The sequence below is a fragment of the Bactrocera tryoni genome, chromosome 4 (assembly GCF_016617805.1).
Source record: "Bactrocera tryoni isolate S06 chromosome 4, CSIRO_BtryS06_freeze2, whole genome shotgun sequence".
Taxonomy (NCBI): Eukaryota; Metazoa; Arthropoda; class Insecta; order Diptera; family Tephritidae; genus Bactrocera; species Bactrocera tryoni.
This window is the reverse complement of record NC_052502.1, coordinates 65726529-65868736: the sequence shown is the minus strand read 5'-3', so window position 1 is coordinate 65868736 and position 142208 is coordinate 65726529. Positions and strand designations below refer to the sequence as shown.

The 142208-nt window shown below is 32.9% G+C and overlaps 19 protein-coding genes across 35 annotated transcripts in view; 9 read left to right on the top strand and 10 right to left on the bottom strand.

The window, feature by feature from the left end:
- Positions 1–48107, top strand: part of LOC120776153 (fasciclin-2) — a 269295-nt gene extending 221188 nt beyond the window's left edge. For 2 of the 7 annotated variants that reach the window (XM_040106703.1, XM_040106701.1), the window contains 6 exons: positions 5821–5981; positions 26407–26531; positions 29159–30649; positions 30741–30924; positions 43911–44112; positions 47883–48006. In XM_040106703.1, the coding sequence (XP_039962637.1) occupies positions 5821–5981; positions 26407–26531; positions 29159–30649; positions 30741–30924; positions 43911–44112; positions 47883–48006 (2287 nt within the window). Of the gene's footprint in view, positions 1–5820; positions 5982–26406; positions 26532–29158; positions 30650–30740; positions 30925–37495; positions 38097–43910; positions 44113–44387; positions 45343–47882 lie in introns of those variants that run through there. The other 5 variants (XM_040106704.1, XM_040106702.1, XM_040106699.1 and 2 more) reach the window with 4 other exon arrangements.
- Positions 48108–52857: 4750 nt separating this feature from the next.
- Positions 52858–54250, top strand: LOC120775879 (galactosylgalactosylxylosylprotein 3-beta-glucuronosyltransferase I). Its single transcript, XM_040106256.1, has 2 exons — positions 52858–53258; positions 53333–54250. Exons 1-2 carry the CDS (start codon positions 53044–53046, stop codon positions 54042–54044), a joined length of 927 nt encoding a protein of 308 aa, XP_039962190.1. The 5' UTR covers positions 52858–53043; the 3' UTR covers positions 54045–54250.
- A 1491-nt stretch (positions 54251–55741) lies between these two features.
- Positions 55742–57929, top strand: LOC120775645 (transcription factor grauzone-like). Its single transcript, XM_040105901.1, has 6 exons — positions 55742–55916; positions 55978–56335; positions 56407–56845; positions 56915–57112; positions 57170–57551; positions 57608–57929. Exons 1-6 carry the CDS (start codon positions 55800–55802, stop codon positions 57794–57796), a joined length of 1683 nt encoding a protein of 560 aa, XP_039961835.1. The 5' UTR covers positions 55742–55799; the 3' UTR covers positions 57797–57929.
- Positions 57930–58672: 743 nt separating this feature from the next.
- On the bottom strand, positions 58673–60470 carry LOC120775849 (transcription factor grauzone-like). Its single transcript, XM_040106219.1, has 5 exons — positions 60277–60470; positions 59859–60216; positions 59412–59772; positions 59150–59347; positions 58673–59079 (listed from the first exon to the last, which is right to left on the bottom strand). Exons 1-5 carry the CDS (start codon positions 60424–60426, stop codon positions 58770–58772), a joined length of 1377 nt encoding a protein of 458 aa, XP_039962153.1. The 5' UTR covers positions 60427–60470; the 3' UTR covers positions 58673–58769.
- Positions 60471–61197: 727 nt separating this feature from the next.
- Positions 61198–63288, bottom strand: LOC120774535 (transcription factor grauzone-like). The gene is made up of 6 exons (XM_040104256.1): positions 63113–63288; positions 62699–63056; positions 62223–62646; positions 61950–62150; positions 61510–61891; positions 61198–61432 (listed from the first exon to the last, which is right to left on the bottom strand). The coding sequence occupies exons 1-6, from the start codon at positions 63218–63220 to the stop codon at positions 61238–61240; spliced, it is 1668 nt and encodes a 555-aa protein (XP_039960190.1). The 5' UTR covers positions 63221–63288; the 3' UTR covers positions 61198–61237.
- A 179-nt stretch (positions 63289–63467) lies between these two features.
- Positions 63468–65637, bottom strand: LOC120774534 (transcription factor grauzone-like). Its single transcript, XM_040104255.1, has 6 exons — positions 65491–65637; positions 64992–65397; positions 64573–64936; positions 64304–64504; positions 63855–64236; positions 63468–63796 (listed from the first exon to the last, which is right to left on the bottom strand). Exons 1-6 carry the CDS (start codon positions 65596–65598, stop codon positions 63554–63556), a joined length of 1704 nt encoding a protein of 567 aa, XP_039960189.1. The 5' UTR covers positions 65599–65637; the 3' UTR covers positions 63468–63553.
- A 267-nt stretch (positions 65638–65904) lies between these two features.
- Positions 65905–67913, top strand: LOC120775288 (actin-related protein 8). Its single transcript, XM_040105401.1, has 2 exons — positions 65905–67020; positions 67077–67913. Exons 1-2 carry the CDS (start codon positions 66010–66012, stop codon positions 67776–67778), a joined length of 1713 nt encoding a protein of 570 aa, XP_039961335.1. The 5' UTR covers positions 65905–66009; the 3' UTR covers positions 67779–67913.
- LOC120775289 (putative sulfiredoxin) lies at positions 67883–68642 on the bottom strand. Of its 3 annotated transcripts, none has more exons than XM_040105403.1 (3): positions 68561–68642; positions 68276–68433; positions 67883–68207 (listed from the first exon to the last, which is right to left on the bottom strand). In XM_040105403.1, the coding sequence occupies exons 1-3, from the start codon at positions 68640–68642 to the stop codon at positions 67995–67997; spliced, it is 453 nt and encodes a 150-aa protein (XP_039961337.1). In that variant the 3' UTR covers positions 67883–67994. The 3 variants fall into 3 exon arrangements, with proteins under 3 accessions (XP_039961337.1, XP_039961339.1, XP_039961338.1); XM_040105405.1 differs by having other exon boundaries at positions 67995–68207; positions 68276–68456; positions 68561–68638; XM_040105404.1 differs by having other exon boundaries at positions 67995–68207; positions 68276–68499; positions 68561–68618.
- Positions 68643–69551: 909 nt separating this feature from the next.
- Positions 69552–72768, top strand: LOC120773970 (zinc finger protein 189). The gene is made up of 5 exons (XM_040103211.1): positions 69552–69903; positions 70116–70245; positions 70308–70592; positions 70646–70999; positions 71531–72768. The coding sequence occupies exons 1-5, from the start codon at positions 69680–69682 to the stop codon at positions 72599–72601; spliced, it is 2064 nt and encodes a 687-aa protein (XP_039959145.1). The 5' UTR covers positions 69552–69679; the 3' UTR covers positions 72602–72768.
- Positions 72769–78583: 5815 nt separating this feature from the next.
- LOC120773971 lies at positions 78584–79765 on the bottom strand. The gene has a single exon (XM_040103213.1). The coding sequence runs from the start codon at positions 79575–79577 to the stop codon at positions 79053–79055; it is 525 nt and encodes a 174-aa protein (XP_039959147.1). The 5' UTR covers positions 79578–79765; the 3' UTR covers positions 78584–79052.
- An 801-nt stretch (positions 79766–80566) lies between these two features.
- LOC120775121 (PHD finger protein 12) lies at positions 80567–84203 on the bottom strand. The gene is made up of 6 exons (XM_040105143.1): positions 84054–84203; positions 83692–83882; positions 83188–83615; positions 82866–83128; positions 81219–82798; positions 80567–81166 (listed from the first exon to the last, which is right to left on the bottom strand). The coding sequence occupies exons 1-6, from the start codon at positions 84093–84095 to the stop codon at positions 80992–80994; spliced, it is 2679 nt and encodes an 892-aa protein (XP_039961077.1). The 5' UTR covers positions 84096–84203; the 3' UTR covers positions 80567–80991.
- A 286-nt stretch (positions 84204–84489) lies between these two features.
- LOC120774761 lies at positions 84490–85154 on the top strand. 2 transcript variants are annotated; one of them, XM_040104521.1, is made up of 2 exons: positions 84490–84706; positions 84770–85154. In XM_040104521.1, the coding sequence occupies exons 1-2, from the start codon at positions 84616–84618 to the stop codon at positions 85069–85071; spliced, it is 393 nt and encodes a 130-aa protein (XP_039960455.1). In that variant the 5' UTR covers positions 84490–84615; the 3' UTR covers positions 85072–85154. The 2 variants fall into 2 exon arrangements, with proteins under 2 accessions (XP_039960455.1, XP_039960454.1); XM_040104520.1 differs by having other exon boundaries at positions 84494–85154.
- Positions 85155–85306: 152 nt separating this feature from the next.
- LOC120775448 (inositol polyphosphate 5-phosphatase K) lies at positions 85307–88013 on the top strand. Its single transcript, XM_040105633.1, has 2 exons — positions 85307–85579; positions 85644–88013. Exon 2 carries the CDS (start codon positions 85648–85650, stop codon positions 87133–87135), a length of 1488 nt encoding a protein of 495 aa, XP_039961567.1. The 5' UTR covers positions 85307–85579; positions 85644–85647; the 3' UTR covers positions 87136–88013.
- Positions 88014–93082: 5069 nt separating this feature from the next.
- On the bottom strand, positions 93083–112912 carry LOC120774380 (probable G-protein coupled receptor Mth-like 1). 3 transcript variants are annotated; one of them, XR_005705241.1, is made up of 2 exons: positions 97280–97497; positions 93083–93425 (listed from the first exon to the last, which is right to left on the bottom strand). XR_005705241.1 is itself a non-coding variant. In XM_040103985.1 (2 exons), exon 1 carries the CDS (start codon positions 112408–112410, stop codon positions 110377–110379), a length of 2034 nt encoding a protein of 677 aa, XP_039959919.1. In that variant the 5' UTR covers positions 112411–112912; the 3' UTR covers positions 93083–93425; position 110376. The 3 variants fall into 3 exon arrangements, 2 of the variants coding, with proteins under 2 accessions (XP_039959919.1, XP_039959918.1); XM_040103985.1 differs by lacking the exon at positions 97280–97497 and adding an exon at positions 110376–112912; XM_040103984.1 differs by lacking the exons at positions 93083–93425; positions 97280–97497 and adding exons at positions 97934–98123; positions 110376–112912.
- Positions 112913–116071: 3159 nt separating this feature from the next.
- Positions 116072–117437, top strand: LOC120774215. 4 transcript variants are annotated; one of them, XM_040103672.1, is made up of 4 exons: positions 116072–116240; positions 116321–116478; positions 116549–116864; positions 116932–117437. In XM_040103672.1, the coding sequence occupies exons 2-4, from the start codon at positions 116352–116354 to the stop codon at positions 116990–116992; spliced, it is 504 nt and encodes a 167-aa protein (XP_039959606.1). In that variant the 5' UTR covers positions 116072–116240; positions 116321–116351; the 3' UTR covers positions 116993–117437. The 4 variants fall into 4 exon arrangements, with proteins under 4 accessions (XP_039959606.1, XP_039959603.1, XP_039959605.1 ...); XM_040103669.1 differs by having other exon boundaries at positions 116072–116257; XM_040103671.1 differs by having other exon boundaries at positions 116072–116257; positions 116301–116478.
- LOC120774214 lies at positions 117427–123011 on the bottom strand. Its single transcript, XM_040103668.1, has 8 exons — positions 122892–123011; positions 121725–122827; positions 120118–121669; positions 119475–120025; positions 119072–119407; positions 118868–119005; positions 117720–118145; positions 117427–117654 (listed from the first exon to the last, which is right to left on the bottom strand). The coding sequence occupies exons 1-8, from the start codon at positions 122905–122907 to the stop codon at positions 117493–117495; spliced, it is 4284 nt and encodes a 1427-aa protein (XP_039959602.1). The 5' UTR covers positions 122908–123011; the 3' UTR covers positions 117427–117492.
- A 241-nt stretch (positions 123012–123252) lies between these two features.
- Positions 123253–124511, top strand: LOC120775171. Its single transcript, XM_040105222.1, has 2 exons — positions 123253–123700; positions 123757–124511. The coding sequence occupies exons 1-2, from the start codon at positions 123305–123307 to the stop codon at positions 124102–124104; spliced, it is 744 nt and encodes a 247-aa protein (XP_039961156.1). The 5' UTR covers positions 123253–123304; the 3' UTR covers positions 124105–124511.
- LOC120775169 (transcription factor grauzone-like) lies at positions 124486–126624 on the bottom strand. Of its 2 annotated transcripts, none has more exons than XM_040105220.1 (6): positions 126378–126622; positions 125942–126317; positions 125518–125881; positions 125257–125460; positions 124818–125187; positions 124486–124749 (listed from the first exon to the last, which is right to left on the bottom strand). In XM_040105220.1, the coding sequence occupies exons 1-6, from the start codon at positions 126498–126500 to the stop codon at positions 124567–124569; spliced, it is 1620 nt and encodes a 539-aa protein (XP_039961154.1). In that variant the 5' UTR covers positions 126501–126622; the 3' UTR covers positions 124486–124566. The 2 variants fall into 2 exon arrangements, with proteins under 2 accessions (XP_039961154.1, XP_039961155.1); XM_040105221.1 differs by having other exon boundaries at positions 124657–124749; positions 124949–125187; positions 126378–126624.
- Positions 126625–127307: 683 nt separating this feature from the next.
- LOC120775203 (protein vreteno-like) lies at positions 127308–130663 on the bottom strand. 2 transcript variants are annotated; one of them, XM_040105266.1, is made up of 9 exons: positions 130423–130663; positions 130005–130367; positions 129772–129936; positions 129483–129719; positions 129172–129423; positions 128358–129096; positions 128102–128283; positions 127825–128024; positions 127308–127744 (listed from the first exon to the last, which is right to left on the bottom strand). In XM_040105266.1, exons 2-9 carry the CDS (start codon positions 130361–130363, stop codon positions 127566–127568), a joined length of 2313 nt encoding a protein of 770 aa, XP_039961200.1. In that variant the 5' UTR covers positions 130364–130367; positions 130423–130663; the 3' UTR covers positions 127308–127565. The 2 variants fall into 2 exon arrangements, with proteins under 2 accessions (XP_039961200.1, XP_039961201.1); XM_040105267.1 differs by lacking the exon at positions 130423–130663 and having other exon boundaries at positions 129772–129953; positions 130005–130086.
- Between the last annotated feature and the right edge of the window lie 11545 nt (positions 130664–142208).

Sequence of the window (142208 nt, the reverse complement as noted above, 5' to 3'; positions counted from 1 at the left end):
AATTGTAAGATAAAGAAGCACAACAACATAGTTCATTAACTATGGACTTATATATAATAATATATTTTCTTTTATTTTATTAAATTTTCCAGAACTTTGTCCTTGTGAGCCGAGGATAAATTTTCTTCCTCTGATTAATATCCGTCCAAATGTATACATACTCTTTTGTGAACTCACGTTTTTGTGCGCAAAACATCAGTTATTCTACAAACATTCCAGCTTCCACACGCAGCCTCATTATTGATATACTTTTGGGCGCTATTTTATTTTCCCTTTTATATGCCGATATCAATTTTGCTTCGTAATGCCGACATTTTCGTCACGCTTTTATTGCGCACAATCATTTTAATTACGTTGCTCATTTAAGCGTTGCCTAACTTTAGGAGCGTAGCATTGCGGAAAGGCTGGCTGTGTGGCACAAAAACGAATACTTTTGCGAAATAATTACTTTTTAGTCCGTTATTTGCAGAAGAATGATTGATTGGATTCTCGATTGGAAGTTTAAATTCATGTATTTCAATATAAATAATAAAAAGTTTTAATTGAAAAATATTTTCAAATTAAACAAGAGGCAAATTATGTGCGTAGGCGTCATAAAAGTGAAACTTCGATGAGTGCGTTTTATGCAATACATGCAAGAAGAAGAGTGAAAATAGTCGAAATATTTCAAATTACATTTTCTATATTTAAGGTGGCAGCCCTCCCAAAGAAAAGGTTTAATTATAAAATTTATTGAAACTAGGTGGCAACCCTTCTGAACAAATATTTTCACAGTAGTGTTTCTTAAACTTATAATTTTTTAAATTGATATTTAAAAATGCGTTGCAATCTACTATTCAAAGTGTTTCATAAGAAATATCAACTGGCAACTCTGAAAATAATCTCTCCGCTTTCAAATACCCAGCACTTTCCTCATATTAATATTTGTTAAATTTTTTATTAAGTTGTAAAGCAAACGTAAACATTTAGTGCTTCCAAAAAGCTTTAAAGACTTTTGTTGCCTTTTGCTGACAACATTTATATGCCATCTATTTACCCTTACCGTTATAAAAAAAAACACCGTTGTGCGCAGATTTTAAGCCATTTTTTCCAAAAATAATCTCACCGCTCAAAGTTGAAAAGGTTATTGATGGCTGTCAGCTTAATATTAATGTTTTTATGGACATATGTACTTAGTCAACCGTTGTTCATGTTGGTAAATATAGATAGTGCTTACCTCAATGTACATACATACATATGTATGTATTTTTAAGTAAATATTTACATAAAAGTTTGTACATTTCTATAAATAGTACGCATGTACATACATATATGTATATATTCCAATGCAAATCGCTGAAATGAGTACTTTTTTTGTCAACTTAATGCACTGACCTGATTTATTCTTGCATATTTTCAGGCGCATTTTAATAAAATATGCCAATTCAGTGGTAAATACAGCGTATTAAATGTTGTTGGCGTTGCTGACTTTATTAAAACACTCGCGCATTTATTTATTGAATAAACGCTTACTTTTGTTGAGTTTTCAAATGTTTTCAAACAAATTGCGATTCGTCAAATGAGCTGGAAAGGAGCGTTAATATTGTGCGAGATATAAAAAAATATAAAAGAAGTATTTGTAAAATTACATGGTATATCTCCACAAGAATCTTGTGTGCAAAATAGCTTATCGATTCTTTTAAAAACCGGAAATAAAACCAAGTTAATACCGGATTAAGACCAGGTTCTAATTTTGATACTGTGGCCTCGAGCTAGTTTTCCTCTTTAACCCTTTAATTCTCTTGTGGCGGTGATTTGAGTCCTTTTTAATATCATCTTTGACCATTAGCATTTGAGAAAGTTCTGTTTTCATTTATTTTTTCGCTTATTACTTTATTCATATTACACTATCTCAATCGCAACAGTTACACACTCTAACTAAAACACACAGTTTGGTCGCTCTTAAAAAGCATGGTGGACCAGCACATCTGCTGAAACACTTTCCTAGAAATCATAGTTTCAGATGTTTGTCTGAAGCAGAACTTCCGCCTAGGAACAACAGAAGATATATTTAAAAAACCTATAGATATTCGCCTAGCAGTCTCTCCTGGGAGGATCAAGAGAAATATTTTTGAAAAATATAAACAAACTAGACTCAGAACTCTACCTTAGAAACACAAATATAACATTCTAAAATAAGCTATCAATATTCAACTCCACAAACAAGATTCACTTAGGAACAGCAAGAAAAATTAAAAAATCTAAAGAAACTATACTCAGAACACTCTCTTAGAAGGATCAAGATAAATATTATAAAATACATACATATACCATCAATATTCAACTCCACAAGCAAGATTCTCCTACCAACATCAAAAAAAAATATTTCAAAATAAGCTATCAATATCCACTCCACGAACAACACATGCACAAACCTGTTGTTACTATAAATTATGACTGAAAGAAACTGATTAAAATCTGTTATGACAGATGAGCTCAAGAGCACGCTTAATACGCTCGAATATCGTAATCGCTTATACTTAATTTGGTTCTAAGATAATATTATTCGACCATCTACTGCGAACAACTGGACCGCTTGAAGCAGGCGATCGACCAGAAGCGTCCAGAATTGGCCAACCAAGCCATGAAAGGTGTAGTGCTCCACCAGGACAACGCCAGACCACACACTTCGTTAATGACTCGTCAGAAGCTACGACAGCACGGGTGAGAGGTTTTATCGCATCGACCATATAGTCCGGACATAGTGCCAAGTGATTACTACCTGTCCCTGTCCACCTTGTTGGTGTAAAGTTGAACTCAAAAGAGGCTTGTGAAAAATGGCTGTTCGAGTTCTTCACAAATAAGGAGGGGGGTATTATGAAGTTGCCCTCTAGATGAAAACAGATTATCGAACGAAATGGCGCATATTTGAACTAAATCCGATCACTGTAACACTTTTTATAAAGCATTGAACAAAGAGCAAAAAAGCGGAAGGGAGATATTTGACAACCTAATACAACAGATTTTCGCTATTCCAGAGTAAACTCCTTCGGTAGGACAACCAACGATATTCGAAGTCAATGATAATGCTTAGGTTAGTTTTTAACGGAGTCCACATAATTCTTAGAGTAACAATAATGATAACAACAACAGCAGCAAATACGTACTTTCAATGAAAACAGTTTTTAAACGTAAACAAATCTCCTTTTAAATTTAGCGTTTTCGATTGTCGCAAACATAGTTTTCGGAATAACTCAAATATGTATTCAAATATATTAATATTTGTAAATATAAGTCGATTGAATAACCACGTACCTTACACAATAAATTTGAGACGATCGAAACTAATCGAATTATCGAAAATACTGTTGTCTGAAAATAAAACAAGTCCGCAAAAAATTTAAAAAAAAATTGCCTGCTAGGAAAAGCTAGTCTCAAAAGATATTCTAAAATCTTTTGGTTGCTACGAAAATAAAACCTTAATAAATAAATTTTAATTTAAGAAAATTAAAAAAATAAACTAAACTATTTTAATTGTAGACATCATTTGCGGAATATGGAAAAATAACCTAAAAAATCAAAAAAATATCAAATAATCAAATTATTATCAATCATTTAATTGATTATTATATCAAATTATTATTATTCCAGTTTTAAGTACAATATGTGACTGCTAAGAATATCTAACCTAAAAAAAAACTCTCAAATAGAAATATAAAATATATAAAACGGCTATTGAAGAAACCTAAACTGAAAACATCAAAACAAAAATTATTTTCAGATTGAAAATGGAAATTTTGACTATCAAGATCTACATGTATCTTATCTTACACAATTATTTTGAGATATAAGAAAATAATAAAACAAGTTGAGCGAAAATTAGAAAAAAAAATTTGCTGTTAAGAAAAACTAACATCAGCAGAAAATCTTAAATGATTATATTATTGTTATTATAAATACTCTTTAATTTGATAAAAAAAAAGCATAACCTCTAAAAAAAAACACGGTAAATACAATTTGTGACTGCTAAGAAAATGTAACCTCAGCAAATGTTTAGAATAAAACTATTTTAATTCTAAATACTGAGAGAATCTGCTAATAAAACATAACCTCAAACTAAAAAAATATTTGAATCTGAGAAAATCAGCTTATAAAACAAAAACTAAAACTCAAACTAAAAAAATATTTTAGTACAAAACTAATTTATTTCTAGACTTTGCAGCCATTATTGAAAAGAGTCATACGTAGGTTGCTATGTTCTGTCTATGCTCTGTTGTTCATGCAATATGGAATGTATGCTGGTGGGAGAAATGCATAGGCATGCCTCTATCTGAAGGTATGTTACATGACGGTCTTGCATTATCAGTTCACGTATGGCATCGATGTTTTCTGGCACAACGGCTGTTTTTGGACGGCCTTCATGGAATTCGTCTTTCAGCGAGCGTCAGCCACGATTGAATTCATTGTACCAGTTTTTCACAGTGCTAAAGGATGGTGCTTCATAGCCATACAAAGATTTTAGTTCATCGATGCCTCTTGTCGTGATAATCCACGTCGAAAGTTGTGAAAAATGATCGCACAAAAATGTTCACGAGTTAATTCCATTTTTTGGCCAAAGATGAATTTTTTAATTCCCTGTAAATAAAACAATTCACGATTAAATGACAAAACGTTCCGAGTGATGTTATGCTAAAAAATGTCAAACTTTCCAATGGAAATATCAGATTGCAACTGGGAACACTTAGTGTTGCCTTAGGCGAGAATATATATAGCAGCCTTCGTATTTACCTTATTTTAAACTTAAGGTCAAAATAAAATATTATTTTAATGCAAAATAAATTTATTTTACGACTTTGGACTTATCATCTAAAATAAAGCATATTTATCGTAGTTTACCTAACCTCAAAAATACTAAATTACATTTATTTTTAGACCTCAGACTTAAATTTCATTATAATTATTGAAAATAAATCATATTTATCTTAACACAAATTAAAATTTGTAGCCTTAAGTTTCGGGCGCATCGTCATTATACCCTTTGGCCTATAAAAAAAACGATACGTTTATTTTTGAAAATTCAAAAATATGCATATTTTCATATAAATTTAATTTAACACTTAGCCAATCAAATATTAGTCAGCATTTTACTAACCAAATGTTTGCGTTGAGAATGCCCTGCAGACAGCAATGATTTCTCACATAATAAAAATATCAAATTTGTACATTTTTGCATTTTATTACACTAACAAAAATACTTCTAACTGTAATTGCAATGAACCTGCAACAACTATACGCTTGCATAGTCAAACTTTAAATTAATAAAAAATTTATTTAATTCCAACTAACACATATTTGTGTGCAAATTCATGTATGTAAATGTGGAAAGCATAGAAAAAAGTCAGAATTTTCGGCAATTTAATGCAATTTAGCTGCGTTAACTAAGCAAATTTGCGCAAGAAATAATGCGCTTCAACGCCGCTGCCAACAATTTTATGCTCTCACGCATTTACATTTAACGACTTTTAGTGTTAGATTTTTTATTAAAAAAATATATATTTGTATTTACAACGGCATATTTTATCAATATTTTACTAAATGCATTTGTGTTTCTGCGTTATTTCTTCTATTTTCATGTACGCATACGTGTCTACCAATACAACAAACAAAACGCTACATAAAACTGTATTATGTACAACGACATCAACGCGTCGCTTACTTCAATACACGCCCCAACTTAATCAACTAACCGCCAAACTTGCCAACATATCGCTTTAAAACGCGCCACACATGTCGTACACCCACGCGCATATTAATATATATACACACCCTGTATATGTACAGCACTGGCCGCAATCAGCCACCGATGTATACGGAAACTTTGTCGGAAAGTTTGGCGCTGATGATCACCTCGCTGTCGGTCGAAATGGAAGGCAAATATTATTGCACCGCCTCCTATGCAAATACGGAATTAATGAATACGAGCGTTATAATTAAAACTTATGGTAAGTTTCTATTTAACTATTTCGCTATTACGATTGCTAACTTTTTGTCAGCGACGCGTATGTGCTGGCGTCGCTATGCCGCTGGCGCTCAACCCAAGTGGTGCACTTAAGCGCGCACTTAAGTGCTGCATAACGGTTATAGCGCGCCACAGTTCAACTTGCCACTGCTAGCTAACGCCAATTTCGGCTTTTTTTGCTGCTGCAGTTTGTTATTGCTTATTATACCCCGTACAAGGTGTATGAAATTTGCCACGAAGTTTGTAACAATCAAAAGGAAACGTCGGAGATGTTATAAAATTTAGTCGCTCAGTTTTCGAGATATCGATATGAAATTTTTCACATGTGCTTTTCTCACCATAAGCTGCTTATTCAGCAGAATCGTTGACATTAGACTACTATAGCATGTAGCTGACATACAAACTGAACGTTTAAAATCAAGTATTTGTATAAAAATTGTTGTTTATTTGACGAGATATCTTCACAAAATTTAGCTGGAATTAATGTTAAGGATATTTTTTTTTTTGCGGGTAAGGAGGTGGAAAATGCCTTCCGCATCATCGGTGCTATCGTCACAGCAGCGGTATGTGCCACTTGCAGGTCACTAAAAACCCCCCCTCTAAGGAACCGTCGCCCACCCTGGGAACGCATTTGCATTACTTCAGGGTGGCGTTTCTTTTTTCTATTTTTCTCATTGAGAGATTTACATCTGCGCACCTGCGTCGAGGTCCCGCTTTTTGCTGCGAAGCAAGATTGCTGCGAAATTCTTGATAATCTCCCTGTTTGCTTCACTCTCCAACATGACGCTGACTAAATTGTCCGCGTTTATTGGGCCAACCAGGTTCTCTACGGCGGTGCGTTCTGCTTGCCAGCGCACACATTCAAAGAATGTGTGTTCTGCGTCGTCTTCTGTCGCGTCGTTGTATAGGCATGACGGCTCTTCGACTTTTCCCATTCTGTGCAGGTACTTTTTGAAGTACCCGTGACCGGATAACAGCTGGGTTGTGTAAAAATCTACCTCTCCGAATTTTCGGCCTGACCATGCGTCTAGATCTTTTATAAGCCTGGCCGGCCATCTGCCGCGGCTTTCGGTGTTCCATCTTTGTTGCCATGTTATTATTGTTTCTTTCTTTATATGTTCTATTGCACTCTTGTTATTATCGGATGACTTCTTTAGCTCCCACAGCTTTTTCCTTTCGTATGCTAGAAGGTCAATTTGGGATGTTAAGGATATAGCTGTCATACAAACTAATCGATCAAACAATTAATTAATAAATTATTAAATTAAAATTTTGTATGTAAACAATTTTTTATTTGTAAAGGGTATTAAAACTGCGCTGCCATAGAAGCTAACATTCATACTTATTTTTTGTGTATAGTTTCTCCATAGAAATTTATTTTATTGCTGTTTCAAATTTTGCGTTTTGTTCCGTGTGAGCGCTCGGCTGCTCAGCTTGTCTGCCAAATTGTGATATTGCATTGCTATACCACCAACACATACAAACTCTATACGCTCAGCACGCCAAACAAACAAAACCACTTTACCAACACACACACACACACGCAAGCGTTGCAAAAGTTCGCACATTTACAGCAAGCAAGCAACTCGAGCGTGCATATTTTATGCAATTGCCAGCATGTGAAATGTCCCACTGTGCAGCGTCATTTTGGCAAAAGAAAGTCCTCCACAAAAACACCAGCAAACTACCGGCAAGAAAATGCAATAATAAGTTGTGTACGCTGTTGCCGACTTTTAGGCGCACGAGCAATATGTGCGATATGTGCCGTTATAAGCGTGTGGCAAACGTGGCTGCAGCAAAGTTCCGCATAACTGCAAGCGTACGTGTGTGTTTAACAGCAATTATGCTGGTCATAAACAAGTTGTTGCAAGTGTTGGCAAATGGGCGTGTTGCCTGCACGCTGCTTGCCACACACATACACTTATAAATGTGTGTTGGCCCAACTTTTACTTAGCAAATTTTTAGTTTTCATAAATTGTATTTCATAAGTTTTTAATAAATTTTTTTCTCTATTTCGGAAAGTTGGTTTTTTGGCCATAGACCGATTTCTTGTGGTCTCGTTTAGTGCCATAAATGGTTGTAGAGCTTAAAATATATACTTGTGCATGCATATAGCTGGCGCATTGCAGCGTTATATGCTATTTATTCGATAGCAGTGTTTATGTAAAAGTGTACGTTTGCAGTTATCTGTGAAATTTGCAAAGTTCTTAACCAAATATGGCCTGATAATTTAGGCAGTTAAGCAAATATGAAAATAAATAGTATTTTTAAGCCTAAAAAGGCAACCACACATTTGCCTATGCGCACTGCATGGCAAGTGTGAAAGTTACTTATTTTCTTGCCATTAGTGAAACGAAAATATTTTTCTTATAATTTTTGATAGAATTTAGTTTAAACATATAATATATGCGTAAATAAATTTTGTGATTACTTTCCTGAAATAAATTAATCAACAGTTTTACAAGGTCTGTCGCAAAAGAAACAGAATTTTTTAAATATAACTGTTTCTGGTGGCGCCACCTATTGGTGGGTATATGAAATAAAAAGTCTGAGCTCTTGTGGACATTTCGTAAGAATTTTAAGACAATTGGATAACTACAATCGATGTTATCGATCAAAAAGTGACAGCAGCTTTTGGTCATCGGTCGTAAAATGCAAAGAGCAAATATTAAATTTTGTTCTAAACTTGGGAAAACGTTTACTGAAACATTTCAAATGATGAAAAAAGTTTATGGTGATCAGTGCCTATCCCGTAGTAATGTGCATGAGTGGTTTAAGCGATTCCAAGAAGGTCGTGAGGACCTCTGTGACGATCAGAAGTCGGTCGTCTTCAGAAGTCAAAAATTAAGACAATGCTGATTTGTTTTTACGATTCCGAGGGTATTGTACACCGAGAGTTCGTCCCACCTGGCCAAACGATTAATGCTGTGTTTTACCTTGGTGTTATGAAGCGTCTTTTGTCACGCATTCGTCGTGCTCGACCACGATACCGTGAGGCAGGGTCCTGGCGCCTGTTGCACGATAATGCGCCGTGTCATCGGTCGACGCTTGTCACTGATTTTTTGACAAAAAACTCCATATTAACCATTAATCACTCACCCTACTCACCTGATCTGGCACCCTGTGATTTTTACCTATTTGGAAAACTTCATTTGCCCATGAAAGGACACTGGTTTCAGGACATTTCAGCTATCCAAAAGGCGATGACCGATATTCTCAAGAGCATTCCGAAAAATGACCTTAAACACTCATTTGAAATGCTAATTGACCGGGCTAAACGCTGTATCGAAGCACAAGGAAACTACTTTGAATAAAAAAAATATAACTTTTGAAAAATTTTAATTTTTTGTTGTTTTCTTTAACAGTCCTGTTTCTTTTGCGACAGATCTTGTATATAATAATGGAATATAATTAAGCCAAAATTCCAAATTTAATTAACAATTACAAAAAACAACGAAACACAAAATAAGTCGTTACTAACCGTTGTGTCAATTTCGGAAATTAAACATAAATTTTCAATTTATACAATTAAATTCAAATTCAATATTTGAAATAGTTAATAAAAGTGAAGCAGATGAAATCAGTTCAAATTTGGTGCCCTCAAAAAATGAAAAAAATCAAATATAATTTGTTGCCAATTCGAATTAATTAATCAATAAATAATAAATTAAAAAAATAAATAAATAAAATATTTAAAAAATCTATTTTTTTAATAAGATGACTTTCAGCTACATAAAGCATGTTTTTTTAGATAATTGGTTTTCGAGATGAAATAAAATCCTTTCAATTTAATTTCATTAAAGTTTAATTATAAAGTTAAAGGTTTGCCATTATGTTTAAAAAATGATTTCGCAACGTGACGGTCGCAAAATATGCCAGTAGAGTGGTCCCTTTTTCGAAGTTTTTAGCTATTGTGGCCGTATATCAACAACAACCCGCCGCATATGTATCTCTCCTAGGGTGTCAATCATCTCAGTGTTATCTGCGTAGACAGGCCACTTCATATAACCCTACAAAACATAGTCCAACGGTGCTAAGTCAACGATCTTGGAGGCCATGCTATATGGCCAAGAAAATTTTCCTTTAATAAATTAATTCTTTCGTTGGATGTATGGCATATAGCGCCATTTTTTTTTTTTTGGTACCAAAAATCGTCCACATCAATATCCTACAATTCAGGCACGAAAAAGTCATTGATGAAATGACTAATTTTTGAAGAAATATGGACCCAAAGGCAGAACAAACAGTGACGCGTAGCAACAATGGCTTGTGATTTATCATCACGCCAAATGCAACAATTTTGTTTATTAACTAGGTACAACCAAAAGTCAGCGCCATCGCAGAACAAAACATTGTGAAAGGCGATATCGATGGCCAACTCATTTTATGGCCATCGAACTAATACAATGCCTGGGTGCCTTGTTTGGATACTGTTGTTTTTATAAACAAACATATATACACATTTTGGAGTCACAAAATATTATTTTTTGAAAGTATTTTAAAGCGCTTGAAAAATTTATTAATTTTTAGGAGTTACTTAAATTGAAAAAGTAATAAATTTAGTCTGAAATATATGAAAACTAATCCGATATTATACCATTCAGCACGAATTGGCCTTGAGCGAAAACAAATCACTATTTCCAAAGAAATTCACGCCAAAATTTGACCGGCAAACGCAAAATTGTGTAGCCTAAATAATGCCCAAGAAGGAAATTGTTAACGCAGAAAAATATGTGTGTGCGCATAGAACAAACACAGACAAACGCCGAAAATACACGCTTCTATAAAATGTTGCGTATACGCCATGGCGCACGACAGCGTCAAAATATATACAAAGCAAATGTCTATAAACAGCTTTTGCTGTGAAAATGTTGTTTACAAAACCAAAAAAACAGCTTTTGCTGTGAAAATGTTGTTTACAAAACCAAATTTCGTATGGCGATTGCAGCAATTTTACTTACTTGCAAATTTGCAGCGAATTTCGCACACAAATATGCGCATATAAACGAAATTATTTGCGCAAGCGATTGAGTTGGTAGCCATAAAGAAATTTTGGAATTTTGTTGTTATGTAAATATATATGAGAATTATATTTCCAATACCAAGCGATCATGCTTCGAGCAAATTTCGGCGTACATAGTCAATAATAATAAAATTATGAAAATATGCGTCGATATTAAATGTTGTTTAGACTGCGCGTCAAGCGCCCAGCAATTCAAAGAATCTGCAGCAATCAGCCACTAGCGCTGCCATGTTGTCGTGAGGACTTTGGCAAGTGGTTCGACCAGTAAAAATAAATCGAAAATCATAGTGTGGAGTACTGCCACGTATCATAGAGCTGTAGAACACTTAACTTTACGATTTTCCCAGGCACTCATCTTCAAAGCTGTGCACTTATGTTCGCAGTCTACTTGTACTTGAGTAGACTTAATAGCGTGAGTATCAGCATTGCTGCAGGCGAAAATTGTTGCTTGCAATAAGATTTCACTGCTATTTACTTATTTATTTTACTGCCACCAAATTAAATAAACGAAATGAACGTTTCGAAGAGCGAACTCCTTGGAAAAGATTAAATAAATATCTACACACATATACATATATATAGTTATATTCTTTAATATATGTACATATGTTTTAGGAATATTTATTTTTGCTTTATATGTTGCCAGATTTATGAAAACATGCATTATATTTATGTTAATAAATTGCAAACAAAGCAAGTAAACTCTTTCTTAACTCTTTATAAATTGGCCGCTATAAATTTATTGATAAAACTTTCCAGCCACAATTTAAAAAATTAATTTAAAAAGTTACTAAATTTATTTATTTTACATCATACATTTTTTTTTTGGTTTCCACAATTTAATAACTTGAATAAAAAAAAAATTTTGAAAACATGTGGCAACTATGTCACATTTTATTCTTGTATTACGCTTGCTTTAATGACAACTAAAAGAAATTTAATTTTTTATTACAAACAATATCTTATTTTTTTATTATTTTTCACAAATATTTGTTTAAAAACATGTGGCAACTACTATAAATTTTATTTTTATGCTAAGCACTGTTTCAATGAAAAATATAATAAATTTCATGCTTTTATTACAAATAATTTTTTTAATTTTTCCACAAAACTATTTTTAATAACTAAGAAAGAGCTAAGTTCGGGTTTAGCCGAACATTTCATACTCTAGCAACTTGAGAGGATTAAAGCCAGGGAAGTACCTTCAGGTGCATAAGGCCGGTAGTACAGATAATTAATTTTTTTACAATACAATTTGCTTAAATTCGTTCACTTGTTTAGCGTTTCATTACAATTTCAGCCTATATTTTCTAAATTTAAACATGTGGCAACATCTTTTGGCACTCCACAATTGTTTTACCGAAGACATACGAATATTAGATATTTTTTATTTTACCCCAGACGGTATACATGCACGAGTATATATTGCCTTAGCCACATATACAGCGCTGTTGAATGAATTTCCCTGTTGACAGTATCAATTGCAGCTGACTTCGAACACCAACAACAATAGCTATGTCATTGTCTAGCTGCATATGTCAACTGCAGCAATGTCAATAAAAATATAAAGGCATTACTCGTAGAGAAATAGTCTTAGGTGCAGTTTATGTATGTATATTAGTTGTATTGTGAATCTAGATCTCAGATAGGCGAACTAGAGCAGCAGTTTATTCAAAGTTAGCAACGAGTGGTTCATATGTGCTTAAAATTGAGTTGAACTGTGAGACTTTTTTTGTTAAAGGCCTAGTTGCAACAGTGTTACGCTTAAAAACCTCTTTTTTTCAAAACATAACTAGTAACATTTTACACCGGTTTGTAACTGGTTATCAACCGAGTAGTTTTAAACTAGTCCAAAATACTTTACTTTCAAACATTAGAAACCATATGGGAAACGTAACTAGTAACATTTTACACCGGTTTGTAACTGGTTATGAAACGAGTAGTTTTAAACTAGTCCAAAATACTTTGTTTTCAAACATTAAAAACCATATGGGAAACGAAACTAGCAATATTTTATACTGCTTTGTAACTGGTTATGAAACGAGTGGTTTTAAACTAATCTAAAACACTTTATTTACTATTTTCAAACATTAAAAACCATATAAGAATATAAGAATATGTCTGTATTTTTGTATATACCTCCGTATACAGTGGCAAGATGAAGGTGTTGCTGTTGCATATTTTCTGAAAATTTTTCGTTTACTTTGAATCGAAGATTTTCAGGCAACTTGCTACCGCATCCAAGTGGAAAATAGTTTTGCCAAATTGCACACACTTATGCATATTAAACAACAACAAACAGTTCCAGCAACAAAATAAATAACTTGGTGCTAGCAGTCTCCTAAGGGGAGCATGCCGTTGTAAGAATTTGCGGAAAATAAATGCCAAATAAATGGCTTGCACTAGCATAGAGAACTATAATCTATATACATATACATATATGTATATACATATATGTACATACATATACATACATGTTTATATGCATATATGTTTTTCCTTACCAATCATCCGTAGAGAAAATGCTGCAAATATGAATTGTTTGATGAAAGCTGATTGTGTTAAGCTTACACACGCATTCACACATAATATGGGCATATTTTGTAAAGTAAAAAAAAAACTAACCAAAAAGCTTGAGTACCACAGTATTTTCTGTATACTATGTATAGATGCCATTTAGTGCAAAAATAATTGCTTGTTGGGCGTTTAAGTTACGGTATCGCGCATAAAATATCGACAAAAAGTTTTGGTACTCATATTATTTTGAAAATAATTAAAATACTTAAAAAAAAAGCATTAAAGTGCGCTAAATTCTTTGAAATAAATACTTAAACATTTCTTAACTTAAAAATGGTAAAAAATTCCTTTTTTGTAGCAAATAACTGAATTAATAAGCTTCTTTGTGAAAGCTCGTCTGTTCTTTCTTAACTTAAAAAATAGAAAAAAATGCATTTTTTTCCTCAAATGGTTAACTTGAATAACATTTTTAGTGAAAGCTCATCTGCTCTTTCTTAACTTAAAAATTAGGAAAAAATGCATTTTTTTCCTCAAATGGTTAACTTGAATAACATTTTTAGTGAAAGCTCATCTGCTCTTTCTTAACTTAAAAATTAGGAAAAAATTTCTTTTTTGTTTCAAATAAGTTACTTAATAAGTTTTTAGTGAAAGCTCGTCTGCTGTTTCTTAACTTAAAAAATAGGAAAACATTCCTTTTTTGTATCAAATAAGTGATTTAATATGCTAATCTAATTGTATAAATCATTTTCGATTTTTTTTTAATAAGTGACTTAATAAGCTTTTTAGTGAAAGCTCGTCTGCTCTTTCTTAACTTAAAAAAAAAATATATGAAAAAATTCTTTTTTTGTTTCAAATAAGTGTCTTAATAAGCTTTTGTGGGAAAGCTTGTTTAATTTTAAAAATTTGTTTTTTTCGAAATTTGTTTCAAATATATGACAACTCTCTCTTAACTTTCTTAAGTGCAAAAATCTGCGAAATAAATTTTAATTAAGAAAATAAACTGTTTTGTTTTCAATAAGGAAATTAATAAGCAACTATGTGAAAGTATAAACTAAAGCTTTTTCGTCACTTTTTTAATATATGGCAACTCTTTCTTGACTTTTTTAAGTTGTATTGCATAAACAACATTTTAGAAAATTTGCTTTCTACAGTTTTTCTAACTTAAAGGGTCGGAAACTCTACCAAATAAGTTTTAATTACACAAAATTAACTTTTTTGTTTCTAATAAGTGACTTAATAAGCTTCTATGTGAGAGCTGGTCTAATTGTATGAGCTAAATTTTGTTTCAACAATTTTTTATTTTATTTATGAAAGCTCTTTAATAAATTAAAAAAGTTCTTAAATCTCTAACAAAGATTTATCCTTTTTCCTTGAAATAGGTGGCAACGTCGTTTACAGTAGGAGGGCAAATTAAATTGCTGCTTTTTATTAGATAATTTTGACAACCTTTAATATTTCAACACAAATTTAGTTTTTTCAAAATATTATTTCGAACATCTTTATTTAGAACAGTTATTATTTCAACAAAATTCACACTTAATTAAAAAAAATATATATCTCAATCAAGACTCAATAATGTTGCGTACGTTGAGCTTTTGAACCACTTCATGCAGTATACACACATTATTCCACCACACAGCACCTACGGGTAGGAAATTTCGTTTTACTGCAACTTCCCCTTTTGTTATTGAAATAACTGTACTGTTTTGTAATTAAATCAAGTTTCAAGCTAACTCGAAAAGCAATGAAAACTGTAAATGACGCAAAAAAAAATAGTTTTCTATTTATTCGCATTTAAGTGTGTGCATTTGATATTGCTTTTGTGTAGAATATAAAACACATCTTTGTTCACTTAAGTTCCTTTGTGTCATAAAAGTGATTTTAATAAATTGCTGAAACTTTGTGCTGTCATTATGAATTTGTCGTACATGATAACTGTAAATGATATAAATAATAAGTAAAGGAGACTTAATTGAGTTCATTTTAATTGAATTTTCTATTGCTTTTGTTTTGCACATAAAAGAAAGAAGAATGCAAAAACAAACTATTTGCTTAGTATAAATGAATGAAAGAGTGTTTAAAATTAAAAAAAAAAATAAAAACAATTTTAACGTGAATGTCACTGAAGTTTAATTCGCTTTGTAGAAATTCGCTCTCAACGTCTTTTGTGCGTAAATTAGAAATAGTATATCTTTAAATTTGTTGTTTAAATTACTGTGGAAGTGTTCTAATTGCTTTTACAAAGTGACTTAGTGATATTGTATGCTACAAAGAAAGAAAATGTGCTGCTAAAGGCATTGCTAACGAGTGAAAACAAAAATAATTTCATAAAATCATTTAAAATAGTTTTCGTATAGAAAAATTTATGGTATTTCTTAAAATATATAACCACTGATTAAAGTTGTGTAGCATGCGTTAAGGCGCATATTAATTATGTGCAATGCTTTTATTTCAATATTGATACTCTTAACCCATTATTATGAAGAAAGCATTATATTATTTTTAACCTTCCGTAAACTTAATATTTAGTAATTATATAATAAGGTTAGGCACCGTTCTTAATTTGGAAATTTATTGTATTCCTAGCATTTAGCCCACAATTAGGCGCAATTGTACGCCATCAGAGAAAAAATGGGAAATTACTGCTAATTATTAAGAAATATTCAAAATATCTGCTATTTTCATATATATAGCAAATATATACTATCTTTTAGCAGCTGTAATATTTATTTATAAAATACATTTATACAGCCTTTATGTATTTGTGCGATATAAGAGCTCTCGCTACTTTAGTGAGTCAGCAGTCTATGCCCGGAACTCCTAGATATATAACAGTTGTGCTAAAAGCGCCCTTTGCTTTCCTTATACAAACTATGCTAAGGAAGAGAATAACTTAAGCAAGTGGTCAACTAGTATTCAGCTCACTACTTTTGTGAGTCAGCAGTCTATGCCCGGAACTACTAGATATATAACAGTTATGGTAAAAGCGCCCTTTGCTTTCCTTATACAAACTAGGCTAAAGAAGAGAATAACTTAAGCAAGTGGTCAACTAGTATTCAGACTTCCCTTACTGAGTTATATTACTAATAATCTTAAAACCGACAAAATTGACTTTAGTCAGAGGTTGTTGAGATATTGTTACCTGGAATAGATAGTTATTTATTTTGAAAATTTGAGGCTGAGATATGATTTGAGATATGTATTGAACTCCATATAAAATTGCCACTTTGACATTTTAAAACAAAATACCGGCTACAGCGTCACATTTTTCAGGATGTTCCCGATAAACAAAGGAAACCTGTTTTACACTATTCTACTATTTGAGTAATTTTTTGAGAAACTCAAGAACCAAAAAACAAAATAATAATAATGAACTCTTTTAAAATCCAGGAAAGACTTAACCTCACAAGAATTGACTTTGATTAAGCTCTCAGTAAACGGCGCGTTCATTCATGACAATTTTTCTTAGAAAGCCCCTATAACATTGGACATCTATCTTACTATTTCACTGCAAGTAAGCAAATTGAAATTCAATTTGACAATAATAAGCTTTTATTGCAACAAGATAATAAATCACATTAAATTGATCTCCATGTACTAAAAAGGCCAGCAGATGTCCACGCGTATATGGGAAAATAGAAAATACACCAAAATGCATGAAAGCACAAAAGACGAAACTTCCTTCCACTTTGTGTCAGATAATTGACCAATCCAAATAACAAACAAACTGAATTTACAACTTTTCAATGAAATAAAAATACAGACAGCTAAATGCAATGCGCACACATGCATGGGATAAGCAGACATAGGCTGGTAGTAAGCAGAATGCAGTAAGAAATATAGCCTTAGCAAAAATAGAAGGGGGTACGAAAAGCCAAAGCCAATACGACAACATGCTTTGTGTAAAGAACATTCGCAAATAGATGACTCAGTGCCAATAAATTGCAAATAAAATTTCATGCCAATTCGAAAATGTAATCTAAAGCATATATGTTAGGGCTATATGAAGGAAAAATACATTAGCAATGCAAATAAAATGCAACGAAACAATATATGAAAGAAAAAATGGATAAGTAGCAGCCTAGCAAAAAACGAGAGAATAGAACGAAAAGCCGCTGGTCGTAGAGACTGTCAGTGAGAGATACACATTGAAATCAAACGGGAGAGAAAAGCAGACGGGTGACAAGGAATGGTCTCGATATATGAAGCTTGGATATACATATAAAATATACTGTTATACCTACGCAGAAGGAAAATAAAATCCGCATAGTTTTATGGCTGCAGCAGAAATTGACAGAGCGACTTACGGAGAAATGCTTTAGAGCGGGTTTTCTCAGATTAGAATGAACTTATGTCTACACAAATAGGAACTAACTCAAGCTAAACGTTTATTCTCCGACTGAAAGAAGCCTTAAATCTAAGCCGTTTTCTTCCCATTCTTATTGTACTCATACGAGCCAAGAAAGAATGTGGCACTTCGTAGGCAACATGTGTTGACAAATGAATTAAACTTCGTGAAGTTTCATATAGAGTCTCTTTAATAACCTTCTAGTATATAATTCTAGATATAATCATAAAAGTTTTCACTAAACTTTAATTCTGAGGAAAGCATGGGTTTTATAGATACGAGTATTGTGCCAAGCAAATGTGTAAAACTGAATCTAAGATTAAATGTTTAAAATAAATGGAATATAAACTTTTGCCAACCCTTTTTCTAATGAGAACACAATCAAAGCTCTGATTTATTATTCACACAAAAGGCAAAATGTTTCCAGCAAATGTCTAAAATAGAACTTGTAATTTAAATGCGATATAGAATGAAAGCTCTTATGAAAGCTTTGGCTCGATATATATTAATACACATAAATGTTTAAAATTTAATCTAAAATTTAAGCACCTCCTATAAAAGAGAAAGCTTTATTTCAAAATTCAATTCTAATGAAAGCTCAAATAAAAACTCTATCACGGTAGATTTTGTTCCAAGCAAATACTTCAATCTGATTCTGAGAATGGAAACTGCTTCGATTTAAGCCATTATACAGCATAAAAGCTTTCACTAAACTTTTGTGCTGATGAAAGCTCCAATGAAGGTTTATACTAGAGCTCAAAGTTCGAGAAAACTGAAAGCTTTCACAATTGATAATTTCAAAAAAGTATTTTCTTTCAAAAATACTTAAAGGCCAAACTTTAAAGTTATACATACTCTGTTTCAGTACGTATGCTGCACTCAGCCGACTGCAAAGCACTGCAGTATTGCTGACTCACTCTGCGTAAGCCGCCTAGCGAAGATTTATCATATTTGCTTTGCCAAAGCTAACTCGCTGCGAACGTTAGACAACAATAAACAGCAACAAAAGGAAACAGTTTGCTAAGAAAGTTCAAGTTAAAAGACAAACATCAACACAAACATGTATAGATATGCATATAAGCGTAGTATCACATATCCTTGGCAATAACTCCCAGTGCTACACACGCTTCCTGTCATTGCAACAACCACGTTTTTATTGTTGTTGCTGATGATGATGCTTTACGTGTGCTTTGACAGCAAGAGCGTTAGGCTATTGTGCACGGATTGCACGAATCGGGTAGACAACGCCTTTAAAGAGCGTGCAACACACGCTCAAACCTTCGTGCGCCTTAATGTATGCTTCAGCACTTGCCTGTAAGATGACAACGGCAAGACACTCATTGCAGCAAGCACATCTGCACACACGTGTGCAGGCATTTGCCAGCGAACCGCACCGAAACAAACAAAACTAATAGCAAACAAGCAACCAAACAATAATAATAGCAACAACAACAATATGCATAAATAACAATGGAAACTTAACGAAACTGCAAACTGCGCGCCTGCATAACAACGTGAAGGCGCTGGTGGTAGCTGCGGCTGCGGCTGCGGCGCTGGTTCAGAGTTGTTATTGCCGGCATGCACAACAACAATGCTTGCCACATACCGACAGCAAATGCGACATTGCGGTGCAAATTTAAGTGCCTTGTCGCAAACGACGCGCGTGGTCACAGCGGAATCTGGCAGAGTTTAACGCGTATATACAAATAAATAACTGTGTATATACTTATACACTAAATATACATATATTTCGATACTATACATATATGTATATGCTTCAATTTCTGCGCCAAAGGTCAGTTGGCAGCAAAGTGCGCAATCAATGCATTTATTTGTGCCTTTATGACTTTCTTTCACTGGCCCATTGTTGTTGCTGGTTGCCTTAATGGATCAGGGAGCAACTAAATGCAGAAATGTTCAACGGCCAAAAGCTCACCAGCAACGAGTTGGAACGTTGCACACACACTTCCTGCTGTAATGGTGGTGCAGTGCTGCCAAAACTTTGCTCGTTTCCTACACTCACTTTCATTTTGTTATCGAGTGTCCCTTTTTCGGGCAATAACTTGTATTGAAATGCCTGGAAAAGCAAATGGCAGCAAGCAGTAAAGCAAAAATAAAAAAGCAAGCAAACAATCCAACAGCTAGTGGCTTCACACAGAGCGGAATAGCAAAAGCTTCGGCACTGGGAAATCCGTACGATTCAGCAATGATAAAATCAAATTGGAAATTTTATTGTAGCAGAAAAAAATTTCCAAAAATTCGAAACGCGCCACCAACAACAAAAAAATATTGCGACCAAACCCGAAAACAAAGTCAAGTGCAGTGAAAATGCTAAGCGCAAACACAGATGTAAGCAGGAGCTTTGAAATCAAAGGAGTGCAAGAGTTTGAGCACATTTTCGAATATGTAATATGTAATATGTATGTAGAAACCCAATAAGTGTGTACAAGTTTTACAAATTGAAAAGATAAATTCTCACAATGACTAGTCAATTTCAGCTGAGCAAAACTTTTGCCTTTTTGCCTGCAAACGGTTTCTGTATCGCCTGCTTAATGGCGAAAAAGAATTTGATAGCGGGCTTGGAGGCTTCAAAATTCCAAGTAATCGTCCATGTTTGTTGAAACAAAGGTTAACGGAATAAATAAATAGATTTTGAGAAAAAGGCTGGTACTAAGCAGTTAATTTAGCAGATTTACTTACAAATTGCAGAAATAAATTGTGGTATTGAAACTTGACGAAGAACTGTAAGAATGCTGAAGAGCGCAAAAAATAAATGAAAATTTAAATAAAATTTAAATTACTATCAAATGCTGTCATATGTTGTCTGAACGATAAATGCAACTTTACGAAGCTTAAAGAAACTGAAGGAAAACTTTTTATTGAACTTAACGAATCTCACATCAACCCAACGAAACTAGAAAACTTAAAGTTGCGATAAATGCTACTTAACGAAGCTTATAGAAACTCATCGACACTCTTTTATGAACCATGAATTGAACTTAACGAAACTTACATCAAACTTTTTATGAACGATAAATGCAACCTAACGAAAACTAAATCAACTTAACGCAACTAGAAAACATTTTTATACTTAACTTTTTTTGAAATAATAAGTGTACAATATATAAAAGCTTAGTAAAACATAGTTAACAAAAATAAATATCATGTGCCAAAATAAAACAAGAAAGTAAAACAAAAATATTTTGTACAATAAATTGTTATGAATTATAAGTGCTCTAATTATTCAAAAATTTAATGAGTAAAAACAATTTAAAATTTAACGAAACTTCACAAAAATTGCAAATCCAACGAAATTCAATTTTTTAATTGTAAAATACTATTTATAAATAATTTTAGAAAATCCGGCTTTTTTAGCTCCGCTGGAAGAGAAAAAAGTTAATTTACAAAATTTTCAAGCTTTTTAAAACTTAACGAAACTCTTGAAAACTTAACGAAACATTTAAAAATTTTAGCATAAGTTTATAACAATTAAAAAGACTCAAGGAAATTTAAAAACACATTATCGAAAACTTAACCGAACTCCAGATAGCTGAACGAATGATTTAAAAAGATTATAGAACAAGTAAGGAAGGGCTAAGTTCGGGTGTCACCAAACATTTTATACTCTCGCATGATAAAGTGATAATCGAGATTTCATTATACGTCATTTAAATATTTTTGAAATACCGTATTTTTGTAAAGTTTTATTCCGCTATCATCATTGGTTGCTAATGTATATACTCGTATTATACAGAAAAGGCATCAAATGGAATTCAAAATAGCGCTATATTGGAAGAAGGCGTGGTTGTAAACCGACTTCACCCATATTTCGTACATGTCATCAGGGTGTTAAGAAAATATTATATACCGAATTTCATTGAAATTGGTCTAGTAGTTCCTGAGATATGGTTTTTGGTCCATACGTGGACGAGGCCACGCCCATTTTCAATTTTAAAAAAAGCCTGGGCGCCGCTTCCTTCTGCAATTTCTTCCGTAAAATTTAGTGTTTCTGACGTTTTTTGTTAGTCGGTTAACCTCACTTTTAGTGATTTTCAACATAACCTTTGTATGGGAGGTGGGCGTGGTTATTATCCGATTTCTTCCATTTTTGAACTGTATATGGAAATGCCTGAAGAAAACGACTCTGTAGAGTTTGGTTGACATAGCTATAGTAGTTTCCGAGATATGTACAAAAAACTTAGTAGGGGCGGGGCCACGCCCACTTTTCCAAAAAAATTGCGTCCACATATGCCCCTCCCTAATGCGATCCTTTGTGCCAAATTTCACTTTAATATCTTTATTTATGGCTTAGTTATGACACTTTATATGTTTTCGGTTTTCGCCATTTTGTGGGCGTGGCAGTGGGCCGATTTTGCCCATCTTCGAACTTAACCTTCTTATGGAGCCAAGGAATACATACGTGTACCAAGTTTCATCATGATATCTCAATTTTTACTCAAGTTACAGCTTGCACGGACGGACGGACAGACAGACATCCGTATTTCAACTCTACTTGTCACCCTGATCACTTTGGTATATATAGCCCTATATCTGACTCTTTTAGTTTTAGGACTTACAAACAACCGTTATGTGAACAAAACTATAATACTCTCCTTAGCAACATTGTTGCGAGAGTATAAAAACTTCATAAAACTCAACGAAAGGTTTTTTTGCTCTATAGAAGCTTTTGAAAACTTATCGAAACTTAATAACCTAGCAAAACTTTAAAAAACTTGATAAGACTTTATTACGTGAAACCTGTACTTATGTTTATTAGTGGTCTTAAGTATTATGGAATAGAAATTTTAGTCAGAAACGTATTACCTTTTCTGGAGGAAATTACAAAACTTAACGAAAAGCTAGAAAACTTAATAAAAAATTAAAAAAATAATTATGAAGTTTTAGTAAAAATTTAAATAATAAAACATTTTATAAACCCAATGAAACCTAAAAACTTTTTATCTTAGCTTTTGAAATCTAATCGAAAGTTTCGAAAATTAAACAAAGCTTTAAAGCTTATTAAGAAAAGTTTCCTAGAAAAAATAACAAAACGAATGAATTTAAAAAAATTCTAAAACTTAAGGAAACTCTAGGAAACTTAACGAAATATTAATTGAATTTTGTTTAAATTTTTAAATCATAAAACTTTTTATAAACATCAACGAAACCTAAAAAATATGTATCTAAGCTTTTGAAAACTTATCGAAACTTTTGAAATCTAATCGAAAGTTTTGAAAAACAAACTTTAAAGCTTATTAAGAAAAGTATTATCTTTCCTAGAAAAAACAAGAAACGAATGAATTAAAAAAAATTCTAAAACTTAAGGAAACTCTAGGAAACTTAACGAAATATTAATTAAATTTTGTTTAAATTTTTAAATCATAAAACTTTTTATAAACATCAACGAAACCAAAAAATATGTATCTAAGCTTTTGAAAACTTATCGAAACTTTTGAAATCTAATCGAGCAAAATCTAATCGAGCTTTTGAAAATTGAGCAAACTTTAATGTGAATTTAAAAACTTAGGCAAATCTGGAAAACTGGTAAAAATAAATATAATTCGTACGTTCACTTACCACGTAAACTTAACGAACATCTAGAAAACTTGTAGAAACTCTAGAAAACTTAACGCAAATCTAGAAAACTTATAGAAACTAAACGAAAAGGATATATTAAAAGTTTTAATTAAAATCTTAAAACGTTTAGACATAACGGTAGTCGGCCTCTTCCTTTATGTCATCGTCGAATTCCTCTGATTACTTTTCTTTTTTCTTCTCTTCCTTCTTGGAAGGAAGGCTTTAAAAGCTCTTTTCATGTTTAGTAACCCTTTCATTGCAACTTAATGCAAATTACCTGCCATTATGTTAAATCTTTAAATATATGTAAACTTAATATTGTAATCCTGCCTTTACAAGCTGTTGAGCCTGCCGCACACATCTAATTATTTGTAAGGGAATAACTCAATCAAATTACCGCCTTAGAATGGCCTTAAGTATCTGCACAATACCAACCAAATACTTATCTAACTGCCTACACAAAGCAATTTAAACGCAGACACAGATATTTACATACATATGCTTGTGTATGCACGTATGAGTGAATGAGCAGAAGTGTAGGTAATATGCCGTGATAAGATAGACAAATTGCAGGAAAGTATATGTTATACAAACACAAACAAACTACAAGGAAAATGCTTGTAACAGACAGGAAAGTGCCAGCTTGTAGAAGATTATATGTATGAAACAATAATCGCACACATATGTGCATGTATGTTTGTATAAACACAAGTTTTTATATTCTGCATGGCGTGTCGCCACCTTAAAACGACTGACTTCTACAGAATAGCTGCCACCAGCGACACCGAAAGTGGCACGAGCAATAGCAATAATAATAGCAACAACAAAAAAAAAACCATCAAACAGCCATTTTGATAACGCATTTTGTTATTTGCACTTTGCAATGACAACTGCTCAGAACACAAAGGAAGCCAACGAACAAATAGCTGAGTGAAAAATACAAAACCAACAAAAACGCAGACGAGATGTGGAAAATTATCTCAACATTTTAGCTTGTTAACACAACCAAGAAGCGTGTTGGTGCAACGACCGGTCGCCAGCAGGCAGCCACCGGTGACCGGCAAGTGGCAAGTGGCTTTGCAATGTGCTTTCCAATTGCTCCCGACGGCTGGCCGGACAGGCCAACTAAAGGAACAGTCATCAAATAAGTCGCTATGTGGCACGACAGCGCAATGTGCAAAAAGCAAAGTGTAGTTTTGTGTAAAGATTGCACAAATTGCACGAACGACATAGAAATTACATGTATTGTAAGTGCTTTTGCAATGCACAGCCAAAAATAAGAGCGAATCGATAAATAAAAACAAGAAAAATCGTTAACTGCGTTTGCACCGAAGCTTCAATACACTTCACAAACATAAAAGGTTGCTTAAAAAACTTGATTTTGATCGGTCAGTTTGTGGGACAGCTAAGTATAGGCTCTGATCCGATATCGGCGGTTCCAACAGCACAGCTTCTTGCGCAAAAAAGAATGTGTAACAAACGGGCGGACGAACAGACAGACTTGACTAAATTGACTTAACTCGTCATGCTGATCATCTTTATATATATGAATCTTCTGACCGTGTGTTTGTAATTGAACTGCTCCTAAACGGCTGAACCGATTTTGATGAAATTTTGTGTGTGTGTTCAAGGAGATTCGAGAATAGTTTAGATTCACAATTTGGTTCACTAGAAAATGTTTTTTTAAATTAATTTTTCATTTGTAATTAATTACTAATTTTGGAATGTTTGACCGATAGATTGCGCTACCATGGCAGTATCCAATATTCAAACCTTAAATTGGCGTAAAAGTGCAATAAATAAAACGATGCCAAAGTAAAAGGCGACATCTGTAGACAAGTTTTCAAAACGTGGACAGAGTTGTTCGTTCTTAAGTAATAAATTGGGTGATTCAATACATCTATGGGTAGCTATAACATTTTTTTCATACCTGCTAACTATTGGAGAGGGTATCTTGACAGGCAATTTAAAATTGCAAAAGATCTGGCATAAAATAAAAAACGAAAAAGCGGCATAACTGAAGTTTTGATAAAAAGGTCTATTAAAATTTGAGATATACAGAAATCTTTTCGAAGCATTGCAAGACTGATGCCATAACCTTTCTTAACGCACGAAAAGCTTTTTGATTCATTTTTGTTGGTTCACCAAAAATGCGATTATTCCTTAACTAATACTTATAATCTAACTAATAGAAATCATATAGATGGTATTAGTAGTACTACCTATGTATCAGCCACAGTAAAGCGTGGGCGGATCCTCTAGTTTATGTATATATTTTATAGGGTCTCCGATCTTTCTTTGTGGGTGTTCCAAACTTCGTGGCGAACTTAACATGCTCTATTTAGGGTATAAAAATACAGCGAGTAATCGTATTGCAAATGGAGATTAAAATTCTACGATTTATTTTATTTTCATTTTAATTCTTATTCCTTTTAATTTTTTTTTATTTGAGTTATTCATACATTTTTTTTACTTCTTTTTATAGTTTTCTCCTGTTCCTTTACTATGTATGTTTTTCAAATCTTGCACTCTTTACAAACATGCCAAAAGCAACAACAATAAATGTTGGCAACTACAGCTTGTGTTAACAGCTAACAAGCCGAATCTCAAGCGCTTGCTTGACTTTGACTTTTTAAGCAACGCCCACGAGCGCGACATCGTCAGCTTGTCCAGCGCCAGCAGCTACGCCGACTGCGCACTTACAACTGCCACACTACATACTACTAATCCGGCCACTCATTGTCAGCGCTGTTTGTGCGTGTGCAATGCATTTTGCACACGCTATTTTTTGCCAAGTTTACGCTTTTACATTTTGTCAGTGTGTGTGTGTGTTTCTTCCTTATGCGCTTTTATACTTAGCTGCTGCTGCAGCTTCTTTCCGAATTTTGGAATTTTCTCATGGCATCACTTTTCATTCGCTTTTTTTCCGTCTTTTACTTCTAGTCGCCATAACATGGACAAATGCTCCGGAGAATCAATACCCCATACTCGGTGAGGACTACACTGTCAAGTGTGAAGTGAAGGCCGATCCCAATCCAACCATAGACTGGCTGCGCAACGGTGATCCGGTAAGTAGTGCATAAGGATGTTATTAAAACTTCATGATTTACTTAGGAATTTCGACGACAACAGAAACGCTCTGCTATGCCATGACATGCTACAACAACGATCAAATAACGGCACAACTTAGTGTGTGTGTATGAGTGTGTAGTGACTGCAAGAGTAGTCGTAAGCAGCATCTTCCTTACGAAATGTTAACCCAAAGGGCACAATTTTTAAAATAAATTGTTGTTTTCGTCACCATACACACATATACATATAAACACACTTTGCACTCCATCGTCAGTATGTTAGCGCGTGTTGCAAGAACTTGAGTAAACTTAAATTTCTTGCTCTTAATAATAATGTTGAGACTTTGCAACTTTTTTACTCAGCACTTGCGGCACAACCTTATATAATACTTCGCATAGTTGACATATAGACACGTAGTACATACATGTAGATGAAATTGTCGTTTGCATAAATTGAAATTTAGCTTGTCACTGAGCACTTTTATAAGACTTTTACGAAACTTAACGAAATTGTTAAGTGTTTTTATGTAATTTCATGTTTACACTGTAAATATATATGCATATACTTTGGCTCCCATAGGAAATATGCGGAAAATTTGCATATGAAGAGTGAAATTAACTAGCATAATCTGCGTTTATGTTATAATAATGGATACTTATGGTTTAGTTAAGTTCGGTTAGAAGGGTATTCTGGTCTAGAAGCATGAATTTCAGGTAATTTTTAAAGTGTCGTAAAAAAAAGGCAATGAATATTTTGACTATCCATTTTTTTATCAGTTATTTGTTAATTTTAGAAGAGTACAGAAAAAAATTAAAAACTAAAAAAAGTAAAAAATTTCAAAAATTATGAGCTGACGAAGTGGGGGGTCTCTAAAAATTTCCACGTGACCATACCCATGATTTCAACCCTCCTAGTTATCTGAAACCAAAAAAAAAAAAATTATTAATCTAGAATAATGTCGCAATGGCCGGAACTACGGAAAAGTGGGAAAATTTTTTTTCACAAAATGGCGATTGCCTGAAAAAAATGTTTTTTTGGATCACTTTCGCTGACTATTTCGAATTTTTTAAAAATAATAAAAATAAAAATTTGGGGATGGAGCTAGTTCCAACCATAGACAAGCATATAAAGAAGACTCTTTAAAAATTTCAATTAAATCGGTCCAGTAGAACCTGAGAAATCGTGGGTATCGTTCCGAAAAAGTCAGCTTTGAGAAAAACGCGTTTAAAGTTTTGGAGACAATTCTAGTGAACACGGACGCCACGTCACAAAATCGGCTATATCTCCGAAAATAAGTCGAATTTTAAAAAATCCTTCCAAGGTCATATTTTTGAAAGTCTAAACTTTCAAGATATCCATAAAAAAAAAATCGATTTTTTCAAAATCCTAGACAAGAATACCCCCTTAAAAATTTATACTAAATTAAGAGTTTAAAGAATTTAAAAAAAAAAAAACCTTAACTTCCTTCGATCCGAAGCTATAGCAGGACGGCGATATTAGCCTTGAACTCATTAACAATGTGTTCAGGGTTGGTCAAGAAGTGCCTAACCTAGCTATCAACAGAAAGAAATATCTTTATGATAAGACTGGTATAGGTGCCAGGCCATAGCGGAATCGCAGGAAACTGTACTGATGAGCTAGTTAGGAAAAGCACCCTAGAAGCGGTAACAGTAGAATGTAAGCGGGTCGGTGTTCCCGTAAGCTTTTGTATTCTACTAGCTTGGTCAGCGCTTAGCCACCACCTGTACATGCGTTTTCGCCTTTGGCACGAGATCGATCGCTAGATGTCTAGTGATCTCTTGCCCTCAGTAAGGCTAGCCCCTCCCTTGTTGTGTGGCTTTTAACAGGCCATTGCACTATTGGCGTCCATGCTGTAATGCTGGGAATCTTACCATAAGATATCTGCAAAGACTGTATGGAAGAAGACGAGGTGGAAACAACTCAACACTTCCTTCTTGACTGTCCCGCATTTGGGAGATCAAGGCTTAAACATTTGGGGGCGCATATCGTCAGACATCCCACCGAACTGGCGGAAATGGAAATTAAACGCCTATGTAAAATTATAAGTTCGAACAGAGGAGTTATTTTTTTCTATTGCTTCACAAAGAACTATATATAGCAGTCAAAGTGCAATCTATCTAGATCAGCCATCTAACCTAACCTAACTTGATTCCGAACGTTCAGTTTGCATGACAGCCACATTCATGTATACTACGCTGGTGCGATCAGAACAATTCCTTTAAAGATCGCACCATTGCCTTGGATCGTACGGATAGAACTTATCAATAGTTGCAGTCTCTCAAAAATGCATGGAAACCTTATTACCTTATCGTTTCCATATAAGAGCTTTATGCTTTAAATCTCATATATTATGGTAGATACGAGTGTATTATATCCTAAATAAACTAATTTTATTATTTGGACTTTAGAGATCTCTTCATGCCTTTGTCTTCTACATATCCGTCTTGAAAAGTTATTAAACATGGACTTCTAAAAATTGTAATTTGTACATGTTACTATATTTCAACACTTCCAATATTAGGGCTAGCGGAAATTTAATCGTAACCTGCTTCTAGATTATCTACTCAAGTCCATTCCAGCTAATTTAATACATTCTTTACAGATTCGTACCGGTGATAAATACGTAGTAGAAGCGCACGGTTTGCTCATACGCAATGTGCAAGAATCCGATGATGGTATTTACACTTGCCGTGCGGCTGTAATTGAAACTGGTGAACTGCTTGAACGCACCATACGCGTTGAAGTCTACATACGTCCAGTTATTACGCACTTACCAACCACACTCGAGGCCGTTGAAGGTAAACCTTTTGCCGCGAATTGTACCGCCACAGGCAAACCAGTACCAGAGATTTCTTGGATAAAGGACGCCGCTCAACAGAATGTCGCCACCGCCGATCGCTTCCAAGTGAACCCACAAACTGGCCTACTCACCATTAATTCAGTTTCACAAGATGATTATGGCACCTACACTTGCATAGCCAAGAACGATGCCGGCGTGGTAGATAAGAAAACCAAATTGAATGTACTGGTGCGTCCACAGATTTACGAGTTCTACAATGTAACTGGCGTGAGTAAGAAGGAAATTGCTATCACTTGCCGTTCGAAGGGACGTCCCGCACCCGCTGTCACCTTCAGACGCTGGGGAACTGAGGAAGAATACGCACCAGGTTTGCAAGCCGATGATGAACGCATCTCTTTGGAGCAACATTTTGACGAGGAGCGCGGCGAAAGCACGGGAACGCTACGCATTACAAGTACCACACGTAACGACGATGGACTTTACCAATGTATTGCGCGCAATAAGGGCGACACCGCTTACAAAACCGGACACATAACTGTTGAATTTGCACCAGACTTTTCGCACATGAAAGATCTGCCACCGGTCTTCAGCTGGGAAGAACGTAAAGCCAATCTCAGTTGTCTAGCGCAAGGCATACCAAATGCAACAATCGAATGGCGCTGGAATGGACGCCCACTTAAGGAGGCTTTCGATAAGAATCTTGTCATTGTCGGTACCGGTCCACGTAGCGATTTGATTGTGCATCCTGTAGCACGCCAATACTATTCCGTCTACAAATGCATTGCCACTAATGTACATGGTAGCGCCGAGCATGATATGCAATTGAAAGAGGCGCGTGTGCCCGACCTAGTTGCCGCCGCGATTCCACGTCAACTCACCGCAACAACAATTACCTTTGATATACGCGGACCACCAACGGAACTAGGTTTACCCATCACCGCCTATAGCGTACAATACAAAGAGGCTATTAACCCAGATTGGTCGACGGCACTGAATCGTACCTGGTCACCAGATTCGCCCTACATCGTGGAAGGACTGAAGCCACAGACAGCTTATCAATTTCGCTTTGCGGCACGCAATCAAGTCGGTTTGGGCATGTGGGGCGTAAACCAACAGCAGTCGACACCCAGACGTTCAGCGCCCGAGGAACCCAAGCCACTGCATTCGCCGGTGCAAAATGACAAGGAAGAACCCGTTGTAGTGTCGCCGTACTCCGACCACTTTGAGCTGAGATGGAGCGTGCCAGCTGACAATGGTGAACCCATCGATTTCTATCAAATCAAATACTGCCCAGTAAGTTACACTACAATAAAATATTAGATGTGCTCTTGATATTAAATTTCCTTAACTCTCTCGCTCTCGCTCTCTCTCTTCTCTAATGCAGGGCGTAAAAATGGCCGGCACTTGGCATGAACTGGAAAACCAATGCGTCTCGCAGGACGTCGTCGAAACCACATCGTACGAGATGTCGCGTCTAAGTGGCAACACCTACTATCGCATCGAATTGCGTGCGCACAATGTGATCGGTTTCTCATCACCAGCATCGATTGTTATGAAGACGACACGAGGTGAGTCCGATTCTGCTAATAATAATCTGGGGACATTATTGTATTCGGCCGGTTATAATTCGGCGGCCGATTCGCCACATAAACACTACATTAAATTCATGACCACAACGAGAACAGCCGGAACGAGAACTGCAACAACTGCCATCACAACAGCAACAACAACTGTCATTGCTCTAGCAACAACAACATGCATAACATTAATTAGCATTGTAGCAACGATGTTAGCTTAATGTCGCAAAGAAAAAAACATACGAAAAAACTCACACTAAAATTTCGTAGAAACCGTAAACGAATTTAACGTTAAAATTTCAAATTTTACATAAAAGTTTTTCCAAAGTAATTGCAATGGTAATAGTAAACACAATTGAAAGGAAGTAATACGGACGAAAACATATATTTTTTTAGAGTAGCATGAAAGCTGAAGACACACCGTAAACTTGCGTCTAAAAAACTTTGTAGATTTGCTTTTGTAAAGGAATTGAAAATAATTGCAAATAATTTGCTTATATTCGACAATTAAAATTTGATTACATTGAAGCGTAGTGTCTTGCGAATATATACATATATATATAAGTATATATAAATAGATATAAATTTTAGAACAAAATAAATTAAAATAATGGTACTTTCTACAAAATCATTAAAAAAAAAGTTGCTTCAATTGTGTTTGGATTGTTTTTTTTTCAGTGTATTTTGTGATTTAAGATTTTCGTATCTAACAATGCATGATTTAGTTTTGAAGTGTTTAATTAGCAGTTTCTAACCTTACTTTAGTTACCGCGATTCTAGATATACAATAACAACAACTGTAACTTTTTTCCAAAAGCAATTTCAGTCAGTGCTCATAAAGTGCTGCCGTATCCAGTAACTTTGCAATGAAAATATTTATAGCATTTTTAGTCCCCAATACATTAAAATAATTAATAAGTAATTTTCATTATTATCAGGCATTAAATATTGAAGAGAATCATTAGTGAAAACAGGTGTTCATATTGTCCGTTCAAGCTAAAAATGCGTATTTAGCGGGAGCATTCGAATAAAACAGTTAGTTTGCTGACGGAAAAATCACAAAATGTCAATAACAGCTGTATTGTAGCAAAACATCTATGTCTTCTTAAGTTTCTTAATTCAGCGAATTGCGATTAAAAAGAACAAAAAATATTTTACAAAAAATATTAAAATATATAATTTTTTTTAGTTGTGCTCAATAATGTGAATTTTCGGTACACTTACTGTTTTATGAATTTTCCGGTCGTGTATATTCGCTCACTAACTCACGGTGAACACTCTACATATGTAACTTATTAAGGATTAAACAATTTTTTTTTTACAAAATTAGCATTTCAAAATCATTTATTGGACTTTAAGCCATAACTGTAACTGCAAAATTTCACTTAAAGCAATCAGCAACAGTTTATAAACCATTATACGTAAATTAAAATACCTCCATTCAAAACTAAATTATGCAACAAAAATACACTGAAAAAAATATTAAATACTTTTAACAAGCATGAAATTTAAGTGCAAAAAAAATATTTTTTTATACAAAAAGTTCTCGTGAAAGTAGGCAATATCACACAACATTACAAATATTAACATAACATTTAAAGCGAAACAACACATTTTCCAAATCGAAAATGAATTCGAAAAAATTGCTCATACACTAACATACAATATTATACCAATTACTACTTAATTACAAAATATATGTACTCGTATTTATTTAATTTTTATTTCTTCTCAATATTTTTGTTTCGTGTATCCCAATACCTTACGCAGGGCTTACACACTTTTGTCACATTTAACCCACGTATAATTTTGTCAGCATTTCATGTGAAATTTGATGTGCTCTCTTAACTTGAAACCATTTTTTTGTTAACAAAACTCAACTAAATGTCGAAGAATATCAATGTACCGTTTTCATATACCGTTTCTTATGTTATTGCTTGCTGTCTGCTCAAGTTTATGTAAAACTTTCAATGTTTGTCTGTCGAAATTGTGTAGTTTTGTATGTTTTACGCTCATTACTTTTTTATTGCTGCAAAAAATATTATTTTCTTTTACCTTTATTGTATCTTATAACTTTTTTTTTTAAATATCTTATCACCTGCTAGGTATTGTTGTTGCCAATACCAATGCCTAAGCGCATCAACATTAGTAATCTCAAATTGAATTCCATTACATTTTTACGTACATAATTGAAAGAAAAACGAAAAATTGCTTTGAAAAAAGTGCACTATTTTTAAGTTAGTTTTTAATGCTCCTTAAAAATACATACATACATATGATATGTTTAATATTTTTACTTAATATGCAATAATTAATTTAAATATTATAATACATTTTAAAGCTACTAAGTAAAGTGATTCAGTTGCGCTCAAAGTAGTATGAACTAGCAAAGAATAATATGTGAATTAGTGAAATGGCGAAACACACTGGCATTCAAAAGTATTAGAATTCATTAGTTTGTAAAATGAAAAATTAAAAAGAAAATATCGTTTGCATTTGTTGGGTGATGACTTGAACACAATACCATACATGAATCACAAAGAAAACTTCAAATTCAACAAAACCCATAAAATGTTACTTGTTGCTCCAGTGTTCTCAAAAACGGCATAATGCCACGTTTCCACCATGTCATTAAAAAATCCCTTAAGTTAGCAGTCACCGCCCAACAAATTCAATTGCTTTGCCACTCAAATTGAAAATAATTGGAACATTTCATCAAAACTTATATATTATCAGCCACTATTGTATACGCGTAAATATTGCATAACTTTTGTTGTAATTTATATTTTTGTGTGTGCATATTTTTATGTATTTTTATGTAAAAAATGAAAAAAATTCGAAATATCTGCGAATAGTTATGTGAATCTATATGAAATGAAGCAAAAAATCATATATTTAACATAAGTAAACCGAAAAATATTGGTTAAATATATTAACTTACTATCGTTTAATATTTATTAGGTTTCAGTTCCGCTCTACATATTTGCGCTCACATACTATCACACTCTCTTTCTAATTTGTTTACGCTCACTGAATATTTTTTTTATAAACATATAACTACATATTATATAAATACATATTTTTTAGTTAAATTGATAAGTAAACAATTTTTAATTTCATTTTTTAAATAAAGCAAACGATTATAATATATAATTAATTAAAAAAAAGTTAAAAATAAAAAAAGAAAACAATAGCATTTTTATTTATAAATTAAAAAGCATCCACTCACAGTATTTTTTGTTGTGCTCTAAGTTAGATCGTATATTTGACGCTCGTACGCGCTCCATCGCTCGTACTTCGTTCATACGTTGTGTTCGTTTAACAATCTTCTTTGTATGTTTGCATTGTGTGTTTTGTATTGTAAGAATTCAAACGTAATTTGGTGTATACTTTTATTTCTCTGAGTGTATGTTTGTATGCAGATAATTATTTTGTTGTAGCTATTTTATGTACCGTTGTCTACTCACAACCTTCTGACATTTTTCTCACTTTTCTCTATTACTTTATATATTTGTATTGTGTAGCTGTCTGTGGTCGTTGTTTTTTAATTTTCTTTATGCATTTTATGTACTATGTATGTAATTTGGAACAAAAATTCTTAACGGTATTATTTATTATGTGGCCAACTGTTTTTAACTAATTATTTGTTTGAGGGTTATTTAATATATTAAATTCGTAATATTTTTATAAATATTCCCAAGCAGTTATATATAAAAAATGCGGATTTTATATATATATATTTTATAAATAATTATTTATCTTTTTTTCGGTATACTAAAATTATAGGTACTAAATATTAATAATCATATTTTTATTTTAGAATTGCTAAATTTCGTATATCAAAATATATTTCACATATATTCCCAAATTTTTTTTTCATTTTGCTTCATAAAGTTTTTTAAGTATAATATTATTTAAAATCGTATATACATACATATATTTCATAAATTTTCTTAAATAATTTTTGTCATATTTTAATTCAATTTATATTTTATTGTATTTATTTATATTTATATACATGTATAAGTTATATTTATTTAAATTATTTTATAAAATTTTTAAACATCTTTTTCTCAAACTAAGTCCTCAGTAATACAGAGTAAGGGTCTCAATTAAGAATGAGAATATAAAACAAAGTTTTCATTTGCAGTAAGTCTATTTTTCTAATGCATATATTAGGGTAATAATATTAAAAGGAATTAATTATATAATATTACAAAGATCAATTCAAAAAATCGTTACTTGGAATGGGTTGGTCACAATAATTGAATAGTGTAAACTAGGTATAAACAACTCGCCAAAATGTTTTAAATGACCTCTCCTGAAATAACGGATTTATTAAGAGATATAATGAGCAGCTTATTGATATTTTCATCAAATTTTAAATTATACTAAAAATTACAGTTAACTGTTAATGAAAAACTTTTCCTGAACGAATTAGTTGGTAATTGGTAAAATGAAAATAAATCGCGGAGGGCTGTAGCAATTTGTTTAATAAGTTAATGAATTATATAAATTATTATATTGTGGAAACCGCCACGACGTTGACGATTTTCTAAATAAAATTTACGGACTTTGTGATTCTTAAAATTGAATGAATAGCTTAGAGTAAAACTAATAAATAATATAGTTGACTCTAATTTGTAATATCATATTTATGAAAGAAAAGAATATTATTTCAAAATAACTTTATTAAAATATTTAGATATAGATATTTTTCAAAATCTCAAATTTATATTAATTATTACGTAATCAATATATGTATGAGTATTATTATTCACTAAAAAGGGTATATTAAGTTTGTCGCGAAATTTTTAACACCAAAAAAGAAACGTCAGAGACCCTATAAAGTATATACATATGTATATAAATGAACCACACGACAAGCTAAGTCGATTGAGCCATGTCCGTCTGTCTATATGTCAGATCGAACCACTATAGCATATAGCTGTCATACAAACTGACCGACCAAACTCAACCATTTGTATGGAATTCTAATTTATTTGACGAAGTATCTTTACGATATTTGGCACGGTTCATTGTCCAACGCGACGGTACAATCTCCGAGAAAATGGTTCAGTTCGGACCACTATAGCGTACAGCTACCATACAAAATGTCCGGTCAAAATTAACATAAAAACTTTTTATTCGGTGCTGCCGAAGTTTAAGTTTTTTTGTTTTATTTCTTTTTAAGCTTTTTTACTCAGTATTTTATATATATTTAACATGAAACTGTCTATTATTCTATATATTTTTTTCTAGCAGTTTCTTGAATTAAGTCATTATTTCTTTTTTGTTAACATTCCCCCACAATTAATATGATTTTCATCTGTCGCATCATTGAAAATCGACTGATTTGCATATTTAACAAACTTACTCTATTTTCTTCTTATTGCAATATGTTTAGTGCGTGTTTTTATGGGTGTAACCGTGTTTATAACTAAACACCCATTTTTTAAACAGTTATTTTTCATAAGTGTTTAGCGTGTGCCATTAAGATTATGTGTTTTGTTATATAAAAAGAAACAGGTAAAAATGTGCAAATTTCAAACAACATTTACTACCACACTGTAAAATTAACAAAATATCAAACTCACAAGTGTCATATAACGCAAAAATAACAACAACATGCAAAATCACAAGTGTCATTTAAAACCAAAACAATAAATACTAATTAGTGCCACAGCCACATCCCGCAACGCCCGCAATTAAAAGCGATTGGAAAACTTTACGCATTGGACTAACAAAAACTGCTATCATAAACTCAAACTATCAACATTTGACATTAAAAATTAAATTAAATACAAAATTAAAGCTAAAGCTAACCACAATTGCTACCACTCACCCCATTAAGCACTGCAAGTATTTGGTCTCAACAACACTACAAACAAACTCAGCGCCCGCAAGTTGTGGCAAGTTATTGTAATACGCTCGTTTAGCAAGTTTGTATCATTTCGCAAAAATGAGATTTCCCACACAAATACGCATTAACACAATGACAAAAGTGCGCAAAGTTGTGCTGATGGCGCCATATCCGCAAAACACCGCTTTACGCACACTCTCTTCTCACACAAAAGAAAGGATTCCTTGCCAACCCCAACACATTCAAACCTCAACCGCTTAAATATCATACTCTTACATACACATAACGGTTTAAACGCACAAAAAAGCGACAAACATTTAACCCACTCACCTCATCAAGTCACAATACTACAACAAACATTGTAGTCTAAGAAAATACAATAGCAATGGCATTACTCACACTAAAACGCATTAAAAAGTTAACAAGAGTCGCAAAGTTGTTGCGTTTATTTTTGCTACACTGTTTCACAGCTCCTTTGTCGCTCTGTCTAAACTTTGTGTTTTCTTTACTTTTCTCTTCCACTTAAATTCACGCACACCTATTAAAAATTAAAACAATAACAACATGCTGCTGTCCCTTAATTAAAATGCTAACCCAAATTTAAAAAAAAAAAAAATTAATTAAAAAACAATTTAACAAAAAATATAAAAAACGCAAACAAACCACAAATCGAAAATGCCTTTGCACGTGCTTTTCTAGATAATCCCTATAATGGTGCGGCGACCAGCATCCGTGGCAAAGCGACACACGCACAAAAGTGGCAACATTGCATACTCCTAATTGCGCTGGCGACTATTGCAACGTACGCGTGGCCACAACAACAACAGCTGCTGAAAATTGGCAACATGCCGCGGACCACAGTGACGGTGAATTAGATTAGCACCGCCGTTTACTAAGCTGGGCAAGCGCTTAGCTGGCCAGAACTGGAGTAGATGCAGTAATGTAGTAGTAGAAATTGAAATAAAGCAACTTGTAAATAAAAGTAGATAAACGCGTACATACTTAAATATACCACTTATGTCCTTCCATATAAGACTTATGTGTATGTTGCTTCAATCTGTATTCCAATTTACTGTACAAAAAATAACAAACCGAAAAAATAGTAAAGGCCAAATGAAATATTAGACAGCTTTTATATTATAATTGGTATTTGTGCAATGAATATAAAAACATAAAAAATTAAATATTTTAACAATGTGTGCTTCTACTGTTACCTTTCAGCAAGTATTTTGCGTTATTGAAATAAATAGTAAAAAATATTGTACAAACTAACAACAATTTAATAAAGCAATATAAGCTTCACTTGTATATACATATACATTAGTAAATTTTTCTTCATATAGCGTGAAATTTAAAAAAAAAAACCTTGTTATACGCTGGTTATTTACTTAAACACAACATTGTTATTAATTAATTTTAATACTTATATGCCTTCGGCTCTAAAACGCGCGCATTTATTTACTGAAAGCAGACGGAAATTTTAAAAATACAATATAACAAATCCATATTCACTTAAAGTAAACCTAGCAATAGTTTTTATGTACATACATACATATATATATATATACTATATGTAATTCTAAACTAAAATAAAAGGTCAACATTGGAGTAAACGAATTTTTGTTTATTATTTTTTATTATATTTTTTGAGATGCATAACCATTATAGTCTTTCAATTATTATTTTATTATTTAATAACTGGAATATTATTTTTTAACCTCAATAGAAATACTTATTTTTTATTAATTATTATTTTTTTCAATTATGATTATTTCTACTTTTTTAAATAGTTTTTTAGTTGCATAAAAATTTTACTTTTGAATTAATATTTTTTATTTATTAAATAACATTATATTTTAACTTAGAACTTTTTAATATTTTCATTTTTATCCGTTTATATATTTATATTTCTTTATTATCAGAACATTATCTCTCCATTCTGACTAACACTGCCAAATATTATAAAATATATAATAAATGTATAAATAACATCATACTAAATAAAACGCAGATTTATAGTTTTAAGCCAAAACAATTTACAGACAAAGCCGCATAAAATCAGGTTAGGAAATCCCTACGACATACTGCAGACCGCACAAACGCGAACATTCTCCACGGAATGTACATTTTCCATGCAACGAATAAATCTTGTGAACAACTCAAAATTTTGATAAACATATTACAGTGAACTTTTGAATGGTTTTTTCTGAACACTTACTAATATTTACTAAAGATTTTGTACGTAACCAAGAGGGGAAAGGAATTTTTAATTTAGTAAATGCATATTCCAAGCAAAATTCCACAAAATAGGACTAAAATAAGCGATAGTTTCATTGTTTACCAGCATTTGAAATTAAACGGTAGTAAGAAATGTCGATAAATATTTCGTTAACAATTGTAAAATATCGATAGTTGAACGGTTGTGTAATTATGCAGTGCTTACACAGCGAAACACAATTACCAAAGGGAATCTAATATATGATATTATTTATTGTAAAGTATCAAAAATAAATAATAAATGATTTATAGAATTAAATAATAGAATGAAAAATATAACACACTGCAAAAAAGAAAATAATTAAAATTAAATAATTACAATAAAAATAAAAATAGGATATGCACAATATAAGCAACGGGCATAAACATATTCGCATATTTATGCGAAAATATTTAAAATTTTAATAAAACGAAATTTAAATATAAATATACTATATACATATAGCCTACACAGTGATGTAAAAATAGTACTATTAGTTATTTATTTATTATTATGTTAAACTTGCAGGCGTGTATTAGTCGTTGGTATATGTATAAATGCAATTTCCGATAATATTTTTTCGCGTACCTTTGTATGTATCTAGTGCATATTGTATACGTTCTTAGGACAATAAACTATATTAAGCTGATATTTAAAATTGTGTAGCAGTTAAAGCAAGTAAAACTGCTTTTAATGAAGAACAGTTAGCTAAATGAAGTATTTGGCTTAATTTGTATGCTTGGCTTAGAGTGTTGGTTAAAGTTATCAAAAAGAGTGTGCCAAAATAGTGTTTCAAGAGGTTTAGATTATATTTATCTCTATAAAACAGTGATTCCTTTGGGTGGTAAATTGGCGTACATAACAACATAACTTGTTTGCCGTTAAACAAATGATCTGCGTGACACGTTACTCGATCGATTTTAGTAGATCTTATGAAATATTTCTACACATATTTTTTTAAATTACATGTTGCAGTTTTTAGAAGAAAATTAATTCGCGAAAGTTTATCAAAATATTCGTGCTAATAATGATTTAATTAATTTTAAAGCATAAATCATTAAACACATTTATGCAGTCTGTAAATAAGTAAACATCAATATCTAAACTTTATGTGTAAGTAAATAATTTTAGTACCAGTTAGATATTATAAATATTAAATGTGTTTAACTAGCAAGGTAAATTGATATACATACATATGAACTCGTCTATAAATTAAGCGTTTGGCTAAATCATGTGTAGTTATAATGAATAAAACACTAAAAATATAAAATAATTGTAAAATTTGCATAATGTATAGATATTAGCGAATGAAATATAATATAGTTAAATTAATAATAACTCTTGCATAAATTGAAATCATTTAAAAAGGAGCTTAAAGCGAAATAATAGGCACGCTAAGTCAGTCAAAAATTTTCCAATTGATTTAATTAAGGATAATTGATTTAATTAAAGAGCTCTTTGAAACGCCTGTAATATTGCATCGCAGGCAAGACATTTGTGCTTGTTAGTCGACAAAGTGCAATTGATGTGGAGTTCAGCGTTAATGTGGTGCATGAATCAAGAAAATGCTGGCAGCAAGGAAAATAATAAGATCTCGTACATATAAATATGTATATATATTTGAAATCGCTTGAATTTTATCAAGCTCTCACAACTGCACAAAAACGTAATATTATTGTGGAAGTATGAACAAATCATGCAGCCACAGTTAATGACGAGAAGTCGTATCTTGTCATCTGCTGTAACATTACTGGCATGTGCTTTTATATTTTTACAATAAATAATAAATTGACACATGTAAAACTTACTTTTCTACTGATAACTATTAAATCACATCAGCATAACTTATCACGGAAACTCGCCACAAATCATGTAATATACGTTTAACGTGTTTCTTTACATTGCGCGTTGTCTATACGCACTGTAAACACCTGCTTAATCCAGCAAAGAAACAGTGCAAGAACTAACGTGTTTCAAAGGTAACAAATATCAAAGGTATAATTAGTGATTTACATACAGCTGTATTTAAAAAGAAAATAAAAAATTAAATAAAAAAGGGTTTTTAATGTAAACAATAAATTTATGTTATAACTAGATGCATATTAAAAACGAAAACATTTGTACATTTAAACGTTAATTAATACAAAATTCAACTAAATTAATGCTGACTTCTTAGTAGTAGTTATTTTAGCTATCCCCAACCATGACCCTCAATGCAGATAACAGTCTTAACTTTTATTTTATTATTTATCAAAGCCTCAAAACACCTTTTTGCAAAATACTACACTTTTCGCGCACATATTTATCGATTATTGTTCTCAAAATACCAATGTGTCCGTCTTTTAAATAAAGATTTTTTAAACAAATCTTTTCTACAGCCTATATATAATTTATTTTATACAGTATTGTACAAAAATAAAACGCTTTGTATGCTTAAATTTATTTATTATTGAAATGTACATTAATGCCACCCATTCAAACAATTCCATTTCAGTTTTACAGTTGGCCTCACTTTATATAAGTTGTAAAATTATTATTTTATCTAGCAAGTCTATACAATATCAAATTTATTTTTCCTTTATTATTACAATTATTTTTAATTTTTTCATTGATAATTATTATCTTATATATCTATGGCTTAAAACAAAATCTGTTTGATTTCCTTTGTAAAAATATTTGTTTGCATGACTTCACTCACACATTGAACGCAACCTGCAAGCTGATTTCCCGCCGTTGTAAGGAATGCTTTTTATGCTGACAATTGGTGCATTACTTTTTCTTTATTATTATCCACTTTTGTTTTTTATTTTAGTTTTTATAGATTTTCGTATACTATTTTAGTAGTTTTGTTTTTAATTTCGTTTATTTTGGTTTACAAACAAGCAAATATTACATATACACACACAAAAATGTAAATTATAACAATTTTTATTTAACGGAGAAATATAGCAATAAATAATAATAAGTATTAATAACTAATATAATATGTAAAAAATTATTTTTAAGTGTAGCCGTAATTATTGTGAATGACAGAAAATTATGTATGCCTGCAGGAAAGTGATACAAATATTATTATTCTGTAAATTATTTTTATTCAGGGATTTTTGTTAATATGCACTTTCAAAAACTAAAAAAAAATTTTTTTGGGGTGTTGTATTTTAAAGCGTTAAAATGTCTGATAATTTAAGTGCAATATAATCTATTAAAAAATCATAGTTTTTTATTTCAATTTTTTTCTATAATACAAAAACTTAATTAAAGAAAATATTCATACAAAAATCAACAATTAATTTAAATATAATTTCATTTTAGGTTTTTAATATACTATTTCTGATTTCTTTAAAACGGTTAGTTTACACTTATTTTTTAATATTTTAAACCATTAGACAATTTTGTAATGTACATACATAAACACTTTCGTTATTATATTTTTTTTTTAATACTATTTCTGAATGTTTAACACGTTTGCTTTTTAATATTTCAATCATTAAAAAAACTTCGTTAACGAAAATATTCATACAAAAATTAGCAATGTTTTTAAATATAAATTTTTTTAATTTAGTTTTTTAAAGTACTATTTCTGTATTCTTTTAGACGGTTAAAAAAATGCAATATACAATAATGCAGTGAAAATTTGGTACTTTTAACTTTTTATTTTGATTTTTTAATGGACCCTTTCTGAAATTTTTATGCAAAATTATAATAAAATATTATTATATTATTTTCAATTAATTTTTATTTATTTTTTTGCGTTTTTGATACACTATTTCTAATTTTTAAACACTGCGAATATTCACTCACTTTGTATCACTTTAAATATTATAATTAATTTCAATTTTTGGCTAAGTGCAGTTTTATAAAAATTTTTCCAAGTTTTTCAAAATTCACACATTTAATGTTTAAATCAAATTATTTCACTTTTTTCAATTAAGTTTTAATGTAATTTTTTTATGTTCTTTATTTTTTATAATTCATTTGTTATACAGTTACTTTAATTACATTTCAATTCTTTAATGCCTTAGCTTCAAATTTGCAGACTTATTCAAATAAAAATTTATATAAATTTAATTATAATTCAGAAATTGTTAAATCTTTACACTATATACATACATATTTATGATTTGCTTTTTATATATTATTATCAATTTTAATTTAAGTGCCATAATTTTTAATATAATATATTTTTATTTTATACATGCATGTATATTTTTCTTTTTTCTTTTCAATATATATATTTTTTTTTTGTTTTATATATACATATATTTTCTCTATTTTTTAATTTTATGGCATTAATTTAAGTGTTATGAATTTTAATTTAATTTCTTTTTTAGATATGTATCTTTTTTTTTACAATATTTTTTGTTTTATATACATTTTTATTTTGTTTAATTTTTTACTTTTTAATTTTATGAGTTTTTCAAGGATAGAAGTATTAAAATTTATCAATTTTTATTTTTCCATAGTTTAAATGTAACAATTTTTAATTTATTTTTTAATTTTTTTATTTTTATTTTAATTTTTCTTTTTAATTTTTATTTTATTTTTAATTTTACGAGAAAGTGTTAAAATAGTTTAACATTAATTTATAATATTTTAACATTTCTTTATTATATTGCTAATATTTTAAATAAATTTGTGTTACTCATTAAAGTTAAATAAACGTATAAAAGGGTATACACTCGAAAAAATCCAACAAGACACATGAACAGTGGATATTTTATGCTTACATACATAATTTTCTGTCAAAATTATTAAAATATAATTGTAAATAATCATAAGTGCTGCATTTTCAATTTCCACCAAACTTTCAAATATTCCATAACTTTACTTACATTGCGCTTTTCCTCACCCAAACAGGCATCGATGTCATACAAGTAGCCGAACGACAAGTGCTCTCCTCCGCCACCATTGTGGGCATAGCTGTGGGCGGCGTGTTGCTGCTGCTCTTCATCATCGATCTGCTATGCTGTGTAACGGTGCGCATGGGCGTAATGGCTACCATGTGCCGACGGGCGAAGCGTTCGCCATCCGATATCGACGATGAGACCAAATTGGGCAGGTAGGCGCATTAAAGAAAATTTCGCTTTAAATGTAACTGTGATTTAATTACAATTAAACATTCCATTATGTATAAAATGGTATTGCACTAAAAATACGTAATTTCGTATTAATGAAAAAAAAATGAGTAAAACGAAAATTAATTAAAATTTTTTTTTCTTTCACCCTTCTTTTTCACGCAATTATTTGAATTTTGCACAAACAAAAACAAAATTGTTATTTTTTCTCATTGTTTGTGTTTTTTCTCTTTATGAAAACAAACCCACACCGGCTCAGTGCGAATTCACGCGGCACGCAAATGGATCTTGAGTACGCTTGGGTGTTTGCTAGACCGAAATCATTTCTGCTCAATCGCAATTCATTGGTTTTCGTTTAATTCGCATTAATTTCATTTGCATTTTTACACACGCTACTCAAATTGTGCCTTAATTTCACATTTCATTTCCTTTAAATGTCAATAAACATGTGTAAATGTGTACGTGCAGCCTTATATTTTTAGTGCAATATTATTTAGACCTATCCTAGACCACGCACTCCTCACCGATAATCCCACCAACCAAACCGACATACAAAGCAAAGCAGCAGGTGTCGATATTCCATGGAAGTTTAGTGTGTGTCTTCCGCACAAAGTATTTATGGTATACGTTTATTTATAGTAATTAATCCCGTTATCCATCACTTATATTATCTGTATGTATGTATGTGTACGTGCATATGTTGTAATACTACTGTTTTGTGGTGCGTAAGTAACCCACATCAATGCGCTTTTAATTGAACTAACTGTTAGCATATAATGTTACGAGTACCGTTGCTTAAGCAGCAAGTAAGCAATCAAACACTGAACTACTTGCAATCTTCCATAATCACTTTCCAACAATGTTATCTAAGCATATCTGTTTATATTTGTACAACAACAACTTTTGTATTTGCTATTTGTGTGTAACCTCCTCACCGCCACCTTCCTCCTCGCCATCAAACATATCCATCCCCATGCTCCTCAATCACTCGCTCTATCATACATCCTCGTGCTCCTCATTCTAACATATTCACCAAAACCAAAAAAAAAATAAAAACAACCAAAAAATACGTGAAACATTTAACCAAGCAGTCTTTACGGTTGGCATTTCCCGCTACTTAATTACAGTGGGCAGTTGGTTAAGGAACCTCCACCATCACCGCTACCATTACCGCCACCCGTTAAACTCGGTGGATCACCTATGACATCGCCATTGTACGTATCACCAAAGTAAAAAATTTAATATTCGTAATTGAAAATCATTTTGCATACTAACCTTTGATGTTGCGCATGTGTGTTTTCTATATATTTGTATGTATTTTATGTATATTTTCCCGTAGTTCCTAGGTGGAACATAGGGTCTCATGTACTATGTATTTTATACGTAGAAATTATTATTTACATATACACACAAGTATGTGTAAGTAGTTACTAGATTTATTTCTATTTAAATATTTTATAATTATTGCATTTGGTATTAGTAAGTAATTGCTAAATCACTCATACGACCTGGCGTACTCTACAGTTCAGGCTTCGTTTAGACTGAGCTATATACGAAAAATCTTGCTAAAAAAGATAAATATACCCGCCGAACACTCCAACAACATTCGGCTCCTTGTAACCAAACGAATCCGAATTTACATTCTGCCAAGTACTGTTATTTGCGCATTATTCTCAATTTATTTGGGGAATATTTGCGGAATATTCTCTGCCGATACAACAACTAGAACCGTAGCTGTTCAATTCAATTTTCAAATATAACGGGTTTTCAATAGGTACGCTACCTAAGTAGAGCAATAGGGACAGCAAATGACACCATATTTTCCCCGCTCTCATAACATTTCTCTTCAGTAAGGTTTGCCATTTCATCATATACGTTCCAACACGGGTCGAAATTATTAAAATTTATTTTTTCATGGAGGTATAGCCTCTCCCAGGGAGATGAGTATTCACTCCGTTAGCAGATGCATAGTACTAGCGTTGACCTTGCAAACTGTGTGTTCAAAGTTAGTCAAGGAATGTCTGTTCTCACTAGAAATATGATCAAGCTACTTCAACTTTAGACTCGTTTAAGTGCCTGGTAATGGATCGTAATAACGGAATGGCTGGCAACTGCAAAGCCGTTGGGCCAGAAAGAGGGGGCACCCGCACCCCACTCACAACCGAGTAGAAACGAGTTGGATCTCTGTTGTCACCTTGCGTTCCAAGACTTCCTTCTGGCCTAGAGTAGAGTAGAGCGTAGGAGAACTACTAAACTGTTTCAGCTTAGCAAAGTTCATATTGCCACAATCGTAAGAATTACTTACTGGACATTGTCCAATAGACCTAAAAATCGTATCGAACGTAAGTTGTCAAAGTTCTATTGTATAGGTGAGGTGGTAACATACTCGCACTTTCTTCTCCACTGTTCCCGCCAAAACTGACATCAACCGCCTCAACAAACATAGCTTTGTAGGAAATTGATTGCTCTATAAAAATGGTCTCATATGATTTTTCGATTAAGTTAAGCGTTTACGAGATATTCATCGTCAAACATCAATGCATATTAAGGTAGATAAAAAAAAAAACATTTTTTACTACTCTGAAAAATAGGTTCCTAGACACCTCTAAGAAAGTCTATAAGTTTCATCATTCATAATAATTTTTTTTCATTGAATTATAAAATTCATAAGAAATAAAAAGTTTTCCCAAAAATAACCAAACTTTAACTGTTAATATCTTTTAAACGTTTGGGTTTACGAAAAAATCATATTGGACCTTTTTTGTAGAGCATTCAATTTCCTACAAAATCTAAGGAACAAGATATTTTTTCAAGTAGTTGGAAGCGAGATATAAATTTTTCTATCTTCCCATTACAATTAAAAACTCATGTTTGGAGAGGCTTTCTTAGAGGTGTCTAGCAACCTATTTTTCCGAGTACAAAACGAAAAAAAAAATTTTTTTTTTTTGAATCACTCTAATGTACATATGTATATGATAAATTATGTAAGAGTTGTAGGTATGGTACAGACCGGCGTTATAAGCTGCCCAATTGAAATCTCTAAACGATCGACCATTTAGCGTAACGTACCCTAACTCTTTAAGCAACTTTTTTTCTCAATTTATGAACTGTCATTTCTATAATTACAATGTTGCCTGTTTTTGTATTAGTAAAATCGTAAACTAAACAACTTTAGAATAATTGAACGACTCAATAGATGCACATTCCACATTTGTCGTTCATAGACTTTCTTGGTCGGTTAGCTTGTATTTTGTTCAATTTTGAGCGATGTTCAAGCCCCTACACTTATCAGCTGAAACGATGGAGACAGGTATTTTTCGTTGTGCTAAAGGACGTCTACAGTTGCATGAGGTTGCCGATTTTTTTCTCTTAAGCTTTTATTTCTTTACTTTTTACTATAATATATAAAGAGCTAATAATATTTATAGTTTGATACGCATTTAAACAAAAAATTTTAAACGGTTGCCACTACAAATTTTTTATACTGTTTCCTGTTTCCTTATAAAAATATGTTTTTTTTTTAGAGTTTTATGATATTCTTATTAACAATCGATAAATAACATATTAGAAAGCCGCAATTGAACTACTTATGTTATTGATTGATTATTGGAAATATTTGATTTTGGATTTTGTTACTCACTTTTTGACGCTTCACTAACAATTTACTGGCAATTTCATTATTTAAAAAAAGTTTATTATAAAACTTACTTACTTTGCTAACAAAATTCACTTATGCACTCTCTTCATTTAACAGAGACGAAAAGCAGCCTTTGCAGACACCAACTGGTAGCATGAAGCAAAACTCCACCGTCGAATTCGATGGACAATTCGTGCATTCGCGCAGCGGCGAAATACTCGGCAAAAACTCAGCTGTGTGAATGAAACTGGAAGTATTCTAAGGACCAAATGAAATCACACAAAACGGATAAATTAGCTGGAAACGTTGAAATCGAGCATTAACATTTATAAAACAAAAAACCGACTAGACAAATATGTTGAACAACAAAATTTGTTCAAGTGTACGTGTTAAATGTCAATGCATAGTGGCGCTGTAACACTGGTGGCGAACAAAATAATAACTATTTGAATGGATACGAACAAATATGACAAACAAAAACTACAGAACAGTTGTAAACAATATTATGAAATTAAAAATATGCTTCATTTTATAAAAACAGAAAAAAATACAGCTTATACATATATGTTTCCGCTAAATATTATAATTACAACAAATAGACATTTATATGTTAAACAACAGAAGCTTAAAAGCATACGTATTATACAGTAAATTACATGCAAAATAGTAAAAATCGATTCCAAGTGCAAAAAGCAACAAAAATTCCACAAAACATTATTTCCTTAAAAATAGTATTTTTTATTATTTTTAAAATATTTTTAAGCTAATTTCTAAACATTTTATGAAACACAAATAAGCCCAAAAGCTCTACTTGTATATTCATAATATTTTAAGTGTCTGCTTTACTTGACCTGCGTAACAGTTAAATCCATTCATTTCTGCCTTAAAAATAATATAAAAAAATCATTTAGCATTAATATATGTTCTGTAATTGGAATGTATTTAATAACAAATATTGATAATTAATAGTAGTTAAGAATAATTTGCTGTTATTAAGTGCTTATGTATGCAAAAACAAAGTGTGAACGGCACTCATATTTAAACTAAGATTTAGTATATGTTAAACATTAACAATTATTTTATTTTTAATTAAATTCAGTGTAGAAATTTTAATTTTTTACTTTCTGAAAGCATTCAGTTCTTAAAATAATGTACTTAAAAAAATACTGTAAGACTATTAAAAGCTGTGTGAAAGCGTAAACTCGGGGCTTAAGCCTGCATACTATCTGAGAATTGTAAATTAATTCCGGCATTATTAAATGAAAAATTTATTTTGAGCAAAAAGTTGCAAAATAAAGAAAGTAAAGTGCATACAATTTCTTTTAGAAATTAAAAATAATTGTTATTATGTTTTATTTCTTTTTTCTATACTTAAATTTATTAAAAGTTTATTTTGAGAAAAAATTGTAAAATAAATATAATTAATTCATACAGTTTCTTTTGGTAATTAAAAATAATAATTATTTTAAATTGCTTCATGATTTCTCCTAATGGTAACGTTTAGCATGAAAAAATACAATAATTACAAAAACAAAATGATCTGCAATTCATATGAAAATCTACTTCGAGTTATTATTTAGTTTATTAATAAATTACTTTATTAATTTTAAAGTAATAATTATGTATTAAATAAAAAAACGTTTGGTTTAAACAGCAATTTCGATTCAAAAAACATTTGCATAAATTATATCTACAAAATTTATTATTATCTTATCAAATGAAAACTGAGAACTTATAATTAAACGAAATTCATTAAGCAAGTTCACCATTTATCACTTCATAACAACCATTATCATGTTTTGCTGATTTTATTTTATTTTAATCAACAACATTTATAATAATTGAATAAATAGCTTTCTAAAATATTAACATTATTTTTTACACACTTTTAACGAGGGCACAGATTCCATATTTTATTAAATAACTCATTTAGTCATTAAAAAAAGTATGCGTCATTAGTTATAACAACGTATAGATAACAATTGTATGTCAAATGTGGCTTATGTGTATAGAAAAGAGAGAAAATTATATATATTTAATATAAGAACGGAACATTAAACAAAGATTCATTGCTCAGAAATTTTCGCCAAAGATATGAAAATGTGAAAATGAAAATGCTAAAACATCAAAGTGTAAACGTAGCTTAAACAAGTTAAGAAAAGTGCTCAAGCATTGACAAATACAAAATTTTTTCGTGTTACAAATTAAAAAGAACTAATAAAAAAATTTAAATTAGCATGACAGTTGATAAAAAAATATCTTGTGTAAAAATTAAAAAAAAAAACATGGTTTGGATATAACTTCAATAAACAACCAACTTAAATAAATTACAATAAAGAGCATTATTGACAAATACTTCAACTTCATGATTTTAGTTAAGCATTTTCTGAATATATATATGTATATTCTTGCATCAGCACATAAAATATATTTAAATAAGATAAAATAATATTTGTTTACAATCATAAAAACTTAACATGTAAATTAATTAATAATTTAGTATAAAAGCGTATAATTGTATTTGTATAGTATTAATGGCTCAGTTTAAATCAAAAAGCGTATTAATAAAAATGAGTTTACAACAAAAGTAAATGTATTTAGTAGTTTTAAGGCTTTTTTCTTTTACATTATACAATGGGAGTAAATAAATATAAGTATGTAATGCAAGTGGAAACATAAAAACAAATAAAAGCGTATGCATTTATTACAAAATAATATGTTTTGAATTTTCTTTTAATTGCATTTAATTATTCAACACTAATTTGCACCTTACCCTATACTCAAGCGCCTTTTACAGAGCTTTTTACAAAAAATAAAAAGAAAAAAATAAAATAATTAAGCAAATATATGCCCAACTATAAATAAATAAAAAAAAACATATTAATCTTTAAATTAATATAATGAAAAATACATACATAAATATTTACCGAGAAAAATTTTAGTTCCACATTAAGCAAAAGAATTTAAGAAAATGTCATATTTACTTACGTATACATATGCATATGTACGTTTTTCCAAGTTGAATTTGTACAAAAGCGTATTTTGAATATTGAAATTTAAAAAAATGTTTTTGCTAAAAACATGAGTTGTATAAATACGATTTATGTATAGATACATACTATATATGTATGTATGTATATGGCTGATTACCTTAAATCAAACACAAAGCATTTTCCGCAACTGCCAAAAAATTCAAACAAAAAATTAAATTAAATTCAAAATGTTCTTATATAACATTTATCTGTAATTGAGAAATTATTGTTGTTGTATGTAATCTTTTATACTAATCATAAAATATTTACATACATACATACATACATGCATGCATCATAATGATTAGATCATTAAATCGAATTGAAAAAAGCGGTACGGTATAAATGAATAAATGAAAGACTAAAATTAAAAACAGAATCGTGTATTTTCATTTCAAAAAATTGTGAAGGTATGTATGTTTTTCCTCTTGCCAAGTAGAATGGAAATTGGCACAAAAAAAATAAAGAATAATAAGAGTAAAGTTGCTGGTACATAATTCATTTTGATTTAACTACATATTGTAGCAGAATAAATTGTCGATGTTTTTAACTGGTTCTCCATATATTGAAAATTTCAATAGTGCTATCATTATTTGATCAAACCAGCAGAGATAGCTATTAAGGAGGTATTCTGGTTTCGAAATTCGAAAAAAACCGTTTTTTTGTATATTTTTATAGTAGTTTATAAAGAAAATGTCCCTAAGAGCATTTTTCGAAATTCAAATTATTTTCCGAGTTACAGCTCATTTTGTGACGCGCCGACTAGACCGTTTCGCAGCCGGTAACAACTCGTTTTTCTCATAACTACTTTTCTAGAAACGGTGTGCATGATATCTCAAGTTCTACTTAACTGACATTATAGTATCGCACTACGAAGAGCTTTCGATTTTTTTTTTTTTTTTAAATTCCGAACCACAAAAAAACAGAAAATACGAGACCTTTTTTTCAAACCTCCACCATTTTGTAAAAAAAAAATCAAAAGCGTTTCGTAGTGCGATAACTACACTTTTACTCTTCACGGATTTCGCATAAATTTTCATTTTAGGTCTCGGAAAGGATTTGTATTTTGCACACCAGGACAAGCCATTGTTTCATCAGTCTCTACTTCGCCGACCTGCAGTTTTTTTAAATTAAATCTTTTTTCTTATATTATTTATGTTTTGTATTCTTAGAATATCAATAAAAAAGCATGTAAAAAAATGGATAGTCAAAATAATTTTTGTTTTTTTTTTTATCGCGTCAAAAAAAATACCTAAAATTCGGGCTTCTGAACCAGAATTCTTCCTTAAGCTATCAAAGAACTTAACATGCAATCTGATGTAAGTGCCTTTTGAACTTTCGTAAATCGAAATTCTATAACGCGAAATTCTCCATAACTCGAAAACTTAAACTGGCAATAGAAGTCAAATTGCATAACAACTGCGTTTTTTGTGGATTATGAGCATTCGAGTTAGAGAAATGCTACTGTACAAGCATTTAACAAAAGCCTATAATTCCAACCTTATCTCATTTCTTAACAACCGATAATAACAAATCAAACACTAGTGTTCACAATTTAAAAAGTAACTGGATTTGAGAAGTGTTTCCTTTTTTTGACAATTCGCAGTAATGCATTTGCGATTACACAATGGTACCATACATTTATGCTTTAATTCACATAGGCAAATTTACAATACGTGTGCATTCGGAAATTTACTACAAAATAATGTACAAATTTGTATTAGCAGCTCCAATAATTGACCAAATGACAGAAGAATTGTGTTGTTGGCCGGTTATTGGAACCTACTCATGTCCGGTTATAGGAATTGCTTTTGTATGAAAGTAATAATGAAGACGTTGTGTGTATGAAATCTATCCAGTTATGGGAAATGTCCGGCTATGAGGACTGATCCAGAATTGCATTGTAAATAATTACAAGTTCATCAAAATAGCAAATTATTAGCAATAAGGAATAGCTTTATAATAGAATATTAATTAATTCACAATAAATAGAAATAGGAATAAACAAATATACAATTGTGAATGTCATACGCATGACAGCCCAGTCCTACGTTTGCTTGGTCTCTTAAAATAAACAAAGTGTTCCCAATTAGAATGTAGTGCATTGTGAGATTTAATAGACAAAAAAATTATCATAAATTGCTTATTTTTATGCTCGGTGTTTTCCACATATCATATATCGAAAATACATATATTCTTTTGCAGCAATAAAAATATAGTTGTACATTGTTTCAAATTGTTTCGTCATGTCTGAAATGCGAATCCGTCCACGACAGGTGCTCATACTTATTATTGTGTTCCTAGTGATATTGCTTTTAGTGCATCGGAATGGGAAGCGTACTTGCCAGGGTCCCGAATTTTTGCAGGCTATTTATGCTAAACAAACGGAGAACGCTTTACCAAAAATTTATGCCATAACACCAACATACAGTCGGCCATCGCAAAAAGCCGAACTAACAAGGTAAATATGTACTTTACTAATTAATCACAAATATTGGCCTACAATATCATATCTTTCTTGTTTTATCTGTGCAGATTGTCACATATATTCATGCTTATGCCTAATTTACATTGGATTTTAATTGAAGATTCCAATACAACGACGAAAGTAGTGCGCAACCTGTTGACGCGAGCGGGTTTAACGGAACGTTCAACCCAACTCAACATTAAAACACCAGTTAATTATAAATTGAAAAATAAAGATCCGAACTGGCTGAAGCCACGTGGAGTGGAACAACGAAATTTAGCCCTCAGTTGGATACGTACAAATGTAGATCCAGCGGAACATAGTGTGATATTTTTTATGGACGATGACAACTCTTACAGTGTGGAGCTGTTTGTGGAAATGACTAAAATCGAACCCGGTCGTGTTGGCATATGGCCAGTGGGTTTAGTAGGTGGACTTATGGTGGAAAAACCTATACTTAATGCTGAAAATACGCAAGTAATTGGTTTTAATGCAGCGTGGCGACCGGAGAGACCATTTCCTATAGATATGGCTGCGTTCGCAATTAGTACTGATTTGTTATTTAAATATCCACAAGCGCAATTTGCTTACGAAGTGGAGCGAGGCTACCAAGAAAGTGAAATATTAAGACACATAACAACAAGAGAACAACTACAACCTTTGGCGAATAATTGCCGAGATGTGCTAGTGTGGCATACTCGTACTGAAAAAACAAATCTCGTATCTGAAATAAAACTGAATAAAGATGGGAAACATTCTGACGTTGGCATGGAGGTCTAGCATTAATAAAAGAGAATTTAAAATTTAAAAAAAATTGCGTCATGATTTAAATGCTCGCAATTTTTTTTTTATATCCGGTATATTTACGCATTAATAATTCTCCACAAGTGATTAAAAAAGATCGTATATCGTAGTACTTCCAAAATATTTATTATATACATATATTATGCCCATAAACACATTTAGTTATATAAGAATTAAACAATACATACATATTTAAAATAGTTTATTATCTTAAGTAGTAATATTATTAATTGAAAGTATAAGCAAATTTTTATAAATTTTACTAACAGACTTAAAAGTTTGTTGATTTTTTATATAATAAAAAAGTATGCAATTGATATAATATGCAGAGTTGCTTATCAGATCAGTTAGATAAGAAATATTCAGACAGCTTGTTATTTTTAATGTCAGCTAAACAAACAACAAAAGTGCAATAAATACCGTCAACCAATTACATTATATGTCAATATGTTTTTTTTTTTGTTTTTGGAAATTTAATGCATTAATAATAAAATGTTACACATCATTTTATGAATGTAAAAGATTTTTTTGTGAAATGTCTGCTTATTAAAACAATTAAAATTTCATACTTCTTACGTAGGTGGGTAGAACTTGGTATTATCTTTTTACTGCTGTTACTTTCCGTTGATTTTCAAAGCAACACTTTTTTTGATTAACAGTTATATATTATTAACTTGAAATTTATTCAAGTTTTTTGTTATTTATGAAAAAAGAAAGTGAGTAGCTCGGTGAATTGTTCGATCAGGATCGTAGTTGTTGTGGTAGCAGAAGGCATACCTGAATGTACTTGAAAGAACGCTGCTGAGGTGACAGTACTTGGCGGGATAAAACCCCGGTTTCGTTTCGGCTATGTACACCTAACTGTCTTGGCAACGGCAGCGGTATTATAAGAAAGTTAGAAATCTTTTAACATAGACATACCCAACATACATAGGTCCTGCGTGTAATTAGTACCCGCGCGATACTAGTCATGTTTTTGTTGTTGTAGCGGGTACCTAGTCTCCGTTGGGATTTCTGGGAAAAATAAGAATTCATGTTTTTGGACTACTATATAATAATTGTGGCATAAATTTTATATACCAATTAAAATAATAAATTTCAAATGAGGAATGATATTTTGATTTATGCTTGTATAAATTTATTAAATTTAAGACTTCACTCATTCCCAACCCATTTTGCATAATTGTTCTGCAAATTAACAATATTAACCTAAATATGAATTTTTTGGAAAAGTGTATTAAATTATTTAGAAAATATACTTTATTTTTATAATTTTACACAACCGTCTTAATACTCGCTCTACTAAATTTAATATTACCGAAATGAAACTGCCGTCGGTATATACTTACATATGTAAATGGGATCTGTTGCCTCTTCGTAATTTTCATAGAAATGAAAACTGATCTGTCAAACTGCTGAAGTGACAGCTTATTGCTTTTAATACATTGTATACTAATTAGTATTCCATATAGATTTCTAGTATTCCATCAAGATTTCTATGAATTATTTTACGAACTTTTTATTTAATTCTTGGTGCACCCGCTCTGAATAAATTCTAGTTTTTATCTATATAAAGGACAATCGAATTTTAATTTGTAAATTTACGTTATTACTACATATTGAATGGGTTTGAAAGAAGAAGAAGAATTACAATGCAAATTCAATTTGTGACAACAAAGTGTAAATAAAACATATGTAAACTGAAAAATTCTAATAGATTCGAATAGTAAAATGATTTGCCGACTGTGTTTAATTGAGTCAAATGAAATTTTAAAAATTTATAACGAAACCGGAGAAATGATAGATAATGACATATTGAAAGTAGTGGCAAAACATTTCCAAATTGAGGTATGATTTTTATTGATATACTGTTGAAATTTTAACTCAGTCCTGCTCCACTCTATTTTAGATTCGATACGATGATGCAGTATCTAATATAATATGTTTGGTATGTTGGGATTATCTATCGAAGTTCCATAAATATTGGTTGAGTATCGAAGAAAAGCAGATAACATTGAATAACCAATTGCATTTTACGGAAATAAAACGTGATATCGAAGATGTGCAGACAGAGGGTTTCGCTGGAGCAGAAAATAATTCAGCTAATGAAAAAATAGAGACTGGTTTGTGTGAACCTGAAATAGATATGTTAATTCAAAATACAGACACATTTGGAGTTGAAACCGAATTTGTTGCTGCAAAAACTGAAGAAGAAGATGAGGCGACTGTTGATTGTGATGTTTTTGCCACCACAACAAATTCCCTTGGTGAGAACATAAAATATGATTCATTTCCTTTATTCCTTTAAATGTACCATCTGCATGCTTTCCTATTTTAGACATCCTTTCAAGAGAAAATGAAATTGAAACTGAGGATATTGCACCAAATAGTCAACAAAAACGCAAATACACTAAAAGGAATAAAAAGCTAGAGAAATCAATTTCAGAAAAAGGAAAGAGAAAAAGGGGTCGACCTAGGTTAACAAATAACAATTCAAAAGCGAGTTCAAGTCCCACCAAAGAAAAAAAGATCGAAAGTTCCCAAACTTATGAAGAAAAATTGAAAACTATACAGGAAGCTGATAAGTTTTTAGCAGAAAACACACAGTTGAACTGTTGTATTTGTACGGAACAATTAAACGATTTTAAGGAACTTAAAACTCATTTTCGACAAAAACACCAATGCACCGGATATGTGATTTGTTGTAATCTACGCTTTAATAAACGTACTTTATATGTGGACCATATTCAGTTGCATAAGAATCCAGACTTCTTCAAGTATTTTTTGCTCTCAAATTCAATATATAAGTTTGATTTATTCGGTTTCGTTTTTAAATACTTTCGCAGGTGCTGCATTTGTAATAAACAACTAATAAGCCGCAAAAATTACGCAAATCATATGCACTCGTTGCACCCGGCTGAAGAAAATCTGCAATTTGCTTGTAAACTTTGTCCGAAAAAATTTTCTAAGCAATATATACTAGATAGTCACATAAAAATGCGTCACATGCCCAAGGACCATATTTGTAATCTCTGCGACAAGGCGTATGTAACGAGTTTTATTAAGAATGTTATAATATTTCATTATTTATACAATTTCAGATTTGCAAGTATCTGGATTTTGAAGCAACACGAAAAAGCTGTTCATCGCAATGAATTTGAATCAGTTTGTGAAATATGTGGAAAGCGTTTGAGGAATGCTGCAAACTTACAATATCATATGGATAACATACACAATACCGAACCACGTCCGGAAGTTGAATGTACGCTTTGTCATAAATGGCTAAAAAGTGACCGTAGTTTGCGGAAGCATATGATTTCACATCGTGATGAAGCATCAGGTACAGTTTTTAAATGTCCTCAATGTGATGTTGAGAAAAAATCGAGACATTCGCTTGCATCACATATCCGGTATCATCACTCCAACCGAAGTTTCTCCTGCACAATGTGTACCAAAGAATTTAAAACTCCAATCGCACTGAAGGTTGTAAAATTAAATAGTTAATAATTAATTCAATTTAATCGAATGCTATTTTGCAGGAACATGAAGCCACCCATACTGGTGTCGATTTGTATACTTGCCCCTTCTGCCCTAAGACGTTCAGATCCCACGCCAATATGCATAAACATAAATTGCATAGTCACTCAGATGAATGGGTTCGCAAATATGCGCAACCCAATGAATTCACCCAAAGTCTTTTAAACCAAACGCGTAACACCGAGACATAACTGAACTTATTTGAATTGGCTAAGCTGATTTATAAACTTTTGTTGTGCACTTTGTTAAAATTAAGTTTAATGATTCTTCAAATATACATATAAACACAATTAGTGTATAATATATTAACGATTTCTTTCCTAATGATGAGCTTTGTAATAATAAATAACCAATTAACAAATTGAATATAAAACCATTATAATTCTAGTCTCAAATGTGACAAAATCTCTCAAGTGTACTCGCTCTTTTTTTCGAAAAATGTCGTGTATTATTGTTTTTGATATATTGGTAGTCGACGTCGTTGCATTCGTATATCTCCAGAGCTACCAGTCACATTGTGTCACCATAAAGTGAAAGGTGAGATTTTAAGCTCAATTTTACAGAAAAAAAAACAAAATTCGACGAAGCTGAAAAAAAGTTACAGATGTTCACAAATGAGTGAAAATAATGAAGAAATTCGCTATTTGTTTTGTATAAAAAAGGGAATAATGCCACGCTTGGTGATTTGCGAAGTTTACGGAGACGATGCTGTATCAATTCGTGTAGCACAATTGTTCGCTCACTTCCGTTCAGAAAATTTCAAAATTTCGATTTACACTGATGGAATAATATCTCTAGCGGAAAAATGGCAAGTGGTCGACCAAAATAGTACCTATTTGTACATAAGTTGAAGTTTGATTAGAAATACGAAAATACTTTTTCGACCACTCAATATTTTTGTACGATCTTGCAAAATATTTATTTTCTCTTAACAAACCGAATCGATTTTCTCTTATATACAGTACGATTATGAGTGAATATGTCCTATTATTACTAATTTTTACAAAAAATCAGTATACCAAAAAACAGTACAAACAATTTTCTTCAACAAATTCAATTAAAGGCAATTTTTCAATAGGTTGAAATTACTTCTTATTTATTGAAAAACCATAAGCTAAAAGAAAAACATGAAAACTTTCAATTGATCAAAAGTTACCCGCTTTTTTACTTTGACGCTGCAGTTGGTTCGCCGGGTATGTGATGCAACCGAATGTCTCGATTTTTGATAACTGCACCAGATGCTTTAGCACGATGTGAAATCATATGCTTTCGCAAACTGCGATTACTTTTTAGCCATTTATGACAAAGCGTACATTCAACTTCCGGACGTGGTTCGGTATTGTGTATGTTATCCATATGATATTGTAAGTTTGCGGCATTCCTCAAACGCTTTCCACATATCTCACAAACTGATTCAAATTCGTTGCGATGAACAGCTTTTTCGTGTTGTTCCAAAATCCAGATACGTGAAAATCTGAAATTTTGTAAATAATGAAATTGATTGAATTACAGTAACAACATTCTTAATAAAAGTAGTTACGTACGCCTTATCACAGATATTACAAATATGGTCCTTGGGCATGTGTCGCGTTTTTATGTGGGTATCTAGTATGTATTTCTTAGAAAACTTTTTTGGACAAAGTTTACAAGCAAATTGCAGATTTTCTTCAGCCGGGTGTAATGAGTGCATATGATGTGCGTAATTTTTGCGGCTTATTAGTTGTTTATTGCAAATGCAGCATCTGCGAATATATTAAAAAACAAAACCAAATAAATTAAACTTTTATTTTTAAGAGCAAAAAATACTTGAAGAAGTCTGGATTCTTATGCAGCTGAATATGATCCGCATATAAAGAACGTTTATTAAAACGGAGATTACAACAAATCATATATCCGGCGCATTGGTGTTTTTGTCGAAAATGAGTTTTAAGTTCCTTAAAATCTTTCAGCTGTTCCGTACAAATACAACAGTTCAACTGTGTGTTTTCTGCTATAAACTTATCAGCTTCCCGGATAGCTTTGTTTTGGGAACTTTCGACTTTTATTTCTTTGGTGGCACTTGAACTCGCTTTTGAAATCGTTTTGTTCCTTTTGGTATATTTGCGCTTCTGTTGACTATTGGATGCAATATCCTCAATTTCAATTTCATTTTCTCTTGAAAGAATATCTAAAATAGGAAAGCATGCATTATCAGATTACTACAATTGAATGAATAAAGGAAACTTATTTTGAATATCAACATGGTTTATGTACCAAGGGAATCTGATTTTGGGCCAAAAACATCACAATCAACAGTCGCCTCAATTTCTTCTTCAGTTTTTGCAGCAACAAATTCGGTTTCAACTCCAAATGTGTCTGTATTTTCAATAAACATAACTATTTCAGGTTCACACAAACCAGTCTCTATTTTTTCATTAGTTGAATTATTTTCTTCATAAGCGATACCTTCTGTCTCTACATCTTCGGTATCACGTTTTATTTCCGTAAAATGCAATTGGTTATTCAATGTTATCTGCTTTTCTTCAATACTCAACCAATATTTATGGAACTTCGATAGATAATCCCAACATACGAAACATATTATATTAGATACTGCATCATCGTATCGAATCTAAAATTAAGTGGAGCAGTACTGAGTTAAAACCTTAACAATATATCAAAACAATCATACCTCAATTTGGAAATGTTTAGCCACTACTTTCAATATGTCATTATCTATCATTTCTCCGGTTTCGTTATAAATTTTTAATATTTCATTTGACTCAATTAAACACAGTCGGCAAATCATTTTACTATCCGATAAGAATTTTTCAGTTTGCATATGTTTTATTTACACTTCGTTATCAGAAATTGAATTTAGATTGTAATGTGCTGAACACATAGAGCACGACAGTTTGCAAGCGACATCTCTCAAATATTAAAATACACGCGTTGTTATGGACAGCTATATGACTACACGACTGCAGGCTCTCGGTTGTCGATATCGCTAACTTGAAAATATTTTTAAATTTGCCGACGACAGTAGAGAGGAGTGGTGACACTCGTATGTAAAATGTAAATTATTCAAAGCTCTGTATATAACAGATTGTAATAACAATTGATAATTTAAAATAAAAATATTTACCTATTTACTTCTTTTTTGCATAAAAAATTTTACTTTGAACAAAATATTAAAATTTCATTGAAGTGAAAGGCATTACTTCTTTTTTGCATAAAAAATTTTACTTTCAACAAAATATTAAAATTTCAACATGGCAACAACGGATTGTGTACATACAAAATGGACAACTGTGTAGTTTTGTGTAAAAGCCGGCCATTGTTATGTCGCTACCTTTTTAGAAATATTCATGTAGTAGGCTTCACCACGCCATTTACAGTTCAGGGTCGTGCTGCCATGTCGTGTCGCTTTCTGTGTTCAGAGCGTAAGACTTCTTCTTCTTTAAAATCCCTTCAATATGTAGTAATAGTGTAAATTCACCTATTCTGGTCATGTTATTGTTCACTCCATCCCGTCTATAAAATTCAATTATACTTATAAATAAAAACTAGAATTTATTCAAAGCATGTGCACTAATAATTAATTAAAAAGTTGTTAAAATAATTCATAGAAATCTTAATAATTTATTGACTCTTCAAATTTGTTCTCCATCAGGTGGTAAAATATTTAACAAGCTTTTGGTAATCTCGCTTGGTTGCGACCGTTTACGAACCCACTCATTTGAATGATTATTGACCTTATGTTTGTGCATATTGCCATGAGACCTAAATGTCTTTGGACAAAAGGAACAGGTATACAAATGGGTTCCAGTATGTGTAGTTTCATGTTCCTATAAATGGAGAAAGCGATATTTAACATATAAATATAATTTTTTTTGTTTTTGATTTGAATATACATATACATTACCCTCAATGCGCGGGGATTTTTAAATTCTTTATTGCACATTGTGCATGTAAACACTTTATCCGAGTGATGATATCGGATATGAGCGGAAAGCGCATGACGTGTATTTTTTTCCATACCACACTGAGGACATTTGAACTCTTGTCCGGACGCTTGGTCTCGATGTATGATCATGTGTTTTTTTACACAACGTGCATTTTTCAACCACTTAAGACAGATTTTACATTGTTCTTCCGGACGAGGTTCTGTATTATGAATGGCCTCCATGTGAGACAAAAGATTTTGGGCGGTTTTAAGACACTTGCCGCAAACTTCACAAACAGAGTCGTATTCATTTAAATGTACTGCTTTTTCATGCTGCTTTAAAACTGCGGAATTTATGAATCTTAAAAAAAAAGAATAATATCAAGAATTGATTGTAAAATCCGAAAAAAATTTATCACCCCTTATTGCAGGTTTTGCAGATATAATTTCGCTCTGTAGTATGGCTAGACTTTATGTGATAGTCTAAAATGTACTGCTTAGCAAACTTTCTGGGGCATAATTTACAGGGATACAGTAAACTTTCTGCGTCTGGATGTATAGTGTCCATATGATTTTGGTAGTTATTTCTGCTTGCTAATTGTTTATTACAGAGTGTACATCTATATAAAGGTTTTGATCAATAATACATAAAGTCGTTAAAATTTTATTTGAAATAAGTATGCAAAACTTACTTGAAAAAATCTGGGTCTTTATGAAGTTTCAGATGGTCCACATATAAAGTCCGTTTTCTATACCGATTATTACAACAAGGTATATAGCCTACACACTGATGTTCTTGTCGAAAATGTTTCTTTAAATCTGTGAAATCTTTAAGTGATACAGCGCATAAGCAACAAGATAATTGTGTGTTTTCTGCTATGAATTCGTCTAATTCCCGTATCAAAGTTTTTGTATTATGTTTTTTAACGACTTTCTTTCCTTCTATTTTTAAATTATCCTTTTCAACATTAACATCAGATTTTATTTTTCCCTTTCTTTTCTTTGAACAACGAGTTTTATCAATACTTTCTTTTTCTAGTTTTTTCTGTTTGGTGCCTCTTTTCGTGTATTTCCGCTTTTTAGTAGACCTTAATTCCATTACATTTTCTTCTGAAACTAACGGCTAAATTTAATGGTCGTGAAAGAATTTTTTTATAATCATAGTTACCTTCATCTGTATATGATGGTGTAGGAGAAGGCAATGAGTCTCGATCGCTTGATAGAACATCATCCTTCATTTCAACAGCATTAAATTCCAATCCATCTGTAGATATCATCGGATGTACAACCAAGTCTATCTCTGGTTCTCGTAATTCATTATTTTTTGTGTCAATAGGAGATTTTACATCGGCACTGGTGAGTTCCAGTTGAAAATCATCTACATCTTGTTTTATTTGCGTGCACACTATATATGTTTGCAATGTTTTCTGTTTTTCATCTATTTTTAACCAAAATCTGTGGAAAACCGATGTACATTTCCAACACTCTGCACAAATCTTATTGGAAATAATATCACTTGGTTGTACCTGTTATTGATTGGATGTTTTAATGGTGCCGAAGCATATTCATATTTAAGCCTTACCTCGAAATGAAAGTATTTAGTAATAATTTTTGCAACTTCAGTTTCTGCATTGTCAGAGAATATATCTAAACTATCATGTGAATCTTCCAAACAGAGACGACAAACCATTTTTGTCGAATCAAAATACTGCTAAGTTCAGTTTCAGTCCGTCTTCTTATTATTTATTTACTTCCTCTTCTTTCAAAACCCAATTTAATTCACGGTAGTATTTTATATTGAATACCTAATTCGCTTCTTGTTAACGTTGCCAAACTATCAAAACAAATCTATTAAGTATTTGTATATACTATTTCAATCAATTGGTAACTAATTCAAAACGGAGGAGTCCAATAACGGTAACGCAACAAACGCTAAATAATGAATATTAGGTGCAGTTTAATGAGTAACAATAGTCTTATTTCTAGTTTAAATTCTTAGTCACAAATTTATAATACTGTATCTTTAAGACTGTGGTTCACTAAATGGTAATAAAGTCAGATACCCAGAAGGCATATCATTCGCTTGAATAGAGTGCTGTGGCAACTTTTCTTCCGATTTTTGCTGTAAGTTCTCATTACATTTTTCATGTACTGATTCATCCGAATGATTAGCCATATGTTTGCGCATATTACGGATCGACCTAAACTTCTTTGCACAAATTGAACATGTGTAGAGGTGTATTCCAGCATGCCTGGCCTCATGCTCCTAAAATTAATCGAATTAATATAACGGAAGCTTGAACATTTAGTTAGATTGCAATTACTCTCAATGCGATCGGCAGTTTGAACTCTTTGCTGCATACTGGACATTTAAAACTTCGGTCCGAATGATGGTAACGTATATGTGCCGCCAGTGAATGTCTGGAGTATTTAATGGCATTGCATTTAGAACACGGGTATTCCCTACCTAACGGTTCTTCGCTGTGAGCTATGATATGTTTTTTTAGTGTATACGCATTTTTCAGCCACTTTTGACATATATGGCATTGAGCTCTGGTACGTGGTTCTGCGCTATGAATAGAATCTACATGACGCAAAAGATTGTGAGCAGCTTTAAAGCATTTTCCACAAATCTCGCAAACAGATTCATATTCATTCAGGTGAATGTTCCTTTCATGTTTCTTCAAAACACCAGCACTGACGAATCTTTATATTATAACACAAAATATTTAAAAAAATTTATATTAACAATAAAATTTTTGGTAGACATTACCCTTTGTTGCATATTTTACATATGAAATCGCGTGTAGTCGTATGTTTAGAACGCATATGATAATCCAAAAGATATTGTTTAACGAATTTTCTAGGGCACAATTTGCAAAAGAATTGTAAGTCTTCAGTATCAGGATGTTTTGAATCCATATGATTTTGATAAGTATTCCGGCTTGCCAACTTCTTATTGCATATATGGCACCTATAACAGCATACATATTAGTAAATTAAAAATATCAGTCACTTTAAAAAAAAAAAGTGAATACTTACTTCAAAAAGTCTGGATCCCTATGCATTTTTAGATGGTCTACCCAAAGAGATCGTTTTAAGAAACGACTATTGCAACAAGTCATATATCCTTCGCATTTATGTTGGTCACGGAAATGTTTTCTTAACTGAAGGAAGTCTGTAAGTTGTTGCTTGCACAAACAACAACTCAATTCCGAATTTTGTGCTATATACTCATCCATCTCAGCAATCAAAGCCAATTTGGCCATACGTCGACTTGTGGCTTCTTCGTCATTTGTAGGATCTCTTGTCAAATTATCATCGCTTTTTGATTTTAACGACTTTTTCTTGTTCTCGCGCTTGGGTCTGTTATCAAGATCGTTTATCTTCTTTTTCGTCTTAACACCTTAATATAGAGAATTTTAATTTAAATAATTAGAAATACAAAAATAATAACTCACAATTATAAGTCGGTTTCGTTTTTACTGTAAGTAATGATCCTTGATCGGATAATACGTAGTTATGTTTGTCTCCATCATCGAATCCGGCTTCATCTTCGCAATCGTTATCCAAATCAGCAGCATCAAATTCAACTTCATTATCGCAAAAGTCTGATTGTAGAACAGCCAAATCTATTTGTGGTTCTCTCAACCCAATTTCCTTACAGTCAATAGATGATTTAATATGGACCGAGGGAAATTCTTCTGTCTCAATATCTTCTATGGGATGTTTCGTTTCTATGCATTCCAAATGGGTTTGCAAAGTCTTCTGTTTTTCATCAATATTTACCCAAAACTTATGGAAATCGTCAATATGCTTCCAACACTCGCAGCAAATTTCATTAGAAATTGTTTCGTGGTACTGAATCTTAAATTAATTGTTATCAATTAATTACTAACATAAACATATGACATATGCCCATATGAGTTTAAAATACAAATAAACGAAAATATGATTTACCTCAATGCAAAAATATCTTTTTATCACTTTTGCGGCATCACTTTCACCATTATCAGACCATAGTTCTATACCGTTAGTTATTCCCAATAAACATAAACGACAAATCATTTTTCTAAACAAATAAGTAAACAAACACCAAAAGATGAATTCCTATTGGTTATAAGGAAGACGATAAACTGGTTTCCACTTATTCGATTTTTCGACTAACCGATAAACATGTATTCCGTTTGCAGCATATCGAATTTCAACGAGATATTATTAATGCCACAAAAAACACCAGTAAAAATAAAACGTATAAAGAATTTTTATAATATATAAAAAAAGAACATGTTTTTAATATATAATAAGTTTTATTGTTAACATAAAATATTTCATTCCACCTTATACAAATTAATGAATCGATAACCATTTGCTCGTTTAAATGTACGCAATCATATGTTATTGCTGTTATCAAGACTATTCTAGATAAACAAAACGTTGCAAATTGTCCGGCTAATATATATAAACAAAAAAGAATAAATGCAAGCACAACGGATTATTATAATACACCCAGGATCGCTCTATGTTAGAATAGGAAGAGCCTCTGATCTTAATCCTATTACACTTTTACATGCAGTAGCGTACCGAAAGCGTGAATCTACATCTGCTCAAGAACATAAAGATGAGTTACTGCCACATGTGCAAGGTTCTGCCGAAACTCTCACAGAATTTGAGGAACAAAGGCTACAAGTTTCCCATTCTATACAATCATATGCACCACTTCAAGAAACTTACGAACGCAGTGCCAAACGACTGCGAGTTGCTACGCCACCGCAACAAATCGCTACTTTCAACAGGCGAAGTGTTCCCGAGGACCTTCCAATAATAGACGACAACAACTGCAACGAAAAAAGTGAAAATGTAGTTGGACGTGAAAGGCTATTTGACAAAAATATTTTAGCGCTCAACGAAAAAGAAGCAATTGCTTATAACGTCCATTTTCCGATAAGACGCGGTGAACTAAATTTGCATAAAGGTGTGGGTGGTTCTATGGCAGCAATCATATCTAGCATGGAAATAATATGGTTGTATGCATTAAAAAATCATTTAAATATTATGGCAGATGCATTACCACATTATAGTGCTGTTTTGGTTGTATCGGACGTCTACCATCGTAGTCATCTACGAGAATTGACAACATTATTATTACAACGTTTGAGATTTCGTTCATGTTTTTTATTACAAGATCATGTTGCGTCTACTTTTGGGGCTGGACTAAGTTATGCCTGTGTTGTTGATATTGGGGATCAAAAATGTTCAATATCTTGTGTGGAGGATGGTATTAGTCACCCAGAAACTCGTGTACGACTTTCTTATGGTGGTGGCGATGTGACACAAGTGTTTTTAAACCTTCTACGCAAGTGCAGCTTTCCTTACAGAGAATGTGATGTAAGAAAAGGTTATGCAGATGCAGCATTAATAATGCATTTGAAAGAACGGTTTTGTCATCTTACCTTAGATGTTTGCGGAGCGCAAGAACGTTGTTTTGAGGTAATGGAAAATTTATATAATAATTCTTCTTAATATCAATTCTGTTAAATTTGTAGGTAAAGAAAGAAAATAAACGATTGCGATACACTCTTCAAATAGGTGACGAATGTGTTGTAGCGCCACTATGCCTTTTTCATACAGAACTACTTAATATTACTGGCAAAACGAAGCAAGCTAAAGTTCAACTGCGTAGTAGTCAACAACCGGATCCGGAAGATTGCTTTGATGCCGAATACATAAGGGAAACAGGGCGTCGAAATGGAGTACGAGATCAATTACTTGAAGGGGCGATACCAGTAACAGGCGAAGTGACTGAAGATGATTTAGTGGTAGACGATGTGGTTGAACGTGACGCCAATAGTAAAACTAGTGATAAAGATGAACTTTTGTATGTCGTAAACGGGCAGATTATGCCAATTGACCAAGCTATAGTTCGGAGTATTGAACGTTGTTCAACAGAAGAGATTAAGCGCAAAATGTATAGCTGTATATTGCTTGTGGGAGGCAGCACGAAATTTCCAGGTTTCTCAAAATGGCTGGAACAACGTGTTATGCTTCAATTAGCGGCCACGTCAACATCATACTCTGCATTTGAAGTAAATGCGTTCACCAAAGAAATGGACGCTGGTATGATAGCTTGGAAGGGTGCGGCTATAATGTCATGTTTGGAGAGTGCGCCTGAGCTATGGATATACTCTAGTGAATGGGAGAAATATGGTTTGCGAATATTACGTGAAAAAGCACCGTTTATTTGGTAATTAGTATTAATTTTTGTACAATAGGGGTTGAACACCCTAAACTAAAATATTAACAAGTGACTCAGTTGAAAAATCCACTGTTTGTAGTAATGTAAACATACAAATAAAATCCGAAGGCATTTATACACTTTAAAATGATTATTACTATTTACAAATTTAGTACTGCATTACTACAACAAAAAATATCAGTTTAATAAATGGCGGTACGTTACAAATTCATTTAAGATCTTTGGGAGTGCTGGAACCCATATAGTGATATAAGTCTTGCAGTGTCGATTGAACTAATTTAGCCTTTATAGTATCACGTTTCAACCGCTTGTATGCTTCGTACCGATGACAACCCCCAAAGCTGTAAAAATAATCACCACCCTCAGAACCCTTAATCCAGAGCACATCTATTGGTGGGACATCGTCTTCTGTGACTTCATTCTACTTACAAAAAACATAAGAAATTATATAAAACATATAATGAAGATTTAAATTATATTTCAGCATACCTTTATAGTATTCATAAGAGATTGAACCTTTTCTTCGTCCAACACCGGAGGAATTGGTCTATGTATGACACTCATGGGTACCATATGTACTTCTGTTATTGCTGCGGAATGTACACTTTTACTGCTCATGTTGCACGACATTTTTTCACCAAATCTTCCTACAATGCCATTTTATTAAGTACTTTAGGTTAGTAAAATGAGTTGTGAAATTGTAAACAGTAACTCTATTTATTATTAGTATACTTGTTAATATATTAAAATACAAATAATATTAGATATTTTTACCTTGTTTATGAAACGTTTTAATTCTGACCAGAGAGTTTTTACGTGTAATCATACGTAAAGCTATAATACTAATGAATGACATTGTACGAAGTTGTGCATAAACGTTACCATAAATAATTTACTACTACTTAGCACATGAGTTGGTAAATAATACAACAACTACATATGTATGTATGTTCGATGAAAACAAATAACATTTTTTATGAAACTGTGTACTGCATTGCATTTAAGTAAATGATTTCTGGGGGCAAATTGCTGTATAATTTTGAAAACACATACACATAGTAAGTATGTACATGGTTTTGCTGGTGAAATTGATGGCGATTTTTTGCTTTAAATTCCATTAATCGTAAAGAACAAAGAAATTTAAATTTAGAATCGGAGATAAAATGCAAGAAAATAAATAAAAACCCATAAGATTATTAACAGGAGTTAATAAACAGTTTAAAGTTCAAATTATTAAGTGATTATAAACATACCCCTCATGGTTTTATGAATGTTCTATTAATTTAAAGGAACGGACAAATTTTGTATTCTCTAAGAATCAATTTAATTGTCATAATATTGAATATTATGAGAATAGAGTTTAATCTTCCTTTTAATGCCGGTATTCCGGTAAAACTATTTTCAAATAGTTTGCAGAGGTATTGGATATTATTATAGTCTTTACAAATTGTTATATTTTTTAATAAAACACGATTAAATCAAGGATTAAAACAACGATATTTTTGACTCATCCGCTACTGATTGGAAATGGGATATTTATTTCGGGGGAAATTTTTAATCCTTTTAATAACAATAATGTTCTGACCTAATATGTTATTTCGACACATCTTTTATATATATATACAAAGATTTATTTTATAGCTTTACCATAAAACTAACATTTTTCTATTTAATTGCAAATTTATAAAAAAAAAAACACTGTAAAATTTTTAAGCTTTGGCAACCATGTTTATGAGTTGTCAAACAAAGTAAAGAAAAGAAGATTATACGAATGGTGGTTGATACGAGAATAGCAGAAAAATTATCGGAAAATAATTAAAACGAGATACATTTGTGAAAATAGGAGTATATAATTGTATATATTTCATTTTTTAATTATTGTGGGAGCTAAAGATGAGTGTTTTACCATATCAACCAACAAGCGATGAGGATATCTTTCGCCTATGCACAAAGGAATGCGGGATCATCACAGCCACAGAGGATCAGCAATACTTTGCATTAGGCTGTATGTTTTGTCCGACCAAATTTCTGTATTTCGACGCTTTTATTGGACATATGCAAACAGATCATGGACCACAAACACTGGGCCAAAAGGGACTGTTTGGTGATATGCTGGGGTAAGACAATTACAACGACTTTTGTAGCCAATAGAATCAATGCAAATTGGCGTAATGTTAGACAAGTTTTTAGTAGGTGTACAGCGTATAAAATAAATTGTTAGATATTTTCTTATATTAAATTGTTAGATGTAACACTTATTGAATGTAAAAGAAAAATTTTATGTTACATTTCCAAATAATATTTAATTGCACTATTATATTTTAAACAGACTCGGTTATAATGGCTCCTATAGTGAAAATGATAGCGGTCATAGTGGCGTCGCCGCAGAAGATCTTACAGACACCGATCCCTCGCTTTTAGTACCACAAACAGTTATGATTAAAGAGGAAGTAGGAGATGTTAGTATAATAAATATTCTTAAGTACTTATAAAGATAATAATAATTTTGAAATCTTCACAGGACGCATTAGAACCACCAAAACATGATGACTCCATAATTACAGGATTATCAACAGAAAATGAATTAGCAGACACTGTGAATTCTATGTACCCAGTCAAACAGGAGCATTCAGAGCCGGAAGTTGCAATGGAAGCAGACGGTGAGAGCTATATGCCTGATAACTATGGAAATTATGAAGATTTCACTAATAATGGTGATGAAGATGAACACAATTATCAAGAAGATGATGAGAATAATTATGATGACTTAGTTGAACAATCGTTATTGGGCGGAAACCATGAAATGGTATATTGTCCGCAATGCGTATATTTAAAATTCTAAAGTTTTTTGTATTATAGGAATCAGGTTTAACTATGCATATAAAAGACCGCAAAATGATTCAATTTCTTATCGACTCTTATCGGCGCAACACATTTCTTTGGGATCATCGACATCCACAATTTCGTGATCGTTCTAAAAGACAGCACTTTCTCGATTGGATTGTAATGGAATTTAAGCGGCGGTTTAACTTATCTTTGGCAAAGGATGCAGTTACCCGAAAGTGGGACAATTTAAGAACTGTATATAAAAGGGAATGCAATCGAATGTCTTTAGAAAATACCAACATCAGTACACTCTGGTATTTTAAGGATTTACATTTTCTTAATCGGTTTTATGGTGGAAATCAAAAGATGACTGAGGCTGTCGTAAAGGTATTTTATACCTATTTAAAAATAACCAATATTGAAATATAAGTCAAAAGTTTGGGTTTTGATATTCTGACATCAGAAGAATGCCAATTAATTTTCCCCTGGGCATGGTATATTTACTAAGAAGTTTTTAACATTCAGAAGGAAACGCCGAGATCCAATAAAATGAAATATATAAATATATATGTATCCTTAGCCATATCTGTTGTTATTGTTGTAGAGGCAGAATTATGCCGAGTTGACAGTCCTTGGCCGGATAAAAAAAAATCCGGTACGGTAGCCATGTCCGTCTGTCTGTCTGTCTATATATACGCAAACTAATCGCTTTCGCTCGGAAATTTTACATACGTCCTTTTCTCTCCAAGAAGCTGCTCAAATAATATACTGTCATGCAAACTGAAGGATCAGAATCCAGGTCATATATGAAAACTGTTTTTTTGTTTTCTTGGTTTAGTTATATTTTAAGGATAAGAAAATAAGAAATTCACACCATAAATTTTGTAACTACAACAACTCTCTTAAATAACATTTCAGGAAACAGTATACCGACGTCGGTCCTCGGCACTTTGGAATGATGTCTCTACTATGAAACTTTTATCAATGGTCGAACAATATCCATGTTTTTATAATAAATACAACATAGACTACCGTAGCAAAGAAAAACGAGGAGAAGCACTACAGCAAATGGCGGCAGAACTGCAAAAGATGATTGAGGTCAGCACCATACAAATATCAAAGCGTATTTCTCAATTGCGTTTTGATTACTCCAAACAAAAACAAGAACGTTTGCTATGCGAGCAAAACAATAAAGTGTTTATGCCAACTTACAGTTACTACGATCAAATGCAGTTTATGGATGCGGATATTGCACCATTTAAATGTGAATTTTGTCCTGTTATTGTGCAATCACCACGAGAACTAGATACACATCTCAATACGCATCAGCCAGAGGGTACTTACGCATGTAATATCTGTCCTGTTAGCTTTTTAGACGTTGATCAGTTGAACCAGCATAAGCAAATACACACACCCACAAGTAAGGAGGTAAAATACTGGTGCGACTTATGCACAGCTAGTTTTCGAACTAAGGAAGTGTACGATGAACATATGCGTCGACATAACGATGAACTCTTACTGCCTTCATTAGCCAATATCCCGCATACAGGCAGTGACATGGGTATGGCGGAAAATGAAAATCCTCTATTGCACATGGATAATTCAGAGTACGATGACGGCTATTCGTGTGACATATGTGGCAAATCTTTTACCAATATGGTGTATCTCAATGCGCACCGTGCACAGCATACCAGTCCCAGTGAGCGTCCATTCCGTTGTGATTACTCTCATTGCGGTCGTTTATTTCCCACGCGACAATCTATGCTAGAACATGCTAGGCAGCACTATAACGATGAAGAATTTAAATGCGACATATGTGGCAAAACCTTCAAATCACTTAAAAATCTGCAGAATCACAAGCAAATACATGATGCTATCAAACGATATGTGTGTAAGATTTGTGGCTCAGCGTTTGCGCAAGCAGCCGGCTTATATTTGCATAAGCGTCGACATAATCGGCCAAACTCACGCATACGTCAAGGTTACTGATCCACTTACATAAACCTATAAAAGGTATTGCAGGCAGCACTTAAATATAGCATTGTAGGTTAAGCATATGGAAAATCAACTACAGTAATATTAACACGTATTTTGCTATGCGCGATATACTTATAGTAATAACTGCATAAAATAAACAATTTTAGATTTTCAAGTAATTACACTTGTGTTAATGCAATACAAAGGTCTAAACGAAGTAGAAGTCATTACGTTTTTAAGACTAATTTTTAATTTTAACTAATTTTATTTTTGTAATTTTACACAGTTACAATAAAAGAGATTTTTTATAACTAGTACTGCATATACATACATATAAAAAATTATGTATGCGTACGCTGAAACAATTCACAAGTATTAATACACAAATCTATATTAATTTATTTCAATGGGCACACATAACGGTGCAAGAAAATTATTTTCCATTAATTACTCTAGATTGGTTATAACATAGGAATGTACTTAGAAATTGTATAATGTAAAATTTAACCTTAAGAAGAATTAAACATAATTAATATAAAAAATAATCATATATCAATCGAATTTATGCTTTTAATTTTACTTGGTGTTGGTATAGATAAAATATTTACCTTTAGTTTAATAATACACTAACCAATGCGAGTAGCTTCACTGTTTTATGATTGTTAAAGTGGTTTGTTTCGAAGGACCTAACCACAAAATTTAGAATATTTATTTTAACAAAATTACAAATTCCAATTTCTTGCTTAATTAAAGTCTTCTCAAAGTTTCCTATTGTTTTTAAGTCATTTATATTTTATGGATACAAGCATATTTACATATGTACTCATACCTTAGTCTGTTACGGGTCTCAGCAATAATTTAAAATATTTCATTTTAAAAACAACGTATACTGTATATTTGTTTCAATAGAAAGCCATTGTGGTATGTCGCTTTGAAGATGGTGCATATATAAGAGACATGAAAAAATTACAATTTTAATTTTTTCCCCAAATAAAAAGTAAACCATAGCATCATTAAAGAACGTTTCGACTTGACGGAAATTAAAAAAATTAATAACTTTAAAAGTAGTGGCTGTTTGTGTTGATCTGACAGAAAAATCGCTTTTTGAAAATTCTGACTGCCACTAATTCCTTGCATCGATTTTGGTACGAGTATATCACATACAAACTGTGAAAAGAATTATAACTCATACAAATTTCTGAATAAATTTTTTCAACATATCGCACACTAAATACAAAAGAGTCACAGCTCATACGCGGACTAAATACAAAAGAATCGCAACTCAAACATTTTAAAAATAAGTTTTTTTAATATATCAATTTTGTCATCACTATCCAACCTAATTGGAAAATCACAGTTAAATCTACTATTTTGTTAATTGCGTCCTCTGCCTTCTGAGCATTTTACTTTTGTAGTTAGTGTGCGATGTGTGTATTATACATATATTCGTTACAAAAGATAATTATTTATTTTCAATAAAAAACACGATATATCCTTAATTACATATGTATATCTATGTATGTACATATATTTTTTTAAACTTTCAGACTGGCTGATAAGAAGGAATGAATTATTCGACATATTTTATGGTAACTCGAATATTTTTTCAAACTTTTTTTTTTTAATTTCTCCAAAATACCACAGGAATTTAAGAAATATATTTAACATTATTTGGCGTTTTTAACAGTTGAAACTATTGCACCACCTTATAAAAATTAAAATTTTAGTTAAAAAAAAGATTAATAATTGAACTAATTTTTATATTATTTTCATCGTAAACTTTTAAAATACAACAATAAAAAATTTAAAAATATGTTTACGTAAAGGTCTTCATTCGTCAAATCCCTGATCACTTCGCAGATAGACTCAAAAGGTTGTGGGCTTAAAGTATGGTTGCAGCGAAATTAAGAAAATATACATATTATTAATTTGAACATCTATAACGCAGATCATCAATTTATTCATGAAACAACTAATAATTATATGCATACATCCCTGTAAATAGACACAAATATTACATATGTACATTTTTCATGTTTTCGGATAACATTGCTTGTATAAATAAAAAAAAACTTGCTAATAAATATAAACACATATACCTTTAAACCACATATAATATTAATTAAAAATTTTACTTAAGAAAATTACGGAAAAAATTGTTTGTATAAATAAAATCATATAATAAAAAATGTAATAATGAATATAAACACATATATCTTTAAACCACAAATTAATAAACAATTTAACTTGAGTAAATATCTTTGCATATGAATACGCACATATGTGCTTATATGTATGTACATATATGTGACCTGGTCTACGAAAAGGGGGCTTAGGTGCCAAAAAAAAGGAGAACAATTAATGAGATAACGAGAAACTGACGATTGTTTTTAACAGCTTTTCCAAGAAAACTAGTTTTCGCACCTAAGCCCTCTTTTCGTAGACCAGGTCACATATATGTATGTATAAGCGACTTATGGAAGATACGTTTAAAAAATAAATATAAAACATAGATACATATATACAAATATATATAAATTCGATCAAAAATAGTTTTATATTGTTTATATAAATATTAAATCAAACACTAATGTTTAAAAGTGTTTTTTGTCGTGCATACATATGTATGTATATCCAACACATACATACGTAAGTAATTGAATAAATTTATATAGATATATAACAAATAAAAATGTAATGCGCATATAGTCTTATAAAAATAAGTAGCTATTAACCAAGTGAATAAGCCTAATCACAAGTGTTTTAATTTCACGAAGCAAATATTATATGTTTGAATTTTTTAAGTTTAGAATTAAGCAAATAAGGAATAATTCGTAAACAAAAACCTAAAAGCATACATAATTGTTTCCTACTAACAAGAATAAAATAAAAACTTAGACATAAACAACAAATCGTCATAAATATTTATTGTTATATGTAAATAGTTTTTTTTTTATGAAAAGTGAAAAGTCTAGTCAAAGGAGTAATTACAATAAATGCGCCACATCCTTAACAGAAGCATTATTAAACATTACCCAAAGTTAATTAGCAAGTACGAATTAAGAAGAACTACACTTCAAAGCGAGTTTATAATCCTCACACCGCATATAAGTATGCCTTAAGTAATCGAATATTAATTGTGTTCCTCTTGTTGTTAACGTAGAATAGAATATAATTTTTAGGTTTGTACTGGGACCTAAGGTCCATTGTACCCTACACAGGGGTTGCCGGCAGATTGCAAAATAGGCTATACCCATGTCATATACGCAGGTTCTTTTTGCTCCTGCAATGCTCAGTGTAGGAAGCGAAGCGAAGCTTTACATGGCGAATACCTGCATTTTCTCTTTCTTGTGGAGCAGCTCCTTTATGAGAATCCATCGCAATACAACCTGGAAGCAACAGCAGAGCGGGCAAGCTACCGCTGTATTATGGTAATACGATGGTTGCGTTGAAAATGTTTTCAACATACTGACTTATAGCAAAGGAAACTGCTTCAAATGTGCTCGGAAAATATCCCTTGGGTATGGAAAACATAATTTTAAGGGATACCGCTGCGTTGACAGTCTTTGGCGGCATTTAATTCAGATCGCTTTCGGCTAGGTAATGAGAGATTTCCCTTCACTTGATTTCTTTTGCAAAGTTCGAATACCATGTCCTCTTCATTAGACTCTAGTTGACTACATCGCACCCTAGAAGGGTTTTTCAATAAGAAAACCTTGCTCTGCTTTACGAGCTGTTTTTTGTTAGTATCAGCAATTCAAAACCCACTTAGGTTTAAGAATATTACTTGCTGTCATAGAAATCATATAACGAGTGGTCAAGGACTGTCCTTTCGGCGCTCTAACCCTATTTGGATGGGTAAGTATTAAGTACAGAAATGTTAGATAAATAGCGTTAATTGGAGTCACGGGCCATGCTGTCATTCACGGGAAAAGAGTTTGTAAAGATGTTAACTAAATTTCTGAGAATGACATATGCGATATTCAGCTAGATTTTCATTTATTTCATTCAGTTGCCGAAGATTTAAGCGCTAGACTAGGATAAGATGAGATTCCCTGGTTATTGCAAAATATCTGGTAATGGCACCAGAAGAGTTGCTCATTTTCGAATCAGGTATTCAATAACCTATGTCGTTTTCATAGTAGTGTTGTAATCATATGTACATATATCATTTCAACTTGGTAGTATTGCATATCGTTATAGTCATCGTTACACAGCAAAATTTTGTGCTTATCCGTCACAATAATAACGGCCTAATTCAATAATTCAGATGTCAAGCAGATGTTCAACAAATATACGCATTCAAAAATAAATCATTAAACTGGTATTGCTTTTGAGTTATTTAAACAAAAGAAAGTCCAAAACCTTTGTGTCATTAGGTCTATACTTTAAGCGATATTGATATGCAAATTATAAATGTTTATATTAGCTAAAATTTATATATGTATGTACAAATGTACATAGATAAGTATGTACAGACACTATATTGTACTGGCACATTTCGCACTGCAAATATTCACACACACATACATATACGCATATTTTTTTAAATTTTTTCTATTATCTTTTATTAATTATTATTGTAATGATTCGGGAAAAGTTTTGAGAAATTATATGATAACAGTGTTTGGTTGGATATAAATAAGTTTTTATTCTAATCGAGTTGATTTGACCATTCAGGTAAACTGGTTGATCTAATGTTTATCTAGTTAGTGTATTGTAAACGTTCTACTGATATTTTCATATACACACATAAGTAAATGACGTTAACCTCAGCTGTATCGAAGTCATAATACCCCTCACATATGTATGTATGTACATATGTACATATAAAAATAATTTCATTTTGATCGGTCAGTTTGTATGACAGCTATACACTATAGTGGTACGATCGTAACAATTTGTTCCGAGTTGGTACCATTGTCTTAGACAATAATCTATGCCAAATTTCGTGAGAATATCGTGTCAAATTAAAAAGTTAAATAAAAATAAGAAATTTATAGCAATATTTATAAGTTTAGTTTGTATGACAACTATATGCTATAGTGATCCGATATCGGCGGTTCCGAGAAATAAGCACCTTCTTTGCAAGAAACTTTATTTTTTAAACTTTCGGTAAATTATGAAGTACTTACAATAAGATGTGGTAAATAAATATGCAACAATTATTTACGCCAAAATTAATACACTACATACATACATACATAAAAAATAAAGGTACATTATCACATTGAGACCGTCAACAACTAATTACTACCAATTTTATCTTATCACAAATCATTTAGACGCGCGCGCCTCCACTATCCGCTATTAAATTATCATTTGTACACATATTCGTATATGATTGTAGCAGTTATCAGTACAATTAGATTATAATCACAATTAATTTTATTTCCTAACGCTTTAATGAATGTGAATCATTATTAAATTTTATTGGCATAAAATAAAATGCGTATACATTTAGTATGATTTCCTCCAAGAGATTTTCATGAACAGTGTACTAAATGATTTTTTTGGTAACGAATTCACTTTGGCAGAAGTATGTAATATACATATGTATGTACATTACATTAGATGACGTCGATGACAACTTATCTAATCCTTACCATCGTAACTGGGATTAGGATCCGTAACAACAACAACATAATCCTTCGTTATTACGAAATCCATATCAGATTGTGAAATACTTGTTTTATAAGTACATTTAAGCAACCCCTATCTGAGAAAACCTTCTTATATATATTCACGGCTATGATTTATATCAACGCCCTACCGAATGACAATCAAATACTCATAACACTTGGTTTCAGCTAATAAAACAAAATAAGTGTTCAATCGCTTTTACAAATACTTCATTAAATAATGTACATGGAACACATATCCAATAGGAAAAATTTCCTAATTCGGCCATGCCTCTGCAATTATTTTTTTTTTTTTATAAATAGATAAAAGTTATAGTCACGTGTATTTTAAAACGAAATAAATTATTGATTGTTAATGTTTCGATATTTTGCTTTAATACTTTTATTGCTTTTTTTGTGAAGTTTCTCATTACTTTTGCATTTGTAATATATTACATTCCAGGATGTTAATTCACTGCACAAAATACATAAATAAAGATGCAACCTGAAGTGGTTGCACGGTAGTTACATTCAAATTCAAAGCATATAATATATTGAACTATAGCATTACTTATTTACAATATAGATAAATTCCAATTAGATTATTATGGCAGGTCTCCAGGTTAATGTCAGTATTCGGTCATGGAGCCATCGGTTCCACAAGCAATTGAAAACGTGTTTTCGAAGGCTGAGCCTATATGATTTTTATCTCCTGTATTTTAAACACTTTATTCTATTAATGATAAAATTGTTATTTATGATATTTTGTGAAGCAGTATTCATTATTAATAGCAATACATAAGACTGAAGTTAATTGTAATTTAATTTCATGTTGCTTGCAGCTAAATTAATTCGCCTTTTTCGTTTACTTTGATGACTTTAACGCGATCACCTCGCTCGGCTAGCACCTGGTCAAAATTCTTGCCTTTGGTTTTGGCAAACCATCCAGAATGATCGGCTATTAAATGGTTCACAGAACAACCGTCACATTGGAGAATTACCACACCGCTTCTGTATGCAGCTTCAGAGACCAGCTTACTGTTACGTGTGTTGCACAGTTTACAGCGATAAACTAACTCAACCTTGCGCTCCATGCATCGCAATCGTTTTAAGGTAGTTGGTGAAATCGATCCAGAGGCAGTTGTTTCACCAAAGTTTTTACCAATAAAAGTAGTTGCATCGAGAATTGATTTTGGTATTTTCAACGGTTGACATGCTTCTTTATTAGTACCTTCATCGAAGTCTGTAATTGGTGCAACCGCCGGTGCACCATCAACTGGTTGTGCAATATTAAAGAGGACATTCTGGCCATGTTGCCTTACACTATTTAGTGTTCTCGAGCTAAAGAGGTTACGCAAAGCGTTCATTTCACAAGCTCATCACGACGTGTTTATTTATACGCAATAAAATTAAAACAATATGTAAACACTAGAACTATCTAAAACGTAGATTATGTATATATGTATTATATATGAATTAGATTTTGTTGGTATTGCTATTCGTGGATATGTAGATGCTTCACTTCTAAATTCTGATATAAACTTGCGCAACGCAAGCTTTTGACAGCGGTAACGCTATGTATAAATTACCAGCTGTTTACCAAAATTTCGTTAAGACTGATAAGGAAATTGACGAAGATATACAGTGCTGTAAAAGTAATGGTTTGTGAAAATAGTCCTATTAAAAAAAGGTCAATGTAAAAAGTTAGAAAAATTAAAACTTTTTTAAATTTGTAAATGCATATAAGCATTAGATTTGCTACAGATCTATAAATATAAAAATTACGTGTAAGGTTTTCTCCTAAACTGCAGAACCGATTTCAGTAAAATTTAGCACACTGCTCAGTTTTGTCCAACTTAAAAGATAGGATAACTTATATCTCAATTATGCTAAAACTAGTATAATTCAAAATTGAAAAAATATAGTTAACAAATTTAATATTAAAACAAAAATATTGTTAATTTTTCATTTAAATGCCAAATGAAAAAACTTATTATTTTTTTAAAAGACAAACATTTGTAATAATAGTTTTTATATACCATATTTAATCGTCTTCTATTCCAATAATTTTAAAAAATATGCCTTTTTTGAAAGTGTTCCCAAAAAGCTAAAAATTTATCTTTTGAAAAAAACCCACAGCGTTTCTTGGGCAATTATCTTTTGATATAATTTGATTTTTTGACTTCAGAAGACTTTTGTCCGAGATGCTCTAGAGTACCATTGTCGAATTTTTAATACTCATATTGTAATATACCATTAATTTTTAAAAATATATTTTTACTGTTTCATATAAATATCCTAAAAACAATATCATGTTTTGCTCGAATGAACCTCTCCCTTAAATGAAACAGTAAAATTATTCATCTAAGTTAAACTTTATTTAAAATATATATAGTTCGTTAAATATGTAATATTACAACTTTGAGAACGCTTAACTGCAACTACGTAATGCGAAAACGTAGCAGTTTATGTTTCTAACCTTTATGTATATTAGAGTGTTATTTTATTTAAAATAATTTGTGTCGTACTAAGAAATAAATATGTAAATAATAATAGAAAAAACGAAAAATCTTTTTTATTAAACATCACGAGTTTTTTGTGCAATTTTTAACTGAAAAGTATTGATGTTTTATAAAACATAAGCAACATAACATTTTGCATTATTTTCTAAGTGATTGTTTTAAATTAAAAACAATATGCTAAAAGCTATTTTTAAATTTTCATTTTTAAAAATTAAGACTTATTGCAGCTAACCGCATCCGTACCAACAACGACAAATTCTTAGCCCTGGCCATTACTCGATCCTAATTCAGGTATTGAGAAAACAAATGACAAACATCCGAAACGTATTAAAGTACCATGCGTAAGTATAGCCGTACCTTCCCAAGCACCGGCAAGCATAGGAGGCTCTTGAACGAAAGTGCATTTGCACTCAGGTTTCATTGGCGGAGCCATTCTGTAATAGACAATGTATAATAATTTAATTTTAAACTCATTTTCATGTGTACCTTGAATTTCTGTCCACAATGTAATGTTGACGTTGTATGCCACGACGTTTATCTAAAATCTCTTGAACACGTTTCTGTAACTCGATGTCCTCATTTTTAAGCTTTTTGGCCGGCGTTGGTCCATAATCAGTAAAATCGCAAGAATACAGCTGTCCATTAACTTCGGTGCCGTACTCTGAGTAATTAATGAGTTCATATGTTTTTGTAAAATCGTCATAAAATATAGTTGCATGTTTGGGCGAAATCCGACAACAGTGTCCAATATGGGAAAGGTTTACATCAACAGAAGTTTGGCCAGATCCAATATGCATATTGCGATAACGCATAAAAAATGAGGAATGTAACTCAACGTTACTAAACCATCGATTGTCTTCCAATATGTCACCTAACGGTGTTAGGACAGCGCGTGCACGTACTTTACATCGTAATAATTTCAGCTCAAGCCGTGTTGCTATTTCGTAAGCTTTTTCTCCATCGGTACGTACGCGTAGCTTGTATTTCTGCTCTTCCTCATCCGCAGCAACAATAGCAGCAGCAGTGGCTAAAGCCGGATGTAACTGTGGCAAGTCGTTATCACTATCACTTTGGTGTTGCGCCAATATCGAGGACGTCTCGCCAGTAAACATTATGGATAGACGTCGTACATCTTCTGGCGAGAGTATTTGTGATGGTAATACTTGTGGTGGATCAATATGTGAAAGTTCACGTATCCTTTTGGCGGCAGTACGGTTCTGATATTGCACTACAATTTCTGGGTGCTCCTGCACCAGCTGTTGCACCCGTTGAAATGCTAACTTCTTTATTAAATCAACATCTAGATAACGAAGTTCTGCGTCTATATCAGCAATGCATTTAGTTTCATCGTCGGTTTCTTCTTCATCTTCACTTTTGATTTTATCCACCATTTGCTGTTGCTGAGCTTGATTTGTTGGCAATTTTTCCGTATCATTATCAATTTTAACGTCCTCTTCGCTTTTGATTTGTACATCAGATGAACAGTTTTTGGTAGAATCTCCACGTTTACTACGCTTTTTATTACTTTTCACCTTATTTAGTTTATCGTCCTCTTCGACTTTTTCTTTGTCTGTAATTTCATTATCTGTTTTTGCCTCTACATCTTCATCCTTTTTATCGTCGGTGTTTTCTGTTACATTGTTATCTTCCTCTTCGCTGCTACTCAAGTCATCTACTTGACCTAGCTCCTTTTGAATCTCGCGAAATTTAGCTTTGGCACTTTGGAGAGCTTCCAAATCTTTAAAAACTGATTCAGCTACAGTTTCTTTTGATATTATTTCAGGAGAACTAGGAAGACATTTGCGTCGTTTAACAATATCGTAACGCAAAGTTTCACGTAATGACGGTAAGAGAGGGGGAGGATTTTCGTAGTGATACTTGACCATTGGAGGAATTTCAATTGTTTCACGTGTTTTTATTGGCACTTTGATGCGAAAGGGAGGATTACGCATGTGAACGCGTCGAAAAAATTCCATTTTTACTGATTCATGATCAAAAGGTTGTGAAAACTTATCCCATAAACGAATGCGTTCTGTTGCTGAAATGCTGTTGACAAGATGATTATCCTTCAAAATAAATACATATACATTAAGTTCATCCCATTAAAATCAATTAGGAAATTATTTATCTTACAATGAAGTTTTCCACATGGTTCGGACACATCCATAAGCCAGTTGGCAATGCTGTCATGGGTGGATTTAGGCAATCCTGATGAAAATATAAAGGACAATAGTCGCATGCCACTAGTGGAGCTTTCTTACAAGACTTGCGACAATAAAAACATGTTTTAGCTGGCAATGGTACCAAACCCTGAGAGTCCAGCTCATACGGTTTAGAATTCCTTCGTATATTGTTTGGTTTTTTATTTCCATTTCCATTCTTGCGAATAGGTTCCACTAAAATAAAAATGTGTTATGCTTATTGTGTATTGAGCCAAAATGTGTACTACCTATACCTTTATCATTGCCAGGAAATTGAGAATGTATTTCTAGTTCACGCGGCAGCTCAAATTGCTTCGGATTTAATATACTAGCAGCTTTTATCAGCTCATCAAGTGGTGTAGGCTTTTTGTTGGGATCCAATGCTCTTTGTATACCCACTGGCAATTTTGACAAATATTTTTCAGTATTGCTCAGATCGCTACTAAAAGATGCACGACTACTGCTGCGTTTTCGTAAATTACGAAATTTAAATGGGGCCGATTCGGCATCTACTGACGGCGTATTTGGTCGAGAACTCTCTGTACGTGCAGCGGTAACTGCACCGGCAGCACTGCGCTCAACAGAACTTGATTTAGATGATGATGTAGGCTTAAGGGTCATGCGGCAGTTATGACAAAGCCACTGTCCACTTGGTATATCTTCTTCTGTTAGCGGTGGGTCGCTAAGATAATCGAACGCATTTGTATTATTCAATTAACTATGCATACATAAATAAACAAATAAACACGTGTACTTACTGGCACTGCAAATGGAAACTGGATGGACAACGATCACAACAAAGTAGATCTCCACCTTCTTCGCAAGCATCGCAAAGGTCATGATTGTGTCCTCGACCAGGCCGTTTATAATATGGATGCTTGGTATTCACTGGCCGCAATGTTATTTTTTCTTCTTCGGAGGGAGGTGGTTTAATGAGGATTTTAATTTGCTATTTGAACAAAATTATGTACAAATATTGTATAAAAGTTTAGAACTTTTTTAAAACATTCATAATTTTTGTGGTTAAAATAGATTATACAAATTTTGTAACACAAATGCGGATCGAGATGTTCCACAAACTTTCACCAAAGTTTTGTGTTAAGAGAAACTTAATAAATACCTCCATTATGGGCAAATTGGGATCCACTTCCACTTTCGACATGTCGGCTTTGGTATCTTATATTAAAAATCACGAAAAAAATCTTTTTAATCCGATGCAATATATAAATTATTCCAAAGGACCTTTAGCTGCAGTTAAAATGTTTGACATTTGTTCAATTCGATGCTGAAGGAGGTGTTCAGTGATAAATCCACTATTATGGTTAGGATTGCATTTGAGAGTATGTTTTGAAAATTGAAGTTTTTAAAGTCAATTTGCAATTTAACTGTCTAATTTCTAACATTCTAAATCTATATTCAGAATATCATTAATTCTAATATGTAATTTTTCTTATTTTTCGATCTACTAATCTCTTAATCTTAAATAAAAGCCATTCCATGTCAAAGATTTTTACTTAGATAACATCAATTATATGGACATTGGCAACACTAGGCTTGAGTCAACAACTAAAATAGAACAATAACAATTGAAGTAGTCGAAACGTTAAGTAAATTTGTTGTCGCACAATTAACTTAGATCGGAATTCGCTAAATAAATATTACTATAATAATTCAGTACAAATATGCTTTCGTTTTTCTCCAAGAAAAAACAAGACACAGATTCTGCTGAAGAAGCAATACAAGGACCTACGGATTCTACACAATCGAATGAAGGTGGAGACGATTTCATTTTTATAGAAAGAAAAACTTCAGACCACGATCCCACTAAATTTTCAGCACAAGGTATAGGAATGTATCCACCTATACCTCCCGCATTTGGAATGGGCAGATATCCGGGCCAATCGGTTTATCCTCCTATGACTAATGTCGCCAGTGCATCAGACAACGTGTCACCAGTACCATACGTACAAGGAGTGCCCTTCGAGCTAGCGCCGCAGCTTAGCACAAAAAGTGATTTTGAAGTAACTCAATTGCAAGTTGACAGCATTTTAGCGCTGTTGACCCGTCAAATGTCGGTGGACGAAAACGAAGAATATAACTTTGCGCTGGAGAGATCAATACAAAACGAATGTTATTAGCTTAGTAAATCGTTTATATATTCGATTTATTTAGTTTTAAGAAAATATAAATAAAAAAATTTAGTAATACATTAAAACCTTAATTTTGTTTTTTAAATAAATTTTAGATATGTCCATACATATTGATTTGCTTCACAGAAATACTTCAGCTTCAATAGAATTTAAAATTGTAATTTGAAGAAATACATATTTTAGAGATTTAAAGTGAAATAAATATTAAAAGATAGCTATATGACAATTTTTTCCAGAATAACTCTCGTTGGGTACGTATCCGCAAATCAGCTGATTGTGACATTAGAAGCCTTGAATGGAAATAGTGTTTGTGTTCATTCATCCGCTCGCACTTTAAACAAAAACAATTTTACTTGCTATGGTTAGTATTCGACTCTGGTTTTTTGCTCATACCATTTAGAAAAATTACTCACCCTCCTCATATAGTGTTGACAAAGTGTATCGTCGTACTGACGCAATTAATTAATATCAAGGAGATATCTTTATAACATATCAAGTACATATGGTTTACTTTTCTAAGTATAATAATTTTGTAATTAATAATTATTATATTTTTGTAGAAAGATGAATTCTAGTTCTGTTACGGCAGGCAATATTTCCAAGGCGGGATCTGATTTACAACAGCTGCCACAACAACAGCAGTTATATGTTGAAACTTATTCGGTGTATGTGGTGACATGGAATGTAGGCACCCGTTTTCCGGATAACATCTCATTGCGTTCGCTTTTGGGTCTTCAAGGTGTCGATGACCCGAACACACAAGATTTGCCCGACATTTACGCTATTGGTTTGCAGGAGGTTAACGTTCAACCACAACAACAGATGCTTGGTCTATTTAAGGAGGATCCTTGGACACACAAAATAAAAAAAATACTTCGTGACTACGACTATGTGGTAATTAAATCAGAACAAATGCAAGGGTTATTACTTTCTCTGTTTGTGCGCCGTGTTCATGTGAAACATATGCGGGATATAGAACCGGAATTCACCCGTACCGGTTTTGGTGGAATGTGGGGCAATAAAGGCGCAGTGAGTATTCGATTCTCGTTGTATGGTTGCGCAATTACGTTTGTAGTCGCACATTTGGCTGCGCATGATAAACATTTGGATGAGCGCATCGAGGACTATGAACAAATTATGGAAAACCATCACTATCATGTACCACACTATCGCGAAATCTACGACCACGATTATGTTTTTTGGTTTGGAGATTTAAATTTTCGTTTGATGGGCGACGATAGTCCTGCTGATGTTCTAGCTGCTATTAAAAATGATAAACTACCTGAACTTATTGAACGCGATCAATTGCTGCACGTACGCACTAAATTGCAAAAAGCATTTCATTTAATGCATGAGCGTTTGCCAGCTTTTCCACCGACATTTAAATTTCATGAAGGAACTTCGAATTATGATTTAAAACGCCGCCCTGCATGGACCGATCGAATATTATATGCTCTACAACCGCTCAATAAACGTCCAGATGAGAGACTCGCCATCGAACAAAGATCATACAAATCGTTTCCAGCATATAACATTAGTGACCATAAGCCAGTGAGCAGCGAATTTAGCGTAAAACTTTATCCGAACTACCGAGCACCTTGTGTCAACTTTAAAGAGATCGCAGGATGGCAAATTGGTGAAGAAAATACAGTCGAATATGTAAAGCCAAATGACTTCGAAGAACGTAATCATGACTGGATTGGTGTTTATCGTGAGGACTTCGCGAGTTTAAATGAATATATCGGTTATGAATATGTGAATCAAGCTGAGTCACCACCATCGTCACCCGATTCACCCGTAGATCCTTTCTTTGAATCACCCGGTCCTCAACGTTCGCGTCGTCACCATCACCGCAATCATGAGCGTTTGCGTCGCCAACAGTTGCAGGATGAAGAAGACATTCGACTGGACTTCTCAGATGACATAAATATGCGGGATGGCGAGCGTTATTTGCTAATATATTTCCAAAACACTGGCATGCGGGGCGTAACCAGCATAGCTGGTATGAGTAACATTTTTCGTGCAATTATGCCCAGAGGCAATGCTAATTAATATTTTAACTTAGCTAATATATAATTTGTTTATATTTCGTGACTTATTTAAATACGTTTTAGTTTTTATTATACCAAGGCGAAAGACATGTACATAGATTAATCTTACACAATATATACATACATACATACCCTTGTATTCCGAGTTATGCATATTTAATAGTAGTCAATTTAAGAACAAGTAATACGCATTTAGATACGTTTTTAAACATTCTATAGTGTGTGATAATTTTAAAAGTGCTAACAATTTACTTACAATTTAAATAAAAGTTATACAGTTTACATTTTTGGCGATATAATGGTGTTTTAAACTTTAAATTATATTTTTTAGATACAACCCTACTAATCCACAATACCTCTGTCTAGTCCAGTTTTTTAAGTTATGTAAATAATTTTGTTTCATTTTATTATTTTTAAATAAAATTACATATTAAAAAGTTTTGTTAAAAACAAACTTATGTACATATGTACTTATGTGTGAGCATATAGCTGAAATCGACGAAATTGTTATCAGCTACTACGATAATTCTATTTGTTTGCTTTTTTCAATGAATAATAAAACTGTAAGCTTTGATAAAAATTACCGCAATCATATCTACCATAATATATACATATGTACATGTGTATGTTTTAAATATTGAAATAACACAATTGTCTTAATGTACAATATGTTTTAACTATCAGAAAATAGTAAAATACTTAAATTTCTCACAAATCGGTTGAACGATTTAGCAGCTAGTGCTTCTATTGGAATAGTTGTTAAATGATAGTTAAAATGTTATTTTTGTAGAATAATAAATATGTAAGAATGTTTACCAATAAGAATATATCTCGCTAAATAGTTGAGTGTCTAGAGCGCCACCTATTGCGGAATAGTCATTCATTTTGAAAAAAAATACGCTTATAATAACGACGGTTTTCAGAGAAAAATATCCAAATATTCAAATTAAACATTTTTAAATTATATTTTGACGTATGTATTAAGTATGTTCATATCACATAAATTATAGAAATTCCCTTTTTGTGAATACCGGCAAGATTACTGGCCAGAGCAATTGTACACAACCAGTCTTTTTACACGTTTTTTTTTGAAGCAATTTAGCGTGTAATACCAGAATTAAGTGTACGTGTGTAAAGAATCTTTGCAAAAAGGTTATCTGTCAAATTAACAAAATGTTTGTAAAGTCATATTATTATATTCTGTGCTATTAACTAAAATTTACTTATTTTTTTTTGCGCGGTTATAATTATCAACGCAAAATTTACATATGTACTATGTATGTATAAAGCAAAAAGTTTTATTTAACATGGTATGTACAGATCTTTATAGTGGTCAATGATACTCACAGTTAAAAACAAACAAGTAAGAAAGAGCGAAAACACTGGCATACAGAAATGTATAACGCTTGCAGCAAAACACAAAAGGAATTTTCAACTCATATCCACCCTCCGCCGCTGTTTCCAGCTTGACGAAACTTTAAACATTCATCTCCCATCCAAACTTCATGCAATCGACACTCAACTTGAATGGCATAAGTCTACATAAGTTTAAAAAATCAACCATCAGTAACACAATTATTCAACAAAACTTAGAATAAACAAACGACTATAAGAATGAAAAGAGTAAAACAATTTTTACAGATGGGTCCAAATTAACTAATAATGCCTACGCAGTTACCATCGCTAACGGGACACCTTTCCCATATTCGTCCGTATTTACCGCCGAGGTAATATTGGTAATATATGGCGTTAAAATACGCTATAACTTCTCTTGCTTGAACGTCATACGAAACAATTCCGTAGTAATATCTAAAATTCGAGATATTTGCATTAAATATACAAGAAAAATAGCTCTTTCTCTGGGTGACAGGTCTTGTTGGCATTCCTAGGAATGAATATGATGACAACGCGGTAAGATTCTTCGAATCTGCCCCCACGTTTCTTAACGAGGTTCAATAGCAAAATGACCTCAGAAAAATGCCAAGCCGACACATTCATGAACAGATAGTTGCAGACAAGAAGAAATCTAAACTTCAACAAACTACACGAAAAGATATGCTGCCCCAACAACATCTCGCGGCAGCAAGCAACACTCACCAACACCTTCTTAACGGCAATCCTACACCATTCTGCTCCACCACATTATCCATGAAACATATGTATATTCAATACCTGTGCATCAGAGTAGAGAGTATTAGGCAAAATTATCTTAATTCTACATAGTAAATACCAAACATTGTCACCATCTTAGGTAAGAAAGCACTAAGTTTGGGTGCAACCGAATATTTTATACTCTTGCAACTTGCAAGAATCAAAGCCAGGGAAATATTTAAGGTGTACGTATTCGCCATTATAAGAGAAGGATTTCCCTTAATTACAATTATATATCTCACACATTGGACAACATTTTCGATCAAAAGTCAATTATAGGTACGGGGGTCCAAATATTCAGTACCTAGGAGCTTAAACAGTTTTTATTGGATTTAAACAATTTTTGGTCATAAGGAGGCACACACCGAGGACAAAGCTTTATCTCGTTATATTAATTGCTTCCTGATTTGTTTACTGAAAACTGAACGAATCAAGTAGAATTTAAAATTGTGCTATATGGGAAGTAGGCGTGGCTTTTCCGATTTCGTCCATTTTCACACTTTGATATAAGAATGTAAGATGAATGCCACATACTAAATCTGTCGAAATCGGTTGGTCGAGTACCGAGATATGGGATTTCATCAAAAAGTGGGCGGTGCCACGCGCATCGTCCAATTTTCCCACCAGCTCCCACAAAGCGTATTTAATTCTTGATTTATCGCGCTTGTAATACTTTTTAACGGTGCCGTTATATGGGGAGTGAGCCGAGTTATCCTCCGATTTCATCCATTTTCACGCTATCGGTAGAAGATTTCTCTCTTAATTCTTATAAGATTTGCACTCAGCAAATTTGGTTGTTGTAGCTTTAATTGTTTAGTTGATATGAACATTAAACTTGTTGGGGGCGGGGCCGCGTCCACTTTTTCTAAAATTTTTGCCCACAGGTGCCCCTTGGTACTGCGGTCCTCTGTACAAATTAGTTTTATATCTCAATTTAAATACAAAGCTTTATTCGGCATATTAAGAAATAAAAGTGAGTAATTTTAAAATGCATTCGAGATTTGTACTACTGTGATTGAAAGGTGAATTTTTCCATTTATACTTCGCGTATTTTTCAAATCGGTAATTTTTTTTCTGTAATGTGGTAGTACTGTTAGTGGCATCGATGCTAAATTTTACGTCAAAATATTCATTAGTATTTGAGATGCGCGTCGTTTTGTGAGGCTCTAAAAGTGAATTCTTCGATTTTTACTATGTCTGAATTTATTGAACAAAGAAATGCGATAATGCACCATCTCATACTGCACTGGTTATTCGTGGTCAGTTCATCACATCTTCAACTAATAACGTGCGGCAACCACCGCATTCGCCTGATTTACCTTCGTGTAACTTCTGGCTATTCAGTAAATTCACATGACCACTCCGAGGGCACCGTTTTGACTCAATTAAGGATATAAAAGCTGATCCGAAGAAGGTTCTGATGGCCATCACGACGGAGTATTTTTCCAAGTGCTTTGATGACTGGAAAATAAATTAAGATACAACTCTGCACTAGTGCATAGCTTAGTCAATTTAGCCATGGTCATCTTTCTGTATATACGCGAACTAATCATGCATTTATTGGAAAGTCGGTATGAAATTTTGTACATGTTATTTTCTCCACAAGAAGCTGCTGATTTGTCGAAACCGCTGATAGCTGACTACTATAGCATATAGCTGCCATACAAACTGAACGATTAAAATCCAGCCCTTGTATGGAGAAACTTTTTATTTGACGAGATATCTACATTAAAAATGGCATGGATTACTGCACAAGCCAACGGTACAATCTTCGAATGAAAAATACACCTGTGGAGGGAATTATAGCTTCGATGCAGCAGAAGTTAAAGTGTTTTCTTGTTTTAATGTAAACTTTTTAAAATAAAAAGAGTTTTTACAATACAACTGTTTGTAGCATCATTGTGCCGCAATATTGCTGTACACCTTACCGCACATTTCACTCCACGCAGTAAAATAAAACGCAGAATTTAAATTTTTGATAGCGGAAAATTTAGTTACATATATTTATTCATCGTTGTACGTTATTATAAACTATCTATGTAAGTATAATAATGGTAATGTGTAAACACATATACCATTTGTAATGTATAATAAATAGTAGTATAGAAATATATGTAGATTATTTTGCATATTTGTATATAGTGCATTGTTTTCATTGCAATATTAAAATCATGCTACTATTTGTTTTCCTTTCAACTTACAAAGGCTTATACTAATTTTTAAAACAATAACTACATTTTTTTCGATTTGGCAGATTTATTGTTTAAACAGTCCTGGTAAATACTCATAAGACATACATATGTATGTATATAATCCATGTTATAATTATATTCAGTTAGACTTTCTTTTCTTGAGGAATTTTGATTTTTTTTTTTCATATTTAGTTGCCTTAATTAAATGTTAACTTTCTTTCCCACAAACTGTGTAGTTGTGTAAGGTCACACATACGTAGGTAATATGTATGTATGTATGTATAATTTTTTGTATAAAGTGTGAAGTATGTATGTACATATATTTATGTTACGAAAGTTTGTTTATTGTCTTATGTATGAAAGATGTTAGTGCGCTAATTTGCATACTTTGTGCAAATTTGAATACTAGTGTAATTAAAAACGTATAGTATGTTACTACAATTATGACACTGCAGTCTTGCCGCAATAATATCATATACTACATATGTTAAAAAGATGAAATACATAAAGTTGCATGTAAATAGTTGCTTACACATACTGTTAACGTAAATTTATAGCAGCAATATTCGTTGTTCTCATTTATTCGAGTATAATTTAATGCAAAATGACTAACTATAATATGTTAATTGTTGTACAATTGCTTATAAAATATAATAAAAATTAAAAAAATAATAATACATAGTTAACAAATTTAAAAACACATGAAGAGTTTATACAATTCATAAGAGTAGCTGCGCGCATTCAGTCATTAAAGTTACATTTCTTCAAATATTTTGTATGTAATAACAATTTTGCGCTAATTGTTAATTTTTTTAACATTGTACATACATATTATTTGTACATACATTATTACTTAAAATTTTATTTTTAAAGTTTGTTTGGAGCAAACAAATTGAGCTTATGAGCAAAAAACAAATATTTAAGGCTTATGTTTACATTTCTTAACTTATTTATTTAAATTAACAATTTTGCAAAATACTCAAGCAAAGGTAAAGCATATACGCATATGCAGTGGAGCTTCGATACGTACACACATCGTACAACGTCAAACAGCAACGAAGACTGCGTTCATACACAGACTCTTTTGTCATTAGAACGAGGAAAGATGATGAGACCGTGCCGCTCGTGCTTTCTGATCTTCTTCGTAACAGTTCGCTGCTATGTAATTCGCCATTCGTTTTCATTTCGAAATTCTCTCCATGGTAGCAGTTGTGCTCGGTTTCAAATTAATATTTGCAATACATATTTTAGCAAATTTTAAATATTAATTATTTTTATTTTATTATTTATTTTTGTATGTAATATGCAAATATGCATAATTTAATAGAAACACTTGAGCAAAGGGTGAATAAAAATAAAAATTTGTTAATTAAAAATATTTTTGGCCGACTCAATGTGTCACCCTTGAAAACGCAGTGAGCGACACCATAAGAGATTTTGCTGATGTGAGTGACAAAAGAGTTCGTGTGTGAATGTATTTTACGTTGCTGAGTAATATTCAATAATAAATGTAAGTATGTATGCATGTAGGTATTCGAAAATCATTGAAAAAAAAAAACAATTTTTACGGCTAAATTTTGGCTTAAAATAATATAAATGCATTGATGTTGTATATATGTGTATGTAGGCAAATCAAATATTTTTATTGTGCAAACTGAGCTCGTGGTTAAAATACATATGTGGTACGTGTGTGGTTTAGTTGGTTAACCGTATGACATATCGAAATTCCGCTGTATATGGTAAAGTTTCATAAATAGAGTCTATTAGCGTAGCATTATAAATATCGTAGTCTTAAAGCGTTAAACAATTTGTATTGTGAGGAAAATAAAAATATTAGGGATAGCATAAGAATAGTTTACCAATGGCAATTCGTCAATCTTTTGCAGGCAGGAAAGAATAGGGAAGCAGCCGTCTGTTGGTCATGAAATCTTTTAAGTACTTTGATAGGCTGAAATAAAAAATTATTTTAATTTATTTTAAACAAATTTAATTTACATAAACTTTGTACAGTATTAGTATCATTAATGTAACACATGAAAATATATTATTTCTAGCTTTATCAAAAATTTTGTTCTATAAAGTATTGCTAGAATAGAAGCAGATACACATACATACATACATATATGAATAGTGTTTTAAACTAGTGTTTCCTTAAATTTCTCTTGATGAAGTGTTTTTTGCATGCTCTTGCTATCCCAAATCAAAAACAAAAAAAAAAACGAAAAAAGTAACTGTGTAGCAGGCTTACTCACTGACTTTATGCCAAATCAGTTGTGTAGGTGTGCAAAACATTTGTATGTCTGCAGTATTTGCCGTTTGATTCGTCAATTATTCTGAAATGTTACTTTTTAATTTTCTTAAAATTAATTTTTAGTCAAACATTTATCAATTGAATAATCAACACGACGAACGGAAACACATCATCCATACTTAATTGGAAAACATTGAAGATTTTCAGAAATTTCTGAACGTTTTTTTAAATCATAAATCTATAGAGTTATTATTTGAAATCTTGATAAAGATTGTCAACTGAAATTATTGCTTATGACCGAACACGAAAAATAAATTAGCGATGAACCTCAAATATTCTCATCAGACAAAGCATGTGTAGCTATGTGCTTATACATATGTATGTAAGTTAAATTGGTTTTTGAAAAAATTGGACAAAAAATAATTTGATGTTTTTATGAAATCCAACTTTCAGTGACAAAAGCGGTTTCGATACCAAAATATGGCTTATCGAGTAAATTCCACACAGGCGCCGGATACCATGAAATCAGAGGATTTCCAAAAGAGACTGTTACGATGAATCAAAAAACATGAAAGCTGCACGTAGGCTCTAAAATCCTTCACAGGTGTAATTTTTATATCATAAAAGGATATAAATAGATGTTTATCCTGATTCTAATCGGTCAGTTTGTATGCGATAGTGGTCCGATCTGAACAATTTGTTAGGGGATTGTAGCGTTGGTGTTGTATATATGCCGAATTTCGTGAAGATATAATGTCAAATACAAAGACTTAATTCTGATTTTTTAGTTTGTGTGTCAGCTATATGTTATAATGGACCAATCGGAACAATTTTTTCGGAGATTGTATCGTTGACTTGAGTAATAGTCTATGTGAAATTTCATAAAAAAGTTTTCTATACAAGAACTTGATTTTAATTGGTCAGTTTACTTAATATAAGCTATACTGGTCCGTCATCGTTGATTCCGACAAGTGAGCAGCTTGTTGGGGAGAAAAGGTTTTGTGAAATTTCAGAATGATAAAAACTTAGCCACCAGTTCGCGTATATACAGGACATGTCTAATTCGACTCAGCTTTTCACGATCATCATCATTCCGACGTTTTCTTCTGGGTGTTACAAACTTCGTGGCAAATTTAATATATTCTGTTTAGGGTATAAGAAATAAATTCTCATTCAACTCGGCAACAAAAAGTGCGTTAACACTAAATTTAATCACAAAGTTGGCAAAAAAGCGACTATAACTTTAAATAGTAATCTTTTACATACGCACATATATACATCTCAGCGCAAAACTATGTAATATACTATATTTATATTTTTAAAGGGATTATATGGGTAATACCAAACGTAACATATTTGCGTCACTGCCAAAATAAGGTACATACATACATATGTACAAAGTCAGCAACAAACAAGCATATTGGTTGCATATTGAATAAGCATTGTTGTTGCCTATATACTAATTGGCACTTGACACAAATCCGCAGTAAATCCCAACTAAAGCTATTATATGATTTTTCGACACCAATAACAGTGAACTGAATATCACAACTTGATAAACCTAGCAGTTTATCACTTTTATCTACATATGTATGTATATACTATGCGTGTAAATATGCGATTGTTTGCAGATGTATGTAGGTATGTACACCCATGTGTAATGTTTATATATCTTGTACACATGTTTTATATTAATCAAAGAATGTATATTTATATGTGTTGCTTTTCATCGCTTTCACACCAAAACAGCAATTCAAATGTTTCATCATTACATACTTTTTTCATTTGATTTCGAAAAACGTGTACAGTTGGCGAACCTTGTCAAGTATAAAACAATCTAAAATAAAACTACTTGATTTTTCAAATGTCCCTTTACAGTGCATTGTGAAGACAATCAGGCGTCTACTCTCTACATACAAATATATCATGCTTGTACATAAGTATGTAAGCATCTAAACGCACATACATACTTATGTATGTGTAGAAATTTAGGTATTTCAAGTGGAATTCCTGTTTTACTTTTTAATGTTTGTTTACACAATCTAAAAAGCCAGAAGGTTAAATGTTTAGAAGATGCATACAAATGAACTGTACATACAAACATACTATATCTGAGTGCAGACTAGTTTGAAGTACGTTAGAGTACATAAATACCGCAAGAACCTAAAATTCTCAGTTTGTAGTTAAAAAGTTTAACTAGTGGAAGATCTAGTATCTAAGGAAAATACGCAATTATTGGCTTATTTTCTTGAGGACTTGGTCAAAGGATGAGATGGTATAATGGGCCGTTCAGTCATATAACCGTCAGTACAATGCCAATCGACACACTGTGCGTAACAGATCAAGAAATGATTCATCTACTCCAAGATCGAATTGAACAAGTCGAGACGGACTTGAAAAGAAGCTTTTTGCAGAATTAAATTATTTCTCACCAAGAAAACAGAAAACAATTTCCATACAAAAATGAAAAAAAAAAAAACTTTATACATATGTCGGCTATATACTATAGTGATCCAATCCGAACAATTTGTTCGGAGAATATACCATTATATTGGAAAATATTCTGTGGCAAATTGTGTAGAGCTATCTTGTCAATAAAAAGCTTCAATGCAAGGGCTTAAATTTGATCGTTCAGTTTGTATGAAGCTATGGTATATACTATAGTAGTTGGATCTAAACAATTTGTTTGGAGATTATATCGCTGTATTGGAAAAATAATTCATGCCAAATTGTGTAAAGTTATCTTGTCAAAAAAATTTAAAGCATTTTTTATTTGATCGTTCATTTTGTGTGGCAGCTAGAGATTATATTCGTCCGATATCGAACAAATCCGACAAATGAGCAACTCCTTTAGCAGAAAGAATTTCAAGTCACCCACTAGAATTTCACCAACTTTCGCGATGTTTTATGACAAACTGGATTACATCACTTAACGCTTTAGTTTCACATTAAGAACGTAATGGTAACTTTCAGACAATAACTTCAGAACGATTGGTAGAAATGGCCTGGAACTTTTATTCTTGTTAAGATTAGTACTCAAGTCGCTCAAAGTCGTTCCGAGCGTAAATTCAGTTGTGCCTATATGGGGGAAAATGCGTTCCGCCCGGCTTTAAGCGTCCACTCTGCGGTCACCTTAAAGCATTTATGTATTTGATACATGTGATATTCGCATATACATACATACATATGTATTTCATTTCACTCCCAATCGTGAACTAACTAAAGGTGTTTGTCAATATTTATTTGACTAGCACGCATCAACATACCATTAGATGTAGTATTGTCATTGTTATTTATAATATGTTTTCTGTATACTTATGTATATCTTGTAATATTTATTTTGGACTTGCTTATTCTAAATTCCAAGACGCCATGCTAATGCCAGGCTTAAATAAACATGCTACTTTAGCACATAGTACATATTTATATACGACTACATGTTACTAAAATTTTGTGTTAATATTCTTAAAATAACACAAAAAATTACATTCTATATATACATATGTACATACTTTTAGCATATTTGTGTAAGCTTAAGTATACGAACGCACCTAGTCGAGCAGCAGCAGCTTCAGAGCAACAAACCATACGCAATCACGATCAGTCATTCTTCCAACTATTCAACCAACCATTTTTTCATCTACCCCACATACTTTGTATCCATCCGACCAAATGTCCATTCATCCATAAGTATTCCAATGCAAGAAGCATATACATATGTAACTACATACATACATATATATGTATGTATGTGTATGCTTGTATAAGTGTATGTACATACCATACTTTACATTCGTGAAATCGTTACTCAAACTGAATATAATAATTCTTGCTTGCAATTTTCAACCACCCCACCACATATCTGCGCTTCCTGCTGCGTTGCCACGACTACAGCTATAGCTATTATACGCTAATAATGTTCGCCGCGATTTTTCTTTATAGAGGCAGCTTTGTTTTAGCTTTGTCAATTACTTACATACTTGTACGTACATAGTATAATTTCTTTTTCACTTATTCGTTGTAGTTGTTTTCTCATTTTGTTCTATTTTTTCCCTCTTCTTTTTTATCCAATTTGGTTTCGCTGGTTGGCTTTTCTCTATCTTTTTGTTTTTGCAATACTGTCTGCTTGTCTGCGAGTATCTTGCAATGTGCGTCGATCTGCGTTGTTGGCTATTGCTTACGTTAATACTATTGTTTTTGTTGTAGTAATTACTTTAGTCATTGTTTTTGTTATTGTAATTGTTGTGGAATCACTGCTTTGCAATGATCTGATCTTCGGCATTCGACGCGCTCACCGTCGTCCAGCTGCTATGGTATATTGTGCATACATACATATATCGGTGTGAATAAACTGCCGACGCTGTGAAATGAAATTATGCTTTCGTTGAAGAAATACTGTAAAGAAACGAAAACAAATTTATGTATATACGTACATACATATGCATGTACATCCGATATTAAATGTAATGTAGCATACAGCTTTTATATTATTTTATTTTCTTTGTTATACCCTGAACAGGGTATATTAAGTTTGCCACGGCGATCCGATAAATGATCAGTATGATTTGCTGATGTCTATCTGTAGTCTCTTATTTTTTGAGGTATCGAAATGAAATTTTGCAGACTTTAGACTGATCGATCAAAATTAAGCCCTCATATGGAAAATTTTTTAATTCAAAGAGATATGTAGGGTCGGGTTTAGTATCGCGCCGGTTAATTTTGGTTCACTGTACCTAAACGAAAGAACCAAATTGAAAATTTTAAACACGCATGTATGCTTAAATTATCGAACTTTATTTTAAAACATATTATTAAAAAGTTCAATCCTTCCTCTTTCCAATAAGGGGGCGTGAGGGGGGTAACCTCCCCCTGTTTTTCTCCATAAACGATACTTAACTGGCGCGATACTAAACATTTCCCGATATGTATCTTCACAAATCTTCAAAATGTTCAAGGCTACAATCTCCGAATCTATTGTTCAAATCGGACCGCTATACCATATACCTAACAGAACAATCAAAATTAAGCTCTTGTATGGAAAACTTTTTTTTTGAAAAGATATCATCACGAATTTTAGCATGTATTATTGTCCAAAGCAACATTATAATCTCCCAACAAATTGTTCAGATCGGATCACTATAGCATATACATATCTATCATACAAACTAGCCGATCAAAATCAAGATAAAGATCGTCAAAAAAATATGTTTCCCTTATAAAATACCTTATAAATAACCTTACTTCGACTTGAAGGTTTATATCAAGCAGTCTGGAAATGCACTTGTGATGAGTATTATAGCTTTGGTGCAGTCGAAATTAAGGTTTTTGGTGTGTCTGCTTTTCGCATTATTTGCAGGGCTTTTATTTTTGCATATGGTATTTTTCATTCAATTCTTCTTTGGTTTTATTTAAATGACAAAATGCGTGCGATTTTAATAAAGAGCAACTGGGCCGAACTAAGTCATAAAGTTGCGACAATGTGCACACACGTGCATATGTAAATATGCATACCTTTTATAAGAGAGTACCCATAGTATGTATGTATGTATTTAAATTGGCACTCAAACTCATTACGAAAGTCTGCGCACGATTTACTAAATAGTTTGTCAAGAGAAAGGGCCACGAAATAACAACAATTTACTAGTGAGCGAGTGCACAGATGCGAAGTAGCTATAGCGAACTGGAAAGGCCCAAGATTTGTATTCGGTTAGGGCGTATCGTTATTAAAGCCAAGACAAAAATTTAATTTTCCCCAAGTACTCGTACATTGCACTCTGGCTATTGACCAGATTGCAATTTTTTTCGAATTTTTAAGACAATAGTCACTGATCTGAAGGCGGAAAAACGCATTAAGAATGAAGTGGCTCCATATAACAAGCACCACAAAATGCGAACAACGTTAATTATAACAGGAAAGGAAGAGCAAAGTTCGATTGAAGTCAACCATTAGATACACTTATAATTTGTAAGAGTTAAAAGCGTAGATAATATTTCGGGATTTGAAGAAGAAATATTATATAAAATATTGCAACACATAACACAGAGTCTTTTATCGTCGGAGACCTTATATTATGTACATTGTAACAACAATGTACCCGGAAATTGTATATGAAACACAAAATATTTAATTATTCCTCAATATTAATTTTGTCGCGTTCAAAGTAATCCCCACAAGGTGTACACTTATGCCAACGATTTTCCATTTTTTCATAAGCACTTTTTGGGATGGCCTTCAGCTCCTTCAGCGAATTTTGTTTTAAATCTTCGATCGACTGAAAACGGGATCGACGGAGCGGCAATTTCAATTTGGGGAACAAAAATCACACGGAGCCAAATCTGGTGAATACGGTGGCTGAACGATGGTATTCATTGCGTTTTTTACTTTAAATTCGGTCATAATCGTGGCTCGATACGATGGTGCATTATCATTGTGTAAAATCCATGAACGGTTACTCCACAATTCTAGGCGTTTTCGATGGATGTTCTCACGCAAGCGCCTTAATACTGCCAAATAGAACTCCTTATTGACCGTATGTTGAGATCTCTTGCCATTTCTCTAACACTTGATTGACGATTTTCAAGTACTAAATTCTTCACTTTTTTAATATTTTCATCAGTTGAAGAGATCGAAGGTGGTCCATAACGAGGTTTGTCTTTAACGATTTCTCGACCGGCTTTGATGGCTGGCGGAAACTCGCAGGCTTGTGCCTTTGATTAAACTGAATTGCCGTAAGCCTTTTCCAATATTCGCAACGGTTCCGCCCACGAATTTTGGTCAGAAATACAAAATTTGAGACAAATTCTTTGTCCGATATTTTTAACCATTGTAAAAATCGCTACACACTACTGAGGTGCACCGACCTAAGTAACTGCTGTAAATAAACTAGTTAATAGATCGCGCTCATATTTGTTCATTGTTATTAAGGACAGTCCTACCAACTTATCGAAATACATTTTTTTAAATATCATTTACCCGTTAAATTTAATTAAAATTTCTATGTGCTTTTTGTCACAATGTATAAATGATCGACGTATTGAGTGATTTAGCAATGTCTGTCTCACCATTTGTGTGTTTTTCATAGATTAATGACCAAGGGAACGGTACAATCTCTGAAGAGATCAGAGATGTACAGATCAGCGTATACCTAGCTGTCAATTAAAATTAAATTCTTGTATAGTAAACCTTTTTATTTGGTACATATTATTGTTCAAAGTAACGTACATTCTCAGCACAAATTGCTTAGATTTAGTTTTACTTATAGGAAAAGCATCTCTCAAGGGAGATGCTGTATCGTGAGGTTAGCCTATATTATAGCCTACGTTAATTTTATCAACATATCTCAGAACTCAACTGATATAGGTGTATCTGTATACAGTTAGCTAAAGGAGCGAAAACCATTACATATAATAAGTAAGTATATGGACACTCAAGGAAAGTACAGATGATTTTATTTATCGAAACATATTTTATTAAATTTTAGCACCAAATATTCGGTACAAAGTCCGCCGTAAAAATGGAAAGAAATAAGCAGACAATATTTGAATTGTACATTTTGCCAATAATCTGTAAAATACTGTAGTTTATTCCAATAATTAGTAAAAAATTGGGATCATAGCAATTTTTTTATGAATCAGCAAGCGTTTACTGAAAATGCGGTCAAAAATGTCCGGAATGTCTAAACTATGCAGTTTGTTACCGTACTAATTGGAAGTCCTACCCCAACCGCCATATTTCCCAGATATTGCTCGGTCTGTTTATTTTTTATTCCTTTCGGTGGTCCATGCTCTGCCACAGAAGCCGTCCCACTTACAAGACGACATAAAAAAATGGTTTGATTCTTGGATACGATCACACAAGGTGAACAGTTTTACAGTGATGGTATTCGAGCTGTGCCAAAAAGATGGGAAAAGGTTATTACTAGCGATGGGCAATACTTAGAATAAAATTACAAAGCGAGAACTTAGTTCGGAACCAAATATAATATCCAAATTCACTCAGGTCAAATCCTTTTGGCATGAAAATGGCTGTAATCGGATTATAAATGCAACCACCACCCATTTAACGGTTCTGTTAAAAATCCTACTACAAATTCGATCAATTTATAACTAAATGCGGCAAAGACATATAGTTTTACACCCGAAGTGGTAAAAAAGCACTTTATAACGGGTGATCCAAGTAAAGGTACTTTTTTAATATAATTTTTTGACAGATCACGCGTGAGTCGTACCAAACTATCATGTTATTTTTGTTCAGTATTGTTTGGTAAAAGGCCCTAACAACGTTTACAAATCGTTAAACTTTGTTACAAAAATTCACGTTCTGAATAGAATGTGTTTCCTACCCTGAGACCCAACATTCATTTTTGGATAATATTTGACTGAATATACCACGTCTAGCTACCGTAACTGAGAGTGTACACGAAGACCATGGAGAGTCAATTGTGCGCCGTTCGCACCAACTTGGACTGACGGATGGAACGACTTGGCGCATTTTAAGTTGAGATTTCAAATTGAAATCATACAAAATACAGATTGTGCAAAAACTGAACCCACTCGACCTTCCCAAGCTCGACGTTTTCGAGCCAAATTTTGTACAGCGATGAGACCCATTTATGGTTCAATGGGTATGTAAAGAAACAAAATTGCCGCATTTGGAACGGAGGCAAGCTGAAGAGATTTTAGAGCTGTCATTTCATCCAGAAAAAACAACGGTTTGGTGTGGTTTGTGGGCCGGTGAAATCATCGGTACATACATATTTCTTCAAAAAGATGCAGTTGAGAACGTAATCGTAAATAACGATCGTTATCGAGCCACGAGGACATGAAAATGGATTTATTGAGAGAGCACTTCGGTGAGCACATAATTTCACATTTTGGGCAGGTCGACTTTTTTCTGTGGAGATATGTAAAGTGTAATGCCTATAAAGACAATCCCGCTTCAATTCCAGCTTTCAGGCAAAACTCACGCGAGTCTTTCGCCAGTTACCATTCGAAATGCTCGAACGAGTCATCGAAAATTGGACTCAACGGACGGAGACGTTGCCGCGGCCAACATTTGAAAGAGATAACCTTCAATGAATAAGTGTAAAAGAATGTTCTTTCGAATAATAATAAACATTGCCCATTAAATTGTATTTAAATAAGTAGGGAATATTGAAATGGAACACCCTTCAGAAGTGTGCCGCCTTATATCCAAAAACTAATAAAAATAAGAATTGAAGAGAAAGCTTTTGGTTTTGCCTTTGCGTTTTGGAAATAATAACGTGAGGCAAATAAAAAACTTACTTTTTAATTATTACATAAGAGTTATTTAAAACTCACCGCATAACTATAATTCTGTGAGAAGTAAATAAAAGGTATGAAATAACTCTTATTTTGTAAGGGAAAAATAAAACTGAAAATATAACGATTATTTTGTGAGGAAAAGAATATAAATTGAAAAATAATTGTTAAACTTGATTTTTTGCTCATATAACTGTTCCGGTCCCTAATTCGTAAACCTTGAATATGTAAATATTTTGTTAAATAATTGATAGTAAAAATATGTATTGATTTTCATTTATAAAACCCGAAAAAGCAGCTTACCTTAATGCCTCTAGCCTAGAATACCCTCCTAATCTACTAGCGGAGGAAATCAAATACCGGTACACACTTTCTTGGTTCATTTTATTGTACATACATATATCATCAGAAAAAGCAATGTATTAATAATGAAGATACCGTTTTGGCGTTCGAAAAGCCTTGTGTATTTTCTTTGATATGTTTATTCAGACCTTTTTGTGTTTTGTAACAATACCGTTTTATAGCCATTACTCGATTACTCCAATTTACGAAACCAATCTTACTTTAAACGAGCTTTGTTGTGCAACAAGTCAGCTTTCGCAGACAAACCGACAGGTAGACTGGCAGATTGGCAAGCTTTCATATATGTTATATGTACATACATATGTATATTTTTATAAATACAGATTGTATATATCAAATATATACATGTATAGATGCATTTGCATGCCTACAAATATTAATATTTCCACGATTGGCGCCAACAAATAAGGAAACCATTAACCTACTGCACCGCAAAATGATTCTTGTAACCCACTTCAGAACTATAAAGGTCTGTAATTTGAAAAACACTTAAGTGACAACTTCTTTGAATTCAGTTGTTACATTGTTCTATGCGTATTTACCGCCACTAAGCAACATATTTACCGCATTTGGTTCGTTGTAGTGTTGGCACGGTTGACCTCAGGCTACGGTCTGAGGCCGTGATTGCGAAAAGTGAAAGAAACGAAGACAGCAGACGGTACGTACGCGTTTTACAGACTCATAAATGCCAAGACGCGGGTTTGGCCACCGCCAGGTACTGATATATACACATACATTTGAACAAAAGGTAAGTACATACACACATAGAAACCGCTAAAGTAGTACATTTGAAAACATGTGTTAATAAATTTTTACAATTACTACGTCTACAAAAGCAGCAAGCGTCCAAAGAAACTTCAACCGTGAAAAAGATATTTAATGATGTTATGAACGCGGGCAAAACACACAAATGCACAAATATCTCTTGAGCGTTTGTGAATGTAGTTCAAATTAGTAAACGCTAAAAAAATACTGTGTGTGCAATGAATATGCGTTTATGAATAACGCAAATTAAGTACTTAAAAAATATGTTGAGCCTTAATTTTTATATTAACACACTTTCGATTCAGCATTTCAACGTCTAAAAAATATAATAAAATTCAATTTTCATACCGAACAATTTATGAGACTAAATCAAGAAAAAGCATTGACTTTTCACAAATTTTTCACTTAATTTTGAACAGTCAGTTCGTATGGCAACTATAGGCCGTAGTGGTCCGATATCGGCGGTTCATACATGAGAGCAGCTTCTGGGGGAGAAAAGGATTGATATCTCAAAAGCTGAGCGACTGGTTCGCCTACATACATATATACAGCCAGATGGATATAACTCCACTCAGCTTATTATGCTGACCATTTATATGCAATATAAAAAGGTCTTCCACATTTCCTTATAGGTGTTACCATATTTTTATCCGGGAAATAACTATCTAATCGGCAGCATTCTTTCAAATTTCTTCAGGAATATTTTCTGCTACTTTAACAACAACAACTACACGAGGTCCTTGACTACGTCGCCAACATCGAACAGTACGTCGACCAGATTTCGGACGCAACTCACACATGCACTTACTGACATTAACAGTGGACCTATTAACACCTTCACCCACTCCCTCTCAAGGAATGGCGAACTTGGAGACAAACCACCACCCATTGCAGATGATTCGAGAGATTCAAGAGTGACCCATGCGCAACTTCGTTCTTGATATAGTAGTTGGTTAAATTCCTACTTATCCCGACATACAAAATGCATATATATTTAACATGCAACGATTCCCCATAGACCTCTAACCATCTCTTCGAATGCCACCGAACACACCACTCATCTTACACTTTTCTCCCTATGGTCCAAACCCGTCGAAACAGATCGTTTCTGGTCCCAGATGACTTCGATGATCACCCAAGCGGGTAGTAGATAACCGTTACAACAACGACTAATCAACAGAAACTTTTAAAGCTGAGTTGAACTACCTTGAAGACATAATTTGTTCAAAGTTGAATCTGATATCTTCATGTGTGGCTGATTTATATACTGTAAGGTAAAAGAATCAGAGGGAATATGGAATTGTGATGTATCGGAAGAAGGCATGATTGATTCTGATTTTCGCCCATTGTCACACAGTGAAATAAGGATATAAGTACAATAATTTACTCCAAATTTGGTTGAAATTAGTGGATAGAGTGATATAAGATTTTACCTTAAAGTTGGTGCAATGTCCAATTTGTAATTGTCGAAAAAATCTTTTTGTGTTTCTAATCAAACTTCAACTTATTTTTTTATTTATAATAATATATTTATTTTATGTACAATATGTACAAATATGTATTTTGGTCGACCACTTTTTGGCATTTTTCCGTTAGAGACATTATTCCATCAGTGTAAACCGAAATTTCGAAATTTTCAGAATGGAAGCGAGCGAACAATTGTTCTGCTACACGAACTGATACAGCAGCGCATCCGTAAACTTCACAAATTTCATTGGGGATTGCGTGGTATTCTTCCCTTTTTTATACACAAATTTCACAATAAAGCGAATTTTTTGATTATTTTCACTCATTTTTGAACAGCTATAACTTCTTTGACAAAGTCTGATAGTGTTTAACGTGGGATCCTGCTGTCGACAGTTTAACTCCACGGTGCTCAAAAGCACAACGGATCAATACAATGCGTCGATCAGCGCCCTGAAAACTGGGTAACGATTTTCAGTACCAATCGGCAGTGTGGCATGGACACACTAACCACCTTGCTAGGGCTCGAGGCCCATCTAAAACCTCTGCCGTACTTTGGGTCCGGCACCCGGTTGCAATGCAACTGCACATTCGACTGACAAAGTCAGTTCTTCCCGCGATTTGGGTTTTAACCACAGCCACCACGAATCTCCACAAAGGGCCAAACCCAATGGGCAGACTGGAGCGAACTCCAGGGGCTACTGCTCCCCGTGGTACCAGGTTAAAGTATTTAGTATTGACCTTGAAACCGAAGCTACGACCAGTTGAGCTTCCATATAGCCCTGGACTGGTAGCCAGGATCTTAGTCGCCTCTTACGACAAGCAGACCTTACCGCGGGTATATTCGGTTTCCCCTCGAACCCAGAGGGGTCCCCCCGTACCCGCAGGGGGAAACTTCTTTGACAGTCATAACTTTGAAGTTGTAAATAATTTCGTCTATTTAGGAACCAGTATTAACACCACCAACAATGTCAGCCCGTAAATCCAACGGAGGATTGCTCTTGCCAACAGGTGCTACTTCGGACTGAGTAGGCAATTGAAAAGTAAAGTCCTCTTTCGACGAACAAAATTCAAACTCTATAAGTCGCTCATAATTCCCATCCTGCTATATGGTGCAGAGGCTTGGACGATGACAGCAACGGATGAGTCGACGTTGCGAGTTTTCGAGAGAAAAGTTCTGCGAAAGATTTATGGTCCTTTGCGCGTTAGCCACGGTGAATACCGCATTCGATGGAACGATGAGCTGTACGAGATATACGACGACATTGACATAGTTCAGCGAATTAAAAGACAGCGGCTATGCTGGCTAGGCTAATGGACAAAAACACTCCACCTCTGAAAGTATTCGACGTAGTACCCGCTTTGGGAAGCAGAGGAAAAGGAAGACCTGCACTCCGTTGGAAGGACCAAGTGGAGAAGGACCTGTCTTCGCTTGGAATATCCACTTGGCGCCACGTAGCGAAAAGAAGAAACGACTGGCGCGTTGTTGTTAACTCGGCTATAGTCGCGTCTACGAAAATTAAGAAGAAGAAGATAACTTCTTTTCAACTTCCCCGAATTACATTTTTTTTTGTAAAATGAAGCTTAAAACCTCACCTTTCTAACGATATATGGATATGACACAATCTAATTGGTAGCAATTAAGATATACGACTCCAACGACATCTATTAACAAAATACGAAAAGACTTTTTCGACTAACCAATATTTCTATAATCCCATACATAGTATGACTTCCCAGAATTTCAGAAAATCTTTAAATAAAACAGTTTAATTTGCTAACAAAAAAACAGAAAAATTAAAATAAGCACGACTGCTTTAATCCCATTTTCAATAAAAACTCCATTATCCATATTCTCTAGAATATTTGATAGCTTTCGTGAGACATATTTTATGTTATAGATACTAATAGAAATACAACTTTTATTTTATCAGCATTTTACAAATTGATAGAAAATATTTACAGGGGTACGTCGTTATTAACCCTGGAAGTGCTTGGTTAGTCGATTCGACTAACAATCATCGTTTTGCAAACAGCAACAAAATAACGATGCCCGTCAGGGTTAATTAGTTGCCCGCATCTGTTTATTGTTCTAAATAAGTAAAAACATTCAGACATATGTACATATGTACTACACCACACCTATGAACATTTTTTTAAATCTGAAATTTAGTTTTAAATTTGCTAAACAGAAGTTAGATCAATGGGTGGTAAATAGAAATCTCATTTCCAAAGAGCATACACAATGAATAAGCTCACAGTATGCAAGTTCGCCACAATAGGTTATTTTTTACACTACCTAAATAGTCTTTATCTTTTTACACATATACATACATATGTACATATGCATAGTCTTTTTCCCCTTTGCAAATTTTCCATATTCCGACCATTTTTTTACAATAAGAAAATGTTTTAAAAGAACGACGTAGAAGCGCTAAAAACGCTCTATGGACCTTTAGCATGGAATGGAATGTTCATTTCAATAAGCTTAAATATTTATTTATTTTATTTTCCAAAAATTAATTAAAGCGTTTGCTAATTGCCTCTATTACTTGCCTTAGAGCATATGCCCTATCTTCTGGATACCCGAATGTGGGGTATTGCAGAAATCTGAAGTGTGCTAATTTATTAAAAGCTAACAATTGTGCGGATATACATACATTCATAAATTAAATTACTTTTATGTAGGTTCTTATTTGTATGTATTATTCACAGTTAAACGATACAAAGGAATATTGGAAAAAAATATTACAAATACATATGGACGGTGGTGCTACTTGGGCGGACTATTGAAACAACATTGCAGTAACACACTGTACAAGCTATATATAATATGTACAATATATGTATGTACATATGTATGTTTACCTATACCTTAAACATTTTTCAATATAAACAAATATGAAAATTTATAAGTGTAAATATTCTTAATTTAGAAAAATTACCGTATGTACTTATGAGTAACACTGACATTCCTAAGAAAGCGTATATATTTCCTGACTTTAACGGTATATTTTGTGAGTAAAATCAAATACCATAAGTATTATAAGTAAGTTCCATTTACTTTATATTGGTTAGTTTCGCTGATTTTATAACAGAGATGACACATACTTATGTATGCCTGCATAGGCATTAAACGAGAAAGGAAGAATCGCAAATTATTCGTCCCAGAGCTAAACAATTTTATATAACCATTTTTTTTATTTATTCCTTGGCATTGTATAATAAATATAGGAGATTACAAATCTTTCAACTGACTCTGAACAGCTAATAGTGTCGCGGTGTTGTCGTTTTAGGAACAAATTTAAAAAGCTTTAAGACGGTTACCATTACACAAAAAACAACGTAAGTGAACGTCGCGAATTTCTGAAGAAAAAAACTTTAACGTCAGCTGCTCCAAAGTTATAATGCCTTTCACAGGTGTTTCTTTTATAGCATAAGGGTATAAAAACATCTTTACTTGATTTTGATATGGATGACAGATCTGAACAATATATTGGGAGATTGTTCCGACAAATGAGCAGCTTCTCTGAGATAACGGGACATTTTCAAAAATTCATTCTTGAGGAATTAGTTCGCAAATATGTATGTATACAGACGGACAGACAAACGGACTTTTCAAAATCGACTTAAGGGCCTGGCCCAATGCTGGCTGGCTTTACTTGCTTTGCTTTGCTTTGAGAACTGGGTTTGCCAGCGCTTTTGAAAATAGATTTTGTAACTATGGTTGCCAGTCGGTACTTTTGTTTATATATAAAAAGAACTAGTCACGTTGCTTGTCCGCGATGGACTCCTAAACCACTGAACCGATTTTAGTAAAAGTTAGCACAGTGTGAACACAGTTCGAACCAACTTAGAATATAGGACAGTAAAAACAATTCATAAATAAAGAATATATGTAGTGAACGCTCTATTAAATGGACGTCCTATTAAGTGGACATCTCCATTAAAATTGCACATTGTTAATGTTTATTAAGTACAATCTATTAAGCGGACAACTCTATTAACTGGACAGAAAGACTCTTAACCTGACATTGAAAAAGCAGCCTTAAATTCATTATTTTTTCCAATTAAATTTATTTGTATAAACATACCATATTCAAAATTAAATCTCAAGTAAAATCCCTTGGATTCTTATACCGACAAAAACGTTTTCGGCATTATTCGAAAATAAAATTTTAGTTTATTTTATGAATAATAGTATAAAATGTATGTATACCACAGCAACACGTGGCCGGGTCCCCTAGCTTCTTTTGAGCCGCCGCGAACCAACAAAAGACAATTTTCTTTTTTGTTTAAAAAACTGTCTCAAAACACCAAAAGTTACTTAAAATTAAATAAGCGGTAATAGGAATTGCTTTGGTATGAAAACGTTGTGTTTATGAAATTTGTCTTGTGAAATGTTCGGCGATGCCGACTGCTCATAATGGGGAATTTCACTGTATATACTTTAAAGGACGTTTCCCTTGGGTTTTGAGAAACATCGTGACAAACTTAATATACCTTGTTCAGGGTATAAAGAAATGGTTTATATGCTTAAACTGTGAATAACCAAAATATACTGCTTTTCAAATAGTAAAACCATAACTTTGGAGTTTGAGACAAATAACATTTTTGAACGATAGAAAGTTTAACGTATTATGAAATGTTATAATTTTGTCTAACTTTCCCTTCAAGGTTATGTACATATGCATGTATTAAACATAGAAAAAACGACACATAGTATATATATGCATGTATGTATAAACATAGAGAAAACGAATGAATTTTTACCTTAACATACTGTTTCCATCGGTACTTTTGTTTGCGTCTGCTGGCTACCCCCTATAGACGTGGTATTTACTGATGTATTCTGTGTAATTTCACCACCTGCATATCCTCCGACCGATGGTAGGCCTTGTGAAGAACTTGAATGCTGTACGCCATTCGTTGTGTTCGTAATCTCTTGTCGCGAACGGGGACAGCAAAAACGCTTACAAGCGGCCCAAACTTGTGGTTGGCAACCAACCACAATAAAAATAAACACTCCTTGCAGAGCGTTTATCATGTCGGTGAAAAACCACGCAGAATGGGGTCCTCCAACTAACCATGATATTACGTCGGCTATCCAGGTAACGCCCATTACCACGACTAGTTTTAAACATACTTTCCCCAGTGCGGTTTTTTCAGTAGTCGATTTGACATCGTCTCGCTTCCACAAGCCGCATGTTAATTGATGAGTAGTGGATATGAAAAGTACAATGTTAGCACACAGCAAAAGTCCAATTGGGCCGAAGAAGTATGCAAAAATTGATAAATGCTCGCCGCTAAACCAACAACTACGTTCTCCAAATCCTGGTTGTAATAACTGTGTCTCTGGCAAATGATCTACTGTAAAAGCAATTGCGCTTATCAATAAGGGCACGCCCCAAGCATACGCCGAATATAGTCGTAAGCGTAGCAGTTCTTGATTGCGTTCAAGAGAACTTGGTCTAAAGTCGCGAAAAGTCCACCAAATATTGAAACACATTGTATTCAGCCAAAAGAAAGCAGATAGAAAGAAGAAATGCATTGTGCTAGCAAGCAAAAGGCAGGTGAATGAACCATTTTCCAATGAGTGGGATAATTGTGTGTAGGCGAGTATTGAATCTCCAACAAATAAGCAGAAAACGTAGTAAATCTGGCAACGCCAATGAAGCATATGATGAACTGAGGGCATCATATAGCCAGCTATCAACGTAGCAGCAAGAAAAACTACTGAAATAACAATTCCAATGTTAAGAGCAGCTGCTTGCACCATATTACTAGTAGTGCTACGAACAGCCGCTATAGCATTAGCAGGTGCTTCGGTAGAAAAGTGATGAAGGCATGTGAATATTTTAACTGCAATAATTACGCCCTTTTCGCGAAAATGTTCAAGGCAATAATCACCAGAAGATATGTTTTTATGAGGCAATTTTAGACTTCCATCTTCGTCATCCATTTGGTTTTCGTTCCAATCGCCCGCAATGGCATATGGTACAACTTTATGATGGCATGTGGGAAACCCGTATATTGTCTCGTACAAGCTTTTATTTAAAGGCAATTCAGGTGTACTAATACCATCATTACTGGTGGGAAATATGCAAGTTTCATTTGTAGCATCGTAAATTGCATTCCAACCGCAGCATTTCCTTATCTTTATTCGTTGCTGAGTATTCTGCTCTTTAGGAAAGCAGACTAGTGCGACATTTCTATCAACACAATATCGCTGGGGTTCGATAAATTGTTTCCTCTCACCCAAAAATAATGAACCATTAGAAAATATTAACCAATTTCCACCAGCCGAGAAAAGTTCCAATTCTTCTTCAGTGCAACTTCGTTTTGTTTCTTTTGTATCATTCACCATCGATACATCCTCCCTGGAGTTATTATGATCCACATATACAATTGGACGTACATTTTCCTGAAATGTCATAAATTTTGGCTTTCCACCTTGAGGACTATGATATCTTTTTTGAAAAATACGATATATCAAAGGCACCCACAACTTGGAATTGCCCATTACACAAGTTTTATTCATATCCATGTGTTCATTGTACCGACAGCACTTATTAAGGTTCACTTGTGGCGGAGGTATCCCCGGAATTGCTGTTGTCACAGTCGGTACCCCATCATTTAACGTCGGATTTGCATTGGGTACTACGCTGTCGGTTAAAGATTCCGCTTCAATGGGTTTTTTATCAATATCATTTGTTGCATTTGTCAGTTTTCCATGATGCAGCGATGAATACAGAATAAGGAAAATAAAGATATTTCTTCTAACGTTTGTTACTTGCATTCTATGCATATTGCAACTATATAAAATTATAAGTAAACTTTTTCAATTCCACTTAGAATTTTACTGACTTTACAACACAATATAATAATATAAATAATTGTACAAATTATTTTTCTGAAGCTGCATTGTTTGGTTTCGTATTTTTTTCACTGCACTTTTTATTTCATTGCTTAAATTTTCTCTTTGAATTACATTTATAATTTCAATAGTTTCATTCTTGCCACTACCTTCACCACATAAGTCGTGAGTTTACACATTAAATTTCACTGTTTTGAAATTGCCATAATTTCACTGCTCCACCGTAGAAGACTCGTTTCAGCTCAGTCACAATAATAATTTGTTAATAATATATAAATACTCGGAAACAATGAAAGCAGCGAGAAAAATAAGTAGCATGCGCTCGAAAAATGAAGCCAACCGAATTCTTCACCAAATTGCAATTACCAATTGCATCACTTTGAATTTTTAACACTGAAATCGGGAATGAAAACACAGCGCTTGATAGACTTCTCGCAAGAAACGTTGAATTTCTATTATTTCGCGTCGTCGTTGGTTTTCCTCTTCTTTCTTTACATTTCGACATTTCTTGATATTTCGTTTTGGGTTGTTTTCGTATTCATTTTTCGTTTTTCGATCAACTTAGTGAAGTGTATAAATCGAACTAGTAGTCGTATATCGATAAATGTAAAATAGTCTTTTAGACGGGAGGCACTTTTAAAAAATTAAAAATAAATTCTACAAATATTGTACAAGCAATTCAGAAAAAATATTGTACATCGATATATATTCCCGTTTATTTCTATTTTTTATTAATAATTAAACTGTTATGCTAATTTTCAAAATAATGTCTATACATATATTATTAATATTATATTGTACATTATCCATACGGTGGAGCAAAAACAATTGTGTATCCAAAATTTTCATTGATTACAATTACAACAAAATATTCACCCTGCACAAACATTTTAAGCTATATTTTAGTTTTAATAAAATCATTTTGGTCCATATTGATCTTCTTTACATGTATATATGTATGTATATGCTCTGGTAAACATATGTATGTGTATGTGTATATTGGTGGTCATCTGCTAACCTTTATTTGCATCCGGTTTGATTCATCTACCATAATGTGATACAGTGTAAAAATCAAAACAAGCCAAATTGTGCAATGTTTGAAAAACCCCGGATCATACAAATAGAATCAGTCAATCACCACACCACTAGTTGTGGTCATTCAAATTTACATAGGATGTATGGTCATGCACCAAGAGTTAAAATTGTTTGCCCATACAAATATGCATATGCAGAAATAACTTGAAATGTACACATACATATTTACAAATCTAGTCTGCTTTTTACAGAAGACAAATATATAAGCAATTGTAAGTGCTTGAATATTGGAGTTTTAAAATAATGGTGAGCAATATTAAATTTTTCGTAGTTATTGGTACTGCTCTTTGAGAATTATCTCTGTGTATTGAACCTCAATCGATCATTGATGAGTTCAAGTTGATTTTTGACGTTCAAACGAATGAGTAGATTGTTCGTTTTGTCGTTGACCGTTGATTGACTCTTGAACGCATGAATGCAGTACAGTGACCTTGTTCAGTTTTGTTTACATTTACTCTTTTTGTTTCACTTCTTACATAAACTATAACAAACAAACTATTGCAATTTGCTCGAAATTCCCACCTTTGATACATGTCAATACAAAAGCTACGAGTACGCGGTAGGCACCATAAAGTATGTACATATATGTACATACATATGTATGCTTATATACATATGTATATTTAAATCTTGCTTAGAAACCAATCGTTTTAAGTTTTTTGTCTTAAATGAATGCATAATATCTCAAGAATTTTTTGTCTAAATTTCAAGTCGGTTGAAGTAAAATTGACGAAATTTTATACCTGTCTTAGGAAAGTTTTACATTAGATTTCAAAAGTTTCCAACGTTTTCCTCCACAATTAACGTTTTCAAGTCAGTGTCAAATACCTATACATGCTTAAGTTACGATGTAAAGCAGTGGCGTAGGTAGGGGGGGGAAGGGTGGCGGCAAAACGATCTTCGCTGTTTTTTAATATTCAGAAAAATACTTCTACAAATTTTTATACAAAATTTATTATAAAAGATAAAGAGTTGTACACTCTCCAAACTCCAATTCGGGCAAAAATTCCTGCAAATTGTGTCAAAAGTGTACAAGATATAGGGCGAAAATGGGTTTTTTCTATGGCTTTCAATAAGATGTGTTGTAAATTTACTATCAATTTCCTCAAAAACCGTTTTGTGAGAATTTTGGAACTTCAGAATTCAGAAATTACCTCATGGAACTTGTAGGTAGGTAGATAAAGGGGGGCGGCAGAACATCCTTGGCCCCGGGCGCCCGAAGTTGTGGCTGCGCCACTGATGTAAAGCTTTCACAACTTTGTTAATATTTTCATTTTACAAAAACCAATGAACCGATTTCTTTACACAAAATTTCGTTTTTGCCTTCAAAGTGTTAAGTGTTCCCACAAAAACGGAAACATTTAAATTTCGAAAACGCCCTCCAGAACTGCCTGGCCGTACAGATTTACTAAGCATATAAATTAAATCCTTTGATTTCAGATGATGCAGCACCGAGTTATATATGTATTATGGTCACCACAATTCAACTTTTTCCCGAAACGCTCCCGAGTAATTGCTCGCATTGCCATTTTGATATATTAAAATAACTCTACTTGATAACATTTACTATAATCTTTACACAATTTGGCATATAATATTTCTATTGCCAACAAAAACTTGAAGATTATGTTATGAGGATTATGTTTGTGAATTAATTTATTTATTCCGACTTCATTTTTAACAAGGCACACAGTTGATATACCAGATATGAATGTATGTAAGGTATACAAGTGCGTTCCAAAGTAAACAGCATTTTTTGAATCTAGTGCCCCCTGGTGGCGCCATCTATATGTCGACTAGTGCGTTGGAATCTGCTATCTTTATCGATTGTCCAGTGAGAATTTCATGACATTGCATTCAGTGGCGTAGCTACAACTTCGAGCGCCCGGGGTCAAGGATGTTCTGCCGCCCCCCTTTATCTACCTACCTCCAAGTTTCATGAGGTGGTTCGAACAAAAGTGAATTTTTACAAAATATCTTCGATATTAAATATATAAAATTTAGGAAGGCCACGCAAATTCTGAAGTTCCAAAATTCTCACAAAACGGTTTTTGAGGAAATTGATAGTAAATTTACAAGACATCTTATTAAAAGCCATAAAAAAAAAACCCATTTTCGTCCTATATCTTGTACACTTTCGACACAATTCGTAGGAATTTTTGCCCGAATTGGAGTTTTAAAAAACAGCGAAGATCGTTTTGCCGCCCCAACGAGCTAAAACACTAGTTCGACATGCTTTTGGACCGTCCAAAACCCGTAATGAAGCAAAAGCAGATATTTTAAATAAAATAAATTGATTTTGCCGAAAAAACCATTTGTTCTGTTTACTTTGGAACGCACCTTGTATAATATTACCACATATTTCAATCACAAAAATGTGTTCGTTTCCTGTGCTTTGAGATTTCTCTCCTATTTTGAGATGTGCGATATATACAACTAGATATTCTAAATATCGATTTTTTAAATACCAATCGTTTATTAATAAACATCTCTATCCTAGTTGTATTATTATATTTATTTAACATTTATTCTGTTACAAGGATAGTGGAAAATATCTATAGCTATATTACAAACAAAATTTTTGTCTGTGATCGAGCATATAAACTAATACCCGAATTTAATTGTTTAATAATTTATTATATCATATCACGGAGTGGAAATTTTAGGTAAACAAAAGAGATATGTAAGTATGTATATATATGATATGTTCTGCATGTTAGAATCAGTATTATTTCTTTTATTATAGAAGTGGAGCCAATACTGAAGTTAAGAATCTTATGGCCACAATCATGTTAAAGCGTCAGCGTTGTGAAGATTTCGACACATTTGTGCCACAAACTAAAAAGCTTATTAGTGACAAAATTGTAGAGCAGCGCGATCAAAATAAAATGAATAAAATTCATCGTTAGTTATTTATCCAATTGATGTTATAAATTGAAAGTTTAATATAAGTATTTTCTTTGCATATCTTTAGAAAAAACCATCAACTTATTATTCAAAGCTGCACGTGTACAAAAACCATTAGAACAGGCCCAATCAGAGACGGCTGCGGAGGTGGAAGTACCACTATGGCAGCAGGTTGTTTTACGTGGTAATGGTGAAATATCATCAAAAAATGTTACAGATCTTATAGTTGATCTCTCTTTGGAGAGTCGCAAATCAAAATGCTGTCACCGTGAAGCTTACATACGTAGCGATTGTTGTAATTGTTCACAAGCGCTGTGCGAATTTTGTGGACACTCATGTGCAGAATGTGGTATATTTCTATGCGACAGTTGCGTTTCCCTATTGTGAGTTAATTGTAATTTTACGAAGATGACCAAAAAATAATAATAAATTACTTAATTTGATTTACAGTGGTTGCGGTAATGTTGAACGGCCAATATGTGAAAAGTGTTCTTTATTTCAAAATTTATAACTTTCTCCTAATTTTATAACTAGCTGAAAGCTTTATTTATAATATATGAAACTAAAGTTAAATATTTTTCGTCATTTTTTAGTATAATCCAAAGTGCTTTCTTTTATTATAAACAAATTTTTGTTATAGAAATCAAACGTACTTTTATATTATTTATTTTACGACAAGTTAAGAAATATTAAATGTTTTCTGTGTAGTAACGTTGTCGTTGAATTTTATTAAAGAAGCACATAATAATTTTTATTTTATTATTGCATATCCCGATGATATTAAGGCTATGCTCGGTTTGCTAGTGATATAATTAACATAGGTGTCATTCGTATTAAAAAAAACAAGCTAAGTAAAAAACACAAAAATTGTAGCTGCGTAACCCAAATTGTTGTTCTGTAAACTATGTATTTGTTAACTATAAATTTATTTAATAAAACACTTAATTTATATAAAATTTATGCATGTACATTTATTCCATAGGATTTTAAACTAAATACATACACAAATATTTACACTTTACCCTTAAATTTGTGGTACTTTTTATGATCTTTAACATACAACTCGTATACCTGCCGGGCCGCTTCATTAGAACAACGTAATATAAAACGTCCAACCCGGTGATCGCAAATTCCGATCAAATCATAGCATATACTATCAATGTGCGTTTTGATCTAAAATAGAAAGATGCATAATAGTATTTGTTGAAACAATTTAAAAATATAAATATTTAACCAACCTTCGGATATAAAGTTGTTGCGCGCTTATTTGCAACAATTAGGCTTATAACAAAAGTAAGCACAAATGGTGCAACACGCTTAACATGTACGCTATGCGAAGCTATTAAATGCATTAGAGCCTCTAATTTCATTGCCAGCTCCGCTAAATCGTCCAACTCATTGGCCGATAATGCCGCATCTTTTTGTCTGTCACTCTTGTACCAAACAATAGATTGTATGAGGTCCTTAAATATGTGCATAAATTGAGGTACACGATCCATAAGTAGTACATGCCTTTGTCTAATCAGACTGCCGAATAAGCCACTCATTGCACAATGTAATTGTTTAAATGTATCCAAATTATTTTCAGATAGTGGAAATTGTTTTATATTGATATCCATAAGAAGTGAAAGTATGTCGTCCAAAGTGTCCGTTGAAATGGGGATCTGTAAGAAATAACAATAAGCAATTTTTACAACTTTTATTATTTATGTAAGACTGTAAATTTATTTCAATGGAATATAACAGAAAAATTATTAGTTTAATATCATCTGACTCTCAGTCTATGTAAACAGGGAACAAGCTGTCAGATGATTTGGGTTGAGACATGAAAAGACGTTATCATATGGGATATTTCTTTGCATATCGAGATCTAGTCTGAAGACCCTAAACAGGGAATATTAAGTTTGTTACTCCTAAAAAAACGGATTGCCTATAAATTTTATATTTAAATGATTTAATACACGCAAAATAATCCCTCAGTTTTTGAAGTATTAATCTGAAATTTCGTACTCGACCTTCTCTTTCCAAGAAGCTGTACATTTGCCGGAACCGCCTATATCGGAGCTGTATGGCATATAACTGCCCCAAAAACGGAACGCTCAGAATCAAATCCTTGTATGGAAAACTTTGTTATTTGGCAAGATATCTTAACAAAATTTGGCATAAAATATTGTATAAAGAAACGCTTTAATCTAATAAGAAGCTTTTCGGAATAGTTGTAGAAGTGATTGAACCGAACAAAAGGTTTATATCGGATCTATAGCATCTAGCTTGCAAATTCTTGTATGGAATCTTTTGTATTTGTGAAAGATATTACAGTTTCCGTACAACCGAAGTTAATGTCTTTTCTCGTTTCTTTTAAATTATTAATTCAATAGTTTAATACCATTTTATTTTCGACTAACGATTGCTGCGCTGCCAATAGTGCCAAAACTTGTTCCTTGTCCACAAATTGCTGCTTCTCATCTTTTCCAAGACGTAATATAATGTTGCATGTGATGGATTTAAATTTATCATTAAAAATCTATTTTGGTAAGAGAAATTACTTGTTAATAGCAGGAATGCAGCTTATTTATGTGTTTAAACTTACAGCGCCTTTAATCGTGCTAAAGGAACATTTTGCTATTAATTCAAGGCATCTTAAAATATTTCTAAAATCCTTTATATCATCCAAATTGTTGCTCAAACTCTGTAGTGTTAGTAGCAAATCTTCATTGGTTTTATTACCAATAATCATTTTAACTGCTGTCTCTGTCGTTTTCCCAGTATTCGTTTCATTTACGCTTGAGTTTTTCAAATCTGCGTTTATTTGTTGCCAATAGTGACTAAGCACAAACTCTATTTCATCTTGATCCAAATGCAAAAGTTGTCGATGATTTAACGCCACTTGCAACAGACGTATGGCATACGGATTGCGGTAGTCCATCTGCAAATTAAATTCAAAAAATATCGAAATTATAAATATTAAGTAGAGTTATTTTTATCATAATTACAGAGTGGCCAATGTATATTTTACAAATACGACGAAAGTTTTCATCCACTAATACGGTCGACTTATCAACACCATTATCGATGCCAGCTGCCGCGATCGTTAGTACAGAATTCACAAATGGCGCGAAACCAGCTAAAGTTTTCTCAACAAATTTCTTATCTTTCTTTACAGAGTTATTTAATGAAGCATCTGATTCTTTTGCGGCTTGCTTATTAAAGTACCCGTTTATATATTTGGAGTAAATTGCTAAAATACGGTCAAAATATTTTCGTATGCGTTTAGCGCTAGGACCACTAATTGCAGCGAGGGTTTCTATGGCGAGTAGCAGAAGACGTCTCTGATCTTCATCTAGTTTACAATCGGAACTTTGTGCGGATTCTAAGTTTTCGGCCAAAGAAGTGAGAAACTGCTCGCTACCTTTTTCCTCGGATTTGATGGAAGAAAAGATGAATTCATAGAATTGCCACAACCTTGCAACAGGTAGAATTTTTAAAATTGTCGACAAAGAAAAATATTTGAAGATCGGTATATGTGGACCAAAATGAAGAAAATCTGAAATAAAATGAGATTGTATTAGATATAAATAATAAAATACGTTGGTTTTTTTTAATTACTGATATAAAATTTTCGAAATTCCTCTTTACCTAAAATTATTTCAAAGACATCCGAAGCATATTTATTAGCTTCTATTTTGTTCGTTGCACTCAAATCGCTGTAAAATGCTAAAAATAATGCAAATACCAAGCATTTATTTTGCCTTCGTAAATGTCCCAGTGGTAATTGTCGACAAAGATGTAAAACCTTTTCTATTTCCTCAGGCACGGGAAGTTCTTTCACTTTATACTCAGTTTCAGCGAGTGTCTCGATAATTTTTTTCAACTTTATCAACTTTTTATCTGCTGCATTCTGGTCCGCACGTATATATTCGTTTAACGAGTTGAAATTACAATTTAAAGAAGCCAGAATGGAACCCTTCGAAACAGTTTCAAAATGTTGGGAAAAACGTGCGCATACGGCCATTGCCAGTATTTCTAAAGAGTCCAAATCTTCTGCAATTACGTTTATTTCAGCTTTTGTATCAAGCAGGCGTGGTAATATGCTAGCCTTGTCGTGCTGGTTCATGCGACTGAGAGTCCACTTCATGCTAGGCATTTTTTGCAATAGCGTCACGACGTCATATTTCAAGTTGTCTTCATTCGTGAGAGGCAATATAGATTGCAGGTCAACTGCACTGCTTTCTGCTGTTAATTTTAAAAGTGAAATTGCTTGAGCACCTTGAAGCTTCAGGCGATTATAAAGATATTTGCTTTGCGATTTGCCAAAATTCATTATGCGTTCTTCTAATAATGTCCACTCTTCGGTATTCAGAAATGCATGTAATTGCTCTGGAGCTGGTGAGTTTTCTTTATTTCCATCTGGACGATAGTAGTGCAATAGAAGTTTGAAGTAACTAGTATGAAAGGCACATTCCAGAAATGCATTTAATTTACGTTCATTATGCTCTTGGGCAAGTAGCAACTGTGCAAATTCAGAAAGACCTTCTTCGGTAACTCGAAGCTGTTCATTTATTTCGTTCGAAAATTTATCATATTGTTCGGCCAGGCGGCTACCGGCAAAATATTGACAAAGTAAAGCGGCATGTAAATCCAAGAGGAACTGGTTATTCTCTTCATATCGTACACCAGTTTTGTCATGTAAGTTTTTTAGCAACTCCCTTAAGGAATAAAGCAATGACTTCCAAATTACTAGAGAAGGTTTAGACACGAGTCCGGTTATTAATTTTGAAAATGCAACTCCAACACTTTTTGACGGCCAAGCTGCTCGGAGATATGGAAAAGAATGCTCGACTTCGTTATTGCTTTCGCTGTTGATTTCTGTTGACACATTATGAAACTCTTCGAAGATAATATGCAAATAATCTATGTCGGTGTCTAATTCTGCTCTGTGGGGTTTTGATTTCTTAGTCGTGTTTTCATCCCCTCCTCTCGATTTTCGTTTCAAGGTTTTTTCAGTTTTTTTATTTGTTACAATTTCAAATTTGTTTAACCATTCTTTAAGGCTTTTGAGCATGTTGAAAACCAGTTTCTCCGCTCGACTTAAACGTCTAAACATATCCATTAGGGATACAAGATAATCGCCAAATAAAATTTGTTCTTCTTGGTCCTTCTTTTCCGCGACTATCATCCAAGTTGTTATCTAAATAAAAAAATGTAAATTAAAATTTTAGTTTTTTACTACAAAAATTTAATACCTGGAAGATGTCTTGCTCCAAAATAAGTGGATTTAGACGCAAAGCTGCGCACAATAGCATTAAAACCTCACGCAAATAATCTTGTTTACCTTGTTGAATGCACTTAAAAAGCTCTTCACCCAAGTAAGTCAGTGCGGGTGGTTGATTTTCCAAATCCATTTTGAAATTTAGACTGATGTCATGTTTACGCAAAATTTCCAAAGTATAAGCACCTGCGGTTATCATCATTTTCGCTTTAAGAGAATCTTTTTGTCCAACTTTTTCGATTTCTTTTGCAAGTTCTTTGAATACACGCTGCAACAAATGTTGAATATAACTTTCAACGCCTCGTCTGTTGACAAGAGTACATTCCAGTGTTAAAAGTCTTACAAATAGGGGCAATTGCATTATACGTTGTACCAAAGTTTCATCTTGCAATTCATCCGTTAAAAGACGCTCTAATTGTAATAATTCATCAAAGAAGCAAAGAGAATGCGTCCGCAGCGTTAGAACCACACGAACAAGTGGCTGCAAAATATACAAGCGATAACATTTGTCATAGCGGGCAGTATCGCCGGTTCTTTTAATGTGATCTCGTAAGTGACCAAGAATACTGGAAAAGAATTTGGTTTCGTTTGCAGTATTTATAATTTTAGTTTTGGTAGAATTAATTGGTTGATTCGATGACTTAAATTTCTTTAAATATAATTCATAGCAATTAAGTAATGATGCATAAACTTGCGCATGTATCTCATAATCTGTGCGAAATAAATCTTGTAAAACTTCAAAATCACACAGATGGCACAAAAGTTTTGGCCAATCACAATTCGTTACTACTTTACTGCTTTCGGCACATTTGTTGGCTAATTTCAAAATCATTTCAACAAATTTCTTTTTTGTATCTTGAACAATAAGGCCCGGTTGAGCGCGCATTTGTAACAGTTCAGTAAACTCCTCAAAAGGCATTTGTTCTATCGGTATCTTTACTGCTGCTGTGGATAACCAATTCAGGACTATGTCATATTTACTTGAGAGCGTAAACTCGGCCGAATTCCAAGCTTTCAATGCAAATTTAAAATTCTCAAGAAATGATAATTCATTGCGACGCAGCCAATTCAAAAATTCTGTAAATACATACATACATAGGTAATATTTAATAAATAACCACATTCAAATTTTGTAAAATACCGTCTTCCGTCGACATTTTTACTATTTCTTTTTTATATTGAAAGGAAATTAGACTAGTCTTCTATATACGACGTAAACAAATACCACACGTGCTTGAATGAAAACATATGACAGTGTTACCCACATCAATTCTAAAGTAAGCTCTCTTTATAATGACCGATTTTGTTTTATAATAAGATAATAGAGACATATAAAATATTTTTTATAATTTAATTGATTTAGTTATGAAGATTTTATACAAATCTCTCTTATATTTCAATTTAAAATAAATTAGGGTATATCTTTTAACAACGAATTGTATAAAAATCATTTATCGATATACTATCGTCCTTCTCTAACGTTATTTTGATGGTTTGACATCTATTTTTGCCATTTAATAATTGTCGGAGTTTTGGCGTGACAAATATTCAAAAATGGCTTTACAATTGAATCGTGATGATACTATTAATTTGATACGAATTTATGAACAGTATGAATGCCTTTGGAATTGCAGAAAGGAATCGTACAGAAATTCTGGTTTAAAAGAGAAAGCATGGGAAGAGATTGCAAACTACTTCGATACAGATGTACACGAGTTGAAAAAAAAGATTAAGTATCTCCGCACAGCATATGTAGCCGAACTTAGAAAACTGGAAGAATGGAAAAGAAAAGCTCCAAATTCAACTGAAATATATCAGCCTAAATTGTATTATTATAAGGATTTCAATTATTTAAATAGTACAATAATAATGAGAAAAAGAGAGTTTATTGAAGATGACGAGGATAACGATGATGAAATAAGTCTAAAAAAGGAAGGCTCATACGATGAGGTAAATTTTTTATAAGTGGTATTAAACTTTATTTGTAATTTTTAAATAATTTACAGTTAAGTAACGATAACTGCGAACGTCTACAAGAGAGAGAAGCAGTTTGGGAAAAATGTACTGTCGAAGATTATCTAGACGAGGACTTACAACAGCAAGAACCTAAAAAATTAAGATTGGCGTCTCATCCATGTACCAATTCGTCAACTTCTGCAAAGATTTCTGTATTCAGTACGAAAGATAATCAACATAAACGTTGCTCTAACGAGCCATTGGGAACAGATGATATGTATTTAGCTTTTGGAACTAGCATAGGTTTACAACTGAGACATCTGAAACCTGTTAATGCAGCTAAAGCTATGGCAAAAATACAGGGAATTCTTACTGATCTTGCTATTTCAGAAATCTAATTATGTTTTTACAACTAATTTCATATAGTATTTTTTAGACGTAATATTACAAAAGTTTTGTCCAAGAGGGTCCCAGCTTACATCCAAATAAGAAGACTCGGATGATTAAAAAGGAAATAGCTTCCTTATTTTTTAACAACAAGATTGATAAATTGCAAACCCTATATTTCAGACAGCTGTAGAAAGAAATGTATTTAAGCATATGTAAGCCTATGCATAAAAGGAATGTGTTTATGAAAAAGTCATTAAGACGAATATACCAAAAAGTTATAAGTTAAATATGTGGGAAAATTTAAGTGAAAAACTGAAACTTTAGGGAGTCTTTGTAAAAAACAATTCAACTTGGGACTAAACCTTTTAGATCAATTAATAAATATGATGTATTCTTTATCAACTATATATTTAAATAAGCTACGGTTTATTTTATTTAAATACGAACAGCTTTCCAATGAGCAGGTAATTTCAGCTTACGTTGTTTTGAGTTGCCTTCAAATTTGGATCATTTGAACGCGCCATTTTGGATTGGATCCATTCGTTTGCATGCATACGTTTTATATGAACGTACATATTAGATTTTGAGCGGCATTCCTTTGAGCAGTGTGGACAAGAGTACAATTGCGCTCCCGTGTGTGTAGCCATGTGCTCCTAAAAAGTAAAAAAAAAAATTGGTGAAATAAAATTTTAAAAATAGTAACTCATATGCAAAATCTTACTTCAAGGTTTCTGCTCTCTTTAAAAGTTTTGTCGCAAAAGCTGCATTGTAAATCGTATTTCTTCTTGTGCATATAATTAATATGACCTCTTAAGGCGGTGCGTGAGCGACATTTGCGTCCACAATACTTACAGTCTGCGTCGGTATTATTGTGTTTGAACTGGTGTAATCGGTGGACGTGTTTATTTTTTGACCATTCTCCGCAAATATCACATTGTACAGGTGGTTCTATAATTCCCTGATGCTCAAGTACATGACGTTCAAAAGATGGCTTAAACTTGAATGCTTTACCACATACGTCACATATGTGCCGATGAAGATCCTCGTGTATGGCCTCTTTGTGTTTGCGCAAGCGTTGTGGTGTTCCAAAGCTATTAAATATAATTCAGTATTACTTCAATTAGTATTTCGTTAATGTTAAACTTATTTTTAATATTTACCTTTTCGTGCATATTTCGCAGTTATATACTCTACTGTCTTCATGTTTTCGTATATGATTGTCGAGACATTTTTGCCCGCGAAATACTTTAGAACAAATATGACAGCAAACAGTTTCGTGATTAACTTCCTTTTTAGAATGAATTATTTTAATGTGGCTTGCCAAACATTTACTTGACTTCAATTGTTTCCCGCAATCTTCACATCTAGAAAAATTCGTAAAGAAGATAAGCACTTTTCTTTGTACCTTTGTTCTGTATTACTTAAATTTACTGGGGTTTGTATGCCACTGAACGTGCTCTGCTAGCAAACTTGGTTTCTGGAATGTTTTACCACAACACTTTACAAACGCTGTGCTTTTATGGATTTGTGTGAAATGTAAACGGAGATCATTATAGGTCTCAACACATAAACCGCATATATCACAGTTCAGCAACATAAAATTACCAATAATTTCATTATTTAGTTTCGAAGCTTCTTTCCTCAATACGTTTTTTACTGGACGGAAATCCACGTTTTTAAGTTTCCGTTTGATTTTCTTAACACGAGCATAACTTGTTACATTGCTTTTTGTGGACTTTGAAATAGTTTCAATTTTTTCCTTCAAATTTATCAATGGAATATCATCTAAATAAAAACAATATTAAATTAATACTATGAACGGAATTAATTATAAGCATATATTACCTTCAATCGACTCGTTGTCATTTCTCCAATCATCTTCTGCTACGACATTTCCACATTCCTCGTCTAAATCAAATTTGATGTCTGGCTTAACATTTATACTTTCGGAGGTCGTTGCTAAATCGAAGATGTTCATGTCATGTGAGACAGATATATCCTTCAAATCCAAGAGTATTTCTTCTTGATTATCAATATTTTCTCCCGTAACATCGATTAATACCGGTGTAACATCCTCTACTTTGTTACATTTTACGTCAAGGAACTCACTGCCCAACGAGCTCTGTTTTAAATCCACAAATATCCAAAACTTATGGAATTCTTCCAAATGATCACCACAATCTTCACACAATGAAGTCGATATCGGATCATCTTGCGCTACCTGTAAACAATCAATCAGTCAAGTGCATTCTTATGAGGTGGCAAACAATTGACAATTTACCTCCAAGTGGAAGTACTTTGTTATAAGTTTAATTAATTTAGATTCCGTATGAGGAGACTCAAATAAATATATCGCATTTTCCTGAGTTAAATTTTGCAAGCACAATCGACAAATCATTCCCATCAAAGAAATAAAACTTTTGTTAAAAATTTGTTAATAATATTACGACTACTGAAACTCCAACACAATGAAATAAGTTTTGTATGTAATAAATCTTGTTTTTAAGCTTCTTCTTACTCAATGCACCTTAACATTCACTCACAAAATAACAATATACCGTGTTCCTAATTTATAGGTTTGTTTTATAACACCTAGTGGTTGCTAGCTATCAGGAAGAACAAGAATTTGAGATAAAAATGTACTTTTTAACATTACCATGTAATTTTGCACTTGCCAAGCATACTGTTAAATATTTGGAAGTTGTTTGTGCTATACAGATTAACCTATTCTAAAAACTATTTCTTATTTGAACTCAATTATTTATTTATTTATTTTGACGTTTCACAATTGGAACAGCCAGATTTAAATTCTACCAAAAATAAATGTGAAAAACTAAAGTGTGAAAATTAAAGAAAATGCGAAGTTGAAATGTATTTGATGAAAATGTGTATGTGCAAATTAATTTTCAATTGAAACGATTAAAACTTTTGATAATTGATAGAAAATCAATTTATTAAGTATTGAAAGGTCAAACGTCAGTTGTTTTAATACACCATTAAATAAAAAAAAATACTTAAATACATAGTTTTTTTTTCAGATATTAAATTCCCAGCCTGTAATAGCTTTTAATTGTTGGATGATTTAATTTAAATACCCAAAAACTAGTGTTTTGTCTGAAAATGGGTGTCACATAAATAGACTTGGTAAGATTAGGCGTCTCAGTAATAATAATAGAAACAAACCGACAAAACAAGAATTTCTTTTATAAAATTGTATTCTATATATACATACATATGTATATAACTTTTAAGTTTATTGCAAACTTCTGCATTTGTAAAAATGATTCAATTTATGAATTATAATAGTTATGACCACTATTTTAAAATATACTTAATTCAGTTAGTCATTTTCAAACCGGTCCCATAGTCTTTCAAATGTGTCGCCTAATTTATTATAGTAGCGTTATATTTTTCGTTGTTGTTTTTTAATACAAATTTTAAAATATATATTTAAAATGGATTTAAGTTTTTAGACTTTTTCTTTCAATAATCCTTCGGCCTTAAGATTGTGGATTAGTTTAGGTAAAGTTATTGCGTGGAAGTTGTCATCCTTATAGACCGTCACATTTTCGCAATGAATCGTACTGCCATTAGGTATAAGTTCTTCCAGTTTCTGAACCAAATCTGCCTCACACTGTTCCGGCAACCCTTCAAAATTGTATAACATTATTAGGTATTTTGAAATATGCATTTTAAATATAAAACTTGTGGCAATTTCAAATCTTTACCTTTAATTTCACAATCGCAAGTGTAAATTGGAAAAGTAAACTGTGCTGGATAACGCCTAATATTCTTGACGTTGACCATTCCAATGTTTCCGTAGTCGAAGAATATGATGCTCGGGAAACCATCACCCACGATTTCCAGACAACGACCACGATACCATTTACCATCAACTTTATATTTAGCAATGCAAAGTTCACCGATACTAAATATTAGAGATGTTTTTGTAGAATGCCAATATATGTATTTTAAACCATAAAATATTGAAAAAATATTACATACCGCGGTGTATAGCATTGATCCTTTAACGACTCGCCATAAACCTGGAGATCACTTTGAAATTTTTCAATTTCGATGGCCCATTTCTTTGTACTACATGATATACAACCGGTACAAAGAAGAGAGTTGTCCATAACAACCAGTTCTATGTTGTCGCCTTCTGGTAATTGCTTCTGAGGTAAATGCTGTTATTTTTAACGGGAAGAATTTAGAATAAATAGATTTATGCACTTAGTTTAGAAAAGAAAAATATACTAACATTAACGTAATATGCTTCATCCGGATTAGTTGGCTCGGTTGGTTTGCAAAGTTTGGCTACCATTTTATTGAAATTTTGATTTGTAGTTCCATCAAATAATTCAACTTCATAAACACCCTTGTCGGATAACAAATCGTTCTTTTCGTCATACTTAACTACCAAATCAATACCATCCAAATATGAATACATAAATTTACGAATTTCTTCGGTCATATACATTTCCGGTACATCTTTTAATATTACCGGCTCCACAAAACGTTGTACTTGAATGAACTGCTCGGGTGCTTCATAAAGATCCTCCAATTTTCTTGCATCCAAATTACCATAATCCATATAAACTAATTTTATGTGTTGCTCATTGTCACTATTAAGTATCATAGCACGATTATATTGTCCCGCGAAATTAGTAATGACAATCTGTCCACAAATTGGAGTTTTCGACAATTTTTTTAGCTGCTTAGCCGTACTTTGAACATCATTAATAAATTTAAAAAAGTTTAAATTATCTTCATTAGCCTTCGATCTTATAAATACTATATTCGTTTTGCTAACGGCAGTAAGTGCAACTAAATTACCACTGCGAGGTATTTTTCTTGATTGCACCTCAGTGGGATTTTCAACAACACCGGAAGAAGATGACGTGTTCGGAGAACTTTGATTTTGTTTATCTTTTGATTCGTCGTGCACTTTTTCCTTTTGAAAACACTTGTTTTCCAAATTTTCATTGAAGCCTTTAATACTGTTTTTTATGCATAAAATATATTTAAATGTAATCAATAATATATATGTATACATATGTCTATATAGTACGTACTTCTCTTTACCGCAAATTTGGCGATGCTTTGGCCAGGCCTTACGTTGGCACTCCAAACCGCAAAAATATGTTTGACACCGTGCACATACTACATCACATGTTCGGTTACAATTTGCACATTGTCCAATATCTTTAGGTCTCTCGATTCCTCTATTATTATGATTATTTTCGTATATTTGTCGTGACCAGTCATAGCCGCCCAAAGATTGACGTGTCTTTTCTTCAATATATGTTTTAGACTGCTCAGACATCCTAAGATAAAAAATATTGATTAATTTAATGCTCGATTGGAAATTCATAAAATTACGAACTCAATGAACGCTCTGCCTGTACGATATTTGTACTTGGAAGTCTCCATATTGTTCAATTCGTTGTAGTCTTTTAGGCCTGCTCGTTCAAGCTCGTGTGCATCTTCGGTAATCAGAAAATGACGTTGTGGATCGTTACGTTGCAGAAGCGAATCTTTCGTTTCATAAGCCTTTTGATTCACAATTGGAGTGTGTCCAAAGTGCGGTCGAGGTAAATTTTTTTCAGACGATCGGTAGTTTCTAAATATAACATTTTGTTTTAAGATGTTTAATTTTTTATTTAAATAAATACCTGTGTTCAAAATCAATGACGTTCTTTTCTGTTTCTATTGACGGCAGAGTTTCTTCAATATCTGAAAGTATAGGCTCAGTTTGCTGCTTATTTTTTTGCTTGCCTACTAGTACATGAAAACCGTATTGATTCTCTACTAAAGCACGGTAAACGGACTCCATTTCGCTGGTGGATGAAGCAAACTGTATTATATACATATATAAAAATATTACAAAAACTTAAAATTTACTTACGCCACATTTGGAAAATCAATGAAGAAGTAATCATTTTTTGTACTATCACGAACATCGCTGACTCGACCATGTCGAGTACAAATATTATAAATGGCTTTCTTGGTAATTCCAGGGGGCAAATGCTTTAGTACCAAATAAGGTGTAAATTTTGAAGTCGAACTATCATTGACATTCTTGGAAATCGGAGACCTTTGCTTGTTTCCCGCTTCAGCTTGTTGGGCTGGTTGTAAAGCAGCATCTAAATAAGCTCCAGGACCACTGCTATATTTATTAAATTTAGAATTAGTGTAATCTTCGCGCATTGGGTTCCATGCACCAAGTTCCTTCGGGACAACGTTATTCAAGTTGTCGTTCGACATATTTCTGAAAGAGTGTTCCAAATCAAATAATGTGTTCTTCATATATTATATTAACTCACAGTTAGCAAGTGAATGTATTATCCTAAAATTCAGAAAAATAAAAACAAATATAAGAATGCAACTGCAGTTTCTACAAATCTCAAAACTCAAAATTGAAAGAGGGATAGTATTTATCGATTATTTAAAATGTTAAAATATCAAGATCGATCACACATATTCGTGGACTTAATAATTAAAGACCATGTAGGATACACATTTTTTTTAAGATATATTTGTTTAGATACAACAAAATTAAATTTAGAGAAAGCTTTTATAGTGGCCGCTTCCACTGTTTAAATCAAAGTGACGCCCGGAACACATAGAGCGCGACAGACGCTGTCAAATATTAAAATACACACGTTCTTAAGGACTCAGTTATTGAGGCGGCTGCACAACTATAACTATGTCCATAAGAATGTGTGTATTTTAATATTTGACAGATGTTGCTTGCAGTCTGTCGCGCTCTATGTGTTCCGGGCGTGACGCTTTTATTCATTTTCATGATTCGCCGAACCTCTGTTTCTTCGAACTGTTACGGGGCATCTCGACAGGATAAAATCTATGTCTTGCGTACTGTATTGCCGTGCCTATTGCCTGTGGAGACTCCACATTGCTTATATCTTACAATATATCGCAAACTAATTCGTATGCCATATATCGTAAGCTATAAGCTGTCACTTCAGCAGTTTGACAGCGCAGTTTTCATTTCTATGAAAATTTCGAAGATGCAACATATCCCATTTGCACATATGCCTACGGCATTTTCATTTCGGTAATATGAAAATTAGAAGAGCGAGTATTAAGACTGTTGTGTTATATTATAAAAATAAAGTACATGTTCAAAATAATATTTTTTCAAAAAATTATTATTTAGTTTAATATTGTTAATTTACAGAAAAATTATGCAAATTGGTTTGGGAATAAGCGAAATCTTAAATTTAATAAACTTATACTAGCGAAAATCAAAATATCATTGCTCATATTAAATTTATTATTTTAATTGGTACATAAAATGTATGCCACAATTATGACATAGTAGTCCAAAAATATGTATTCTTATTTTTCCCAGAAATACGTTTGTAAAAACGGATCTTTTTCTTATTGATCTTATATTTCCCAGAAATATACATTTGTAAAAAAAGGATCTTTATCCTTTGTTATTATATCATTTTTCCTAGAAATACATTTGTAAACAAAAGGATCTTTATCCTTTTTTTTATTTTCCACATAAAAGATTTAAACAGTTCAAGGGCTCAAAACATGCGCTACATCAGCTACCTACCCAAATGCTGCCTTCGCAAATGATAAAATACATTTTTCAAGAGCTCAAAGCATGCGCTACATCAGCTCGAACCTACCTATCCTACGCCTTTGCGCAAATGATTATCTTATGATAACAAATGCCCACATACAGATTTGGCAATGGCAATAGCAATAGATTTGACAGTTCGCAAGACATAGATTTTATCCTGTCGAGATGCCCCGTTAGGAACCAATGATGATAGCGGAATAAAACTTAAAAAAAATACGGTATTTGAAAAATATGTAAATGACGTATAATGAAATCTCGATTTTCACTTTATCATGCGAGAGTATAAAATGTTCGGTGACACCCGAACTTAGCCCTTCCTTACTTGTTTGTAAAATAACTTCAAGTTTGTTAGAGCTGTGAATAATTTTACATTTTACATGTTAGTGGCATCACCACTCTACTGTCGTCGTAATGTCGTTGGCAAAAATAGGAGGATATTGAAGTAAGCGAGAACGACAACTGTCGGCCTGCAGTCGTGTAGTCGTGCAGCTGTAAAAATAGCACTGCCCATAAGAACGTGTGTATTTTAATATTTGACAGATGTAGTTTGCAGTCTGTCTCTCTCTATGTGTTCAGCGCTTGAAACCATAACAAACACTATCCCGTAAACAAATGAGAGCGGAAGTACACGTAACACGATCGGACGCAAAAATAAACTTGTCGTAACATGTACCATTGCGCCGTCAAAACATTTTTAAATTGACAATTAGAGCCGAGATGAATGTGTCCGGATAATCGGATATTCGGATAATCGATGTTCGGATAATCGGGATTCTACTGTATTTCAATTCATTCTGATTTCCAATGCTATAAAAACAAATGAAGTAATTATTTCTAAATTATTAAAAAAAACATCACATAAAATGTACTTACCTACCTTCTTGTTGTACGAGCCTCCTTTACGATGGTACAAGCACGAATGACATGCGTCTTTCAATCGTTTTTTATTACCCTTTTTGGGATTTTCTTTTGGCACTATTGACAATTATGTTTTCTCCTTCGCACTCATCCAAATAAATGAAGAAATTTAAGAAACTTTTTTTCATCGCATTTAGGTAAACAAGAAATAACCCGAAAATGTGCGTTGGTGTTGGTGCATAGAGAAAAAATGTGTAGTTGTATTCAAATATTTGACAAAAGTGGGTAGCCGTGGTTGGCAGGGTATGTTTGTTGCATTTGTGTATTTTATAAGTATGATTTAGGTAAGTGCATATGTAAATATGTATGTTCGTATTTATTCTCGCTTATATCGATGTTTTCGAATTTTTGTTTTTTATGAGTTTTGCTTATTATATTTAATATTTTTTATTATTATATTTGTTTTGTTTTATATGTGGTGGCCTAGACGTAGCAATTTAGTAACAGCATAACAACCATAACTGGAGCAAGCAGCAACAGTAAGTGCACAAAATTTTTGTTTAAGAAAAACATGAGAAAATAGTGCTGAAAGGTGGTGTTGTGACAAATATCTATTGAAACAAGATTTGAAAAAGAAATGATAATATATGTACCCAAGGAGGAAATTTATATTTTAAATAATAATTACAAGAAAAAACTATTTGTACTTAATGATTAAAATTCAATATTGTAATATATGTATGTACAACTTAAAAAGCTAGATATATATTAAATAAAATATAATGTATGTAAAATATATGTATGTACAACTTAAAAAGCTAGATATATATATATTAAATAAAATATAATGTCGCATAAAAAGAAAAAGATACAATAAAATGATGGCTCAAAATCAAATGTTAAACGTTGAACGTTGTTTATCAGCAATAACACAATTACTTCAACAAAATGCTGCACAGCAGGAAACTAGTATTAGGCAGAAAATAGAGAAAGATCTAAAATACTTACAGCCATTTGAAGGTAATGCAAACAACAACAGGTAGCATTTAGGGTAGATCGGCAAAAAATTGTTTAACGTTGAATCCTCCAAATAATTGGGATAGATGCAAAATAAGATTGAAACAGCACTTTAGGCCAACAAAGGATCAGATGACTTTGACCAACGACATCGCTAACCTTAGGGTGGGAAGTATCGGTGAACTTGGTAAAAATAATAGATAATATTACCGAATATTGTGCTTTGAGTGAAACAGGCTGCATGATGAAAGAACTATTTTCAGGAATGCTTATACAAAGGGTAAAGTAACTTGCAGCAGGGACTTTCTACTATATGATACGGAATATAACGACATGGGCAGACATGACAAATACGATCCACAATTTCATAGGGCCGGACGATGGAAATTTAAATCCTATATTTTCAGCAAGAAACAGAAATCCAAACCAATTTGCTCAGAAGGCAAGAAATTTTAATAGTAACCAAAATCAAAATAATCAAAGAATAAACAATTGTAGGAGACAAAATATTCGCGATCAAAACAATGATCGTTATTATACACAAAATAATTCGGGGCGATACTCCCAAAGAAATACTAACTTTTCAGGGCAAAATAATTGTCACCAAAATAATCCACAGAGACAAACTAATTATTGGACAAAAAATTCAGGCCAATATATAAATCAATATCGTAATAATAGTAATAATTTCTTCTTCTTAATTGGCGTAGACACCGCTTACGCGATTATAGCCGAGTTAACAACAACGCGCCAGTCGTTTCTTCTTTTCGCTACGTGGCGCCAATTGGATATTCCAAGCGAAGCCAGGTCCTTCTCCACTTGGTCCTTCCAACGGAGTGGATGTCTTCCTCTTCCTCTGCTTACTCGGCGGGTACTGCGTCGAATACTTTCATAGCTGGAGTGTTTTCTTCCATTCGGACAACATAACCTAGCCAGCGTAGCCGCTGTCTTTTAATTCACTGAACTATGTCAATGTCGTCGTATATCTCGTACAGCTCATCGTTCCATCGAACGCGATATTCGCCGTGGCCAACGCGCAAAGTACCGTAAATCTTTCGCAGATCTTTTCTCTCGAAAACTCGTAACGTCGACTCATCAGTTGCAGGACGGGAATTATGAGCGACTTATAGAGTTTGGCTTTTGTTCGTCGAGAGAGGACTTTACTTTTCAATTGCCTACTCAGTCCGAAGTAGCGCCTGTTGGCAAGAGCAATCCTGCGTTGGATTTCTAGGCTGACATTGTTGGTGGTGCTTACGCTGGTTCCAAGATAGACGAAATTATCTACAACTTCAAAGTTATGACTGTCAACAGAGACGTGAGAGCCAAGTCGCGAGCGCGACGACTGTTTGTTTGATGACAGGAGATATTTCGTTTTGCCCTCGTTCACTGCTAGACCCATTTGTTTTGCTTCCTTGTCCAGTCTGGAGAAAGCAGAAGTAACGGCGCGGGTGTTGGGGCCGATGATATCAATATCATCGGCATACGCCAGCAGCTGTACACTCTTATAGAAGATGGTACCTTCTCTATTTAGTTCTGCGGCTCGAACTATTTTCTCCAGAAGCAGGTTGAAAAAGTCGCAAGATAGGGAATCGCCTTGTCTGAAACCTCGTTTAGTATCGAACGGCTCGGAGAGGTCCTTCCCGCTTCTGACGGAGCTTTTGGTGTTGCTCAACGTCAGCTTACACAGCCGTATTAGTTTTGCGGGCAGCTCTTTTCGTGCTGTCGAAAGCAGCTTTGAAATCGACGAAGAGGTGGTGTGTGTCGATTCTCCTTTCACGGGTCTTTTCCAAGATTTGGCGCATGGTGAATATCTGGTCGGATGTTGATTTTCCAGGTCTGAAGCCACACTGATAAGGTCCAATCAGTTTGTTGACGGTGGGCTTTAATCTTTCACACAATACGCTCGATAGAACCTTATATGCGATGTTGAGGAGGCTAATCCCACGGTAGTCGGCGCAGATTGTGGGGTCTCCTTTTTTATGGATTGGGCATAGCACACTTAAATTCCAATCGTTGGGCATGCTTTCGTCCGACCATATTTTACAAAGAAGCTGATGCATGCTCCCTATCAGTTCTTCGCCGCCGTGTTTGAATAGCTCGGCCGGTAGTCCGTCGGCCCCTGCCGCTTTGTTGTTCTTGAGGCGGGCAATTGTTATTCGAACTTCTTCATGGTCGGGTAATGGAACGTCTGCTCCATCTCTCATTCTCCTTCTCCTGGTGTTGTGCGTTCACTGCCATTCAGCAGGCTGGATAAGTGTTCCCTCCATAATTTAACTATGCTCTGGGCATCAGTGACTAGATCACCTTTGGGGGTTCTACAAGAGTATGCTCCGGTCTTGAAACCTTCCGATCTAAGCCGCCGCATTTTTTCGTAGAATTTTCGAGCATTACCCCTGTCGGCCAGCTTATCAAGCTCTTCGTACTCACGCATTTCGGCCTCTTTCTTCTTCTGTCTGCAAATGCGTCTCGCTTCCCTCTTCAACTCTCGGTATCTATCCCATCCCGCACGTGTAGTGGTCGATTGTAACGTTGCGAGGTAGGCAGCCTGTTTTCTCTCCGCTGCGACACGGCACTCCTCGTCGTACTACCTGTTCTTTCGCACTTTCCGAAAACCAATGGTTTCGGTTGCAGCTGTACGTAAGGAATTCGAAATGCCGTCCCACAGTTCCCTTATACCGAGTAATAACGGCCATGGTAATTCAGCAGGATAAAATATACAGAACGGCACTCGACAAACAAGACGTTCAATTGGAACAACGCCCATTGATGTTGATGCTGTGAGCAGGACAGAGGAAACGAATAACAACGAGAAATTTTTTACCAATTAGCCTCGGAAAATCAAAATAAAATATTAATTTCACTTACTTTGTTTAATAAAAAATGGTGTGCATTGGTAGACCCAGGCTCTATTATTAGTATTATGAAAAAATCAAGCTTCGAACATTATAAGTTACCGGTTTTAGAAAAAAATAAAACAATAATTAGTAACCTGAATGGTGAAATAAGAGCGTCTAACCATGTCCGCTAGAATTCAAATACCCTCACAATGGTAGGATGAGATGGTTGAAAATAGACTTTGAAAACCCGTACGATCTTCTCCTAGGAAATGATTTTATATTTAATAATTTCAATATAATCGATATTGAAAACGAAGAAATTGAGCTTTAAAAGGGTGTTAAAATTCCGTTTTATTCAAAATCTATCCAAGAGCAAGTATATGCATTGGAAGAAAGTAAAATGTAAAACATTCTATTGGATAGTTTAATATTAAATGAACGAAAGGAGGTTGAAAAAATGCTAAAGAAGTATGAAAAATTAATGTATAAAGAAGGAGATGCCCTGACAAACACAAAAACGGGGGGTCCACGAAAGAAGAACCACCACAAACCAACAAATCAATTCAAAACAAGAAAAAACGTTAACTTCGATTGCATCGAAGCTAAATACCCTTCACAGGTGCATTTCTGTTAGTAACTATGTGTTCAGTTTGTATGGAAGCTATATGCTATAGTTAACCGATCTGATCAATTTCTTTGGAGATTACATTGTTGCTTTAGAAAATAATATATACCAAATTTCGTGAATATATCTTGTCAAATGTGAAAGTTGTCCATACAAGAACTTGATTCCGATCGTTCAGTTTGTATGGCAGCTATATGCTATCGTTAACCGATCTAAACAATTTTTTCGGAGATTATATTGTTGCTTTAGAAAATAATATAAACCAAATTTCGTGAATATATCTTGTCAAATGTGAAAGCCTTTTTTTAAATATACAAGCATTTGATTCCGATCGTTCAGTTTGTATGGCAGCTATATGTTATAGTGGTCCGATATCGGCCCTTCCGACAAATGAGCAGCTTCTTGAAGAGAAAATGAGGTTGCAAAATTTCAAAACGATGTCTTAAAAACTGAGGGACTAGTTCGACTCAGCTCGACATACTGATCATTTATATATGTATATACTTTAAAGGGTCTCCGACGATTCCTTCTGGGTGTTACAAACTTCGTGACAAACTTAATATACCCTGTTCAGGGTATAAATATATAGATTACACCCGAAACATGATGAAGAACCCATAAGGCAAATTAGGGAGCTAGAAAAACAAGGTGTAATTCGGAAAAGTAGGAGTAAATATAGTTCACCTATTATCATAGTACCAAAAAAATGTGATAGCATGGGAAACAAAAAAAAATTTCGGTTAGTAATGGATTACCGTAGACTAAGTCAAATAACTGTCGATGATAAATATCCTTTGCCAAACATTGATGGAATCTTAGTCAAGTTGGGCAAGGCGCAGTACTTTAGCACTCTTGATCTAGCCAAAGAGTACCATCAAATTTTAATGGATGAAACTTATATTGAAAAGACAGCTTTTGTATCTGCGGTGGGATTATACGAATATATAAGAATGCCCTTCGGACTAAATAATGCTCCGGCTACCTTTCAGCGATTAATGAATAACATATTAAGAGAATACATAAATAAGATATGTGTCGTGTATTTGGACGACGTTTTAATCTTTTCGACGTCATTAGAGGAACATTTAAACTCCTTAGAGATAATTTTTTCAAAGTTAAGGGAGCATAATATAAAAATTCAAGTCGATAAATGTAGTTTTCTAAAGAGAGAAACAAAATTTTTGGGGCATACCTTAACAAAAGAAGGGATTAAGCCAAATCAGGACAAGATAGAAGCAATACAAAATTTGAAAATACCTAGAACGGAAAAGCAATTAAAAAGTTTCTTGGGAGCCACTGCTTATTATAGAAAGTTCATTAGGGACTACTCAAAAATTGCATATCCAATGATTATATATTTAAAAAAAGGCTACAAAATAAATTCAAGAGATCCGCAGTACATAGATAGTTTTGAAAATTTGAAGTCACTAATATCATCACATCCAATTTTAAAATTTCCTGAATATGATAAGGAATTTTCTATTACAACGGATGTAAGTGATTACGCAATAGGCGCAGTGCTTTCTCAACAAGGTCAGTCAGTGTGCTACATTAGCAGAACTTTAAATAACCATGAACATAAATATGCAACAGATATAGAATTTCTAGCCATTATGTATTCAATAACCTATGTACTTCAGGCCGTACATATATGGCACAAAATTTAAAATTATAACTGATCATAGCCCCATAGTGTTTTTAAATAATAAATATAAAGGTAGGGAGTTTTCACAACGTCATCAAAGGTGACTGTTGAAACTGCAAGAGTTCTATTATGAAATGGAATATCAGAAGGGAAAAAATAATGTAGTCGCAGATTTTTTAAGCCGGATTGAAAACTTTCCATAAATCGACGAAAGCAATGATAAAGAATTCAAATTAGAAATGTCAGATACAATACATTATACAAATTATAATAACATATAGTCCCCAAACTGAAGTTCAAATAATACATGGAAGGAAAGTAATCGAGATCAACCCTATTGACACGGAGAACATATTGCAAAATATTTTCCGAAGACATATTGACAGGGGCAAAGTGGGTATTTTTTCCGAAGTGGAGGAGGCCGGTTATCACAAAACTCATCTATTACTTATAATCATGTTTTCTTGCAATAGCAAGCTGCAATTCATAAAATGTACAAATAGAGCAACAGAAATTATACAAGAAGAAGACCTTCATAAACAAATTTCACTTTACCATAGTAATGAGTCAATGCATAGCGGAATAAACGAGACTTATAGCCTTGACAGACGGCAGCGTTAATCCGGATTAACTGCGCACTTATTCGGATCCAAATTTGTAGGTGACAGACGGCAGCTATGCGAGTTTGAAACTCTCATAAACAATGAAAATTGGTAGAAGATAAACATTACGGTTGTTAGCCGACCAATTTTTACCAAACCATTTTTAATTACAAAAACATATCAACACATTATTTTTAAAACTGCATCATAACTTAGAAGTTTTATTGATATTATATTGAGAATTTGATAAACAGCTGTCAGGGTTGCTTGTATTTAATTCACAATAGATGAAAATTGGCCATTTTTAACAATGTTGCCAACGAAAACCTCACAAACTCCCTAAAATTTTGAGAGTTATTTTTGGATTCAGCAACGGAGTTAGCTGTGGTAACTCCTGAATTAATCCCGAAAAATGCAATTAATCTGGTTTAACGTTGCCGTCTGGCAATGCTATTACAATACACTTAAGGATAAAATATACTATCCAAAATTAAGGGAACATGTACAGCTAATTATAGATAATTGCGAAAAATGCAAGCAAATTGAATATGACAGGAAACCGATAAAGCCAAAGTTTAAACTATCAGAGACACCTTCAGATAAAAATGAAACAATACATGTGGACATTTTTCATTTTAAAAAGCAGTCACAGTAATTGATAAACTGACAAAATTTGTAGCAGCATACAATATAACTGACAGAAATTGAAGAGCAATGAAGGCCATCATAATTGAGCATTTCACGAAATTTGGGAAACCAAAGACGATGATCATGGACAACGAATTCAGGGCCGAACAGTTGATTCAGTTCTTAAATACAGAAGGAGTCGAAGTACACTTAACAAAACCAAACTCCCATACAGGTAATGCAGACATTGAGAGGCTGCACTCAACCTTGTTAGAAAAACTAAGAGGAATTGAGGATCCAACCCTCTCAACAGAAATTAGGATACAGATGTACACCCAATAATGCAAGAAATAGTATAGATCCAACCATTTTAAAAAACACAATAGACCAGAAGACACAACTCATAATACACAATAGAAATAGGTACAGAGAGGACTACGAAGAACTGAGATCGACGGGACCGATAAAAAATTATAAAAGAGTACGACACAAAGACGAACGATATTTCCGAATCACCCCCTTGCAAAACATTCATTTAGCAAACATAAAAAGATCACTTAAATTAGATAAAGTAGGTATGGAAAATGAAGATGATTGGTTTAGCACAATAGTACATACATAATGGCGATGTATTGGAAAGTGTTAATTCACGAGTCAACACATTTTCAGATGATGTGGATAACAATGTTTCTGATGACTGCCATGAAATTGGCTACAGCATTCCTACAAGTGTCACCAATAGTTGTAGTAGAGATCGTTGACGAAGTAAATACAAGACTACATATTATACATCCGAAAGAGCTAGCAAGTTTGGTGGAGGAAATGGAAGAAAACATAAGACAAGCAGACCTAACCAATAAGGCACTTCTTTTTAACGAAATTAACGTAATTAAATCAAAAAATAGATCGATTACTCCCAAGGAAGTGGGAAGAAAGAAGAGAGGTTTAATTAATTTAGGAGGGACAATGTATAAGTGGTTGTTCGGGGTAATGGACGAGGAGGACAGACAGGATATTTATTTATTTATTTATTTATTTATAATAATTCATATAACAAAAAGAGTTTTATTATATAAATACATAAACGCAGCACTGGCTACGAGGCCTTCAGCCGTCTTGTAATTATAACTAGGTGAAAAATTCTATTTGCTAAGCATTAGTAAAGATGTAAGTTGCTTAAATATATTTTAACAAATCGTTGGTTTTTAAGAATCTATATACAATCATCACGTTTTTTTCAGAAGGTAGGACTTAGTAGTTATATGAGATCAATGTTGCCAGAGTTGTGGGCTGTTGGGTGAAGCATCGGACAGAGTGTGAGTAAGTGTTTGATAGAAGCGGTGTCATCGCAAAGGGGGCAAATGGATGGGCTTTTACCCGATAGTAAGTGGGCGTGTGTTATGATAGTGTGTCCAATCCTTAATCGAGTATATACGATTTCTGGCTGGGTTTATGACCGCGTAGTGATGTTTAAATGTTTTCCATTCGCTTGCGTTTTTTGATGCCTTTTGTGCTTAATAAGGTTAAGAATGTCTTGCTTGGATGAGACGTAGTATGTTAAGGCAGGAGTCTTGGCTACATTTTTCGCAGCGAGGTCTGCAAAGTGGTTGCCTGTTACACCAGCATGGCCAGGGATCCACATTACTTGGATTTTCTGAGGGGCACCAATGACCGCGTCCCTGATAACTTCTATTATGGGATTGCGATTGGAAGGAGACGTTATTGCAGACATACACGATTTGCTGTCTGTACAGATGAGGAACTTTCCTTTAGTCTTTTTTGCGTAATTAACTGCATGAAGGATAGCAGATCCTTCAGCGGTAAATACAGAGCTCGTTGAGGGAAGAAGCCAATTGCAAATAATTTCTCCTGTGGCAGTGACAACTGCTAACGCAGTGGAATCGATGGACTTGGAGCCATCCGTAAACAATAACTTCCAGCCATTATTTGTGTAATTAGATTCCAGTTCAGCAAAGGTTTGTTGAAAGACTTCGTTTGGTGTGTTTTGCTTGGACAAAAACATAAGCTTATTCTGTAGTATTTTATCATTGATCAGACAGGGAGGATGTCGAGTGGTGAATTTGCGTGTTGCGTTATGTAAAACATTATTTTCTGCAGCGAAACTTAAGCATCTCGAAATAGCCGATGGTATTCTTGGAATTTTACTTTTTTCGTGGCATGGGTGATAGTTGTATTTAGTAATGGGTTGGTGTTCTCAGCCGTTTTCGCAAGAATTTGAAGCGAAGAATCTATAATTTTATTTTGAATAGTTGGTAAACCAGA

Excerpts from the sequence above, each read along its gene's own strand:
- LOC120775879 (XM_040106256.1), top strand. The coding sequence starts at position 53,044 with ATGTCTGAAATGCGAATCCGTCCACGACAGGTGCTCATACTTATTATT. Across the intron at positions 53,259-53,332 it reads CAAAAAGCCGAACTAACAAG|ATTGTCACATATATTCATGC; the intron begins GTAAATATGTAC and ends TTATCTGTGCAG.
- LOC120775645 (XM_040105901.1), top strand. The coding sequence starts at position 55,800 with ATGATTTGCCGACTGTGTTTAATTGAGTCAAATGAAATTTTAAAAATT. Across the intron at positions 55,917-55,977 it reads CAAAACATTTCCAAATTGAG|ATTCGATACGATGATGCAGT; the intron begins GTATGATTTTTA and ends ACTCTATTTTAG. Across the intron at positions 56,336-56,406 it reads CACCACAACAAATTCCCTTG|ACATCCTTTCAAGAGAAAAT; the intron begins GTGAGAACATAA and ends TTCCTATTTTAG.
- LOC120775849 (XM_040106219.1), bottom strand. The coding sequence starts at position 60,426 with ATGCAAACTGAAAAATTCTTATCGGATAGTAAAATGATTTGCCGACTG. Across the intron at positions 59,773-59,858 it reads CCCAAAATCAGATTCCCTTG|ATATTCTTTCAAGAGAAAAT; the intron begins GTACATAAACCA and ends TTCCTATTTTAG. Across the intron at positions 59,080-59,149 it reads TGTAATATCTGTGATAAGGC|ATTTTCACGTATCTGGATTT; the intron begins GTACGTAACTAC and ends ACAAAATTTCAG.
- LOC120774535 (XM_040104256.1), bottom strand. The coding sequence starts at position 63,220 with ATGGTTTGTCGTCTCTGTTTGGAAGATTCACATGATAGTTTAGATATA. Across the intron at positions 62,647-62,698 it reads ACCATCATATACAGATGAAG|TTTCAGAAGAAAATGTAATG; the intron begins GTAACTATGATT and ends TTTAGCCGTTAG. Across the intron at positions 62,151-62,222 it reads AAAGACCCAGATTTTTTCAA|ATGTACACTCTGTAATAAAC; the intron begins GTAAGTTTTGCA and ends ACCTTTATATAG.
- LOC120774534 (XM_040104255.1), bottom strand. The coding sequence starts at position 65,598 with ATGATTTGTCGTTTATGTTTATTGGGAATAACTAACGGTATAGAACTA. Across the intron at positions 65,398-65,490 it reads AAAGATATTTTTGCATTGAG|ATTCAGTACCACGAAACAAT; the intron begins GTAAATCATATT and ends AATTAATTTAAG. Across the intron at positions 64,505-64,572 it reads AGGGATCCAGACTTTTTGAA|GTGCCATATATGCAATAAGA; the intron begins GTAAGTATTCAC and ends ATGCTGTTATAG.
- LOC120775288 (XM_040105401.1), top strand. The coding sequence starts at position 66,010 with ATGCAAGCACAACGGATTATTATAATACACCCAGGATCGCTCTATGTT. Across the intron at positions 67,021-67,076 it reads CGCAAGAACGTTGTTTTGAG|GTAAAGAAAGAAAATAAACG; the intron begins GTAATGGAAAAT and ends TTAAATTTGTAG.
- LOC120775289 (XM_040105403.1), bottom strand. The coding sequence starts at position 68,642 with ATGTCATTCATTAGTATTATAGCTTTACGTATGATTACACGTAAAAAC. Across the intron at positions 68,434-68,560 it reads TAAAACGTTTCATAAACAAG|GAAGATTTGGTGAAAAAATG; the intron begins GTAAAAATATCT and ends ATGGCATTGTAG. Across the intron at positions 68,208-68,275 it reads CTCTTATGAATACTATAAAG|AATGAAGTCACAGAAGACGA; the intron begins GTATGCTGAAAT and ends TTTTGTAAGTAG.
- LOC120773970 (XM_040103211.1), top strand. The coding sequence starts at position 69,680 with ATGAGTGTTTTACCATATCAACCAACAAGCGATGAGGATATCTTTCGC. Across the intron at positions 69,904-70,115 it reads CTGTTTGGTGATATGCTGGG|ACTCGGTTATAATGGCTCCT; the intron begins GTAAGACAATTA and ends TATTTTAAACAG. Across the intron at positions 71,000-71,530 it reads TGACTGAGGCTGTCGTAAAG|GAAACAGTATACCGACGTCG; the intron begins GTATTTTATACC and ends ATAACATTTCAG.
- LOC120773971 (XM_040103213.1), bottom strand. The coding sequence starts at position 79,577 with ATGAACGCTTTGCGTAACCTCTTTAGCTCGAGAACACTAAATAGTGTA.
- LOC120775121 (XM_040105143.1), bottom strand. The coding sequence starts at position 84,095 with ATGTCGAAAGTGGAAGTGGATCCCAATTTGCCCATAATGGAG. Across the intron at positions 83,129-83,187 it reads ATTTCCTGGCAATGATAAAG|TGGAACCTATTCGCAAGAAT; the intron begins GTATAGGTAGTA and ends TTTTTATTTTAG. Across the intron at positions 81,167-81,218 it reads ATTGTGGACAGAAATTCAAG|AATGGCTCCGCCAATGAAAC; the intron begins GTACACATGAAA and ends TGTCTATTACAG.
- LOC120774761 (XM_040104520.1), top strand. The coding sequence starts at position 84,616 with ATGCTTTCGTTTTTCTCCAAGAAAAAACAAGACACAGATTCTGCTGAA.
- LOC120775448 (XM_040105633.1), top strand. The coding sequence starts at position 85,648 with ATGAATTCTAGTTCTGTTACGGCAGGCAATATTTCCAAGGCGGGATCT.
- LOC120774380 (XM_040103985.1), bottom strand. The coding sequence starts at position 112,410 with ATGCATAGAATGCAAGTAACAAACGTTAGAAGAAATATCTTTATTTTC.
- LOC120774215 (XM_040103672.1), top strand. The coding sequence starts at position 116,352 with ATGGCCACAATCATGTTAAAGCGTCAGCGTTGTGAAGATTTCGACACA. Across the intron at positions 116,479-116,548 it reads TAAAATGAATAAAATTCATC|AAAAAACCATCAACTTATTA; the intron begins GTTAGTTATTTA and ends GCATATCTTTAG. Across the intron at positions 116,865-116,931 it reads GACAGTTGCGTTTCCCTATT|TGGTTGCGGTAATGTTGAAC; the intron begins GTGAGTTAATTG and ends TTTGATTTACAG.
- LOC120774214 (XM_040103668.1), bottom strand. Across the intron at positions 121,670-121,724 it reads TGGAGCAAGACATCTTCCAG|ATAACAACTTGGATGATAGT; the intron begins GTATTAAATTTT and ends TTTTTTATTTAG. Across the intron at positions 118,146-118,867 it reads CGTTAGTCGAAAATAAAATG|ATCCCCATTTCAACGGACAC; the intron begins GTATTAAACTAT and ends TATTTCTTACAG.
- LOC120775171 (XM_040105222.1), top strand. The coding sequence starts at position 123,305 with ATGGCTTTACAATTGAATCGTGATGATACTATTAATTTGATACGAATT. Across the intron at positions 123,701-123,756 it reads AGGAAGGCTCATACGATGAG|TTAAGTAACGATAACTGCGA; the intron begins GTAAATTTTTTA and ends AATAATTTACAG.
- LOC120775169 (XM_040105220.1), bottom strand. The coding sequence starts at position 126,500 with ATGGGAATGATTTGTCGATTGTGCTTGCAAAATTTAACTCAGGAAAAT. Across the intron at positions 125,882-125,941 it reads TGACAACGAGTCGATTGAAG|ATGATATTCCATTGATAAAT; the intron begins GTAATATATGCT and ends GTTTTTATTTAG. Across the intron at positions 125,188-125,256 it reads TGCGAAATATGCACGAAAAG|CTTTGGAACACCACAACGCT; the intron begins GTAAATATTAAA and ends TATATTTAATAG.
- LOC120775203 (XM_040105266.1), bottom strand. The coding sequence starts at position 130,363 with ATGTCGAACGACAACTTGAATAACGTTGTCCCGAAGGAACTTGGTGCA. Across the intron at positions 128,284-128,357 it reads ATGAAGCATATTACGTTAAT|CATTTACCTCAGAAGCAATT; the intron begins GTTAGTATATTT and ends TAAAAATAACAG. Across the intron at positions 128,025-128,101 it reads GATCAATGCTATACACCGCG|TATCGGTGAACTTTGCATTG; the intron begins GTATGTAATATT and ends TCTAATATTTAG.